The sequence below is a fragment of the Antechinus flavipes genome, chromosome 5 (assembly GCF_016432865.1).
Source record: "Antechinus flavipes isolate AdamAnt ecotype Samford, QLD, Australia chromosome 5, AdamAnt_v2, whole genome shotgun sequence".
NCBI classification, from domain to species: Eukaryota; Metazoa; Chordata; class Mammalia; order Dasyuromorphia; family Dasyuridae; genus Antechinus; species Antechinus flavipes.
In genome coordinates, this window is record NC_067402.1 from 286,168,257 (window position 1) to 286,306,335 (window position 138,079).

The window sequence follows — 138,079 nt, forward strand, 5'->3', positions numbered from 1 at the left end:
TGAGGGACAGTCAGAGAAAAGGCCCTACATTCCTCAAAGGCAGGGACTGCTCTGCTTTTTGCATTGGTGTGCCCATTGCTAATAGGGATTGGCATAAACTAAGTCCTTAATAAATGCTTTTTCCATCCATCTGTTCATTTGTTCGATGCAAATATTGAATTTTCTGTCTGTCCCTGTCAAATTTCGTTTTCTTACGTTTGACCCAGATCTTTCTGGCTCCTGACCATATCTATCATCCACCAGTAGCTTCCCTTCCTAGCTTTGAGCTGTATCCAAATGTGACAAATATAACTTATAGGCCTTCATCTAAATCATTGATTTTCCCAAAAGGTAGGGGTCAAGGCTGGCTCCCCAAAGCCCTCTAAATTGATATTGACCCATTAATGACTGACTATCTTTGGGAGGAGTCACGTATCTAGCTCCATGTTAATTATCTTATCTTCTAACCCATCTGTTCTTCTCAAGTTTAGCACCAGAGATCTCATCACCTCCTCTGCTGAAATCTGGATAAATCACTATGACAGCATGCACTGATCCAGCAGATTTATTCCCCTAGCCAAAAAGGGAAATGAGGTAAGTCTACGGTGACTCACCTTCTTCTAGCCCAAAGGTGGTGATTGATGGGAAAAGGTCAGAAAGGAGACTGGAGTCTGGAGACAGAGTTTAATTTTTGGTAGAAAGAGAAAAGTATGTGTCGGTAGAAGGACATTTTAATTTTATTTTTAAAATTTAATTTCATTTTTTACTTAGTTTTAACACACATTGCTTTATGAATCATCTTGGGAGAGAAAAATCAGAGCAAAAGGGAAAAACCATGGGAGTGATTTAAAAAAACAAACAGAAAAAAGAAGTGAGCATAGTGTGTGTCTGAGCTACATTCAGTCTCCTTAGTTTTTTTTCTGGATGCAGATGGCGTTTTTCATCCAAAGTTTATTGGGATTTCTTTGGATCACTGAACCACAGAGAAGAACCGAGCCTTTCATACTTGATCATCATACAATCTTGCTGTTATTGTGTAAAACGTATTCCTGGTTCTGTTTGTTTCCCTCAATATCAGTTCCTGTAAATCTTTCCAGGCCTTTCTAAAATCAGTTTGCTCATCATTTTTTAATAGAACAGTAATATTCCATTTGCCAGTTGACGGGTAGCTACTTGTTTTCCAATTCTTTGCTACAAAAAGAGCTGCTACAAACATTTTTGCACATGTGAGTCCTTTTCCCTCCTTTATGATTTTCTTGGGATGCAGACCCAGTAATGGTATTGTTGGGTCAAAGGGTATGCAGTTTGATACCGCTTTGGACACAGTTCGAGATTGCTCTCCAGAATGGTTGGAACATTTCACAACTCCACCAACAATGCATTGGTGTGGAAGGATATTTTTAAAGATTATTTCTGATGGGATCACATTTGAAACCTTATAACAACTCCAATCAGAGTGGTATGATAATCCCCATTTTATTATTGATTATCATCTCCATTTTACAGGTGAGGAAACTGAGGCTGTACTCAAGGAGGTGACCTGTCCAAGGTCACACAGTTTGTGTTAGGAATTACATTCAAATCTAGGTCTTCTTGGCTTCATGTGCAATATTCTATCTACTACGCTAGACTGTCACCTCAAAAACAGCTGAGAGATACAATGAGAAGGTGACATGATGCAGTGGAATGTGGATGGTTTTGGAGCCAGAGAACCTGGATTCAAAAATGCTTCTCTTTTATTCTGTCATACTTACTTTCTGGGACTCAGTTTCCCCTAAAGTGACAGAGTTGGATGAGGCGATCTCTGAAGTCCCTTCCAGCTCTGGATGGAGGATCCTAGGAACTTTATTTCCTATAATCCTATGAGGCAGCTAATTTAAGTTCCTTCTCCATTTTCTAAGTTCAAAGATATTTAATGGTGTCTATCAAATGGAGATCTCCTAAACTCTATGTTTTCCAGTGAGGAAGGTGGAAGAGTAAATGAGAGGCAGAGAAAGCCCTGAACCAGGTTCTGGTTTTTATAACATCCTTCGTGGGCTATACAAAATTATAATTTTATAGAACTCAAGCAGTGGAATTCATCATCACCTGTGGTAACCTTAGCAAAGGATATCGAGGGTCTTATATAGCCCGAGAGCTGGCTGTTCCCCACCCTTTCCTTGGATGAATCACTTTTATTCTCTCAAATTATTTCTCTTTATACTTTAAAATTATTTTTCTTTAATTTTTAATTTTGTAGAATCACATTCATAGGGTTGTGAGAATTTTTTTGGGGAGGAGAAATTTAACCATTTTATTAGGAAGGTCAACAAGTATTAAGTGGGTGGTCATTTGGCCCCCTCTTTTAGATCAAAGACAATCGTATATAAATGTCCAGCAAACATTTCATCAAGATTTTCTAACTATGGGACTTATGAGGAGGAACGTGAGAGGGAAAAGGGAAATGTGGATGGCGCTTTGACGAAAATCAAAGGGGGCAATCCCCTTTGATAAAGAGACCTCACAGATAAAAGACAAAATGGGAAAAAAACAAGTAGCTGATTCTCTTCTGCTAGAAATAGTCCGATGGCCTCAATCTCAGCTCTTCTCCAGCTAGAAATTTCCTACAGAATTGGTCTTAACAAATTTAAATTTACTTTGCCAATAACCAGGTAAGGTAACCCATTCACAGTTGATGGAGCGTTAGGATTTTCTTGATTTAGTTTTTCTTCCCCAGTTTTATGAGTTCTCACCATATTTTAAAAAGAAAGGATTAGCATGTAATTCTTGTGTTGACCTTGCAATATAAATTTAAATTAAAGGCCATAATTCAATGAAAAGCTTGAGTTCCATTAAAATGACTTTTTTTTTTTAAGCAAAAGAAGGTTGACTTATGACCTCATATAGATGGTTTTAATGGTGTTTGTGCTCTGGGCTCCAGAGGACCTTACTCTCTCTCATCAGGTATTGACCCTTTCAGAAATCAGTATTCCAAGAGGGTATGTCCCTTTGAACAGCTCTGGGACTCAGTTTCCTCATTTGGGTATAATCATCATGGCTGGACCTATGAGTTTCCTATGAGGGGTTCCCTGGAGACTATAAGGACTAAGAGTTTCTGGGAACTCCTCTGCTATTTGTAATCTTAGAGACGTTCTTGAGGGCTCTGAGAGACATGGCTAGTATATATCAGGACTCAAATGCAGTCGGAAAGACTTGGAAGCCAGCGCTCTATCCAATGGCTTGCAGGGAGTGGCGCTTTGTGCCCAGGATTTAGAGCAAAACCCTGGTCCGTCCCATAGAGCGGTGGCTGGTGCAGAGTGCAAGCTCGTTAATGTTGATGGTGATGATGATGATGGTCACGGGTTCCAGGAGGGTCAGGGAAGGTACGAAATAGCCAGGAAAGTCAGTTCTTGCCAGGCTCAGAAGAGATGACGAACAGAAGAAGCCATCCACCAATGTATGTTATTATTGCTAGTCTTGCTCAGAGGGCCGTCCTTGGGAGGTAGAAGGCTTCCTGCTCTTGGAGGACTGTGGGAGGGAGCCTCGTTCTGTCATCTCACAGGTATCCAAAACTGAGCTAACTGCCTCCAGGAGACCTGAAGTGCTCCATGGGAGACTGAGTTCTCATGTCACTCTGTCCCCCATTTCCCTGTGTGACTGGCAAAGTGATTTCCCTGATAAGGATCTGCTTTACCCGGAGGGCCAGGACAGGGCAAAGTACCAAGTTAATGGGTTGCTTAACAAGTAGGTAAGGAGACCCACCCACCCCTCGTCAGTCTCCTCCTGAGAGAGGCCTTGTAGTCCTGTGAGCACAGCCAGGGTCCCAGGGCAGGTGGGCAGACCTGGTACCTTCTATCCTCCAATTCACTACCATCTCACACCTTCTCTCACTGACAGCAGCTGGAAGTAACTACTTCTTGAATTTAGTTCAATTCAATTGTACGATGCGGGGGAAAAAACAAAAACAAAAACCTACCTCTGGGTCAGGAGATCCGGACTACAATTCGGTTTCTGATGCATGAGAGGTTGGACTGGAGGGGACTCCCTGGGCCCCAGTTTCCCTGTCTGTAAAATGGGAGAGTGCGACTAAGGCACCTTCTGGCCATTATGATCTTATGCCTCCTTGAGCCTCAGTTTCCTATTTGCAAAATGAGAGACTTGGACTAGAGCACTTTTCAGGCTCCTCTGGAATGAATTCCTTCATTCCCTTCCACTTTGATTGGGGGGCACAGTAGATGGGAACCACCCCCACTCCATTTCAGTGGCCCTTTAAACTTTCCAAAGGGCTTTCCTGAAAGCTGGGACTAAGGCTTATTTAGTTTTTGTCTCTAGCACCTGGATTTTGTTTTGTTTTGTTTTTCTCAGGGAGGAATCTCTATTTTCAAACATACCAGCATCTGCTCTCCAACTTATAGAGAGCACACAGTAGGCGCCTACTCAGTGCTGATTGGAATGGATCGGTGTCCATTAGCACTGTTTCAGCCATCCATTTCACAGAAATCGCCCTTCATTGCTTCATCCTGGGGCTGGATCACCTTGCTCAACCTTTTGTTATTTTACAGGTAGAGAAATAGAAGGTCACAGAACCAAGAAGCTGGCCCAAGGCCACACAGCTGGGTCATAAGGGACATAAACAATGTCCCTCAGGCAATGACAGATTCAGACCGGAAGGAGGTAGATGGTTGCCTATTCCTGGAGGGTTATGGAAATGTGAGCCTCTAATCTCATAGGTATCTGAAGGAGGGAAAATAGAATCGGACCTCAGAAAGCTTCTAGTCCAATCCTCTCCTTTTACAGATAGGGAAACTGAGGCACAGAGCTGTGAAGTACCTTACTCAAGATCAAAAAGGAAGATTTCAACCCAGGTCCTCTGCCTTCAAAGAAAGTACTGTTTCCACTGTACCACATCTATGAATCATTTTGTAAAATACACCGGCATTATCTGTGCCAAAGTGGAAAGCTCTCAGGCATCCAGAGGATTTTTGGTAACATGGCAATCCCTTTACTGGGGGGCATTTAGGCTTGACTATAAACTCCCCATTGGGGACAGGTCACTTTCTCCTCTAGCATAGCACTGGGCATAATCCCGAAGTTTAAGTGTTGGTTGAATGGATTGAAGAAATCCTATTGCCCTTTGGGTAGTGACGCCATGTTGGGTTTAAAGACCTCAGAAAGGGGATAATTGCCGGGGGGAAACTTCTCCGGCAAATCCATGTGCAGTGTTCACTTAGCCAGCTTCTCCCTGACTCAGCTACCTGCCCCAAAGAGCAGCCTAACTAGGGGATGGGAGCCCAGCTGTGCAGACCCATCAGAATGACATCACCGGGGTGATAATAATATAATAGTTAGTGTAGTGGAAAGAACACCTCATTTAGGAATCAGAAGGTCTGAGCGCTAATCCCAGGTTGTTGTTTGGTTGTTTTCAATCATGTCTGACTGTCTGTGACCCCATCTGAGGTTTTCTTGGTAAAGACACTGGAGCGGTTTGCCCTTTCCTTCTCCAGTGCTTTCTACAGGTGGGGAAACTGAGGCAAACAAGGTTAAGTGATTATTTCATGACTCCATTTGGGATTTTCTCAGCAGACACTGAGCGGTTTGCCGTTTCCTTCTCCAACACTCTTTACAGATGGGGAAACTGAGGCAAAGATTAAGTGACTTCTTCATGGGCGTTTCTTGACAAAGTCACTGAAGTGGTTTGCCGTTTCCTTCTCCAACACTCTTTACAGATGGGGAAACTGAGACAAAGATTAAGAAACTTCTTCATGGGCCTTTCTTGACAAAGTCACAATGGTTTGCCGTTTCCTTCTCCGTGTTTTTCACAGGTGGGGAAACTGAGGATCACACAGCTCGTTAAGTGTCAGAGGACAAATTTGAACCCACAAATTTGAGTCTTCCTGACTCCAGGCCCTATGCTCCATTTCTTTGGGTAAATCCCTTCGGTTTCCCCTTGTAAACTGAGGGTGTTGGACTCTGATTTCTTATCCTAACATTGGGCTAGTCTCTTCTGCTTGAGCACCATGGAAATGCTATAAATGGTGGTGATATACCCAGGCCATTTCTAGTAGCGGTGGCGTGTTTCAGGGGTCGGGGGCTCCCTATAAACCTGGGGGAGAATGATTCGGTGAAGGACCTCTAGCAGGATTCTGGTGACAGAACGATGACCGCCGTCCGAGGACCAGTCTTGCTAATTGTACAGGGGCCATCTCATGAGTTTATTTTCTAATAGAGGGAGGCCACGGACCAATCAGAGTCAAAGAGGAGAACTCTGGGTCAGAAAATTACAGGGATGGGTTAGTGAAAATACAAAAACCTGAGCCTGATTTCCAAGCCACCTTTCCAGATTTTTTTCAGAATATTCTCTCCTCTGTCTTGCTCGTGCATGCTGGGTTTATCTCTCTCCAGATTGAAAAGTGCTCCACCCTCATCCGGAGGTGACGACTTCTTCCCAAAAAGTCTAGCTTACGGGCCACCTTCTCCAGGAAGCCTTCCTTGGTTGTGAGCACGCTGGGACCAAAGAAGTATTTAGTCTGTATCTTTCCAACATCTTATCTGGGCTATGCCAAAACTCTGAGCGCTGATAAAGGGCTTTTTTTTTTAATTTAATGAGTTGAAATTGCACTAACACTTTAATGAACTTAAAATTGCAATAAGATTTTTAGGACAAGTGTATGTTATTGCTTCCCATAATTAGGCTATAAACTCCCTGAGGACCCAGGCTGTTGCTGGCTTTCCCTTTGGTGGATCCAGGGCTTTGCACTTGATAAAGGTTTAAGTACAAGAGGATTGGGCAGTTATTGGAGGAGCCTAGTTTTTAAAGCTGGGAGGGGTCTTAAGAAGTCAGCTCGGTGGTGCAGTGGATAGAACACCATCCGTGAAGCCAGGAGGACCTGAGTTCAAATCTGGCCTCAGACACTTCCTAGCTGTGTCACCTGGTCTGATCTCCCCATTTTACAAATGGGGAAACTGAGTTTCAGAAGGGGAAAGAGACTTGTTCAGATAACACAGGTAAGGGTTTTAAAACCACAGGTCTAGAGCTGGAGGAGATTTCAGGGCAGATAGGGAAACTGAGGCTTGGAGAGGCTGCCTGTTGTTAACAGTACCGCTGGTCCTCGGCTCTCATTGTACAGAAGCTCCCATTTCCGTGTGGGTTCTAAGCCTCCCACCTGGGGGCCGGTCTCTAGGGTCAGGTATGGGACAGGGCTGAACTGGGGGGAGGGAGTAGGGGGGATGTTCCACGGTTCCTCAGCAGAGGCTGTTCCTGAAGCCAGGGAGACTCTCCGGAGCTGACCTCTGACTCCCGGGTCAAGGGACTGACCGGGGTGGGGGAGCAGGGCAGGACCGATGCATGTGACCGGGTTCTGTGCTTGGCTTGGGCTTACCTCGCAGGGTCTGCTGGGTTTGGGGGGGGGGGGTCACGCGTCCCTCTGGGGGGAGGGCGCTGCTTCTGGTTTATCTGCTCATCTGGGGGAAGGGACTCAGTCCCTTAGACCCGTGTGCTGGGGAGGGACGCTGCGGAGCTCCAGGCTCCGGCGGAGCCCAGGAGATGTCTATCTGCAGTAGCCCCGGGGGAATCCCCTGAGCACGTGCGCCGGGGGCTTCTGGGGGCCGCTCTAGAACGCCGCGGGGGGGGACGCCTGGAGGGGAATCCCTTGGGGAGGACGGGGGTCTGGAGGGTGGGAGGAGGGAGAGCTGGGGGTGGGGGGCCTCCTTCCCCCATGTCCCGGACCGCCCTGCCCCGTATAAGGAGCCGAGCCGGGCAGGGCGGGTGAGTAAGCGCCAGGCGGGCCGGGCCCGGCGGGGCGGGGCGGGGCGGGGCAGGCTGGACAGGTCTGAGCAGGGCCGGGGAGGAGGGGCGGGAGGAGGAGGGAGGGGAGGAGCAGCCCGAGCCCAACCCGCAGCGCAGCCGCCAGAGCCGGGGTCCCGCGGGGCGCAGCCGGAGGACGAGCAGGGGCGGCGGCGGCGGCGGCGGGACCATGGCAGGGCCCCGGGCCGCGCTGCTGGCCTGGTGCCGCAGCCAGTGCCGGGGCTACCCCGGCGTGGAGATCCGGGACCTGAGCGGCTCCTTCCGGGACGGCCTGGCCTTCTGCGCCCTCCTGCACAGCCACCGGCCCGAGCTGCTGTGAGTGCGAGGGGGTGGGGGGAGGGGAGGAGGCACAGGAGGGGAGGGACGGCAGCGGGAGGAGGGGGATCCGGGGTGGGAGCTGGGCGCTGCGGACCTGCGGGCAACGGGAGGGGGGCGGGGGGAGCCGCTGACCCTGAGACCCCGCCAGCCCGAGACAGGAAGTCGGGGGAGCACGGGGCAGAGATCTGTCAGTTTCGCCTCGTCTGGGGCCCGGGGCCCGGGGCGGGGGGCTCAGCCCGGTCCGAGAGCTCACGCCCCGAGGAGGCTCCCCCCCTCCCAGCCTGTGTGATGGCACTGCCCGTGGAGCGGGACAAGGGGCTCTTTCTCCTGCCTCTGGGCTGTGCTAGTGTGGCTGGAGTTGTGTGAGTGCGAGTGTAAGTTTGTGTTGGAGCGCGGGTTTGTGTGTAGTGTGTTAGTGAGTGTGATTGTAGTGTGTGTGTGTGTGTGTATGTGTGTGTGTGTATGTGTGTGTGTGTGTGCGACTGGTGTGTGTGTGTGTGACCGTAGTGTGTGTAGTGTGTTAGTGAGTGTGATTGTAGTGTGTGTGTGTGTGTGTATGTGTGTGTGTGTGTCTGGTGTGAGTGATTGTAGTGTGTGTGGTGAGTGTATCATGTGTGTAGTGGGTCAGTGTGTGTGAGACGTGTGTGTGATTGTTGTGTGTGTGTGTGTGTGTGTGTGTGTGAGACTGGTGTGAGTGTGTAGTGGGTCAGTGTGTGTGTGTGTGTGTGTGTGTGTGTGTGTGTGTGACTAGTGCCAGCGCGCAGTGAGAGCACAGAGTGTAGTGCGCTGTGTGGGAGTGCCGGAGCACCAGCCACCTGAGCCCCCCCCAGCCAGTGTTGCTCACCGCCTCCTGGCAGTTCTCCTCCAGGCCCGGCCCAGAGGTCACTGCTTAGGCTTGCCTCTTGCTCCTGCTGGGTAGCTCCCTGGATGTGTTCCCAGACCTGAGCCATGTTGGGGGGGTGGGAGGAGGGGCTTCAGAGACCTGGTCCACACCCTGTATTTGCAGATGAGAGCCTGGGCCCCAATGGTGGAGGCTGTGGGGGTCCGACTCCATAACAACCTCTTGTGGGTCACAGGCAAATTTCATTGAAAATCTGCCCTTTTCTGCCGTTCTTGCCTTTTATCTTGTTACCTGTTTCCAGTCCGGTTTGGCCCGTTTTGGCCCGCTTTGGCCCATTTTGGCCCGGTTTGGCCCGATTTGGCCCGTTTTGGCCCAGTTTGGCCCGGTTTGGCCTGTTTTGGCCCGGTTTGGTCTGCTTTGGCCCGTTTTGGCCCGCTTTGGCCCGGTTTGGCCCGCTTTGGCCTGTTTTGACCCGGTTTGGCCTGGTTTGGCCCTTTTTGGCTTTCTTTGGCCTGTTTTGGCCCGGTTTGGCCTGGTTTGGCCCGGTTTGGCCCAGTTTGGCCTGGTTTGGCCCAGTTTGGCTCGCTTTGGCCCGCTTTGGCCCGCTTTGGCCCGCTTTGGCCTGCTTTGCCCCGGTTTGGCCATAGGGTGTTTGGCGCTTCAGATGGAGGAGTTTAAGACTTGGGGTTAGTGGCCGGCGGGCCCAGAAGCCCCAGATGTTTCAGAGGAGGAAGCGGAGGCTGATGAGCCAGAGGGGGTCGCGGGGGCCGGGAGCAGCCCTGGGAGCCGGGGCCTCTCTGGGGGAGGCCTGTTACCTGGCGAGGAGCGGGTTTCCACTCCCTGCCTGTGGAAAGGAGGCGTGGGGGAGGCGGCGGGAGGGCCCATCGGTGCCCGCCGTCCCTCGGGCGCAGGGGGAGCAGGGGCGCCCTGGGCCAGGCCGCGGTGCTTCCCCACACTTTGGGGGAAAAGTCCTGGGCGCAGAGATGGGGGGGTCGGGGCCCCGGGCGAGCACCGGCCCGCTGGTTCCCTTGCGCCAGTCAGTTCCCTCCCTGGGGAATAAAATCGCACCATTGTCCTGGCCAGTCCCAGACTCTGAGCTCCTTCCCGGCCCGCCCGGCCTTCGGCCGTGCTCCTTCTCCGGGCGCAGGCAGGGGTCCATGAGGAGAGAGGAGGAAGCCCCGGAGCTCTGGGGGGGCGGGGAAGCCTCTGTTTCTCCGTCTGTACAATGGGAGCCTGGCTCGGGGGCCTTTCCCTCTCAGCTGCTGACGGGAACGCCGGGGCTGGGCCGGCCGAGTCTGACGTCCCAGACGGGGAGCTGAGGGGGCCGGCACCGGAGCCCGGGGGTTAGGGTTCCAGCCAGGGCGAGACCCCAGGAAGCCTCAGAGCCGGGCGTCCCCCGGACGGACACGCCGATGTGGGTGATCTCGGACGTCTTCCAGCCGGCGCGGGGATTCTCGCCTTGTGCGTGTGTTACATCTGCTTAAAGGTGGTCAGCCAGTCTGTGAGGGCAGAGGGCAGAGGGCACAGACAGCCACACTCTTCTCCCTCCCTGCCCATTCTCACCCGCTCAGGAACCAGAGGCTCCTCTCTTCCCGCGGGGGTTGGAAGCTGGGTTACTGGGGCCCCGAGGGAGACTTGGGAGGACGTTGAAGACCCCATTCTGGCCCTGGGAATGAGACCAGTGTTTTTGGAGAAAATAATAGGGTTCAGGGGGTGAGATGCTCTGGAGGGCAGATGAGAGGGAGACAGAGGGACCCCCGTGTCGGGAGCTTGTTCTGGGTCACGGCTGGCGGGGAGAAATCTCTGCAGCCACATCCTGTACGCTGTGCGTGGGGACTGGCCAACCCTCAGGGATGGCCCCGGGGTCTCCTGCGCCCAGACCCCCAGCGCGTTTCCCACTAGCCTTCCTTAGGCACACAGTTTGGGGGTGAGCCCCTTGGCGTCAGAAGTGCTGCCCCGGGGGGGATGAATTAACCTCTCACGGTGTCCTCCGTGAATTTATAGCCTAAGATAATGGGTGTTGTTCAGTCAGTCATGACTTTTTGTGACCCCATTTGGGGTTTTCTTGGCAGAGATACTAGAGGGGCTGGCCATCTCCTTCTTTGATTTTACAAATGGGGAAACTGAGGCAAGAGGATTTTTTTTTTCCCCTCCTTTTGGCAGATACGCTGGAGGAGTTGGCCATTTCCTTCTCTGGCTGATTTTATAGATGAGGAAACTGAGGGAAAAGAGAGTTTTCTTGGCAGATACAATGGAGAGGTTGGCCATTTCCTTCTCTGGCTGATTTTACATGTGAAGAAACTGAAGAAAACAGGGTTTTCTCAGCAGACACAATGCAGGGATTGGCCGTTTCCTTCTCTAGATCATTTTACAGATAAGGAAACTGAGGCACCGCAGTGACCTGCTCAGAATCACACAGCTGCTAAGTATCTGAGGCTGGATTTAAGTTCACAAACAGCCCAGCCCCCTGGGCCTCAGGGAAGGGAGCTCTCGTACTGGGATGAGTTCCCCTATATTGGTGAAGTTACAGGACAAGCCCTTCTCCTCTCAGAAAACAAAGCAAAAAGCCAAGCCCAGATCTCCCCAATTTAGGAAAGGAAGCCGGCCTCCCTGGCCACGGATGGGGCTGCTCTGGGGCTTGGCTCCGTGCCCATCTGTGGGCAGCCTGGTCAACCTCCCAGGCCCCCTTACAAGGGCATTGCCTCCTGGCGGGGGGAAGGGCTGCCCCGGCTGGTTTCAGCCGCCCAGGACCGAGAGAAAGGGGGAAAGGATCCCCTGGTGGGGGAGCTGGGCTGGGGCAGGGAGAGGAACTCTAGGTGAGTGAGGCCCTGGGTCACAGCTGGAAAAACAGGCTCGGAGGAGGTGCAGGCCCCTCCCAGGGCTGGCGGAAGCATTCTCCGAATGCCAGCTCCGTTAACGTGGAAGGGCTCGAGGGTCTCTGAGACGCTCCTGGATGTGTGGGGAAACTGAGACTCACTGAGCAGGACTGAAGGGGCCCAAAGCCACAGGATGTGGCAGGAGCAGGGAGAACGGGCCTGTGGCTGGGACCCTTTGGTGAGGGGTGGCTGAGGAGTGGGAAGCCATATTAGAGCCTCAGTATCTTTAGCTGTAAAATGTCATTGGAAAAGATTGTTTCTAAGCCCCCTCCCAGCCCTGACACCCCCTGTTATAAGCCCCCTCCCAGCTCTGACACCCCCTGTTCTAAGCCCCCTCCCAGCTCTGACACCCCCTGTTCTAAGCCCCCTCCCAGCTCTGACACCCCCTGTTCTAAGCCCCCTCCCAGTTCTGACATCCCCTGTTCTAAGCCCCCTCCTTCCTAGCCCTTGTATAAAATGTTCTAAGCCTGCAGTGAAGTGTATAAGGAAGTAGACTTGGACTTCAGAAGACGGGGTTCTGGTCTCAGCTCAGACACTGTGTGACCTCTGTGGCCCTTAGTTTCCTTCATCTATACTATGAGACTTTAAAGGTCCCCCCCAAATCCGGATCTGAGATCCTAGGTTCTAAGTGGGCCCCTGCAGGGTTCCGGTTCCCGGGCCCTCGAAGGCTGGGCCGGCCTCCGTCTGGGATCTCGGGCCCAGGAGTGTCCTCCTGGAGGCTCGCTCTGGCCCCTTTGCCCACCACGGAGCGGGTGCCAGGAGAGTGCTTCCCCACCCTTTGTGGGCGCTCTCTGTCCTGTTTATGGTTTCGTGGCCAGGAGCCTCAGACTGAGCCGCCGCTCAGCCAGCTGCCCCCCCCCCCTTCCCTCTCCCTGGAAATGCCCCAGGAGCCCTCGGTGCCGATGCAGGCCCCAGCCAGGACCCGAGGGGTTGGGCCCGCCCTTGCCCCCCAACCATGGTCCTGCTCACGGGGGTCTCATCGTGGGGGGACCCAGTGGGGCCCTTGCCCGCAGGCCCGGGTGCCCAGGAGGCGTGTAGCCTGTGCCAGCCAGTCTGGGGAGGCAGGCGGAGACACACAAGTCAGAGAACGCCAGACCGAGGGCCCCGCGTTCAAGGGCAGCCCGCTTTGGGGGGGGGGCTGGCGGCCTGGCTCGGCGGGGGAACCCCCTGAGCCCCACTTCCTTAGAGCATATGATGCTTCCGGCCCCTTCTCCCCCCTACCTGCCCTGCAGAACTGAGCCACGTAACCCGTCTAAGGGCTTTTTTCTTAAGATAGTTTGTTTTAAAAATAGGCGGAAGACCCTGCTTCTTGTGCTTTCCATCTCTGAAGCATTCCAGCCTCGGTTTCTCCCTCTGTAAAAATGGCTCCAAGTCCTACGAGAATCCCTTCTCCAGGGCTTGGCTCAGTCGCCCCTCCTTCCTTGAAGCCTTCCTGGATTACTCCTCCCATCCCCCAGTTAAAAGTTGTCTCCTCCAGACTTCCTAGAAGCCGAGTCCGGGCTCTGGTTTGGACCTAGTGTCAGGCCCTGGCCGGAGCCCTGCCTCCCTCCCCCGCGGCCCCCCGAGCCCCGTCCGTCCCTCACTGTCCTGTCTTTGTCTCTTCCAGAGATTTCGACTCGCTCTCCAAGGACAACGTTTATGAAAATAACCGCCTGGTGAGTCCAGACAGATGGGGCCTAGAACAAAAGCGGGAACAGAAGGCGGGTGCCCGGGGAGGGGCTGGGCTCTGCTAAGCCGGGCCACGTTGCCCGCCCAGCCCGGCTCCGGACGCCAGGGGAGAGCCGCCAGCCGCGGGGCCCCGTGCCCGTCCCGCTTGCCCAGCTTGCCCCCCGCCCCCTGCCTTTCCTTTCTCCCACCGCCCTGTGGCCTGTGCTGCCTGGTCCAGGAAACCAGGCTGTCTGTCCCTCCCAGAAGCCACCGTCCCGTCCTCCCTGAGACCTGGCAGGAATCAGCCCCCGGGGGAGGCTGGTCCCAGGCCCCAGGAGCCTCATGCTGCCTGTCTCTGTGCCCGGGACCCCGTTTCATGCTGCCTCTGTGCCCGGGACCCCGTTTCATGCTGCCTCTGTGCCCGGGACCCCCGTTTCATGCTGTCTCTGTGCCCGGGACCCCCGTTTCATGCTGTCTCTGTGCCCGGGACCCCCGTTTCATGCTGTCTCTGTGCCCGGGACCCCCGTTTCATGCTGTCTCTGTGCCCGGGACCCCCTGTTTGATGCCCCTGTCTCTGTGCCCGGGACCCCTGTTTGATGCCCCTGTCTCTGTGCCCGGGACCCCCGTTTCACGCCGTCTCCCATCCCCCCCCAGGCCTTTGAGGTGGCGGAGCGCGAGCTGGGCATCCCGGCCCTGCTGGACCCCAACGACATGGTCTCCATGAGCGTGCCCGACTGCCTGAGCATCATGACCTATGTGTCCCAGTATTATAACTATTTCACCAACCCCAGCCAAGGTGAGCCCCCCGCCTCCAGACACTTCCAGGACCCTCCCACCCCTCTGGGGGTCCCAGAGGGGAGGTCTGAGGGCCATGTCCTGGCAGAGGAGCTGAACTGGAAGGCGGGGGGGGCTGATCTGTCAGTAGGTACTTAGGGAGCACCTACTATGTGCCCGGCGCTGTGCTGATCACTGGGGGGAGAGGGGAAGAAGGGCACAAAAGGAGCTGAGGCCGTCGGAGGCGCTGATGCTTTGCTGAGTTGGGGGCAGCCTTCAGGGTCATCGGGGGTCATCGTGTCCAGCCCCCTGTCCGAAGCATAAGTCCCCTCCCCCTGCAGACAAATAATCCATCTCTTGAGCCTCTTTGTTCTTGGGGGGCTTTGTCCCCTTTCTCCACTTCTCAAAGTACCACAGAAAGGGAGGGAGGGGTGCGTCCTGACCCCCCAGCTGTGAAGTCTTTGAGAGGAGGGGGCGCATCCTCCCCGCAGCCCTTGGGGCCGGGCCCTGCCATGAGCAGGAGTCCGAGATCTCTGCCAGCTGCCGGAGCCTCTCGCCGTCTCTCCCCAGCCGGCGTCTCTCCACCCAGGAAGTTCCCAGCTGCTCCTTCCTCTTCCTCATCCGGGGCAGCTCCCCACGCTGATGCTGAAGGTGGCGGGATCCAGGTGGGTGCGGGGTGGGGGCCTCTCCCCGGGGCCGGGAGGGAAGGGGCGAGGCTTGCGGGGGCTCCCTGGGGAGGGGGGAGGCCGGGAGGCCCGTGCCCCAGGGGGAAGGCCGGGCCGGGGAGCTCAGGCCGAGCGCAGGGAGCCCTGGGTCAGTGGCGGGCCCTCCCGTGGCCAGGCTTGACCCTCCTCGGCCGTGGTTTCAGAGCCACAGCGCGCAATGCAGCGGATGGGGGAGGCGCCGAGCCCGCTGAGATGCGGTCGGTGAACGGTTCCGGCGGGTTCCAGGTTCAGAGCCCTGGGGGCCCCGGTTTTGCTCTTGTGTCCTTGGGGGGCCCCGAGTCCCATCCAGGAGGGTTGTGGCGGCAGCCCCCCGAGAGCCGGGGCTGGGGCCGCTCTGACCCCGCCCCGGGGCTGGCTCTGCTTCCAGGAGGAGCGGGCGGCGGCCCCCGAAAGCCTGGCGGAGCAGGGCTCCCGCGGCATCCCCAGCAGCACCTGCGCCTCCTGCGGGCAGCACGTCCACCTGGTGCAGCGGTACCTGGTGGAGGGCAAGCTCTACCACCGCCAGTGCTTCAGGTGAGCGCCCTGCCCGGGGCCTGGGGGGGGGGGCGGGGCGGGGGCTCCCAGAGCGGGCAGGGCTGAGCTTGCCCTGAGCCTGCCTCCGTCCTGGCCCCTCCCCCGGGCCTCAGTTTCCCCAGGTGTAAGGTGGAGGGTCAGACCGCCCGCTGGTGATCTCAGCGCTCTGGGTGCAGGCTCTGCTGGGTGAGGGGCTGTCCCCTCCGGCTCTGGCTCGCTGCTCCCCCGCCCCTCGGGACCCCTGCCCCTCGGGACCCCCGCCCCTCGGGACCCCCGCCCCGCTCACGCCGTCTCTCGCCCCCAGGTGTAAGGAGTGCTCCAGCACGCTGCTCCCCGGAGCCTACAAGAACGGGCCGGAGGTGGGCACCTTTGTGTGCACCCAGCACCGGGGCAAGCTGGGCCCCCAGGGGGGCGCCGAGGGCAGGCCCCGAGCGGCCCTGCTACCCCCAGACGCGGCCGGCCCGGCGGAGGACAGCGAGGATGCTGCCGTCTCCAGGAGGCTCCGGGGGGAGCCCCAGCCCGGCTCGGAGCCCCCGCCTCAGACTGTGTGCAAGCCCCCCCTTCCCAGCAAGCCTCAGGAGCTGGGCTCCCCGCCGGCCCCCCGGCCGACCCCCGCGCCCAGGAAGGCCTCGGAGACGTCCGCCAGCCCCCAGCCCGTCCCCCGGCCGCGCTCCAGCGTGCAGGGGGAGAGCCCCGGGGAGCAGGGCGGCTGCCTGGTGAACGGTGAGTGGGGGCCGCGGGGCGCCCAGGGCCTCACAGAGGGGCAGGAGGAGTCCGACTGGGGCCCTGGGCGGGAGTCGCCCACCGCGGGGCCCACAACCAGGCCCACTGAGGGGTCCCCGGGCCCAGAGCAGGAGCTCCCCTCCCCGGTCTCCAGGCTCACCCAGGCCCGGCTGGCCCTGCGCCCCCTGGTGGACTCTCAGCACATGTCTGCTATGGGTGTGTCCTAGGTGGCCCCAGGAGCCTCTGAAGCCTTCCAGCCTCCCCCTCCCCCCCAGGGCCCCGGGAACTCCATGAGTTAGAGAGCTGCAAGGCGTATCGGGCTCAGTAGTCCAATGCCCCCCTTTTGCAGAGGAAGAAACTGAGGCCGACAGGGAGAAGTGACTTGCCCGGGGTCAGCCAGCTAGTAAGGCCCAGATTGGAGCTGCCAGACCCCGGGCCCTGACCCCAGAGCCCCTCCTCCTAAATCCTTCCGTATTTCTTTCTTTGCATGTAGTCCGTATTTACTAACGTGAGCCCTGCTCGTAGAAGGTTTGCTCCTTGAGGGCAGGAACTGCTGGACTCGGCTCCATGTCCCCTGGGGGCCTGGCTTGCTGAGTGAATGCCCAAATCACAGCCCCTGCCCCCAGCTGCACCCCCATTTTACAGATGAGAAAACTGACGGCCAGAGGGCTGTGATTTGCTGAGTTGGTGCTGGGAAGGCAGCCTCCTCTAGCTCCTTCCAGGCCCCTGGGAGCGTGTGGAGCCCTGGTGGCTGGGGGCTCTTCGCCCACCTCCTCAGAGGTCCCCCCAGACCTGGCCCTGCCTGCCCCAGAGGATGGGCCCAGAGCAGTTTTGACATCTGCAGGCCGGGCCAGACCTCTGACTGGAGCCGTCTCCCTGCCGGGAGCTGATAGCGGCTCCTGGGGGGGTGCTTCGAGCCTCACGATGGGGGGAGGTCCCAGCTCCCGGGCACCTGCTGGGCGGCTTTCTGATGGAGGAAGCTGCTGTGTTAGCTGGGCCCCTCCATCAGGGTGGTGAGAGCCAGGACCTGAACCCAGAGCTTCCTGACCCCCCGCTCCGGCTGGTCCTTTGGGTCGCAGCGTGGGTGGATGTCTCCCTCCCCAGGAAGCACAGGCTTCTGGCCACTCAGGCAAAGCTCCCACAGCCACCAACAAGGGCCGTCTCTCTCTTACTCTCCATCTAGGACGGCTGCATGACTCCAGCCCCCCAGTCCCCAAACCACGTGGGCCGCCCAGGGCCTCCGACCGGTACGTTCCCTTTCCCGCAGCCCCGGAGACTGCCCCGAGCCTCCACCCTGGCAGCTGAGTAACCGCGGGCTTGGGACTCAGGAAGCTGAGTCCGTGCGTCTTTAGGGAGCACTTCTTGTGTTCTGGAGAGGAGCTTCTCTGGGAAGCTGTGGAGGGTCTCTGGACCTCCCTGGGTGCCCCTATGGTGACTCTTGGCTGGTGACCTCTGCCCTAGCCTCTGGATAGGGCAACCCCAGGGATCTGGGAGGGGGGGGTTGGGGGGTGGCAGGACTCGGCCCCCAGCACCCCTGGAGACACAGAGGGGTTTCAGCCTGTGTCATCAGGGAGGGGCGGTCCCCACGCTGATGAAACAAGAGGGGGATTGCTGGGAGGCTCAGAGGGAAAGGCTGGCTAATCTCCCTCCTTGGAAGCTTTCCCAGTGGGCAAGGTCCAGCGAAGGCCGGCCTGGGGGGCGGGGCTGGCCACTATGGTCAGAAGGACTGGGGGCCTTCCAGTATGTGAAGGGATGTCCCAAGGCAGCAGCGTCTGTCCATCCTGCTTTGGCCTCGGAGGAGGGAACCAGGGCAATGGGTGGAAGGACAAAGAGATGGGTTTCCGCTGGATGTTAGGAAGAATTAACAGGGAGGAAGTAACTGATAATGAGGAGGCCAGTGAGAGGGCCAGAAGCCCCCAACCGGGTGTGAGGGAGTGGCCCAGGCTGGTCCGACCACCTCGAAGGCCTCCGAGTTTCACTGATTGTGGGGGTCATGAGGATTTCTTATCAGTAAATGTTTGGTTTGGGGGCCTCTTTTATATCTCCGTATTCCCATGGTTGAGTAAAACTTTCTCAGATGAAAAAGGGAAAGTTTTAAGAAGCTATATTTGGGAGGGCAGTGGCCCTCTCTGGCCCCAGTCTCACCTTCTGTCCTTGCCGGACATTAGCCCTCTTGCAGCCAAATGGGCCTCCGCTCTCCCTCACTCCCAGCGTGTGGAGGTGGGAGACACCTCCAAGCCTTTGCCATGTCCAGGCCCCTAAGTCTGGCCCCCAGACCCTCCACTCCCTCAGCTCTCCTGGTTTCCTTCAGGGCGCAGATCTAGGATTTTTCCCATCCCCTCACCCGCGCTCAGGGCACTGAGTAGTGTCCTTGTATCCACGTGGGTCTGTTCTCGATAGAGGGAGGGACTTGGGGTCCCAGGCGAGGTCCGTCATTCCTTCTGGACTAAGTGAAGTGGCCGGCCCAGGGTCACACAGCCGCCGGACTGAGGCCAGTGCCCAGGATCCCTCGGGGGCGTCTCCCAACAGAACATAAGCTCCCGGAGGGAGGGACGACATCTCTCTGGGTCTCTGCGTGCATAATGCCGGGCACACAGGAGGTGTTTAATATGTGCCGTTTGACAGACGGATTGATTTTTGATTCCTCCAGAGCTACAGCCCCCAAGAAGAAGGACCCCCCGTGGATGGCCTTGGTTCAGGCAGAGCCCAAGAAGAAGCCTGCCCCTCCGCCTCCCGGCAGCCGCCCTGAGACTCCCTCGCGGGCCACTGAGGAGGGAGAGAGCCAAGGAGAGAGCGCGGCTCCGGAGCAGGAGAGCCGGCCGGCCGCTCCCGAGCCCAGGCCCTACAACCCCTTTGAGGAAGAGGAAGAAGAAGAAGAAGCAGCCCCGGGCCCCCCGAATCCTGCAGAGCAGGCCCCCAAGACTTTGCACCCCTGGTATGGCATCACCCCCAACAGCAGCCCCCGGACGAAGAAGCGGCCGGCTCCGCGAGCCCCGAGCGCCTCCCCCCTCGGTGAGCCCCTCGCCCGCTCTCCTCCTCTTCCCTTTGGCTGTGACCTTCCAGGCTGGGGCTCCTGAGCCGGATGGCAGCTCGAGCCTCATCTGGGACTGGGCCTGCTAAGCCAGGCCCTGCCCGCTCTCATCGAGCCTCCGTTCCCGTGGCCGCCCGGCTCCAGTCTGGGGCTCCAACCTGTGGCTGCCCAGCATGGCCCGTCTGGGCTCCATCCCCAAGGCCATTGGGTGTGACCAGTCTGGGCTCCACCCCTGGGCCACACCCACTTTGGACCCCGCCCCCACGGCCACATCCAATCTGGGCTCCATCCCCCATGGCCATGGGTATGGCTAGTCTGGGCTCCGCCCCCATGGCCTGGGCTCCATCCCCAAGCCATTGGGTGTGGCTAGTTTGGGCTCCACCCCTTGGTCACACCCACTCTGGGCTCCGCCCCCATGGCCACATCCAATCTGGGCTCTGTCCCCATGGCTATTGGGTGTGGCCAGTCTGGGCTCCACCCCTGGGCCACACCCACTTTGGGCTCCGCCCCCATGGCCACATCCAATCTGGGCTCCATCCTCATGGCTATTGGGTATGGCTAGTTTGGGCTCCGCCCCCACGGCCCCCCCCCCCCCACCATGGGTGATCCCTGGCGCAGTCAGACTGAACACACTGGAGGGGCCGCGGGGGTGGAGCCCAGGCCGGATGGCTTCCGCAGGTTCTGGGCATTGTTCGCCCCCAGACCCCGGACTTGCTGCGCGTTTCATCGCCCTTCTCTTGCCCCCATAGCTCTGCACCCTCCCGGCCCCCCCACACCTCGCCTCTCGCACTCAGAGCCGCCTTCTTCGACCCCGTCTCCGGCCCTCAGCGTGGAGAGCCTCTCGTCGGAGAGCTCCGTCCCAGCCCCTGGGGAGCCGGAGCCCCCCGTGGTGCCCAAGAGCTCCTCTGAGCCCACCGTGCACGCCCCGGGCGCCCCGGCCAGCCTCTCGGCCTCCTCCTCTGAAGAGGTGGCCCCGCCACGCCGGGACCAAGCCTCCCCCAGCCCCTCCCCGAGCCCCTCCGCCAGCCGTGCCAAAGGGCCCCTGAGCCCCCTGCCCGCCAAGCCCTGCGCCGGGGCCACCCCCACCCCGTTCTTGTTGGTGGGAGAAAGCAGCCCTCCGTCCCCTCAGCTGCAGGTGAAGGTGAGTCCGGCCCGGCCTCTTGTCCCCTCTGCCCTCCCCCTCCCCGTGGCTGGGTACCGTCAGAGACGCCCTGAGGGAACCTGAGGGAACACCTGGGGTCGGGCAGCCGGGGAGCGGGCTCAGGCACTGCTGGCACATGCCCCCTGTGCCCCTTTACTGTGGCTTGTTCCCTTGGCAGCCCCTGCCCCAGTGCTGGGTCTGGGTGATGCTGCCCCTCCCCTAGTTGGGGGGGAGAGATCTTTGGGGAGGGAGTGCTCCTTCCCATGGGCCGGACTCGTTGCTCCAGAGGGACTCAGGCCATAAGCCCAACCCCCTCCTCACACAGGAAGAAAGGGCCCATGCAGGGTCCCCCTGGTGGCAGTGAGAGGGCCCCAGGTGGAGAGCCTCCACCTGGATGGGATGTCCCAGCGAGGGGGGGATGGGGGGCAGATGGGGTAAGTGTGGAGGGGGAGGAACATCAGGGGAGAAAGAAGAGACTAATTGCCCCAGAGGTGCTAGGGAGCCACTGCAGCTTATTGAGCCAGGAGTGACCCGATGGACTCTGGAAAACACCCCCAGATCTCTAGAAGGGGGAGTTTGCATCGTTGGGTCAGTGGTCTGCGCCCTCCGCCTCAGGCCGGCTCTTCTCTCCTCTCTGCTTGCTTTCAGTCCTCCTGCAAAGAGAACCCCTTTAATCGGAAGGCATCCCCTATGTCTTCCCCAACGACGAAGAAAACCCAGAGGGGCCCCAAGCCCGCGCGGCCGCCTGCGCCCGGACACGGCTTCCCGCTCATCAAACGGAAGGTACCTTTGGCGTCCCCTGGAGCTCTCCGACCCACCCCCTACCTCCCATTTGGGTCCTCTGTGAGCGTGGGCTGGGACCCCTGAGGGTCTCCGGGCCAGGCTGGGGGTGAAACAAGGACGGATGGATGGGAGCGCGCCTCCTGTGTGCCCGGCACCGTGCTGTGCTTTGTGGATCAGCTTCGGCCCATGGGCACACGGGTCTGTTGTCAGAGCTGGAAGCTGGATTCGAACTGGGGCCGTCCTGACTCAGCTCTCTTCACTGGCCCATGCTGCTTCTTACTCACTCTCCTCTTTCCTCCTTCCCCCTGCTCTCTCTTTGTTCTTCTCTTTTTTCCTCCTCCTCCCTCTCTGTTCCCCCATCCACCCTCTCCTCTCCCCCTCCTCCCTTTCCCTTCCTCTTTTCTTCTTCCTCCTCCTCCACTTTCCTCTCCCCATCCTCCCTCTCCCCTCCCTTTCTTCTCTCTCCTTTCCTTCTCGTCCCTCTACCCTCCCCAAATTTCATCTCCCTTCCTCCTTCCCCCCCCAATGCTCTTCCCTCCCTCTCCTTTTCTCCTCTTCCCTCTCCCTTCCTTCTTCTTCCTTCTCCTTTCTCCCCTCCTCCCTCTCCCTTCCCCTTTTCTTCCTCTTCCTCCTCCCTCTCCCATCCCCCTCCTCCCCCTCCTCTCTCTCCCTCCTCCCTCTCCCTTCATTAAGGATGTTTTCGTTCCAGTGCGGGTCGGCCGTGTCCATGGCCCAGTTTTAGAAGGCTTGCCTGGGCCCGGGGCTGGCCGCCCGCAGCCTCCCCCTGCCTTGCCTTGGTTCTCACCCACATGCTTTTTGGGCAGGTCCAGGCTGACCAGTACGTCCCAGAGGAGGATCTCTATGGAGAGATGGATGTCATCGAGCAGCAGCTGGACCGGCTGGAGCACCGTGGGGTGGCCCTGGAGGAGAAGCTCCGCAGTGGGGAGAATGGTACGTGGGGCGCCCCGGGGGAGGAGCCGGGAGGCGACTGTGGCAGGTTGGCCACGACCCGTTCCTGGGAGCTCCGGGGCCGCTGGGTTCCGGGCATCCTGGTGGGGAGGAGGCTGTGCCCATGGCTGGGATCTGGGAGGGCGGCAGTGTGCCCGCCTCCCCGCTCTGTGCAGTTCCCTTCCAGGGGGAGAGGGCAAGCAGAAACAGCCCAGCTGGCCTGGGGGCTTTCAGGAGGTTCCCCTCCCCCTTCCCGCGGGCCTCGGGGCCAGCCCCCCACTCAGGCTGCGTGCTTCCCCTTGCAGACGGGCGGGAGGATGACCTGCTGGTAGACTGGTTCAAGCTGATTCATGAGAAGCACATGCTGGTCCGGAGGGAGTCGGAGCTCATCTATATGTGAGTGCACAGATGAAGGGGGCATCCCTCCCCTGAGGGATGGAGGAAGGCAGGGAGAAAGACAGAGACAGAGACAGACAGAGACAGACAGAGAGAGACACAGAGACAGAGACAGAGAGAGAGAGACATACACAGAGACAGAGACAGACAGACAGTAAGTGAGCAGCAGAGGGCTGTCTCCATGACTGTCTCTGTCTCTGGATCTCTCTGCCCTAACTCTGCATGTGTAGATCAGCTCTTGGTCCTTTTTGTCTCTCTTTGTGTTCACCTGCTTCCCAGAGAGCTGGGCTCTGTATGGGCCCTGGGCCTGGGCCATTACAGTACAGGGAACTCCCAGGAGGGGGAACTCCCTCCCCTCGACACCCTCCAGCCTTAGAATATGCAGTGTCCTGAGGAGTCAGAGGCAGGCGCCAAGCTCAGGTTTCCTGACTGGTTCCCCTCCTCCCCCCCTTCCCTCACTTCTCTTGCCTTCCTCATCTCCCCTGCCTCCCTCCTCTCTCGTGCCTTATAGCAAAGTAAAAAGGGAGGTGGGGAAAGCCCTTTCCACAGAAGTGGCCAGCACATGGCCCCAGCCTGAGGATGTGTCTGCAGCCTCCTGTACCCGTTGCCCCCCACCCTTGCAGAGGGAAGCCACTGGGGTCTCATCCCTGTTGGCTCCCACTCTCAGGAGCCCTTCCAGCTCTCAGCCTTTTGTCTGTGTCCCCAACAGCTTCAAGCAGCAGAACCTGGAGCAGCGCCAGGCCGATGTGGAATATGAGCTGCGCTGCCTTCTCAACAAGCCAGGTGAGTGTGTCCCCGGGGTTATCGCCCTCTTCACCATCTCCCCTCCTGCTTGGGGCACTCTCCCGTCATCTCTTCCCCCACATCCTTCACCACTCCCAGGTTATCCCCTGGGTCATTCCTCCCACTCCATCCTCCTCCTTCTCCCCCATCATTTCCCAGGCCATCGATGGGCAGGCAGGGGGTGGGCTCGGCGAGGCCGTGTGGGCAGGACAGAATAAGTGGGAAGGCCGGCTGCAGCCTCCTTTTCCAGGGCTTGAGCGGGAAGAGAATGGGCAGAGCTAGGCGTGATATAGCACAGAAAGCACTGGACTCCCAATCTGAAACACTTGGATTCACATTTCTGCCCCAAAGCCTCATTAGTGATGGGACCCTGGCATGTCCCCTGCCCTCTGGGTCTGTTTCCTCACTAATGTTGAATTAGATGCCCTCTAAGAACCCAGGGCCTCTCTTAGGAGATGCAGTTTGTGAGTCAAGACACTTTTGTCCAGTGGTGGCCGGAGCCAGGGCCCAGGGTAGCCTCCTCACTTCCCCCTCGCTCAGTGGTCTTCCCCCTTGGCCACACTGCTCAGTCAGGAAGTGAGCTCTCCATTGACAGAAGTATCCAAGGGCAGGCTCAGAGAGTGCCGGCAGGAGATGTTGCTGGAGGACTCCCCGTGGGTTAGACCAGGGAGTCTGAGAGATGTCTTTTCATGGTCTGAGCTTGTATTATTCTCTCCTCCCTCCATGGGCAGATAAGGACTGGACAGACGAAGACCGGGGAAGGGAGAAGGTGCTGATGCAGGAGCTGGTGACCCTCATCGAGCAGCGCAATGCCATCGTCAACTGCTTGGATGAAGACCGGCAGAGGTGAGTGAGCAAGAGGAGGCTTTGGCTTCTGTTCCCCATGATGGGGGTGGGTTTGCTTAGCCGCTCTCCTCTCTCCCATCCCCCCACTGCCAGGTACTTGCAACTGCAGGTTGGTACCCTGTGGGGATGGCTCCTCCAGGTTCAAGAAATTCTCTCGATCCACAAGGCTAAAACTAGGCTTCTTGAGCCCCCAGCGGCGTGTGCCCCTTGTCTCTGCCAGTCAGAGGTGACAGCAGGCTTAGTGCAAAGGCATTTACTGAAAAGAGCAACAGAACATCTGGTTCCTTTCCTGGTTCCAGGGAATCAGGTGGTTCGAGCCTGAGACCTTTTGTCTATACGTTGTGGCCATGGTTTTTTGAGGAACATAGTCTGTGGTGCAGAGGGAGGGAAAGGAGGGGCTCCTTCCTCTCATTACTTGAAGGGAATAAAGGGTTGAGTGTTGGAGATCAGGAGAGGGCACTGATTCCCAGGAGCCTCCTGGAATTATCTCAGAGGCTCCCAGCTCACCAGCAAGGGCACTTCTGGGTAATCTTGAGACTTCGGGACCGGCCAACACCAGCTTTTCACACTGGTTATTGTTTCTCAGTTTCCTGATCTGTTAGATTGTATGAATGCATAACCTTGAACATTAATGTGGAATTCTAAAATGATTTATAGGTTAAAACTACACTAACACTTTTGGGACATTGTGTATTTGTTGAAAGGCATTTAGATGCTTGAGTGCTGGACCTGGAGTCAATAAAACTCCTCTTCCTGAGGTCAAATCTGGTCTCAGGCACTTCTTAGCTCTATGATTTTGGGCAAGTCATTTTACCTTGTTTGCCTCAGTTTCTTCATCTGTAAAAGGAGCTGGGGAAGGAAATGGCACAATACTCCAGTGTCTGTCGCTAAGAATCCCCACATTCTTAGGGTATTTTTAGGGATCATGAAGAATGGGACATGACTGATGATGAATATTTTTTGGTTGAATGAGTAACCTATGTGTGTTATATATCACCTCAATGGAACTCAGTATCCTTTTCTGTAAAATGAAGGGGTTGGACAAGATCGGGGGTTCTTAGAGTTCTAGACTCCTGGCAAACTTAAATACTCCTCAGAATCAGGTTCTCAGATTTATTCTGTAGGATTATAAGAGAAAAATCTGGATACAGTAATATAAGAAATCTTTAGTTAAATTATGCTAATTAAAGAAAATTATCCTGAAGTGTTGGAGCAAGAGGGAAAAGTAGAAATGGAAAAATCCACTACTCACCACCTGAAGAGACCCCACCTACAGGAACATTATTGCTAAATTTCAAAACCCCATTTTATTTTATTAAATTTTATAAAGCAACAACAACAACAAAATTTTAGATATTATAGAGCACAGTCAGAATCACACAAGACATATCGACGACCACAATAAATGACCACAAAGCTTGGAACGCTGAATATCAGAGATCTTAAAGAACCTGGGTTGTGGCCAAAAATGTTATCTCCAGCAAAATTAAGTATAATGCTGAATAGAAAAAATGGACACTCAGTGGATTGCCAGATTTTTGTGGTAAACAGACCTGAACACAACAGAAAAATGTGACATATGAGAGTCAAATCAAAGACAAATTTCAGGGGACTTATCAAGGACAAATTGATGTTTTATACGTGGAAATGTAAACCATATGTCTAAGACTGTCGTTAGTAACTCGAAAGAAAGATTGGGGCAGAGCTGAGTATGATGTGATTCTATAAAAAGTAAAGACCATTTAGGAAAAGGTAGAAACACTAAATGTTATCCAAGTAAGGTGCCGGAGCAAGAACCGACACAGAGGAATTAGACGGGGGAGGAGGACGGGTAGTTCTGAAATCCTACTTACATTGAGAACAGGTTAAAGAGGAAATAATATGGGGGCAGCTAGGTAGCGCAGTGGATAGAGGACCTGCCCTAAAGTCAGGAGAACCTGAGTTCAAATCTGATCTCAGACATTTAATAATATATCCAGAAGGTATAAAACCTTTTTATTTGTAAATTTTATTTTATAATAATTTTATAATATTTTATTTTATATTTTATAATAAATAGAATTTATAAAGAAATAAGAAGAGGAGGGAATAGGATAAGATGGGGTATAGAAGGGTATGTATTAATGGGAATAGGATAAGTTGTGTAAATATTAATGAGGAAGACATAAAGAAAGAGTGAAAGGGTAGGTAGGGGGAGAGGATAAGGGAAGAATCCTTGGGAAATGGGGTGGTTAAGTAATAGCAAAGGTAAGATGGTGGGTAGAAAAGCAAAGTAGAAGAGGATTATAAAAAAAAAATGATACTGAAAGCCTGTCTGTTTCTATCTTCATCTTTCTATCATTCTGTCTTTTGTCTGCCTGTCTTTCTATCTTCTCTATCTATCCATCCATCCATTCTGTCTGTCTGTCTGTCCATCCATCCATTCATCTATCCATCCATCATTCTCTCTCCCCCATCCATTCATCATTCCCTCTCTGTCTCTGTTTCTGTCTCTGTGTGTGTCTCTCTCCCTTCAGCCATCCATCTATCTTTCTGTCTCTTTCTACCTTTGTACAAGTCCATCTTTCTGGATGTCCTTGAAAACAAAGCCCTGGACCCCAGGTTAAAAGCCCCAGAATTAGATGGTCTGTATGGGCCCTCCCAGCTCCAACATGCTATGATTCTAGCTAGGGCTGATCCTGGGCCTTTGAGCCTCAGTTTCCCTGGCCCTAACCTCTGGGTAGATTCCATGTTTGTCCCCCTCTCACAGGATAGTTGGGTAGGCACTATCGAGACCTTGTTTCTAAAGGCACATGGAGGGCAGCCAGGTGGCGCAGTGGATAGAGCATCAGCCCTGAAGTCAGGAGGACCTGAGTTCAAATCTGGTTGCAGACACTTAACACTTCCTAGTATGACCCTGGGCAAGTTCTCTTAGGAAGAAGCATCAGATGGTTTTATGCCGTTTTCTTTTCTTCCTTGCTGACTTTCTCTCATCCTTCTCATTGATCTCAGGGAAGAAGAGGAAGACAAAATGTTGGAAGCCATGATCAGGAAGAAAGGTGAGTAGATCTTGGGACTGCCATTCTCTGGTCGGGACCCCCAGGATCTTGTTCTCTGTCCTTGTTCCTGGGGAAGCTGGTGCCTGAGGCTGGTGTCTCCATTGGCCCTTGGGTGGTCATGGGTCATGGATGTGGGTGTGGTGGTGGCCTGAAGGGGGGGGGGGTGGTATGTGAATCAGCATCCACACACACACACACACACACACACACACACACACACACACACACACGTATATATGTCTGTTGTGAATGTATGGGGGCAATTGAATAGTACAGTGAAGACCTGAGGGCTTCAGGTAGCTCAGTTTCCTAGCATCTATAAAATGGGCTCATAATGGGTAGGTGCTAGATCAATACTGATTCCCTAACTTTCTCCCCAAATCCAGGCACATAAGTATATAGAGAATTAACACAAATAGAATGACTTAATTATGGGTTGGGGTCTGTGGTACTACGTGTGTCCACTGAGCCAACAGAGGGTAGCCTTCAAGCGAAGGAGTCTCTGTCGGGGCTTATTGGGCTCCGATGCCAGCGGAGGAGCTGTGTGAGTCCACACCACTGATAGCAAACTTGCCCGTCTCTACCCTCCCTCCCACAGAGTTTCACAAGGAGGCGGAACCTGGGATAAAGAAGAAAAGCAAATTTAAAAACATGAAGGTGCTGAAGCTGTTGGGAAACAAGCATGATCCCAAAAGCAAGTCCTCAAAAGACAAGAGCTAAGAGCCTCATGGAGTGTGTGGCCGCCCGTTTCCGTGTGGCCGCCCGTTTCTGCGTGGCTGCCCATTTTTGTGTGGCCGCCCGTTTCTGCGTGGCCGCCTGTTTCTGTGTGGCCGCCCATTTTTGTGTGGCTGCCTGTTTCTGTGTGGCCGCCCATTTTTGTGTGGCCGCCCGTTTCTGCGTGGCCGCCCATTTTTGTGGCCTCCTGTTTCCATGTGGCCACCTGCCTCTTCCCTGCCTGTTGGCTTCCTCCCGTGTTGGGCTGGGCCCATACTTGGTCTCCTCAATGATAATGGAAGCTGTGGCCCCTCTTTTCTCTAGGGAGGGGGGTCCCAACACCAATGAGAGGGCTTCCAGGATGGGGAGGTCCCCTTCTCTGCCTCCTCCAGCTGAGTAGGGCCAGAGAGTTCCTCCCCTTTCCCTGGCTGTGGATGTCAGGAAGCGCGGCAGCAGGAAAGTAGACTATTTATTCAGCGGTGTTTTCACGGTTATTATTATTGACTGAGCAGTAAAGGATCTGGGGGTCGTACCCCTGTCCCCCCTCTTTAGTCTCCTTCCACTTCTAGAAAGCTTCCTGTGATTGAGGTGGCTTCTGTGTCCCAGAGGCAGCAGTCCCTCTCCCCTTCCCCCCCCACATACACCCCCCCCCCCCCCAACAGGAGCTATTTATTAATGATCAGTGGGTTGGAGTTCAGTCCAGACTGGCAGACGGGGCTGCCTCAGTTGGTCTCACAGGGGAAGAATAGAAGGGATTACCGCCAGAAGTGTCCTTCCCACAGCCCTGAAGTGGCTCCTCCCGGGCAGCACCAGGAGACGCCATCCCTCTCCTCTTCTCCCACTAACTTCCCGGCCCAGCGCTCTCCAGCACCTGTCACTTGGCACAGGTAGAGCAGATGGCTCGTTTCCATTTCCACGTGGGGAAGGGAACTTCCGGAATGTAACCCTTGTGGAAGGGGAAGTCCCCTGGACTCCGAGACCTCAGCTCGTCCTGATCAGCTCCTCCAGAGCCAGCGTCTTCACTTCCCACACCTGGGCTGGCCCAGTGACCTCTGGGGCCGGGCTGGCGCGGTCACAGAGCTCAGTGAAAGACCCCACTGTATCATCTTGGGGATGTGCTTTTCCCCCAAATAAATTGAACCCAATTAATTTGCCCCCCAGTTGAATCCCGCTGGTGATTTATCTACCAGGCCTCTGTTGGGCAGCTGTGGTTGAGGAAGCTCAACAGTATCTATCCCCTTCCTCCCCCCATCTCAAGCCGAGATGGCTGTGCTGACTGTGCCAGCCTGAGTCTTGCTGGCAAGCTCCGGTGCCACATCCGTGAAGGGGGCATTCCTGTTGCCTCATTCCCTCACCTGCAGGCCAACCTTTTTTGATCAAAGGTTCAGACCGGCAGGATTGGAAGGAAACATTCACGCTAACTGGGGACCCCGGAGATGCCTAAGCCCAGAATCTTAGGATGTCACAATTGAAAGGGAATTTGGAGACCATCTAATCCTCTCCAAAGCTGATGGAGAACCCCTCCTCTCCAATCTCTGGTGAGGGGAAGCCCACCACCTTCTGGGCCGGTCCTTCTCAGAGGCTCACCTCCAGCCTAAATCCCCTCTGGGACCATCTGGTGTCTGATCCCTTCATATAACAACAGATTTTCCCCCCATCGTCCTTGAAGATGGCATTTACCCCCCACTGCCATACCGCCTCCAGTGCTGATCCTCTAGACTACATTCCTATTTTCTTGAGAAGGGAAACTGAGGCTCGATAGGTAACTTGCTTGAACTTTAGACATTCCCAGGACGTGAACCTGAGCTTGGTCTTTAGATACCATCTCCAGTGCCCGTCCTGCCGGGCCCATCCGGCTGGGATGCCTGCGTCTTCATCCTGATTGGAGATGTGACCGGCAGCCTTTCAGGAGGAAGCCCTTTGGACTTCATGGCTGGGAATCCCAGCTCCTTTGTCCCTGTCCCTAGTACCTGGGAACACCCCTGGTCTCGGGGCATTGCCCAGTGGCACTGCCCAGGTATCCCTTCAGCTAGGAAAAGGGGCTGGCAGCTGCTTCTAGGATCGAAGGAGCTTTGTGGAAAGCACTTGGTACCCCGTAAACTGCTACTAATACTTGAAATTTCACTATTAGAGAGTGGGGGAGAGCATGGTGTGAGGGAACGCTGCCAGAGGCAGGAGGGTGAGGTCAAAGCATGCTGGGCTTCATTTAGAAAGTACTAACGCCACTTGGTTCCTCCCTAGGCTGAGAGGATCCGAATGGGGATCCGCAGCGGTCTGGGCCGTCTGGGGTTTGGAGAAAGCTGGACAGTGAGCTCATCCGTTATGGGGACCATGGGGTGGGAATCGGGGGGTGCAGCTCATGTGGGATCCAGTCATGACAGGCTGGAACATGGGCCCGTTACTAGAGAAAGGCGAGATGAGGCAGAGAAATGTCAAGTCTTACACTTGATGTCAGAAGGACCAGATAAGGGGAAGTTTGTTCAGCAGTGGGGTCCCCGAGTTCTTGGGACTGGAGCGGACAGCAAGCGCCACGAGTCAGCCGTGCGAGGTGACTGCCAAGAGAGCCGGGGCCGTCTCAGGCCGAGGGGCTGCTGGGTCCTGGGCAGACCACCCCAGCCGGAGTATCCAGAGGAGGCAGCATCCATGGGGAAGGGCCTGGAGTCTGGCAGGGGGAGATCCTTTGAGGAAGCCGATTGAGTAAGGGAAGACCACCAGGGCAAGAGCTGCCTTGTGGAGGGAGGATCAGCCCCACTTTGGCCCTAGAAGGCAGAGCCAGGCGGGGAGGGTCTTCAAGCTAAGGCTGGCTGTGTTGGATACTTGGGGAAGGGGGGGACTCCTATCGTGAATGGATTAGGCCAAATGGCTCGGATTCTGCGGGCTTTGGGTAGAGATGATATTGGGCGAACCTTGGAGTGCTGACAGAGGGCAGCTATAGCTCCTGGCTCCCAAGCACTTGGGGCCCTCAGATTCTAGGGCGCTAAATGAGATTTGTCCTTTAGAAACAAAGCTGCTGTTTCCCCAAGAGAGTTTTATTGACCCTCCCCCTCTGGTGGTTAGCGACCCTGGCCCCCGGTTGGGAGATGGCCGGAGGGCCCGGAGACAGTTCCCAAGAGTGTGGAGCTAGTGGAGCGTGAGCTCCCTGCTGCCGCGGTCTCCTCAAGCTTGGAGGCCTCCTGCCCCGTGGGCAGTGGCGGCTTGGGGCTGGGCACTGTCTCTTGGGCTCTGGCCGGCCCTCTGGAAGCGGGGCCTCTCTAAGCAGAGGGGATCTGTTCCCCCACCGGTGACGGGCTTCCAGGAACATGGCGGGCAGGGCTACAAAAGGGCGAGTGGCTGACGCCACCCTCTGGGCTGCTGCCCCTGCCCCCGGGGACGGGTGGGCTCCTTAAGGAGAGGCTTTGGCCAGTGCCTTTTGAAGCTCATCGTTTCTCTTCTGGTCGATGTCTTCCATCTCCCGCAGTTTCTGCAGAAGGCGGGGTAGAAAGGATGGTCAAGGGAGAGAGCCGAAGCGGCCGCCTGTGCCCCCCGAGCCACGGGGTCCGGGGGCGCCCCACCTGTGAGATTTCAGTAAGGATTATTCCTCGGTACTGCTTGCCTTGGCCGAGGGCCTGCATTTCAGCCAAGAACTCTTGCCTTTCTCGGACTTCCTTCACCACTGGAGAGGAGACAAGACTCATTCGTTGGGAAGTGGAGGTGGAGCTCCTCAATCCCAGCCACCTCTCAGGGCCTGCCCTGAACTGTTTGCAGGCAGGGAAGGACCCCCGCTGGGGGGGAAAGGGAGACCCATCACGCCCTGTCCCCCTCCCCTGTGCCGCCCCGGGTTCTGAGCAGGATGGAAGCCCCCGATGGCGGCAGGACCCCCCCTTCCCCCAGAGGCCCGAGCGGGCTCCTAGTGCCTTACATTCTTCAAATCTATCTGGCTCTGGGTCCAAAGGCAGAAGCTTGGCCTGCCGAACAGACTGCTTCTTTTTCCTCTTCTCAATGGCTTCTTTCCCATTAGTAAATATGTCTTGGAGCCGCTCCTTCTCCTTCTCTGTGTCTCCTGCAGGATCCCAACAAGAGCTCAAGTCGGGGGGAGGGGCGGGAGACCCAGGGCCCCGGCATCGCTGGGAGGCAGAGGAGGGAAGGGCTCTGTGCTGGGCACCCACAGGGCAGGGAGCGGGGCCAAAATGGCGACGGACACAGGGAAGAGCCATTTTGTAGGAGCTGAGGTGGGGTAGGAGGCCCCCTCCCAAGATGAAGCTCAGAGAGGAAGGAAGGGGGATGGGAGAGGGCAGAGCTCCCCAATAAATCTCCTTTGGACACCCTGTTTCCTCTTCCTTCGTGCTGCGCTCCTTTTGGGGGTTTGGATGGGAGCCCTTGACGAGCTTTGGGGTTTGTTTTAGGGAGCATCGCCCCGTTCCGGCGTCCATCCTCGGCGCGGGGCCGCGGCACTCACGACAGGGTCTCGGCTTGAACTGGTCTCGGCTGTAGGCCTCGTTAGCCTGGCAGACTTCAGCAGGGCGGAGGTGGGGCCTTGGGCCCAGGATGGGTGGCAGGCAGAAGGTGCTGACTCTCTTGGGCGTTGGCTTCTGGCTGGATGACGGGCTGCACCGAGAGGGTAGGGCATCGCCTCCTGGGGAGAGGGGAGGGGAAAGAAGGCAAAGGCCCACGCCCCTGGAGCCCACTTTTGGCCCCTCTGGGCCTCGGTTTCCCAATGTCTCCAAGAGGGATGACCCTTCCGGGGCTCCAGTGAATAAAGGTGGCACATCCCCACCAGTGTTGGGGACTGTCCGGGGGGCAGAGTGGGGATGGGGCTGGGGAGAGGGGGAAGATGTGAAGGAAGGTCCAGGGTGAAGGAGAAGGATTGAGTCCTCCGAAGGAGGGAGAGCCAGGATTTAGCAAGGGACAACATCCTAATGGGGCGAAATGCCTTTGCTCTATCCCAGAGCCTCCAAGATCTAGATGGCAGCTAAGCAAGATGCGCTCGCCTGGGACTCGCTCCTGCCCGAGGATTGCTCTTCCAAGGAAGTAACCCCCTCCTGCCTCCTAGCTGTCATTAAACTTTGCAATTCCTTAATGGGCTTAAAGTCTAGCCAGGTTAATCGTGGCCCTCTATTAGGGAAGGGCTACTTAGACATCTTTCCGTCCTGCTTCCAGCACTTAGGTCAGGGTGTTCCATCTAACAGGTCCTCAGCAAATGGGTCGCAAGAATGGCTACGTCACTGAGCTCAAGCTAATTCTTATGCATGAGATGAAGGAGGGAAGGAGCAGAGCCACGGATCCCAAAGATGAATATCTCATGAAAAGACCACGAGAGTATCTGTCATATAAGGGAGACCGTCACTGGCTAGTACGAAGGATGCTGGGAAAAGTAGCTAAGGAGATAGCCGAGTGCCCCAGCTCAGATCCTGACTTGGCTTCTAACTGGGAAGGGTCTGAAATGGATGGTTCCAGAGGTTCCAACTCTGCATCTGAAACCCTGAGATTGGCACGGGAGAGGGAGCAAGGCACAGTGGGTACAGCTGGCCTGAGACAGTAACACTCAACATCCTGTCTAGGCAACCCTCTGATTTTAGCAACTCTCCAAGGCTGCAGAGCAGAGAATATCATCGCCTGGACAGTCCATCTATGAAATCACAGGTTCAGTCCCTGTACCTAGCCCTAGGAATGGCCCAAGAATGACCCACCGAGGAGTGGAAGAGAGACTAAGGCTACAACCGACTAAGGCTGGAAATCCTCTGCCAAGAAGGAGGAGTATGAACGGTCTTAAAAGATGGATGAGATTTGGATAAGGGGAGTGGGACAAAGACCCGCCGGAGGTAAAGAAGAATGTCCACAGAGTATAAGGGGAGTTCGTTTGGTCAGGGAGGAGGCTCACTTAGAGGGAGCAATGGGAAAAGGGTGTGGAGAGCCAGGTTCAGGCCAGATTGTAGAACACAACATTTCCCACAGAATTCCAGTTAGACAGCTTTTCGGAGGACTATTCTTTTCAATTCGATCCTTATCCTGCAAGTCACCAGACAACCCATCTCCCACTTTTCTGAAAAAGGCCAGCAGAAGAAAGCTTTCTCAAGATTTCTCTTCCCAGTGCAATTTGGAACTATACCCACAGGGCTATCAAACCGAGCATACCCTTTGACCCAGTAGTGCTGTTACTGGGTCTGTATCCCAAGGAAATGATAAAGGAGGGAACAGGACCCACATATACAAAAATGTCTGTAGCAGCTCTTTCTGTGCTGCCAAAGAATTGGAAAATGAGTAGATGTCCATGCACTGGGGAATGGCCATATAAATCATGGCATACAAAAGTAATGGAATATTGTTGTTCTATGTAAAATGATGAACAAACTGATTTTAAAAAGGCCTGGAAAGATTGACACAAACCGATGCTGAGAGAAACAAGCAGAACCAGGAATACATTGTTCCCAGTAACAGCAAGATTGTGTGACAATCAATTATAATGACTTGGTTCTTCTCAGCAGTTCAGTGATCCAGGACAATCCCAATAAACTCTGGCTGGAAAATGCCATCCACATCCAGAGAGAGAACTATGGAGACTGAATGTAAATCAACACATGCTAGGTTCACTTTTTTCCCCCTTTTTCTTCTATTTTTTTTTCTTGTGGTTTTCCCCTTCTGATTTTTCTTTCCCAACATGATTCATAAGGAAATATGTACAAAAAAAATGTACATGTATAACCAAAAATTTTTTTCTTAAATAAAAAAAACAAGATTTCTCTCCCAAATATCCCAGTGAAACTAAGCAATTGACTTCTGTGAAAGGAAGAGAGTCTCCACCACCCTCCAAAAAAGGCTGTAAAGACTAGATGGGGAAAATGAGACATACACAGATGACACATAGTAATATAATGATGCCAAACCACCCATCCCAAAGGAATCTAGGCAGTAAGGAAGAAGTGTCCAATCAGCTATATACTGCTGTGCCATTAGAATGAAGGGGTGGGGAGGAGGAGGATCAGGGCTTCCAATTACTTTTCACCGAATCCATGAGATGCCGCTGCTGGAAATTGGTAAGTTTGGACTCCTCCATCATCACTGCAAAACAAACAGTTGTGATGAGAGCCAGGGGGCTTCTGGCCACGCCGGGGCTCTTTCCTGATCAGCCCTTCCGTTGGTGCAGTCCTTCCACTGACCTTTCAGCAACTGACAGGTTTCTGGGGTGTAGCCAGATTGGGGTGCTTGCCAAAAGCCAGTACCTTTGGCCACCGCTCCTGATTTCCCCTTTGCTGCCATGGCAAAACCCTAGGGGTGGAAAAGAAAGCTTTTGGCTTCCCAGAAAGTATGGAGCTAGAGAGCTAGAAGGGGGGAAGAGGAAGGGGAAGATGTGCCACTGAGAGTTCTTGGGAGAGGAAATGCTAGCTGTCCTTCGGCATTAGAAAGGTTATTATGTGGATGGATGTCTGCTGCTGCTTGCTGTCAGAGGACAGTCTGACACAACTAGGAGGGATGGATGCCAATTTATGCTTGACCTCAGCAAACACCCCTTGACAGAGCTATTCCAAAATAGAAGAGGGATTCCCTCTAACTACAAATAGGAAGCTGGACGATCACTTATCACTGAATCGGGCTTGAAGGAGATCACAATATCGGATCCGGAAATGGAAACAATCTCTCCAACGTGTGGAAGCAGCAGTCATTCAGACTCTTCTTGAAGACCTCCAGTGAGAGGGAACTCGCTACTTCCCAGGGCACCCCATTCTGCTTTGGGGCAGCTTTCAGGAGTGCAAGATGGAGGGATGGGGGATTCCTAGGGGGGGCGCGGCCTTCTTCTGACCCCTAGCAGTCCGGCTTCAGCCTTTCCCAGGCCAGGCCTGATGGGAAACATCTCGTGCTCTCCAGAGATGCGCGAAGTTGGGGGCACAGGCTGCGCTCGCGATGACGAGGAGAGGCAATCACTACAGCAGGCCCGGTTCCACGCAAAGAACCAAACTTCCCGCTTACGCTGTCAGAACTATCGCGACAGGCTGACCTTGTCGGGGAAGAGCCACGTGAGAAGCCCCCCACGGCCACCCGCCCCTGGGCTTTCCTTCTTCCCCAGGGACGGGCTCCGGACCTCTCCGGTCCTGCAGCTGGATCCATGGGGCTCAGGGCAGCCGGCGCCTCGGGCTACCATGGCAACGGTACGGCAAGGGGAGACCCCGCCTATCCTGTCAAGACAACTGCTCAGGCTCCAAACTCTCCTCCGGAGAGCTAGGCTCCGCCTCCGGTACCATAGCAATGGCCGAGCCCGCCTTTCAGGAACATTCTGGGCCCCGCCTCTGGCACCTCCTCCTCAGCTACACCACCTCCCCTCAATCCCCGCCCCTTTCACCGACGCTTACGTAGCCCACCTCCCGATTCTAGGCCCCGCCTCCAAGTGCCATGGCAACAAACGCTCCTCCCCTCCAGATCCGCTCTTCTAGCTTCCCCTCCCCTTTGTAACTCCCAGCTCTGCCTCCGTTGCAAAGTACGCGCACCGGGCTCTGCCGCTGCACCTGGACAATCTGGGCGCCCTCTCCTCAAGCGCTCTCGGCTCTGCTTCCGGCTCTGCTTCCGTCTCCACCTCCGGCTACCGAGTGAATAGCCGCGCTCCAAGCTCAGAGCTCTCCGGCTCCTCTTTGCCATGACAACGGCAGCCCCACGCCCCCTCCTGGCACCAGGCTCCACCCCTTGGATTTTTACCGCCCTTTCTTGGAGCAGGAGCTCGAGGTTCCGCCCCTACTTTATTCCCGGAAATTGCGTATACATTGTGGTCACTGCGCAAGCGCAGCCGATTCTGGAAGAGCCAACCCGGAAGTGGATGCTAGAAGTCGTGAGGTTGGTGGCGGAGGCGCGAGTCCGAGTAGCGCCTGACACGGTGCCAGGCGGCTGGGACTAGTTGGGTTCTGAGAAGAAAGTGCTGTCTCAAGACAGCTTCTCCTGGCCAAGGCGGCCATTCGGCCCAAGCCCGAGGATCCGCAGGCATGTCTGACAACGAGGACAAGTGAGTGCGGGAAAGTGAGGCTGGGGGAATGAGGTGAAGAGGATGGAGGGGCGGGGAGAGCGGGGAGAGGTAGAGGGGGGATGGAGGGGCGGGACTAGGGTTAGGTAGGGGGGGGATGGAGGGGCGGGGCTAGGGTTAGGTAGAGAAGGAATGAAGGGGGAGAGGGATGGAGGGGAAGGCTAAGGGAGATAGAGATGAGGAAGGAAGAGAGGGGGATGGAAGATCTAAGGGGGATAGAGAAGGGAATTGAAGGAGGAGGAGAAAGGATGGACTGAGGGGGAGGAGGGATGGAGGGAGTAGAGAAGGGGAATGAAGGAAGGGGATATGTAGGGGAGAGGCTAAAGGGATAGGTAGAGAAAGGGAATGAAGGAGGAGGGGGGTGGAGGAGGGAGCTAGGGGGGATGGAGGGTAGGACTACGAGATGGGTAGAGATGAGGATTGAAGGGGGAAGGAAAGGGAAGGACAGGGTTAGGGGTCAAGGAGAAGAGAAGGGGATGGAGGATGATTGAGGCCAGGAGATGGGGGCTCAGTGTTAAAAGGTTAGGTGAAAAGAGATAGGGTCAGAGAGCCATTATGGTCTAAGTTCAATGTCCCTGATCCTGACAACCTAGGTGACCTTGTGTGGGTTTTTGCCTAATTGGCCTTGCTTGCCTCCTCTGTAAATGAGGAGGTTGGATTCAGTGGCTTGTGAAGGCCTTCCCAGCTGTCTGTAGACTTGATTCCTCTGGGAGAGTGACTGCTCCCAGAAGGCAAGGACTTCGGTCTCGTTCTCTATTCCCGGTGCCCTGCATAGCTTTTGGCACGCAGTGGGTGCTCAGTAAATGCTGTGGACTGGGGATGTGGATCTAGCACCTTGGGGATCCTTGGGGACAGAGATACAGAGAAAGATGGGGCCTGGGACTCCTTCCAACTCCCTCTTTTTACAGTGAGGGTTGGAACCCAGTTTCTCCACTTTCTGCCCCATCAACGCCAGGCTAGAAGTGGGGAGATGAGTAAAGGTGTTCAGCTCTCTCTGAGCCCCGGGTCACAGGGTTCTGGTTCTTTCTTCCTCTATAGTTACGATGGAGATGACTTCGATGATGTTGAGGAAGATGAGGGCCTTGATGACCTGGAAAATCCCGAGGAGGTCTGTTCTTCTCTCATGGGCTCTTACTGTCACAGCACAGCACAAGGTGCAGAGCAGGCTGTCATTCTAATTCGTGGCTCTTCTCACCTGGGACCACAGAGAAAGCCACTGGTCATTGAGTGGAACAGCCACCCTATGGAAACCAGCAGCCCCGTTTGCAAACATGCTGACTACAGGCTTTTCGTCCCATCCTTTGACTGTCCTTGGTTTCTGGGGCTGTCGGTCCCTTATCACAAACGAAGCGTTCCAGAAAGGATAGATGTAGGATAGAGTAACTTTGGAAGACAGACACCTTCCCTGGGATCGAGAAGGATGTGGCAGCTCGACAGGGGCTTCCCCACAAGCCTATATTTCCATTTGACTAATAATGTGGACAGTCAACGGAATTTTGGTCTGGCAGGCAAAATCTTTTAAACTTTTATTCCTCCAAACTGACTCTGCCAGATACTTGGAAAATGGGAAATGTGCTTCCAGACCTCTGTTGGGAGGACCCATAGCCTTACTTCCCCATTGTGTCTGGTGGAAGTTACCAGGAGCTTCTAGGTCTGAGCCAAAGGGAAACTTCCCACTCTCCTCTCCCTCTTTTTCTAGGAGGGCCAGGAGAATGTGGAGATCCTCCCCTCTGGGGAACGGCAGCAAGCAAACCAGAAGAGGATCACTACTCCCTACATGACCAAGTATGAGCGAGCTCGGGTCCTGGGCACACGGGCCCTTCAGATTGCGTAAGTGGGAATCCCTCTTCCTGCCCCCACCCCCCAACACTTCCATTGACAACTCATTTCAGCAGACTTTTGTAGGTATTTTCTCTTAAAAGCACTGAGGCATAATAGCTTAAATGATGAGTTTGAGAGCCAGGACAACTTGGGTTCAAGTGCAGCCCTCACAACCTTCATCCAACCCTGTCACTTCTGCATTATTCTCTTGGTGACTGCTGCCTCAGATCTAATCCACTCAGTTCTTAATGGTTTGCAATCTGCATTTGTGATAGGACTTCCTACACCTCGGAAGACTTGGGAAATTGACACAGTTAAAAGTCAAAGGTTTCTCTGTCATTCTTGAGTTATTTTTCAGTCACATCCGACTCTTTACGATTCATTTGGGTGTACTCGGCAGAGGTGCTGGAGTGGTTGGCTCTTTCCTTCTTTGGCTCATACTCTAAAGAACTGAGGCGGACAGGGTGAAGTAACTTGTCCATGGTGCCATAGTTCTAAGTGTCCGAGGCCAAATTTGAACTCAGGTCAGTCTGACTCCAGACTCTATGTTCTATCCACTGCAGTGCCCCCTAGCTGCGTAAGTCACCCAGAAATCCAAGGCCCAGAGCTCAGTTTGACTTCACGAAAGTCATTTTGTTCTGGGCTTCTTCATGAACAAGATGACTTGAAAGGTCCCTCCCCTAAGCTCCGATCGGGAGATCCTTGCCTTCATGTCTCTGGTGCTAAGAGGCAAATGGGATCAAGTGTTAGATTTTTTGAATGGCAAGAGCCTGTCAGAAGTGGAGTGGGTGCACAGAGAACTGGGCTAAGCAATATTAGCGCATTGTAGAAATGCAGCAAAGACCAGGAGCATAAATTCATTGAGGAAGAGATTGCTTTCCCATGAAGGGTTTGATTTGGGATCTCCCAAAGCAGCGGCAAGATGAGAAGGGGGGACAAAGGGAAGTCCAGGTGTGTCAGAACCTAAGTGGTAGGAATGAATGAACGAAGCATTCATTAGGCTCTTTGAACAAATCATTTAGGGCTCATAGAAAAGTCAGCCCTGTCCTGAAGGAGCTCATGCTTGAAGAGAGGAGATGGCACTGAAGGAAGATTTCAGTAGGCCGTCGGGTGGAAGTGACCCAGGGTCCTCGGGGGGCAGGGCAAAACAGATGTTTGACCTCTTCTTTCATGTCATTGCCACTGATAAAGTCACCAGTGATTAATGTTAAATGATTGGGCAGTCCCGAGATTTGGGGGGCAGGAAATTCTGGGTCTAAAAAAGGTAGTGCCTGGCAATCCATTCTTGGCCACGTTCTGCTGGGCCTTTCTGTCACCAGCCGGGATGGAGGTGACACGCTTCTGGGAGGGATGATGTTCCTATGGGTTGTGTCTAACCAGACAAAATGGAAAGAAATGAATGTTTCCCCCAGTGTGTGAGTTCGAACTTGGCGGCTAAACATGAGCTGACCGAGAAGGCCCTGGCTAAGCCACGCCATTAGAACAGATGGGGAGGTAGCAATTTCATTAACGTGCTGATTTCACTGGCATTACCGGTGTGGCGGCAGGGCAGCGGGGGGAACCCAGAGGACTGGAGGCTCAGGAGAGGCACGAGCCGCCAGCCGGGGGAGCAGGTAGTTAGTCCCGGCAGCCTCTGCCCAGGGTCTGCCACGTCTGCAGTCAGTGGCGTTCGGAGGCTACGTTTTAGGAAAAGTTTTGACAAGCAAGTGCTTATTTGGCAAGTGCAGGGTGATCTGTTTGAAGGAAGAGGGCTAAGAAAACTTGCAGTGGTGAGAGGAATGGGATATCTGGAGAACTGACGTGGCAGGAGAGACAGCTGTGCTTTGCTCGGCTCAGAGGGAACGATGAAGAATCAGTGACATAGAGACAGACTTTGGCTCGCTAAAGTGAGGATGGCAGCGTATGGAGCATCAGGGAAGGAAGCAGGCGCTGGGGAGCTCTGATCCCAGCTCCCCGTTGGGTCCAGTGACCTCTGGGGCTCTTTGCACTTCTGTAAAATCAAGGGTTGGACAAAGGTCAGGCTCTGAAGAACCTCAGGGACCAATTGCGCCTCCTTCTTCCCAGCCCAGGGATTGTTGAAATGGATAGTAATTATTGGGCGGGATTCACACCCAAGTCTTCTGACTCATGAGCTCTTAAAATCACGTTTCTGCTTTCCGTAGAGGGAGACTTTTCTCCTAATGGAGTCTCCGTCATTGAGGTTTGTAGGTGGAGGCCAGAGGAGAACCCTGCTCAGGGTGAACTGGAGGACGGGCCTTTCCTTCCAGCAAGAGAGACTGTCGGAAACGTGTGTGAAAGTAGGGCTCTGTGACCTCGAAAGGGCTGGACGGGTTCCCAGGGTGCCTGTTAGTTGAGATCGTTCTTTGCTGAGCGGCTTTTCTCGTAGATTTTTCCAGGCTCCTTGAAGCCAAGGCTTTTGTTTTAAACCTCTTTGTGTCCTTTTAAGGATTCAGCTCAGGGTCTTCCAACCAGGGAGAGTTCTGGGAAGAGACTGACTGAAGGATCCATAAGTTCTCGCTCAGGCCATGAGCAAGCTTAGCTTAAACTGATATTTTGGAATTAAAGTGGAACCGGAACAGTGGGCCTCGGTGTGCTCATGAGCCCTTCTCGAGGTTAACGGCCGCCCCGGGGGGAGGGGGTTTGGGCAGGAAAGTGGCCAGGCTGGCAGGGCTGGTGGTCAAGGACTGCTCCGGCTGTAGCCTGCCACCTGCTGGTCACTGCTGTAGAGGCCATGTGGGCTGTGCCGCGCCACCTGCTGGCCACGTCCCTGTACTGCAGGCTCCTCCTTCTGCGCTCTTGAGGACTTGGAGCTAAAAGAGAGCTCAGAGATTTTTGTCCGCCCGCTTCCAAGTAGAAAATCTCACAGTAGGGGGTAGTTGGACTCTAGTGCCTCTAAAATCCCTGGGATCAAGGCCTTTTAAATACTCTCCCTGTTTGCTAACTAAATCACGTGCGAGAAGCGGCTGGGGCTGAGTTTTAGGAATCGGATGGCTTCCGCTCTAGATCTCAGACCTACAGGATGGAGACAGACATCACTCCTGTAAAAGTATCCTCACAAAGCTCATGCACCTCCCCTCGTGATTAAAGCCCGGAGGGAGGGGGTCGGTATGCATAGACCCCAGATCTTGGGCCGTCCACTCCTCTCAGGAGACCCAAGGCCTGGGGAGGCGTCCCACCTGAGTGGCCGAGGCAGAGCCTTAGAGGACAGGGGGTCAGAGCTCACCCAGGCACGGCCTCGGAGTCCGGCCTAACCATTCACTTCACTGAAAGGGAAACGGGCCTGCAGGCCCCCTTTCAAAGGCCACCAAGTTCATTAGTAATAGTCAGATGGAAGACCAAGTGAGAAAACTTTTTGTAAAGCGCTTCATAGACCATCAGTTACTCGATGAGCCATTATCTTCCTTAGCACGAGCTTCCCTCTCCCAGGCCAGGCGGCTTCAGGGGTTCAGTCTGCTTGGGACAGACAGGGTCTGCCCCTGCCCTGACACAGCTGCTAGAGACAGGGAGCTGGCAGCATCTTTCCCAGGTGACCCTGGACCTGTCATCAGTCTCTCTTGGTGCAGAAAGGCTTCTCCAGGGTTCACTCACCAGTCTGTTCTCCCTCCATCAGCTCTGCTGGGTAATTACATCGTCCGGCAGAGGGAGTCCCTTTCCTCTGCCTCCCTTAGGGTATGAAGGAAGGTGCTTTCTCCAGCCATTAATTATAAGGGCATAGTGCACCCAGAGCCACTCTCCTGAGGCTCTTCTCATGGTCAGTCCTGGATGGAACCATGCAGAGCATTTCGTTCAGTCCCCCCCATTCTCTTCCAGGCCAGGCCCTGGGGCTGACTCAGCTGGGCCACGGGACCTCTTGGCTTTGCTATGGCCTGGGTGGACTGAAGTCTCCTAAGGTTACTTCCAGCTGAGGTTTCCTGTGATCTGGTGGAGGGAGAGCTGAAGTGAGGACGTCCACAAAAGGCCCCTCCCTGTGAGAGAAGGCTCCCTGGAAGTGTCCGGCGGCTTTGACAAGGGTGGATTGTACCGGCCTTTGTGTGGGATCCAAGGGAATCCGAGTCCCCGGTGACCCCGGGCAGGTGACTTCCTCTCTCCACCCCTAGCTTCCCTTCAGTGAAATGAGGAGTCCTGGACTGGATCAATTCCAGGGTCTCCTCTGACACTAATGGTCTCTAGTGCTAATGATGTGAGTTTCCTTTGATCGCCCCTCGAGGGTTTATAAAGTAGGGGCCTCGGCAGCTCAGCAAAGGAGCTGGCCCCAGTGTCGTTCCTCCGTTTTATGGATGAGCAAAGTGAGGCTCGGGCAGGCTTCCTGGGGAGGTCTCTCCTGGCTTTGAGACTAGGACTAATGAGGCCGTGTTGCTTTTGCTTTGCTAATGGTGTGATCTGTAATATTCAGGTCCAATGTCCATTTGGAATTCATTGTGGAATAGGATGTAAAGTGTGAATCTGAGGCTGAAAGGGAGAAAGAGAAGATTGGCTAAGAGGCTTGGAAGCCGGAGGCCCGGCCGGCCCCAGAGATGTGGATGTAGGTGACCCAGAGCTCAGCCATCCTAGGCAAGACCCTTAACCTTCAGAGCTAACTTCCTTATCAGAGTATGAACTTGTTCCTGTTGTCCAAGTCCTGGATTGCCCTTCCCAAGCCCTGCCCGTACCTCAGGGTGCAGTGGAAGGGTCTTTCCTATGATATCTCCCTCATCAACAATTACAGAATGTCAGAGCAGGGCCACAAAAGACCTAGAACGGCCGAGCTGGGAGCGCTTATCCAGAGCCTCCAAGTCTGAATTTAGAGCTGAGAACCAGTTTAGAACATCTGGGCCCAGCTGGGAGAGGCCATGGAGCATTTAAGCGTCCTCATCCGAGGGCCTCAGGGCCTGAGGCCGGGGGAGCCCACTGTTTGCTCCTTACTCCTTGCCAGCTCAGGGATCCAGGCTCTTCGTGTCCAGAGCTGTCTCTGCACGCTGCCTCTTGAAAGCTCTCCTTCCAATTCTTCCCTCCCTCAAAGGGAGTGTGCCCATGTTGTCCCTTTGTCCCTGCAGAATGTGCGCCCCTGTGATGGTGGAGTTGGAAGGGGAGACTGACCCACTGCTCATCGCCATGAAAGAGCTCAAGTGAGTTATCTGAGAGCCCCGCATTCACCACCCTGCCCTGCCCCTCGCCCCCTGTGCCCGGCCTCCTTGGCTGTCTGGCCCTGTGTGGCCAAGCTGCTTCCCAGGAAGGGGCTTTCGAGCCTCCTTTCTGAACTTCCTGGGTTCTCGGCCTCCCCTCTTCACTCTGATAAGCAGACCTTTTCGTTCTGCACCCTTCTGTTCCTGTCTTTGCCCCTGGAGGCGCCCATGGAGCCTTGTGGTCTCTCAAGCCTCTCCTTCTGCCCACAGAGCTCGAAAGATCCCCATCATCATCCGCCGCTACCTGCCCGATGGGAGCTATGAAGACTGGGGTGTGGACGAGCTCATCATCACCGACTGAGCCCCGGCCCCTGCCCCTGCTCCCTGGCAGTTTTTCTGTTCTCTTTGTTTTTGTATATGGATAATAAAGCCTATTCACCCTCTCCTGCTCTCCGTACTCCAGCTGCCTCCCCCTTTGGGTGCCACTGCCCGGCTCCTGGGAGCTGGTGCCAGGCTCTGGCTTGGCCCCCCCAGCAGCTCTCTAAGAACCTCTGCAGCCCCCTGCACGCGCCCCCCCAACCCAGCTCACAAGAGACTGTGGCTGCTGCAGGGAGGGAGACACTTCAGCTGCCTCCCCAGCACACAGACCGGTCTTTGTGCCCAGGGAACTGGTTGCCATGGAAACCTCCAATTTCCTCCGATGGGGACTGACTTCGGGGGCTTCTCAGGAGTATCACAGAGCAGGTCTCATCAAGCCACCCATTGTTTCCTGAGGACCTGCCCCAAGCCCCTTATCACCCATCGGGATCCCCTTTCAGGAGCGTTGTACCAGCAGGAAGCACAGGACTGGAGTCAGCCTTCCCCCTCCTCCCTCAGCCCCACCTGGCCCTGTTGGAGCCCTGGACAAATCAGCTGCCCAGCAGAGAGTCTGACACCCGCTTTCCCCGAGGTACCCCCCTCTCGGGCCCTGGCCACACCCCTCCAGGTCCTCCCCTTTTCCTTTTTACCTTCTCTGGGCCAAGGAGGAGCGGGTAGACCCCAAGTGCCGGCCTCGCTCCTGACTCAGAAGGGGGCCTCAGTATTGTAAGGCAGGCCCTCCCCTTTGCAGCTCCTAGGACCACGTCTATGATCTCCCCCAGAGGTAACCAGGGGTGACTTGAGCCTACTCCCTCCCTGCCTCGGGGAGATCCCTCAGTCCTTTCGGCTGCCCCCTCGCACTTCGTTTCATCCCAGGAGTAGGAAGGACCCCAGCCTGCCTCTACCATTATGGGCAGGGACGGGATGAGCTGTCCCAAGTTATCAGCAGCCCTGGCTGCAAGGGGGACAGCCCATACTGTCCAGGTGGGAGAGGGTTAATCTGTGGAGCTAAGCTGTGGCCTTTCTGGCCCTTCCCCCCCATCACCCACCCTCCACCCCCGCCCCAAGCTCATGGAATCCTTTAATCACATCGGGCGCTGAAATTTCAGTCCTGAAATGCCGCCTTTGTGCAGGCATCCCGGGCCGCCGCCCCGGAGTGCGGGGGTCATTTTCTCTGCCCCATTTCTTTAAATGGCTTCTTTGTTCCCTGCTGGGCTGCTCAGTATCAGATGTGATTAAAGGGAGGTGGGGTTGGGGTGGCAGGGGGGTGGGATGGTTGGAGGAGATGGGGGGGAGGTTAACCCTCAGGGGGCCAGTAAAGTCGGACTGCTGCCCTCCCTCCACCTTGTTTCTGTGGTGGCCTGAGCATCTCCTGACCCCGCCACTGTCGGCACTCCTCTGGGGTCTGGCCCACCGTCCCTTCACCCTCTCACTTGAGACTCGCTCAGCTCTTCTCTCCTGTGAAACTCACTGGAGCCCCTTCTCCACCCCCACCCCCTCATCCCTAGGGACAGGTCTTTCCTTTTTCTTTGCCTCATTCTCGTCCCCCTCCTTCGCCCCGTGTCCTCAGCCACCTCCAGTCTCTCCCAGGCCAGCAAACTGAGGCATCGTTCTTGGACTTCTGGCTTCCTCATCCTACCCTCATTTCAACGGGGGAGAAACACATTTAATTTAGATGGGATCCAAAAGCTTTGTCCATTTTTCTTTCTAATAAATTTAAACAAAACATTTAAATTGCTACAGTTTTTTCTTACACGGTGGAACACTTCCAACACCCAAATCCCTTTATTAAATCCTTGTTTACTTGTTGACTTTGAAAGTGCTCTGCCTGAAAAGTGGAGCAGGATAGCATAATTACCATGTTCAAGATTGAAAATATGATTGTCAGTAATTAAATCATGGAGCCCAAGAGAGATGTTAAAGCATTCGGGGTGGAGTAATGGTCTGATTTTTTAAGAAGATGGGAAATAAAAGTGGATTTCAGAAAATACAGACCCACAAGTTTAATACTAATCACTCGGCTAGATTCTAGTCGACATTCATGAACTGATGGTGCAAGAAAGCAGTGGTCATTGGGAGCCAGCATGGATTCATTATGAACATATACTTAGTGGAGTTGCCCTATAATGTTCTGTTGGGCTGTTAGATGAGCAAAATGCTGAAGATGTGGCCTATCTTAGGTTTGTTCCAGTGTCCATATGGATAAATGTGGGTCAGGTGATAGTATGTTTCGGTAGTGCCCCAGTCCAGCCCAGTCCATTGGGAGATTTTAAGAATCCACCGAAGAATCAAAAATCAGTAATTAGTAACTTTCGTGGGACACAGTTTAATTCACTCAGAGAAGCTAGTGCCTGCAATTCATGAATCCCATGGAAGCAAGTGAAGTTCAAGCCAGAGGGACATCTGGTCTCGGGTTGCCAGAAGGGGAGGGAGCCTGCATCACGATGGTCCTCACACCACAGCAGGAAGAAGGGGATGGATCTAGGGAGAGGCTGCTCATGGCATGGTGGGCCCAGTTTCTGCCATGTTTTTAACATGTGGATCACCTGAGTCCTTTATCTCTTTACCAGGGCAGCTTGTTCTGATGCTGAAGGCCATCGGCTTTATTTTTGTGTTTGGTTTATTGACTCTTTTTCCCCAGTTACAATTAAAATTTTTAAAAATTTGTTTTTAAAATTTTAGTTATAGCTTCTATCCTTTATCCCCACCCATAATTAAGAGACCACATGTGAAGTTATGCAAAACATTTCCATAAAAGTCATGTTGTGAAAAGAAACATGGATCTCCTACTCTAAGGAAAATAAAAACCCTCAGGAAAAATAAAGAAAAAGAGAGAATGCTTCAATCTGTATTCAGACACATTCAGTTCTTTCTCTGAGTACGGGCAGGATTTTTCATCCTGAGTCCTTCAGAATAGTCATGGATGATTGTACTGTTGGGAATAGCAAAGTCATTTACAGCTGGTCATCCCAAAACATTGCTCTTTGTATACAGTACATTTCATTTTGCCTGAGTTCATGTAGGCCTTTCCAGGTTTGTTTGTTTTTTTCTGAGCGCATCCTGCTCATCATTTCCCATAGAACAATAATCCGTCACAAATACGGACTACATTTTATTGAGCCATTCTTCAATTTATAGGCATCCCCTCAATTTCCAATTTTTTTTTTCCTAAGAAGAGAGCTGCTGTGAATATTTTTTGTACATATAGATCGATTTCCTTTTTTCTTTTTTAATTTCTTTTATTCGTGCCTAATAGTATTGTTAGGTCAAAGGGAACGCATGAAGTTACAACCTTTTGGGCACAGAGCATATCTTTTGATCATTTTATCAAGTGAGGCATGGCTCTTAGTTCCTTAATAAGAGCCTTAGTTGTTTTGCATATGTTTCTCTATTTATGAATTATTTCCCTCGGTTGATTGTAAACTCCCTGAAGGTAAGAACTGTTTAATTTTTATCCTTCTATCTCTGATTTCTAGTACTGTACCTGGCATATAATAGGTGCTTAATAAATGCTTATTCATTGTTTGATTTCTTCATCTTCATCTACCAGCAATTTAAAGCAGAGTGGTTTAGCCAGATTCTTTCCAGTTTTAAATATTTATGGATCAATGCTAACCTGGAAAGAGCTCTCTGGTAGGGAGGAAGAAAGCAAACATTTATTAAATGCCTATCATATGCTAAGAACTGTACAAATATCTCATTTGATCTTCCCAACAACCTTCCTGAGAGGTAGGTGCTATTCTTATCCCCGTTTTATGATGGGGAAACTGAGGCAGCTTGAAGTAAAGTGATTTGCCCAGGATCCCACAGCTACTGTCTGAGGTTGGATTTGAGTTCAGTTCTTCCTGGCTCCAGATCCTTGTGTCAGAACTGGCTTAAACCCAGAGCAGAGGGATGAGGATGTGAGACCGAGGGTTGAAAATTTCACCCTAGGATGCAGGGGAGGAGGAACATGTTGGACCTCGTTTAGAGTCTCAGTTGAACAAACAGGTTAACTTCAAGCCTCAGTTTCCTTTCCTGTAATTAGGAGATAGCATTATTTGGAGTACTTTTTCGTGGGGTTTCCTAAAACTATAGTGTTAATGTAGTTAAGTTGCTATTGCTACAAGAAATTGGGATAGTTTATCCCCAAGATGGGGAGTGAATGAGGTGGGATCTCTATCTTCCCATCTTTGAAGGGCTCTTCTGGGGAAGAAAGAGCTGACTTACTGTTTTTTATCCTGACTCAGGTGGGTAATTAACCAATGCAAATGAAAGACCTGCTTATCAAATGGGTGTTTTCTTCGTTTTGATGCAACAGACACTTCCTAATCTATACCCAAACCAATTTATTTGCAAGATAAATTACAGGAGAAAGTTTTATGAACTGTCAAAAGGCAGAGGAAGGAGAGGCAGCTAATGGCACAGTGGTTAGGGAGGCCTCCGGCCTTGGAGACGGGAGACCTGAATACTAAACTGTCCCTTTCACTAGCTGTGTGACTTTGGGCAGATCATTTAACTCCATTGCCTCCAAAAAGAAGGAAGGAAGGAAGAAAAAGAAAGAATGGAAGGAAAGAAGAAAGAAAGAAAGAAATCAAAATCAAAGGAAGATGTGTTCTGTATTTTAGAGTTCAGAACAAACATTGACTACTGAATTCAGAATTTTCTTGTCTTTCAATGTTGGTTTTGTAAAATGGGTCAGAAACTGACATGATTTTTATTCTTGAAAGAAGAGCCCGGACCGTTTGTTTTGCCACTACCCCCCAAGGACCATGAGATGTGTTGGTCAGACTTGCCAGCTGAAACCTTCCTTCAGTGTGCTTTCCCCTATTAGAATATAAGCTTCTCTAGAGCAGGGACTGACTTTTTAATTTATGCATAGTGCTTTGCACCCAGTAGATGCTTATTAAATGTTTTATTTATTCATTCGTTTCTATCCTTATGTAAGCTGTTTTTATAAAAATTTCCCATCCTCCCTTTGCATCAGTTTATTCGTGTCTTCCAGCCTTGTCCAGGGTCCCGTAGCTACCACGTGTCTGAGATCGGAATGGCAAACTAATATTCTATTACATTCGGAAGCTGTTATCCCGTTCCCTGATCTTGCGATGCATCTTATTTTTGTTATCACCAATAATGCTGCTATGAACATTTTTATCCCCGTGGGTCTTAACTTGCAGTCAACAATCTCCTGGCATATTGTCCCAGTAGCGGGGTGGAATGGCATGACTAATTTAGTCACGGGTTGTACATAATTCCAAATTGTTTTGCATCAAATTCCCACATGCTTACTGAATACCCTGATGACCCTAGACTGGAGGGGTAGGGAAGGAGCGGGGCTAGCCGATAGATTAAGTTACAGGATCCCACAACGCTTTGACTGGCATTTAATAAATGCCCATCAACTTGACTCGGGAAAATCTGTTGCCCACCGACAATTTGACGGGAATAAATGTCAAGTTTTACAGTTGGTTCAAAGAGTCGGCAGGATGAGTAGAAGATAAAGTCATATGGTCTACATGTGTGAAAAATGAGACTTGGTTTTAGTTGACAGTGGGTTTGATCATGATAATAATAGCATTAGTTCCCCTTTGTCTATTTATGTTTTCCCTTGTGTCCACCCTCTGGCAACCCTGTGGGGTGGGTAGTATGGACAATTATTACCCTCAATTTTATATATACCATTTTATAGGTCAGGAAAATAAACTCTAGAGAAGTGACTTGAGGGTCATTCTTCTCCCCTTCCATTTTCTAGAGCCTCCAGATCATCTCTTATTAGTAGATATTTGTTTTTGCTTTCATGTTCCCCCAGTAGAATACAAACGTGTTGCGGGTGGGGACTTTTATGTTGGTCACATGACTACCAAGTAGCATGGCTGGGATTTGAGCTCATGTCTCCCGGAGCCAAAATCCATTATTTGTCCACCACATCGAACCGTCATTGGTTCATGGGCTTTGTACTCCTCTTACCTCTGCCCAGACTGGCCGGTCCTTGCCAGTCCAGATCACAAACTCTTCCTTTTGTGGCCTTTTTGTGCTTTTCCACAAATTCACCATCCACTGTTCCAACGAGCCGGGGGCCTTCCTCTGGGTCTTTCCTCGTCTTGTGTACACCAGTCTCCCGTTCACTGCAACATGAGTTTAACGTGGAGCAGAGGAGAATTTGGGGGCCATGACCAATTGCCTTCAAGTGTTTGAAGGAATATCTTGTGAAAGCAGAGTCGGATTCACCGACTTGACTCTGCTTGACCCCAAAGAGCAGGACTAGAAGCTTGGTATGAAGAACTTCCAGCAATTAGATCTCCCCAGCTATGGGGCAGGCCGCCTTTGAGGTAGTGAGCTCCTCATCAGGGGAGGGATCTGGGGGAGATAAGTCTGCCTTTTAGTTAAAGGAATTCCTGCCCTGATGGGAGGTTGGCCCAAATGATTCTCACCGGCATTTCTGTGCCATCTACTACGTTCCAGGGGTTGCGCAGGTGAAACGTCAGAGTCCACCCCAAACCAGTTATCCAGAGGCAGTGTGTCTCAGTCCCATTTTCCTCACCTGGGAGGCGGAGGTGGATTCAGTGACTCTGAGGGTCTCTTGGAGCTCTTAGACTCTTCCCAGGATTCTGGGAGTCACTTTGTGAATTGGGACATTTGTCCTCCAATCTTGGGTTTCCCATTCCCCGTTAACAGCACTAACAATGGCTGGTAATCACATCTTCCGTTTCCTCCGTGACCCGGGGATGTCATTCGTCCGGGCCAGGTGGTTTGCAGTCATGGCCGCTAGGTTTCGGAGGGCCCAGTCGGATGAACTCTACCCCAGATCTCTGTGAATAGATTCGGAGATTTCCGGACCTTTTGAATCTCCAGCCCCCTCGCCTCCCACATACCTCTGGTCCTGGTGGGCCCTCCTCCCTCAGGCCATCTCCCCCAGGGTGTGAGAGTGGGAACAGGGTCCTCCTGACTCTGGGATGGCGTAAAGGGCGGGTGGGTGGAGTGGAAACAGTGGAACATCTCCTCTCCCACGGCGGGAGCCAGGAGTACATGTGTGTGGGAGTGTGTGGGTCATGTGAACATCATGTGTGGGTAAAGTGTACACATATGTAAGTGTGTGGGAGTGTACGTGTGCACCCGCCCCATCAGGAAAAGGGGCTCCGCTTTGGTCCCCAAGCCCCTCCCTCTGAGCTCCCTTCCTAGCCGCCATTCGGAGGGCCGCCCTATCCCACCCTCTTCCCGACAGACAGACTAAGGCCAGGCCCAGGAGGCCAGTAACTGAAACCTTTAATTTTATTATTCTGGATTGCTTAATGCAGAGTTAATAGGGAGTCTGGGCAAGGGGCTACTGAGATAAATAGGGGGAAAGGGCAATAATGCGTTATATGTGGACTGTGGGGCTGGGAAACGGGGGCAGACGCAGCTACATGTTTTATTTAAACACCAGGGGTTGGGGTGGGGGCTGGGGGCTGGGTGGATAGGGCCAATGACCCAGGGAAGGACAATGTACATAGTGATATTTTGGTGTCTTAGGGAGGCCCTTGCTCCCAGACAATAGGGTCTTTGCCTCCCCCTGGGACCGGGAGCCCAAACTCTGGGGGCAGATGGACCTCTCTAGCCTTGGAGTCCAGGGGCCTGGGACACGGTCAGGGAAGTGGGAACTATTGTGGGGAAAAGGGGGGATGTGGGACATAGCAACACCTCCCCCCATTAGCTGTTTCTAACTCCTCACTCTACCTCCCTTCCCCATCACTGCCGGGGGTGAAGCCCCCAGTTCATTTAGCAAAGAAAACAGGTGGGAGGAGAATGGGAGTCTCTGGTCTTTGCCGAGCGGGCCGCGAGGGCGTCAGTACCGAGTCTGTCCCCGGAGGGCTCTCTCCACTGCCTCCTCTGTGGATCCTCAACTTGGTGGGGGGGGGGAAGCCCCACGAACCTTCCCTTCTTTCCCTTGCACACACGGTTGCCCCGCATGGTCCTCAGAGGGTCTCTGCCTCCCCCACTGCCATGCCAGTCAGGGGGTCCATTCTCGGGGCTTTGGCCAGCCCTGAGGACTGGGCTGGCACCCCAGGGCTGCGCAGGATCCAGGACAGGTGTCCTCCCTCTCTGACGGAGATAAGCAAAGTCTGTAGGGAGGCCCACAGGAAGGGCTGCCTTCAAGGGAGTCATAACAGAGCGGGAGAAGAGCCCCCACTGAGGTCCTGAGTGGACAAGGCCTCCTCTAGCCCAGGGGAGGCGAGTGGGGGTGGAGGGCTGGGGAGAGCCTCCCGTAGAAGGAAGGAGACTTGGCAGTCCTTGGCCTCCACAGCCCCCACCAGCCCTGTGGCAGAGAGGGGAGAGGGCTGAGGGGGGGGCCGCGGCCTCCGGAAGGGCCCCCTTCTAGGGTCTGGAGAGCGTCGTGTACACAGGCTGCTCCCAGTGTGTGGGGCTGTGGGACTGCGGCCCCGAGGGGCTGGGGTCGGAGATGGCCGTGTAGAGGGGCCGCTGAGAGGGCCCCATGTAGGAGAAGGCCGAGTAGAGGCCGGAGGCCTGGCCCGAGTGGCCGTAGTAGGGTCCCGAGGGCTGGTGGTCGGAGTAGTCGAACTGCGGGCGAGAGATGGATGGGAAAGCGGAGCCATAGTGGGGCAGGCTGAGGGAGGTATAAGCGATCTGGGAGGTGGACGGCTGGTCGGCATAGTGGGGGGGCCCGGGAGGGCCCGAGGCCTCCGTTTTCACCTGGGCCTTGGCATCCACGCCGGGCGGCGAGGCAGCCGGCAGGGCCACGCCGGGCGGCTTGGAGATCCAGGCCGAGTGTCCGCTGGCCACGGCCAGGGCGCTGCCCAGCCCGTAACCGGCCGCGGCGTAGCCCCCCACGTGGCCGGGGTGGCCGGCGTGTCCGTTGGGGGGCAGGTACTGGTCAAACTCGGCCACGTCGAAGGTCTCCATGTTGGACATCACCTCGTGGCTGATCTCACCAATGTCCATGGTTCCGAAGTCGATGTGGGGCTTCCCGCTCTCCCCCAGCGAGCGCCCGTCCCGCTTTGACTCTGCCTTGCTTGATTGCAGCTCTGTCTTTGGGGTGGTGGGAGGGGTGGGGGGGCCATGGCTCTGGCCTAGGGATGGGCAGAAGGAGAGAGAAACAGGGACACTGAGTCACGGCGTTAGGGGGTGACCCCGGGCAGACTCTCAAGAGCAGTAACTGGCCCCCAGCTGTGCTCTTCACAGCACGTCCTTCCCTCCGTGCACACGCCCTGTGGGCCAGCAAACCTGCCTTCTTCCTGTTCTCCATCTACCCCCTCCACGTCTTTGCCCTCGCTCCTCAGCTTGACCCCAGGGAAGCAGCTCTTCCCCCCCAGCCTTGCCGGATCCTCCGCCTAAAGTCACCTTGTATTTATCTGGCCTCTGTTTTGTGTGGGATGATGCACGCCATCTTCCTTGGCTAGCAATAAGGGGGCAGGGATGCCTTTTTGCGGTCTTAGTCTCTATGGTACCAATGCCTATCACAGTAGGTGATTCATAAATGCTCGCTGATGGACAAGCTGATGGACTGGCATCAGAGAGCATTTTCTGTGAGCCTCAGTTTCCTCATCAGTCAAATGGCAACAGTAATCCTTGACAGGATGGTCACTGTGTCCTCTCTTAATGGGAGAAGACAGTGGGCTCTTCCCCACACTTCCCCTCCGTCCCTCTACACTAAAAGGTCAGATCCTTGAACGCAGGAATTTTTGTCTTTGTAATACAGTAGGTGTTTAATAAATGCTTGTTGACTAATTAACTCAAGGAGCCACTCAGGGCTCTGTTTCTATTATTATAAACTCTTTCTGCTGAACTATGGAAGCTTCCATTTGTACTAAGACTTCTGAGACATCAGGACAAGGACTATGTGATCTGTCTTCATGTCCTGGTGCTTGTAACTCTGCCTAGTAAACAGTTGGTGTTTAATAAAAGCTTGTTTCACTCCACTGAATTAGTTGAATCGAATTTAAATCTGATGGTTTATTTTCTTGGTAGGAAAAAGGACACTGAAATGAATGTCAGGCACTTCTGATCACTATAGCAACTGGAGGGACCTCAGAGGCCCTCTGGTCTGGCCCCTCTCAATTTACAGATGGGGAAACTGAGACTTAGTGACTTGCCTCTAGTTGGTAACAGGCAGAGTCATGATTTGTTCACTTCCGGTAGAGTACACTGTGCCGGAAATTCTATTTGCTTATCCTGCTTACTACCTGCCTGGACTGTTTATATCGCCTCTGGGCCTCAGTTTCCACACTTGAACTCTAAGCAGTGATTCCTTGGATTCAAGGACCGTTCTTATCTAAGTTTTGTTTGCTTTGAGAGTCCCGCACACAGTGCAGGTGCTCAATAAATGCTTATTGATTATTCCGGAACTTTCCTTATCTAAGTTTTATTTCCCTGCGCACAGTGGGGTGCTTAAAAAATGTTTATTGATTGGCCAGTAAAATAAGGAAGTTGAACTAAATAGCCTCTATGGTCACTAGTGACTCATGACCAGGATTGTGCGGGGAGTCGGTTTAAACTTCATGCTGATTGTTAAATTTTTCAGAGGGAGCATTTCTATCGGAAATCCACAAACACTACAGATTAGGGCTCAATGTATTGCTCTGTGGATTGTCTAGACTTAAGAAAATGATGGAGAAAATGTTAATTTTGAAGATTAAACTTAAATGTATGCCCCGGGAGTGGATTTGCCCCGGAAGAGAGCTGACTTGCTTGCCTCACTGTAACTTCCTTGTCCAGAGAGTTCGGTGTCTTTCTTTCCATTTTTCTAGAGCATTTTGTCCGGATCTTTCTTTTACATTTATCGCACCCTACCTCAAATTAGATAAATTAGAGATCTACTTAGTAAATCAAGTAGATTGAAAACTTCCTGAGGCCAGCACCCTATTTATTTTGAAACCAGCTGTTTTATGGGCTTGAAGGCTGGAAGCCAGCTGCTTCTGCCCTTTCTGTCTCCTCTCTCTATCTCTGTCTTATCTCTGTGTGTGTCTCTGTCTCTCCTCTCTCAGTCTTTCTTGCTCTGTGTCTCTCCTTCATTCCCTCTTCCTCTCCTTTTTTCCTTCTCCTTCTCCCTCTTCCTCTACTTCTGTTTTTTTCTCATTTCCTCTCTTCTCTCTCTCTTTCCTCTCTTTGTCTCTGTTTCTTTCTCTCTCTGTCTCTGTTTCTCTCTGTCTCTGTCTGTCTCTCTCTTTCCTCTCTTTGTCTCTATTTCTTTCTCTCTCTGTCTCTGTCTGTCTCTCTCTTTCCTCTCTTTGTCTCTCTCTGTTTCTTTCTCTGTCTCTGTTTCTGTCTGTCTCTCTCTTTCCTCTCTTTGTCTCTGTTTCTGTCTGTCTCTGTCTGTCTCTCTCTTTCCTCTCTTTGTCTCTCTCTGTTTCTTTCTCTCTCTGTCTCTCTCTCTCTCTTCTCTCTCTGTCTCTCTCTTTCCTCTCTTTGTCTCTGTCTGTTTCTGTCTGTCTCTGTCTCTCTCTCTTTCCTCTCTTTGTCTCTCTCTTTTCTGTCTGTCTCTGTCTGTCTCTCTCTTCCTCTCTTTGTCTCTCTCTGTTTCTTTCTCTCTCTGTCTCTGTTTTTGTCTGTCTCTCTCTTTCCTCTCTTTGTCTCTGTCTGTTTCTGTCTGTCTCTTCTCTCTCTTTCCTCTCTTTGTCTCTCTCTATCTGTTTCTGTCTGTCTCTGTCTCTCTCTTTCCTCTCTTTGTCTCTCTGTTTCTTCCTCTCTCTGTCTCTGTTTCTGTCTGTCTCTCTCTTTCCTCTCTTTGTCTCTGTTTCTGTCTGTCTCTGTCTCTCTCTTTCCTCTCTTTGTCTCTCTCTGTTTCTTTCTCTCTCTGTCTCTGTTTCTGTCTGTCTCTGTCTGTCTCTCTCTTTCCTCTCTTTGTCTCTCTCTGTTTCTTTCTTTCTCTGTCTCTGTTTCTGTCTGTCTCTCTTCCCTCTCTTTGTCTCTATCTTTCTGTCTGTCTCACTGTCTGTCTCTGTCTTTCTCTCCAACACAAACTGGGAATGAAGAACACTGGCTAAACAAATTTACTGCTGTGTTTTTCCTCCTTGAACCCAGGTCTACCTTTTGTCAGCACAACCTTTTTTACACTGTGCCCACCTCTCCTAATAGTGGTTAGGGATATTCCCAAACCAGCTTCAGAGAGGATGGTGGAGCCCTTTTAAGGAAGAATGCCCCTTACCCTTGTCTGACCTTGAGTACATTGTTAACCATCTTTGGGAATCAGTTTTCTCATCTGTAAAATGGGTTAGAATTAGGTGATTCCCAGAGCAAAGAACCTAGCTCTCAATTGCGGACAGACAGGGGCGCGGATGAATCCCAAGTGGCTCTTTAAAGCCGGTATCTTTATTGGGACGGGTTCTCCCCCGAGGCAGCAAGCCTCTGCCGGCTGCCGGGAACCCCCCGCGGGCTCCCTCAGTGCCACGATGGCCGCCCTCTGGAATAGGCCCGCAGGGCTCCCTTGTCGCGGGTCCCGTTAGAACCTCTCGCCCCGGAGGAGGCCCGGCACGCAGATGACTCCCTACGGGTTGTCACAGACAGTGTGCCCGGGCGGGCAGCCCCTTCCTCCCTGGGCCTGAGCCGAGGGGCGGGGACTCCCCAGGGGGCAAGTTCCCCCTCAGATCTGGGGTTCCTCGGGCTCAGAGACGACGGCCTCCCGCCAGAGGGACTGTCCCAGCCTCGGGCCCCGCCCTGGCCTTCACCCGAGCCCCCAAGACGTCCCCTCGTCCCCAGAAGACGAGGGCGCCGCCGAGCTCCGCAAAGGGAAGCCGGACTCTAGTTCCTCCCCCCTCTCCCACCCCCAGGCAGGGCCAATCAGGGCGCGAGCTTCGGGCTCCTGGGCCGCGCCCCGCTCACACCCCGCCGTGCACTCCCTCCCGCCCCCCCTCCCGTCCCCCGGCCCTGTTCTCACCTGAGGAGTGCTCCGGGTTCCCGTCGGACATGGGGGAGCCCTCGCCCGGGTGCCTGTGGTCCAGGTGGGAGTTCTTGTAGTGCGCCTGGATGGCGGCCGCCCCTCCGGGCTCGCCCTCGCCGGGAGCCTCCCCCTCCCCCGAGGCCGCCTTCCCGTTCTTCCTGCGCCGGGGCTGGTATTTGTAGTCGGGGTGGTCCTTCTTGTGCTGCATCCGCAGGCGCTCGGCCTCCTCGATGAAGGGCCTCTTGTCGCTCTCGTTCAGCAGCCTGGGGGCCCCGAGGAAGAGGAGGGAGGGGGCAGGAGGAAGGAGAGGGGAGGGTGGGATGGGGGCAGGAGGAAGAGGGGAGGGGGATGGAAGAATCATGTAAATGTCGCATCTTGGAGACCCGGCCTCAAAGCGCTGCGGCGTGCATCGGCAGTAATGCTTTGGGCGCGCTACAGCGGCGGGAGCGTGGATAACCTCTGAGAGATCCTGCCTAGTCACCTGCGAACTGCGGGGTCTCGGGCAAGGCTCCCAGCCGCCTTCCCTCAGTTTCCCCGTTGAACCAGATGGTTCCCATGTCAAGGGCTTCGCAAGCTGCGGCTCCGCGGAGATGCCCGTTCGTACCCGTATTTATTCTCATTTCTCTCGCTGCCGCCTCGGAGGGCCCGCCCCGGTTCTGCGCTTTGGAACCTGGGGGGTCAAGCTCCCTGAAGTCATTGAGGCCGCCCCCCACCCCCAGCCACGAAGGAAGCGCCCCCAGAATGCCCCAGCGCGCATCCGAGTGTCCAGGGACGGGGAGCTCACCACCGGCCTCCCCTTCGGTTTCGCTGTTAGGAGACCCGTCTTTCTGCTCTTTCCCCCTCCACGGCGAATCCAGCAGATCAAGGGTAACCCCCTTCCCAGCCAGGGCCTCCATCCAGAATTCATCCGTTATGGCCCCCAGAGCTTTCCTTCTTCTTTCTCCCCCACCCCCACCCCCACCTGGAGCTGGGACGTTGGGAGGATGGGAACAGAGAGGATGGTGGGAAGCAGCGGCTCCGAACCCTCAGCCCCTGGGAGGACCTGACCTTGGGGTGGAGAGGGGAGCACTAGTTTGGGTCGGGACAGAACACGTCCCTCTCCCAGCTTCCAGAACCTGGGCTCAGTGGGCTCTGAGGAAGCCATCCTGCCTTGGCGGACAGAAGGGCATGACCCCGGGGACCAGGGCAGGGATTCTCGGGGTCCCTGTCGCTCTCAATGACCCCCCTTCTCCCAGCCGTTCTCAAACCCGGGTTCTTCTCCCCACCAACTCCCCTCTTGGTCTCAGGAGCTGAAGGAAGTTCTTGACCCCAGAGTTTGGGCAGGCCCCCATCCCCCATCTTTCCCTGAGGGCAGGTCTGAGGTTCCCAGAACTCCCCCCACCTCCAGAGACCCCCAAGATCATTTAGCTCATCTCTCAGCTGCCAGGAAACGAGTGCATGAGGCGGCCCGAGATTTTGCTTGCTGAGGCCCGTGGGCTCCATCCCAGTGAGACCCTGTCAGAGCCGTTGGGTGTGTATGTTTGCCTCCTTGCCGGAGGCCAGTGTTTGCTTGTGCTGGGGACTCCCCCTGGATTGGGAGCCAAAAGACCTGGGTTCAAGGAGCCTGACTGTGCTATTTGATTAGCCCGGCTCCCTCATTTCCTGCCTCAGTTTTCTCATCTGTGAAACAAGGACTTGACTAGTTGACGTCCCAGAGTTCTCTAGCTCTAGCAAGGAGGGGAGGGGGGAGACAGACTAGGGAGAGAAACTTGTTGTTTGGGAGGGGACTGGGTGCAGAGCAGTTGAAAATCGGGTTTTCCCCGACCACCCAGGGGAATAAGGAACAGTGCCCTGGCGCTCCAACCACTGTCCTACCCTGCCTCCTAACCACTGTCCTACTCCGCCTCCTCCATGACTGGGGGACAGACTCACTAGAGGGGGACAGGGAGGGTCTTTATGTGGAAGTGACCCAGTTCTAATTCTGGGGGCAGAGACGAGGGGCTGGGGGCACCCTAAGTAGCGAGGATACAAGGCAGCAGAGAAAATGCCACACATGTTCATTTATGTGCCAGTCTCTCCGGGAAGGGAGCCACTGGATGGCTGTCCCCCCCCCCCAGCTTTATGCCTCCCCCTCCCCTACCAGCTTTGGGCTCCCCTTTGTGCCTCTCCCCTCCCCCTGCCCCAGCCCGGGTGTGAGGGCGTGGCCATGCCGGGCGTCCCTGCCTGCCCAGCATTCCTAGGGCCAGCATTCCTGGGAGACTTTCATTCCTGAGCCTTAAACCTCTGAACTGCCAGGCGCTGGCCCTGGCCCGCACACCAGCTGCTCCTCCCCGCCGCCAGCTTCCTCAGCCCTGCCCTCCGGCCAGCGGCTCCAGGCCCCGGGTTCGAATCCCCTCGTGCCATTTGCTACCCTTGTGAGCCAGGATAAACCACTTATCTCCAGGCCTCGGATACCCCCCCTCCATCCTCCCACCCCCCTATCCCTGGTATGTGCCACCCATCAGAGCCGGGGACTTTGCCACTCTCTTCTGGGCCCAGAGCAAGATGCTTATGGGCACACGCTGCCCATAAGGGAGACAGGGTTTTAATCCTGCCTCAGATCCTCTAGCTGCGTGATCCTGGTCAAGTCACTTCATTTTTTGAGCCTCAGTTTCCCCATTTGTAAAATGGGAGTGACTGAATTGTCAAGAGGAGACACGAGATTGTGTGTGTAAAGTGCTTTGCAAATGCTTGAAATGTTCTGGAAAGTGAGAGATCCTTATTTTTACCCAAGGGTCTGTAACCTCCAGTCACGTTGCGACCCTGTACCATTACAGGGGAACATAACACAAGAACAACAGCAGCAACGATAATAATGAGGCTGACAGAGCATTTATATGACTCTGAAGTTTACACGTTAGCTCATTTGATCCTCACAACAACCCTGGGAAGTAGGGGCTGTTTTTATCCATATTTTATAGATGGGGAAACTGAGGCAGACAGGAATTAAGGGACTTGGTCAGAGTCACACAGCTAGTCAGTGTCTAAGGCAGAATTTGAACTCAGATCTCCAGCATCCCTACTCCCCCACCCTATCTCTGCCCCCGACTAGCCTTAAACACAACCCGAGCCTCAGCTTCAGCCCGAGTCAGGGTCTGCCTGGGGATTCCAGCCCCTTGACCCCAGGCTGACATCCTTCTAGTGGCACAAGGGACTTGCCGGCACATTAGTCTGACTGTCCTCCCCTTGAGGGAGGTCACTGGGACCTCTGGGCAGTGACTTGCCCAAGCTGGCACAGTAGCCAGCACCAGGGCTGGGTTTGCATTTGGGACCAGGCTCCTGAGGACTGACCCACTCTGCCCTGGGGGGGGGGAGCAGTAGAGGAAAGGGTTTGACTCTGTGCCCCGTCCCTGAGTAGCTCACCGGAGGGAAGTGGGCTATGGTTCTCCCCGGCTCTGGTTCCCCGGTTCCCTGGCCTGGGCTGCCGGCCTTGGCTTCTGAGCAGCTGGGATCTCAGGGAATTTCAGGTTAAGAGGCAGAACTACATTTGAGATGCCTCGGTGGGACCTGGACACTCCCCCAGCCCCCAACGGTGGGCCCCCAGAGCTCTCACCCGCTCCCGATGTACCCGTCTCGCCCTTCGGAACAAGGACAGGAAGTGTCCTAGAGGGGTTCGGGGGCCATCGGGGAGCTCGGGGACTCTCTGTTCTCCCACCCAACCCCCACTTCTGGAAAGCTCCAGGAAGGAAGTCTGGGTGGGGAAGTAGAGGCTGCTTCTTTCCCTCCTGGGCACCTTCCGCCAGACTGAAGCTGCTCGCCCTTTCTGGGCATCTTCCTGGAAGGCCGCCTGCTCAGTGGTGGGAAAGGGGAGGTGTTCCTGGGGTCTTAGCCCTGTCCCCCGGGGGTCCTGAGCTGGCAAGTCCCTCGGAAGCCTCTGGGGAGCAGCCAGCTTGGCTTTCCAACCACCCCCAAGCCCTGGACGCGCCGAGCTTTGGGGGGCCTCTGGCTCCCGGCCTGCTAACCTCAGGCACTGAATGTGTTTGCCAACCCGGCCTGCCTGGCAGCAGCCCCCCACCCCCCGGCCCTGCCGCCGGCACGCAGTCACACCTAGCACTCTCCTTCCTCATTCCCGTCCTCCATTACCCGGCCCAGGCAGGAGCACACCTTGTGACCAGACTGGGCCTAGGACTTGCCCGTCGCCAGGTCCTGGGTGGGAGAATCTAGGCAGGGAATGGTGGGGAGGGTCGAGACCTGGACGTTGGGATTGAGGGGGCCAATCCTCGGCCTGGAAGGCCCTGGGAGCTCCCGTGATCCCTTGTCTGCCAGGGCTGTTTCCCCTCCACCCCCAGCATCTGCTATTTAGAGTCTTTCCCAGTTATACCGTCAGCTTTTCCAGGGACAGGGACTAGTATGTCTGCCTTTGTAACCAAGCTTGGCACACAGAAGGCACTCAATAAATGTTTGCTGATTTTGTTAATTGTATCCTCAGTGTCTAGCATACGGTAGGCGCTTAATAAATATTTGCTGTTGTACCTGCAAGGCCTGGAACACAGTAGGTGTTTGATAAATATTTGTTAATTGTATCCTCAGTGTCTCACATACAGTAGGTGCTTAATAAATGTTTGCTGTTGTGTCTGTAGTGCCTGGTACCTAGTAGGTATTTGATAAACATTTGTCCATTGTATCCTCAGTGTCTAGCATACAGTAAGTGCTCAATAAATTTTTGTTGATTGATTATCTGCAGTGCCTGGTGTAGAGTAAGTACTTAATAAACACTTGGTGTCTGGCATACACTAGGTGCTTAATAGATGTTTGTTGATTGATAGAGTAAGCTACAGGTCCCAGTGGTTTAGAAAGCATTTTCCTTCCAACCATTGGTGCAAGCCCGGTCATTGGATCGTTGGCAGGGAGCTACTGGGACTTTCAAGGCCGCCCCAAGGAGGAACTAAACGACCTGCCCAAAGTCACACAGAGAGCAAGAGGCTGAGGCAGGATTTGAATCCAAGCCCCGACCCTAGCGCTGGCACTCGGTGCCTCACTGCCTCGCTAAGGTGTTTTCCCAAAGGGCTTGAGGTGGCGGTTACTTGTGACTTGCTTAGGGCTCCTTCCCAGCTCCCCCCCACTCGCCAGCCCCAAGGAACCTTCCCCTCCTTCCTCCCCCTCCCCCCCGTGGGTCAGAATCTGTCCCAGGAGGGGGGCCGAGGGCCCGTCTCCCCAGGCAGGCTTTGCTGCTCATCCCCCGGTGGTCCCAAGGGGCCAGCGGCTCTGCAGGGGGCTCTGGGTACCCCTCTTGCCTATCCCCCGAGCCTTGGGACTGGCTACCGTGGCTACCCTGGCGGCAAAGGGGAGATGGGGCCAGGGAGGTGGTTAGTTTGGGCCCCATTAGGAGATCTAGAACCCGGATGATCACAGCCTTAGAACACAGGACGCCAGAGCCCGCAAAGAGCCTGGAATGTGGACTGTGAGCGGGAGGAACCTTGGGACAGAGAAAGTCGGAACCGGGTCGGGCACTCTGGCCGCTGGGAAGGCCTTGGGTCCCGGAGCAGCTCCCTCCTCGCCTGGGGGCTTGGGGATGAGGACCCCGAGCTTCAGCTCGCCTCCTTGCTCCCTAACATGGCCGGGAGGCCCAGGAGCGCGGTTTCAGGCTGGAACGGAGGGAGCAGAGGTGGGGAATTGTGGGGCAGGGCAGGGTGCCAGCAGGGACCCGCCCAGGTCCCCTGGTCTGAAGACCTGCCCTTTTCCAGAGAGAGGCTGGGGGAGGGAGCCCCACCTCGGTGGGTGAGGAGGTCGGCTGTCCCAGCCCAGCCTTGGGGGAGCAGGAGCCGCCAGGGAGAGAGAGGGGGCACTGGCAGGGTCCCGAGAGGAAAGATGGCGCCGGGGAGGATGGGCCCGCGGGTCCCAGCAGGAGGGCCGCGGGCGGGGGAGAGAGAACTCAGCCTGGTCAGGAGACAGTCCCTGACTGGGGGTCTGCAGCCAGCTCTTCCTTCTTAAAGGAAGAAAAGGAAACCTGGGAGTGGCACATGACGGGGGGTCGGGGAGACGGGCCGGGGAGCCTGTGCCAACTGGTGCCACGGAGGACTTGGGGCTGGCGGCCATGGCCGGGGGCAGCGCCCGCGGGGACTGCTGCTTCTCACCCATCTCTCTCTTTCACTCCCCGGCCCGCGGGATTGTCTCTGGCCCAGGACTAAGTTGGGAGGAAAGTTCGTGCCCTTCCTTCCCCTTATCCACTGTCCCCCACACAGAGTCCCCTACCCTTAGTCAGCCGTCAATCACAGTCCCCCAGAACCGGGGAGGGGGCAGGCTAAAACTGCCCCCCACAGGAGGGGGTGAGGGCCAGCTCCTTGCCCAGCGTCACCCGGGGGGAAATGGCGGAGCTGAGCCTCAGCCCGGAGCTTCCGCCCAATAATCAGGCTTCTTGTCCCCCCCAGCCCTGTTCTGCTCTCAGGCTTGGGAAGTGGGGGGGCTCTGCCGTCGGAGAAGGCTGCCCGGGACGGGGACGGAGAGGACTCGGTCTCTCACGTGTAAGATGGGATGGTGGGACTAAGGGGTTGCTTCCCAAGGTCTCTTGGGGGCTTGGGGACCCCGCTGTCCTGCCAAGCCACCGGGCGTCCCCAACCCAACCCATACTCTCGTCCCCTCCCTCCCGCCCCAACAGAATACCAGCCACCAGAGGGCACTGGGGGGACCCTGGCCTTGGGGAGAGGCTCCCGGAGGTCGGGGACTGGGGGACAGGCGGACTTGTGGGGTACGCGAGAACGAGGCAGAGAAGGCCCGGGCAAGAGCCAGCCTTGGGTTAGTCAGGGCCCCGGGCTCAGCTTTGGGCTCTGCCCTCTTGGTGCCCTGCCGACCTCAGACGGCCGCCCTCCCGCGCTCAGTTTCCCACTTTTGCCAGTCCCCCCCACCCCCACCCCCCCGGGGGTCCGAGCCCCGCGCCGCAGCCACTCACCTCCACAGCTTCCCCAGGGTCTTGCTGAGCTCGGCGTTGTGCAGGTGCGGGTACTGGTCGGCCAGCTTGCGGCGGGCGGCCTGCGCCCACACCATGAAGGCGTTCATGGGCCGCTTCACGTGGGGCTTGCTCTTGCTGCTGCCGTTGACCCGCACGGGCATGGGCACCAGGGTCCAGTCGTAGCCGCTGAGCACCTGGCTGACGGCCTCGCGGATGCACACGGGGAACTTGTCGTCGTCCACCTCGGGGTCCTGCTGCTCCTTCTTCACCTTGCCCAGCTCCCCGGGCGCGGGGCTGGCGTGCAGGGCCGCGCCGTCCGGCCCCAGGGGGGGCCCCCCGGGGGACAGGCAGCGGGGGTCCTCGGAGCCCACCGGGCTCAGCTCCACCTCGGACAGGTCCTGCTCCTCGCTCATGGCGCCGCCTCTGCCGGGAGCCCTCTCGCCTCTGCGCTGGGGGAAGGCGAGAGAGAGATGGAGCGAGAGCCTCCCGCCCCGGGGAGCACCCACAGGCCCTCCCTCCCCGTCTGGCTCCGGCCCAGCGGGGTGGCGGAGGGAGACGGCCCCAGCTCCCACCTCGGCAGGCTGAGCCCCGGCCCCGGCCCAGGGGATCGGCCGCAAGTCCCTCCCAGACGGCAGAGACCTCCCCCCCTCGCCCGTCCCAGCCGCTCCTCGCTCTGGGTGGATGTGAGGAGGCTTTTTGTTTGTTTCTGCTTTCAGGTGGCGCTTTGTGGGGAGAAAGGGGGAACAGCGGGCTCCCCCCGAGGCTCCCCCGGGGAAATCCCCGCTCCCCCTCCCTGCCTCTCAGCGCTGCCCGTCGGGCCGGGCTGAGCCTCCTTTAGCCGCCCTGTCCCCCACCAGAGGCAGGTGGGCCAGAGAGGGCGAGGGCTGGGCAGCCCCCGTGCGCTCCCTCCGACCCCACCGCCCCACGGGCTCCTCTTGCCGTCTGCCCGCGGCAGAAGGGGGAGCGGGCACAGGGGCGTCCAGAGAGCCCCGGGCCGGGGAGGGAGCTCACCTCGGTCGGCCTCCAGGCCGGTCTGGAGCAGCGGGTCCCGAGGGGGGCTCCCCGGGCCGGGGGTCCGGCTCCGGGCTGGGGTCTTTGGGCGGGCGGGGAGGGGGCCGAGGGGCCCAGAGGGCCTCAGGCTGCTGCCATGCCGCAGAGCAGCCAGCTCGCAGTGCTCACCACCTCTCCGGCTGGACGCCACTGACTGACTGTGCGGCTGCTGAGGGCTGGGGAGGAGGGAGGGGGAGGGAGGGAAGGAAGGGCAGAAGGTGGAGTCAGGCTCCTTTGCTGTCCCCGACCCGTGGGGTTCCTCCAATCCCCCCAGGCGCCCCACTCCCTCCTCCGCCCTTCCTCCCGTCCTTCCCACTCTGGGGACACGGGGCGCCAGGGCTGCAGGGAGGCCGGGGCCTGCGGACTGAAGCCCCTCCGTCGGGAAGCGGGGCCCTGGGCTCAGGGGGTGTCCAGGGCCTTCCTGGGGTCCGCTACCCCTCCCGCCTTCCCAGCCACTCCTTCAAGTGCAGGCCCCTCGGGTGTGGGGGCCTGGGGAGAGAAGCAGGGAGGGAGGGGGCCGAGCTCTTCCCCGGTTCAGACCCGTGGCCCAAGGGATCACCCACCTAGGGGGGCTGGAGCTAGAGAGGACGCGGGGTGTTCGGGGGCAGTGTCAGTGCTAGGAGAGCCCCACGACATGGCCTGTCAGGGCCGGGAGAGGCCTCAGAGCAGGGGTGTGAGGGCTGGAGGGGGTTCAGAACAGGGGTGTCAGGGCCGGGAGGGGGCATGGAGATAGGCCATCCCACCCAAGTCCCTCATTTAACAGAAAAGGAAACTGAGGCCCCCAGATGACAATCTTGGACTCTTGCTTTGCATGCGGATGTTGGGCCTGTTTTAGGGATCAGGGCAGTTGAAGTTAAAAGCAGGGTGCGACTGACCACCTTCCCTCTAGGTGAGACTACAACTTCCAGCATGCCCTGAGGGAGGGGGTGAAGGCTGCAGGAGTCCCTTCATTTGTGGGGGTGTCTAGTGGTGCCCCAAGGAGGAGGAACCCATGAAAAAAGAGGCTGGGGAGGAAGGAGAAAAAGAAGGGAAAGACCACTGGGGTACAATGTAGTGTAATGAGCAGTTCTGGGTCAGAGGTTAGAGGACCTGGGCTCATCTTGGACAGTTGCTGCAAATCTTCGTCTCAAGCTCTAATGTTCTTTGTTCTAAGGGTCTTCTCAGCTTTTTGTTGACGCAAGGTCCATGTTCTAAAGTTCCAACAAGTTCTGAGCTTTCTCTGATACCCTTCAGCCCTGACACCCCCTGTTCTAAACTCCCTCCCAGCCCTGACACCCCCTGTTCTAAGCTCCCTCCCAGCCCTGACACCCCCTGTTCTAAGCTCCCTCCCAGCCCTGACATCCCCTGTTCTGAGCCCCCTCCCAGCCCTGACAGTCCAAGGGTCTGTGTCTCCCCCTGTGCTCCTGCCTGGGGCCGGAGGCGTGGAGGTGATCTGGGACGGGGAGCTGTTTCCCAGCCCTTGGGGAGGTGGTCCCCGCTGGAACACTGGGCTGATTGTCTCTTCTCCTTTCCTCTCTGTCCCCTCCCTCCGGTTCACCAGCAGAGCTAACCTGGGGGCAGGGGGAAGGGATGAGCAGGATAAGGTTGGGGAGAGGGTGTGGCCAGCGTGTCACCATCACGTGCCTCCTCCCTGGTCCAGCTAGGGAATTAAGATGGGGGGAGGGAGGGTTGCTTATGGGAGAGAATTGGGGGGAGGGGAGCAGGATTTTCTCCCTCCGAAGTCAGGGGGTTCCCCTCCCCACCCCCAACAGAACTTCCCGTGAACCTTGGAGAAAAGGCAGGCTCTGGGGAGGGGGGAGCAGCCCCCACCCCCAATCCCTGCTTCTAACACCTTCGGCCCTGGCTCCCCGCAGGGGCCAGTGACTGGGAGAGGGATTATGGGTGCGAGCTGAAGGAGACTTAGATAACTTAGTGACCCTCAAGTCCACTAGAATTTCCCCTTGGTGCCTCATGGGACATTGTGGACAGCTCCTGTCAGCCCTGTGTGACCTTGGATGTTTGGAATCCATTTGATGGGGCTGGGAAGGTTAGGGTCCCCCCAGCCCCCAGTGGCTCCGCCCCTGCCATCCCCCCTGCCGGCTCTTTCTTGCCCCTAGAGTCTTTTTCTGTTTCCATTTTCCCAGGCCCATCCACCATCCTCACCTCTCTTTGTGATGTCTCCGTTTGCCCTTCCTCATTATGTCCCCCCGCACCCCAATCAGGACACTAGCAACCCGGAAGGAATCATTTAGTCCAAAGTCAGTTGAGAAACTGAGCCCCAGAGAGTCTGGGCTGCTTAGGGTCACCCGGCCAGTGTCAGAGAAGGATTTGAATCCAGGTCCTGGACCCCCCCTCCAATTGCCCACCCTCTCTTCTCCTCTTGTCCATAGGGTCTCTTCTGGGTTTCTGAGGCTGGCTTTGGGACCTTACCCTGGAGCTGGTCTCCTGGCCCAGTGCTGAAAGGCCTTCCCAGCGGACCCCAGGCTTGGGGGGAAGGAGCGGTGGGGAGACCCCTTGAAGCTGGAGTCCCGGACACCTGAGAGCCCCAGCAGCACTGGGTGAGCCCGGATGGCTGGCTCTGCGGCCGGGGGTCCCATGGGGGGCGAGGGCCATGGTGGCCCATGGCCGGGGAAGGCCAGATTCAGGGGGGCCTGATCACAGTGAAAGAGTCACACACAGCGCAGGCTGGGGGGTGTGCAGGGGGTGGACACTGTAAAACCCCCCATACACACACACACACACACACACAACACACACACACACACACACAAACCCCGGACAATCGGGCCAGTGTGTCGGGACTCGGGAGCCCGATGAATTAGGAGTTTGATAAGGGTTTTCTCTTTCTCTCCCTCGCCGGACTCTGACAATCCCCCCCCAGTTTTCCCGACGCCACCCCCAGTGTGGCCAGCCCCCACCCCTCTACCCGCCCTTCTTCCCTGTGCCCGGCCTCGGGTTTGGGGCCTTGAAACAGTGAGCCGTCTTTGTTCGGAGTACAGGTGAACGGCAATCATGTGATGTGCACCACACACACTCACACACACACTCCCTCACATAAAAAGCTTTTTGAGAGCAGCCGGCGGGCCAGCCTCAGAACCGATGGGACGGGCGCCCCAGCCGGAGGCAGCCTCCTGGCCCGGCCTCCCGGCCTCCCTCCCTCCGTCCCTCTGCGGTGGACGGCCTCCGGCCCCGGCTCCTTGCTCCCGGTGGGTCCCCCTTTTCCATTTCTTTTTCCCCTTAGCTCCCGGGCCCTCAGTCCCAGGGCCTCGGGGGCAGGGCAGGAGTAGAGAGATCCCTGTTTTGGGGGAGGCTGAGGAGGGAGGGTGCATCCGACCTCTCCCTCTCGGGGGCACCCCTCCCTCTAGAGCGGGAGGGGGGAAGGGGGATATTTTGGCTTAGGAGGGTCCAGAGCTGGGGCAGCCACCAGAAGGAAGCCATGGACCGCCAAAGTCGGGCTTTCTGTTCCCCAAAGAATTGTTGGTGGATGTGGTGGGGGTGGGGGATAAAGAATAGGGAGAAATCTCACTAGAATGACCCGAGGTGGAGACGGAGGCTTCCTAACCCGCCCCCAGCCCCCCATTCCCAGGCTGCTTTCTCTGACTCCACATATTTTGTCTCTGGAGTTAGAAGACCGGGGTTCACATTTTATCCCTAGGTATGATTGTAACTTTCCTGGTCTCAGTTTCCCTATCTGTAAAATGAGGGAATTGAATGAGATGGCCTCAGAGGTTTCTTCTAAGATTCTATGATCCTGAAGTTGTCTGTAGCCCCTCCCTTCCCTCCACCCCCCAAATACCAAGGGCCAATCTGTCTTTTGGGGGGAGGAAAAAAGGATGGAAACTCATTTATTTTAGAGGGCTGTGTTTAAGGATTGGCCCTGTTGGGGGGGAGGGGAGGGTCAAATCATGCATCTGTCCCTATAGAGATTTGGGGTATAGAGGGAAGTGTAAACCCCCAAAATCTATCCAGCGATGATTGAAAACAAATCATAACCTCCCCCCATTCCTAGGTCCCCGGACCCCCCTTTTCTGTCAGTCCCCAAGAAGCGCGTGCTCCCAGGAGAATGTCTGACACACTCCTCAGTGGTCGAGGAGAGCCTAAGGCTCACTTCCCCACCATCTTGCATTTTAACAGAGCACAGAATCGGAGAGCAAAGGGATCCGGCTTTAAGGATGGGCTTTCAGTCATCAGGAGGTGATGAGATATCCCCCATCATCCCATGGGGCAGCTCTAGGGGATGGAGATGAAAAGACCCTTGAAGAAGGCCTCGCACCCCGGCTGGCCATTGATTCCTTCCAGAGGATGGCATTCCTGCTTTCTGAACCGGTAAACTGAGACTAGCTGACTTTTACTGTCCCTTGATCCAACAGTTACTGTTCTATGGTACTTCCAGGCTCTGACACCTGTGTCCTAAGTTTCTTCCTAACTCTGTTCTAAGTTCTCTTCTAGCTCTGCTATTCCTTGTTCTAAGCTCCCCACCAGCTCTGCCATTCCAAGTTCTAAAGTCCTTCCCAGTTTTGACATTCCATGTTCTAAACTTCCTCCTAGCCCTGCTATTCCCTGTTCTAAAGCCCTTCCCAGTTTTTATATTTCCATGTTCTAAGCTCCCTTCCAGCTCTGACATCCCCTGTTCTAAGTTCCCTCCCAGCCCTTACAACCCCTGCTCTAAAGCCCTTCCCAGTTTTTATATTTCTATGTTCTAAGCTCCCCACCAACTCTGCCATCCCCTGGTCTGTGTTTTTGGTCTGTTTCTGTGATTCTTCTCCATTTACTAACAAGGCTGGCCCTAGAAGCCCACACTGGCAGATTACACCCTTGGGAGACTGAAGGTAAATCAGAGTCCCCAAATTGCTTCTCACTCTCCTCTGGACGACATGGCCAATCCCAGGCTGCTTTTTGTGCTCATTCCTTCAGGGTCCTCGACTCTTAACCCTTTCGTTCCTATCCTTTTCCTCCTCCTCCCCTCCCCCCCCCTTTTCCTCCTTCGTCTTCCCTTCCCCTCCCCTCCGTCTTTCCTGGTCTGTGAAGGAGCCTTTTGTAAATGGAGGATTAGCAAGCAGGCGCTCCCCTTCCCTCTAATTTGTTTCTGCTGGGCTTGGCTAGTTTAAAGGGAACCCCACCCTGATCCCCACGGGCTCCCGAGGGTGTGCCCAGAGGCCGTGAATGGCCACCCCTCCCATCTCCCACCCCCCAGAGGATGAGCCCCCTCCACCTGGCCCAACTAGGGCTGTTTCAGGGTAGAGACAGAATCAGAATGGACTCCCTGGGGGACCAAGTCAGAGAATGGGAGATTTTCCCAGAAGTTAGAGGGAAAGAGTCTTCTGGGGATTAGGGGTGTTACGTGGGGGTAAATCCTGCCAGTTTGGACCTCGGTGGGCTTAATGACCTCAGAGGTATTGAATTTGGCAATCTCAGGAAGTGGGGGGGCCAGTGCTGTATGTTGTTAACCCAAGGGATGTCCAGAAGAGAAGTGTATCGTGGGTTCTGTTGGCAAGTCCTGGGGGCTCGTCCCGAGACAACCAGGTGACAGGAGGAATGGCTTCTTGGGGTGAGAAAGGCCTCGGAGCCAAAAAGGCACATCCTGCCTTAGGCACCAGCTTTGTGACTCTGGACAAGTCCGGGAAACTCTCTCAGCCTCGGTTTCCTCATTTGTAAAATGGGGATAATAATAGCATCTATTGTAAGCATCAAATGAGATGGCAAGCTGTAGAGCTCCATAAATGCTAACTGTTATTGTTGTTGTTACCTGTTGGTTTGAGTCGGGGTTTGTGAGGAGCATTAGAGGCTTGGGGACTTTAGTCCTGGATTCCCCTCCACCCCAATCCCGTGCACATGGGATTTCTGCCAAGGTGATGGCAGAAACAAGAAGAGCCTTGAATGACACATTTTTTTTTAAAGGAGGAAGTTGCAATGAGATGTACCTCCCATTGTATCTGAGCACCCCCTTTTACAGAGGGGTCACACCACTAATCAGTAGCTGAACTGTGGTCTCTAAGTCCAGTTTACCAGGGAGACTCAGAGGGACCACAGGGTTTTAGATTTAGAGCTAGAAGGGACCTGAAGCTTTGCTGAGACTTTACAGAGAAGGCCGATGAGAGGCAGGTGACTCGCTCAGGGTCACTCAGCTAGGAAGTGCCCGAGGCAGGATTCACACTGCCAAGTCTAGCTTGGGTTCCTTTTGGGAATAAGGGTGAACAACAAATCTGTGGTTCTCTCCACAAAGATCAACCAAGGGAGGCTTCCTGGAGGAAGGTCCTCTGTATGGAAGAAGAGGCTGTCGTCCCTCTCTCCCTAGCCCTCTGCCCTACCAGTCAAACCCCCTGTGGGTCTGCACCGCTGTACCCCAACTCTGCTCGGGATCCCCCAGAGCCAGAGAAGGCCGGGGCCTCTGGGTGTCCCAGGACCGGGCCGACCGGCATTCACGCCTCCCGGCTGGGCAGTGGGAGGAAGGGGGAGGAGGCCTGACGTCCCCTGGCTTCCCAGAAATCTGAGAACACGTTGCCACCTTCCTGGATCACACAGCCCTCTCTGTCTCACCTTCCTGTTGTCCCAGCCCGATCCCCTTCACGATGAAGCTGGGCTGTCTCTCGTGTGCTCGGGTGCTTTCTTGAGGATGGGGGAAGGGATGGAAAACTGATTCCTTCTATTGCTTGTAACTAGACTCGGAAGGAGAAAGCCCCGATACCACTCTCAGGCCTGCACTTAGCCAGGTGCTCGTGGACCAGTCGTTCTTTCTCTGAGCTTCCGTCCCTCCTTCTGAACTTTACTGCCATCAGTCAGCTCACAAACATTCATTAAGGGCCTATCGGGTGACAGACCCAGTGCTGAATGATAGGGAGATACATTTTAAATTCAATTATCTAACTTTTTCCCCCCTCCCTCTTACCCCATCACTTCTAAACTGGGATTAAAAAACACAACTTTTTGAACAAACACAGTCAAGGAACACAAACTCCCACACTGGTCACCTCCCAAAATGTGTGTCTCATTCTGTATCTTCGTCCAGCTCTTCTCTGTCAGGAGGTGATTTCCCGTTCACTTAGGATTGACCAGAGCTCATAATTCTTTCAAAGTTGTTTGTCTTTCTCATTTTTTTTGTTTGTTTTTATTTTTATTTTTTGCTTTTTGTATAAAGTGTTTTCCTGGTTCTTCTCACTTCACTTTTTTTTCCGTTGATACAAGTCTTCTCAGGATTCTCTGCAAGTTTCTTCATTTCCTATAGCCCAGAAGCATTTTACTCCATGTCCCTCATAGATGGGCACCCCTTTAATTTCCAATCCTTGATCATCACAAAAAAAGCTGCTATATGTTCTATTGGTATCACTATAGAAAGCCATACATAGAGCTATAAGCTGCTATATGTTCTATAGTATCTTCATCTTTGATCTTTTGGCACAGTGCCTGACACAGTGTACCAATTAATTTTTATTGAACTGAATTAAGTTGGGGTATAGTTCTGTTAATGATATTGCTGGGAAAATAAGGATACGAATGAAAGGAAAAAACCACACAAGCTAGTCTCTGCCTGCTTTATGTGTGAACAACATGAGATCATAGATCTAGATATCATCTTGTCTGGAGGCTCCTCACCTTTTTCTGTGACCCGGATCCTTTTGTCAGTCAATCCGGCAAAGCTAATGGACCTCTTCTCAAAATCATTTTCTTTTCTTTTTCCTTTTTTCTTTTTTTAGCTTTTTATTTTCAAAATCCATGCATAGATAGTTTTCACCATTTACCCCTGTGAGATCTTGTGATCCAAATTTTTTTTCTCCCTCCCTTCTCCCTACCCCCTTTCTTAGACAACAAGTAATCCCATATATGTTTAAAGCGTGTGTAATTCTTCTATACATATTTCCACAGTTATCACACTGCACAAGAAAAATCAGATCAAAAAGGGGGGAAAATGAGAGAAAACAAAAAGCAAACAATAAAAACGTGAAAATGCTATGTTGTGATCCACACGCAGTTCCCACAGTCCTCTCTGGATGTAGATGGCTCTCTCTATCATAAGATCATTGGAACTGGCCTGAATCCTCTCGTTGTTGAAAAGAGCCACGTCCATCAGAAATGATCATTGTATAGTCTTCTTGTTGCCATGTGTAATGATTTCCCAGTTCTGCTCACTTTACTCAGCATCAGTTCCTGTAAGTCTCTTCAGACCTTTCCGAAATCATCCTGCTGGTCATTTCTTATAGAACAATAGTATTCCATAACATTCATATACCATAACTTATTCAGCCGTTCTCCAGCTGATGGGCATCCACTCAGTTCTAAATCATTTAAATGCATAAAATAAAATGTATAGGATTACAAAGGATACCACTTATATTAAAATTATAACATATAATTATGTGTAAACATATATAAAATTATAATATATATCATATATAATAAAATTAAATTAAAATATAGCAATCAAAATATTTTTGAAAATAAGGTCACAGTCACTATATTGAGCCCCGATTTAGTCCAACCCCTTTATTTTACAGATAAGGTAACAGGTCCAGAGAGTGATTTGTTCAGAATCATAGAGGTTATAAGTGGTCGAGCCGAGATTTGAATCCAGGCCCAGTGATGTCTTCCTCTTTCCACTGCGTTACACTGCCTCTCCATGTACACACTTATGCAAAATATATGCAAGGTAAGTATAAAGTTGTTTTTTTTTAAGGGAAGACACAGACAGATAGGAGGGATGGATCAGGAAAGGTCTCATATAGAAGATGGCACTGGAGCTGAGCTTTGAGGGGAAAGTAGGGCATGTAAGCTATGGAAATGAGGAGGAATGGCATTCCAGGCCCGGAGGATTGCCAGTGCAAAGGCAGGGAGGCAGGAGATGGAATGTTACTTCGAAGAATGACAGATTACTCAGTTTAGTTGCGGAGAAGACGGAAGAATAAGGCTGGAAAGAAGTGGTAAAGAAGCAGACTTTGTATTTGCTCCTACATTCAAGGTTTCTGGAGCAGGGGAGTGATGTGCTTTGTGAATCTCCCTTTTTAGGACTTCCAAGATTGCTGATTTCCTTCCCATCCAGAACCCAACGGTCTCCCTACTTCGGTGGATGGTCTGCCTGAGCCGCCATGTTTAACCCAACGCAGAGCTCAGTGGCCAAGTTTGTGGTAGTGAGTCTCTCCAACTGGGCCAGGCTGGGCTTGTCTTAGGCTCCCAGAGTGGGACCTGTCAGCCTGAAGAACTGCCAGCTTGGGCAGGAGTGACCACCCTTTGTGCTCCCTTGGCCTTTGAGAGCCTCCGTGCCCTGGAGACGGCCTTGGGTGGAGATTCTCATCAGTCAGTGAGGTCGGTGTGTGGCTCACAATTTTTCTCTCCTCTCCAACTTCTGCCCTTATTCTAGGGAATATCAATATACACATTGTTTCTCCCACACCTTGACTGTTCATTCCCTCAACTTACTCACTTCCCCTGAGCTACTACTCATCCACTCCCCCTCAATGCACACAAAATTGGCCAAACCCTTTATCTTGCAAATATACCATGTCTATGTTGAAGGATTCAGAAATTCCTTCAATCTTTTGGTTTTTCACCTCTTCCTCTGTTTTCCTTTCTGTAACCCTCTCGACATCTCATTTCTCCGTTGTCTCCCCCGCACTAACCACTCTCTCTTCATTTTCCCATCATGACTCCTTGGTGAACCAATTCAACTTCGCTCTTCAATCCCTCACCTTATTTTAGTTATCAACCCTGAATCACTTATGCTGTTGGTCCCCTTTCCCTCAATCTGTATCCTACTGAATGAAGATGAAGAAATACAACTGTTCTGGTTGGGTCCATTACCGACTTGGGTACACAACTCAACAGGATCCTCTCTGGTCTTCAGCAATCCTACTTTACCTCTTTTAACAGCTCCACTAGCCCACTCTCTTGCTTGGCTCTTCCAAACATTTTCATCCTTTTTTGAACTTTCCTCAGTTAAAATCCTTCTCTTATTTTACAGAAAAAATGGCGGCCATTCAACATGAGCTTTCTCTTCTCTCCTCTTCCTCCTCTATCACTCAGGTGCTCTTTATCACTCTCTTCATCCCTGTCTCTCATGATGAGGTGGTCTTATGCCTTACTAATATGAAACGGTCCATCCCATTCCATCCATCTCTTCCCATAGATCTCCATAGATTAATCAATCTCATATACAAAAAAGACTTTTTTTTCCAGTGCAAGAGCACTTCATTCTCATTTATTTTTATTTAAATTTTTATAATTGATCATGCACTTAGCTCTAAATAACAAGAACAAGAAGAACAAAACAATTAGCATCCATTTTCAAGTATTTACATTTTAAAATAAATTTCTTCGTGAGATGTCCCTAACAGCTTTTCAGTAACTGTCTCTGAGTCTTATCAGCTCTCAAAGTCCCCACTGATCTCTCTATTTTTGTTCACATTTTCCCTTTCATATAATCCTGGTCAGTGTAGTGTTTTTATTCTTCTAACTCTTTTTTCTTTTTATATAAAAATACTTTTATTTTTTTTCCTTTTCTTTCTTTCTTTCTTTCCATCTATCCATCTTTCTTTCTTTCTTTCTTTCTTTCTTTCTTTCTTTCTTTCTTTCTTCCTTCTTTTCTTTCTTTCCTTCCTTCCTTCCTCCCTCCCTCCCTCCCTTCTTAGTTTCTTTCTTTCTTTCTTTCTTTCTTTCTTTCTTTCTTTCTTTCTTTCTTTCTTTCTTTCTTTCTTTCTTTCTTTCTTTCTTTCTTTCTTTCTTTCTTTCTTTCTTTCTTTCTTTCTTTCTTTCTTTCCTTCTTTCTGCTGAGGCAATTGGAGTTAAGTGACAGGTAAGATGTATTGAGTGTCTGAGACCAAATTTGAACTCAGGTCCTCCTGACTTCAGGGCTGATGCTCTATCTACCCTATCTCTGTAATAAAGACTTTTTAAAAAATAAAAGAAAAAAATACAAAACTGATCAGCATATTGAAAAAAAAAAAACTAACATTATATATAGTGTCCTCTACCCGTAGATCCCCACTTCTGTAAAGGAGCTGGGAAAGGTCTAATTTCCCCTTCTTTTCTTTGGAATTTTTCTAGTATAGTCATTATTAAGAGAGACGAATTGTATGTACCAGGGAACATGGTTCTGGCTTCAGTGGTGTTCATGCTGGAGAGAGCCCCGAGCAGAGAGACCCAGAATCCGGACCCCAGTCCCAACTCTGCCATTCGCCGTGAGATCCTGGGCAAGTCATTTCCCCTTTAGCTTTTTCCTAAGTGAAATGAGCTCTCAATGATCCCAAAGGTTCTTTCCAGCCCACCTCCTGTATGATTATATGAATCCTCACTGTCTGTATTTCTAACTGTTAATGTTAACATCAGGTTAATGTCTGTCTTTAGCCAAGGGGGTTGGCCACCATTCAAGAGTCAATGTAAATGCAAATGGAAGAAGAGCTTTCCCCTTTCAAGTGTGAGAAGTTAAATGCAAAGACTCAAAAATGTAAACACAAACTTGGAACGGGGCTCAGGGCTCCTTGGAAGCATTCCCCTTTTTGTGTCCCCGACACCTCCACAGTCAGGCTGGTGAACTGAGTCCTTCCCAGAATCCTGTTTTTAGAAGCAAAAACCGAGATGAACCATTACAAAGAAAACCAATTCTATTGAAAACATGTGGGGGAGGGGAAAGAAAAGGAAAAAATGTGTCATTATTTGCTCATGCACACTCATGACTCCCCTCGTTCAGTGGCTCCCGGGTATTATTCTGATTTATTTTCCAACTCTTTTTTTTTTTTTGTTTTTTTGAGGCAATTGGGGTTAAATGACTTGCCCAAGATCCCATAGCTAGTAAGTGTTTGACACTAGTTTTGAAGTCAGGCTCTCTTAATGAGAGGGCTAGTAGTGTTCCCTGATCTATCTATCTATCTATTTATCTATCCATCCATCTATCCATCTCTCTATCTATCTTCCCATCCATCCATCCATTTATCCATTCATCCATCTATCTTTCTATCTATCCATCCATCCATCTGTCCATTCATCTATCTATCCATCTATCTGTCTGTCTGTCTATGTATCCATCCATCCATCCATCTATCTATCATCTATCTATCTATCTGTCTGTCTATCCATCCATCCATCCATCCATCTATCATCTGTCTGTGTGTCTGTCTATCCATCCATCCATTTTTCCATCTATCTATCTATCGATCATCTATCTATCTATCTGTCTATCTGTCTATCCATCCATCCATCTATCCATTCATGCATCTATCCATCTATCTATCTGTCTGTCTGTCTATGTATCCATTCATCCATCCATCTATCTATCATCTACCTGTCTGTCTATCCATCCACCCATCCATCCATCTATCTATCATCTGTCTGTGTGTCTGTCTATCCATCCATCCATTCTTCCATCTATCTATCTATCTATCGATCATCTATCTATCTATCTGTCTGTCTGTCTATCCATCTATCTATCCATTCATGCATCTATCCATCTATCTATCTGTCTGTCTGTCTATGTATCCATTCATCCATCCATCTATCTATCATCTACCTGTCTGTCTATCCATCCACCCATCCATCCATCTATCTATCATCTGTCTGTGTGTCTGTCTATCCATCCATCCATTCTTCCATCTATCTATCTATCTATTTTTTGCTGAGATAGTCAGGGTTAAGTGACTTGCTCAGTCACACAGTCAAGAAGTGTTAAGTGTCTGAGACCAGATTTGAACTCAGGTCCTCCTAATTTCAGGTATTCTATCCACTGAGCCACCTAGCTTCCTCTCCCCCCCCCCCCCCCCCCGATTTATTTTCAATAGAGTTTGTGGGCAATGCTTAATAATCCGGATTTTCCCTGCAGTCACCTGAAATTCATGCTTGACAGATGTTCACCTTCATTGTTAAATGATGCAGAAGTGGGTTAGAAGACAGTTTGGGACTGAGAATCAGGAGAGCTGGTTTGGCTCCTGGTTTGGCTCCCGGCTTCGCTACTAATTTGCTCTGATCCCAGGCAAGCCCCGTTCCCTCTGTGTGTGTGCCTCAGTTTCTCATCTTGAAGATAAGAGTGGGGATTGGATGATCTCCGCCATTCTCAGTGGAGACAGAGCGCTGGGGCCTGGCTCACTGATTGCTTCCAGGGGCCCGAGAGTATATACCTGCTATAAACATGATGCTTTACAGGGGCTGAGCCTGGCAGGGACATGGGAGAAAACCCACTGGAAAAGGGAGATCTGGGACTGGAAACAGGAACAGGGAGAACTGAACAGCCAGGAAGAGGGGAAGCAGAGGCAAGGTGCAGAAGGGTCCGGAGTTAGACTCAGGAACCCTCAGGGTGTGGGAGCCAAGTTCTCTCTGCCTGAATCTGGGGAGCCTCCTCCTAGCACATGGAGTCAATGGAGTATTAGGGCCTCGAGCACTCAGGGGATGTCAGAACTAGGAAGGAGTTTAGAATAGGCAGTGTCCATCTGGGAGGGAGCTTAGAACAGGGGATATTGGAGCTGGGAGGGAGCTTAGAACAGGCGATGGCCAGCTGGGAAGGAGCTTAGAACAGGGGAGGTCAGAGCTGGAGGGAGCTTAGAACAGAGGATGGCCAGCTGGGAAGGAGCTTAGAACAGAGAGTGTTCATATAGGAAGGACTTTAGAACAGGGAATGTCCCTCTAGGAAGGAGCTTAGAACAGGGGATATTGGAGCTGGGAGGGAGCTTAGAACAGGGAATGGCCAGCTGGGAAGGAGCTTAGAACAGGGGATATTGGAGCTGGGAGGGTGCTTAGAATAGGGAATGGCCAGCTGGGAAGGAGCTTAGAACAGGGGATATTGGAGCTGGGAGGGAGCTTAGAACAGGCGATGGCCAGCTGGGAAGGAGCTTAGAACAGGGGAGGTCAGAGCTGGGAGGGAGCTTAGAACAGGGGATGGCCAGCTGGGAAGGAGCTTAGAACAGAGAGTGTTCATATAGGAAGGACTTTAGAACAGGGAATGTCCCTCTAGGAAGGAGCTTAGAACAGGGGATATTGGAGCTGGGAGGGTGCTTAGAATAGGGAATGGCCAGCTGGGAAGGAGCTTAGAACAGGGAATGGCCAGCTGGGAAGGAGCTTAGAACAGGGGATATTGGAGCTGGGAGGGAGCTTAGAACAGGCGATGGCCAGCTGGGAAGGAGCTTAGAACAGGGGAGGTCAGAGCTGGGAGGGAGCTTAGAACAGGGGATGGCCAGCTGGGAAGAAGCTTAGAACAGAGAGTGTTCATATAGGAAGGACTTTAGAACAGGGAATGTCCCTCTAGGAAGGAGCTTAGAACAGGGGATATTGGAGCTGGGAGGGAGCTTAGAACAGGGAATGGCCAGCTGGGAAGGAGCTTAGAACAGGGGATATTGGAGCTGGGAGGGTGCTTAGAACAGGGAATGGCCAGCTGGGAAGGAGCTTAGAACAGGGGATGTTGGAGCTGGGAGGGAGCTTAGAACAGGGAATGGCCAGCTGGGAAGGAGCTTAGAACAGGGGATATTGGAGCTGGGAGGGTGCTTAGAATAGGGAATGGCCAGCTGGGAAGGAGCTTAGAATAGAGAATGTCCTGCTGGGAAAGACTTTAGAACAGGGAATGTCCGGCTGGAAGGGGTGCAGAACAGGATGTGTCCAGCTGAGAGAGGCTGTAGAACGAGGAACGTCGGAGCTGGGAGGGGGCTTAGAATAGGGAATGTTGGAGCTGGAACAGTAGAAGAGAAGGTTACAGCTCCTGATGGATTTAGAGAAGAGCTAGTCTGGCTTTTTATTTTACACGGGAGAGAACAGGGCTCTGTTCCTGCGGAGCTGGAGCTCAGTTCCCCTGTGTGTGTGGGGAGGGGGACGGGGACCGAGCCCCAGGACTGTAGGAGGCAAACGTTAGAGCCGCCCCAAGGAGTGACGGGGCGGTGTCCACGGCTTGTCCCGGCCCAGACTCCCCCACCTGGAGCGGACGGATGGTTCTGCTTCAGACACTAGAGCCCAGGGGCCCGGCCTGAGCACCCAGTGGGCCCCGGCAGACAGGAAGCAGCCACCCCTCCCCCTCCCCGCTGCCCCGCCCTCCACCCCCACCTCTGGCTCCCAACGTGAAGCCCTGGGGCCTTGGCTCAGGCCTCTCCCCATCAGCCGGAAGGTTAAAGGAGGAACATGGGGTGGGGGAGTGGGGGGAAGGGCAGGAGACAGAAATCGCGCCCCTGGGGCCTGATCTGCGCTGGGGCTCATCTGGGCATCAAGCCCCACTGTTGCTACCACTCAAGCAGCCCCTGGAACTTGGGGGCACCCGGTTCAAGGGCCCCCTAATCAAAAGGTCTAGATCAGGTGAGCTGAACTCCAGTGTCATGGCATTGTCAGAGTGAAGTCCGCCAGAAGCCTTGGTGAAGGGGGGCTCTTCAGGACCTGCTCCCGGGCCCCCATTACAGCTTTAGAACCGAAAGGGGTCTCAGGCACCACCCATTCCTCATTTAACAGATGGGGAAACTGAGGCACAGAGAGGCGTGACTTACCCAAAGTCACCCAGGAAGGATCTGAGTTAGAATTTGTCCTTTCCCTGCACAGCCATCCAGCATTTCCTCCAAAGCACCATCTTTTTTTCTTTCTTCACCACAGTTTCATACAATATTTATCAGAGATGAGTGTTGAGAAAATTATCTCCCCCTACGTACAAAAATACAAATTTTGCCACTAGGAAATGAACAAGACAAGGACCACGAAAACGTGTGAAATTCAGCATCTTGCTATAGCCAAAGGAAGAGCTAAAATGTGAGTGGGGGGAGACCATATTCTTTTTTTCAAATGGGGGGCAATTGGGGTTAAGTGACTCACCCAGGGTCACACAGCTAGGAGACCATATTCTTTAAAAAAAAAAAAACTTTTAAAATAATTTTTTAAATTTTTAAACAAGATTTTGAATACATGTAAAGATAGTTTTCAACATTCAATTTTGTAAGACTTTGTGTTGCAAAATTTTTTTCCCTCCCTCCCTTTCCTCAAGACACCTGATTTAGTTTAAATATGTCCTGTATCATCTTCTTTACCTGTTATTCTCTCCATTTTTCAGTCTCTCTATCAGCCTGTCTCTCCTTAAATTAAATGAGATAATCTTTGTAAAGCGCTTTGCCGCCTGGACCCTTTAGATATTGAAAGAGCATTTACTGAATGAAGTGAAAGGGGCTGCAATCATATTACAAATCCCCAGCATCCTCCAGGCTAGCACACTGTGCCATTTTCTCTATAGGTTGGACTACGGCTACTCAGACTGGCCTGGAGTGGGGAGGGCTGCCTGGGGTCTGGGTTCAACCAAGGGAACGTGTCAAAGGGCAAATGAGAGGCTTGGAGAGGGTCGGGAGGAGCACCTCCTCATTCTCCCACTACGGCTGGACATTCGGCTCCCAGGAGCCCTTGCGCTGTTCCATGAGACAGAAGGACTTCTGGCTCCTCAATGGAGAAGAGATCCGGGGACCTTCCTGGCAATGGGGATCTCAAGGATTAACTTCAACCACATTTTCTTTGATAAGTCAATGAAGAAGTTTTCTTTAGAGCTCACTGTCTGCAGAGTGCTGGGTCACACAGAAAAAGTGAAAGCGGTTCCTGCCCTCTGAAGAGGATCCTTAGAATAGGGGATGTCAGAGCTGGGAGGGAGCTTAGAATAAGGGATGTCAGAGCTGGGAGGGAGCTTAGAACAGGGGATGTCAGAGCTGGGAGGGAGCTTAGAACTGGGATGTCAGAGCTGGGAGGGACCTTAGAACTGGGATGTCAGAGCTGGGAGGGACCTTAGAACAGGGGATGTCAGAGCTGGGAGGGACCTTAGAACAGGGGATGTCAGAGCTGGGAGGGAGCTTAGAACAAGGGATGTCAGAGCTGGGAGGGAGCTTAGAGCAAGGGATGTCAGAGCTGGGAGGGAGCCTAGAACAGGGGATGTCAGAGCTGGGAGGGAGCCTAGAACAGGGCTGACTGAGCTGGAAGGGAGATTAGAACAGGGGATGTCAGGGCCCGGAGGGGTCACAGTGAACATCTAGTCTCCCCATCCGGTAACGGAAAAAGCTGAATGTTAAAGATTGAATAAGCAGCCCAAGGTTTCTGAAGTGACTCTCATAAGGAAACGTCAGCACCCAGTTCTCCCCTGCTCCTAGCCCAGACTTATTAGGCCACGGGACAGCGCTGCCCAACGGAGCCCAAGTGCCCACGGGACTGAGCCAGGCTAAGACGGAAGTGGGCAGGGCAGGGGCCGTTCCCCTGAGCCAGGTCCAGGTCCAGTCACGTGGCTTGGCCGCGGTCCCCATGGCTGTCCCCCAGGTCTCTGGGAGGTGGTGCAAGGTCAGGGGTAAGGAGGGCAGAGTCCATCCTGGGCAGACCCCTGTCCTCTCCGGTGAGCCTGTGGAGGGTCCCAGGCTGCCTGCTTCAAGGACAGAAGAAGTCAAAGTTGGATAGATCACCTGGAGAGCCAGGACTGGGCCTGGCTGGGCTCTGGGTGGGGATGGGGGTGGGGGGAAAGGCTTCCCTTATAAGGGAGCTAATACAAGTCTTAGGAAAAAACCAAGACCGCCTGGTGAGCCAAGTAGCTCTGAGTCCAGTACCGGGCGATCTCGGGAAAGTCATTTCTCTTCCGCTGGGTCTCAGTTGCCACATCTGTGAAACGGGTGGGCTCCCACTGCCCCTGGCCCTCTGTCCTGCAGCCCTCCCCGTCTGGCTGTGTAGCTGCGCGGTCCCTCTGGGGAAGGCAGACTGAGGAGGTGGCGGGGTGGGGCGGTTCGCAGAATTGAAAAGAAGGGGACTTTTTTTCCTAAATTGAGCAAGTTCTCCCGTGTTGTTGGGGGCCTCGGAGGATCCAGGGCGCCTCTCCTCAGCTACCTGCCCTGGCAGGCGGTGTCCTGCCTGCGAGCTTTTAACCCCCTCCGGTGGGAGCGCGGGAAGGGAGGGCTGAGCCAGGGGACACCGGCGCCCCACCCCCACCCTCTCACCCGGGGGACACGCAATGGCCGGAGAGACGCGGAGGGGCGGGGGCGGGGGCGCTAGGTGCTACTCCGGGGCCCTGACTCCCGACAGACCACGGGGGCCTCCAGGCCCCCCTCAGCGCGCTGCCCCTGCTCCTTTTCTCCGGGGGGCGGGGCACGTCATCCCAGTCTCTAACGAGCTCCCCTCTCCCCCGGGCTCCTCCTGGCCTCGCCGGGAGAAGGGTTAACTCTCGGCTCGGCGCTGGCCATTCTTCCCCGAGTGGAGGAACCGGAGAACAAGGGACCCATTCTGTCTGTGGGAATTCATAGCGAAGACTCATCTGGGGTGTCATTCAAGCCCCGAGCAGCTCCCGGAGGAATGTGAGGGAGGGAGTGGGAGACAGACCGGGGGGGGCAAGAAAGAGGGGGGGCAGAGGCCGGCCCGTAACCGGAGCCTCCGCGGCCGACGGGCCACAAGGGCTCGAGCCAGTCCGGCTTTCTCAGGCCACGCGGGGCCCTGCCCCCACTCCATCCCCTCCCCCTTCCCCCCACCGGAGCCTCATCTCCCCCCTCCCCCCTCCTCCTCACCGGAGCCTCATCTCTCCCACTGTACCGGGTCTCGCCTCCGGGCCCCAACTCTGTGTCTCTCGGTCTGCCCATTCCCCTTCCATCAATGATGAATCAGCAATTATTAAGCACCTTCTCTCCCCCACTGAGCCTTCGAGTACCTGTTAATTATCCCCAGAGGGTTCCTGCCAACTGGCTGATTCCCTTCTCAATCCACATTTATTAAGCACCTGTTGTATGCAGAGCACGCTAACCTTGTACTCTCCCTTTCTGCTCCTATTTCCCTCCGAGCCGGCCTTGTGGGTCCGTCTTTTGCTCCGGCAATTAATCAGTATTTACCAAACATCTGTGCTAGCTACAATGGGCGTCCTATCTGCTCATTCTCCCCTCGGTAGATATCTCCCTTCCCTTCCCTCCTTCCCCCCTACACACACTCCCTGGGGCTCGGACTTCTGTCCCTGTCAGGAACTGGTGGGAAAACTTAGATCTGGCTCGCTTGGGCTCTGAGGGAGCTGGGCTGCTATCCGCTCACCTTCTGAGACCCTTCCAGGTAGGTAGAAGGTTAACATCTCTCCTGCGCCCCTAGCACGGAAAACTGGGGGTCCGAGGAGAAATTATTATTGTTCTTATTAAAGCTTTTTATTTGTCAAAACACACGCGTGGACATTTCTTCGACATTAGCCCTGGCAAGACCTTGTGTTCCAGTTCTCGTCCCCTTCCCCCACCCCCTCCTCTAGATGGCAAGTAGTTCGATATATATTAAACATGGTAGAAATATACGTTAAATCCAATATATGTATACATATTTATACAATTATCCTGTCGCCAAGAAAAATCCAATCAAATCAGTTAAAAAAAAAAAAAAGAGAGAGAAGCAAAATAAAATGCAAGCGAACAACGACATAAAGAGTGAGAATCCTATGTTGTGAACTACACTCAGTTCTCACAGTCCAGAGGAGAACTCATTTGCCCAAGATCAGCTAATAAACCAGCTAATCTGAACCAACGTGGGAGATGTCAGGGAAAAGAAACACAACTAGTGTTAGGGTTTTTAATATCTAAATTATGTATTTGTGTAATTTTGTTTTATTTTATTTAGTTGTAAATAAAATATTTATTTTAGTAATGACTCCCGTTCTGGTTGGATAATTTCTGGTGGACTATTATTATTTTAGGGTTTGTTAAGAAAGGTTTTTAACATAAAGCTTTGAGATTTATGTAATTTTATTTTATTTATAAATAAAATATTTAATTTAAGTAACGACTCCTGTTCTGGTTGGATGACTTCTGGTGCACTACTGTTACTTTAGGGTTTGTTAAGAAAGGGTTTTAACATGTAAAACTTCGGGATTTATGTAATTTCATTTTATTTCATTTATTTATTTATATATTTATTTTAGTAGGGACTCCTTCTGTTCTGGTTGGATGTCTTCTGGTGGACTGCATTCATCTCCAGCCAGCTCTTTTTAGGAAGGATATCACCAAACTGGGCTGTGGCTAGCGACCAGGACAGTGAGAGAATGGGCTGAAAGGAATTAAGGATTTCAGGCTATAGAAGAGAAAGCTGGGGGGTGTGGGGGGGAGGTACAATACCTGCCCCAAAATTGAAAGGGCTGGCTGTCCTATGGAATAGAATTCAATTCAATAAATATTACTGATAATCAAATAGGATAAAAAAGGGGGGGAATAAATCAAATCTGGACTTTTGATTTGATTTGAACTTGGCTTCAGACAGATCTTGGACAAGTCACTTAACCCTGTTTGCCTCAGTTTCCTCATCTGCAAAATGAGTTGGAAAGGAAATAGCAAGGAGGAGCCTTTCTGACTCCAGATCCAGAGGTACTTTATCCGCTGTGCTGAACCCCAAAGGGGAAAAAGATGGGGACAAACAGTTTATTCGGCCAAATTAACCAGCACATCACCCAAATTTGAGAAAATAAGCAAGATTCTATGCCCATCATCCTTCATGCCCAGGAAGAACAAAGGGTGTGCACTGTATTCTCAGCTCTATTCTGGGGTTCCTTGTGAATCCCTCTCACTTCAGATGAAAATTTACTCCTTTCTGTCTTCCCTTGGCAACAGGGGCTATTCCTTTCTCCTCTCCTGTCCTTTTCCTCAATCCCCCTTTACCCCCGGGGTGAAAGGTCATTACCCAAGGCTTCTCCAGGGAGATGACATACTCCTTGGATATCTCTGAGAACAGTATCGATCCCTTTTAGTTTGGAAAAACTTAGCCTGGCAATTCTCAAGTCTAGTTCAGGGTCACCCCCGGGGTTAGGGGAAGGGGGAGGGGGAGATCCTCATAAAATTCTCAAAGGGAAAATAATATTCAATGCATTTCCTTTGAAAACAGACAAAGGGCAGACAGTACTTTTAGGTAGCGGGGGGGTGAGTGAGGCTGGGAATTGAGGCTTGAAAGGAGGTTCGCCTGAAGGCAGAGCAAGGGGATGGAGGCCAGATCTACTCTGAGTTCAGGAGCGACTCCGAACTGAACCGAAGGGCGAGGGAAAAATAGGAGAGCAAGAGAGATGGAGAGAGATGGAGAACAGGTATATCGATGAGCAAATACGTAGCAGAGGGTCGATATAGCCCAGAATAATCAAGGGGAGTGGGGGCAGCTAGATGGCTTCATAGATGCTTAGTGCTGGCCCTGAAGTCAGGAGGACCTGAGTTCAAATCCAACCTCAGACATAATACTTCCTAGCTGTGTGACCCTGGGCAAGTCATTTAACCCCAATTATCTCGGCAAAATAATAATGATAATAATAAAGGTGGGTGATTCCGAGTTGGATGATGAAGTCAAGCTGTGGGCTGTGATTCTCTTTTCGGAAGCCAGGTTTAGCTGAGTTGGGAGAGGAAGGATGTGGAAGGTGGGGTAGGGAGAAATGGCCATATTCTTGAAAACCATCTAAGTTGGTTGGGGTGACTCGCTACAACAGCCAAATGACAGAGCCTTGAAATATTAAAGGAGAAAGAGACAGATACATAGAGACAGAGATTGAGAGACAGGAAGAGAAGAAAAGAAGAAAGGAAGAGAGATCAAAGGGAGAAGAGAGGGAGAGGAAGAGACCAAAGTAAAAAGGAGACAGATAGATGAAGAGAGATAGAGACAGAGATAGAGATAGGAACAGAAAGAGACAGAGACAGAGAGACACGGGAAGCAGCAGAAGCAGCAGGAGAAAAAGGAAGAGGAAGAAGAGGAGGGAAAGGAAGAACAAGAAGAGGAAGAGAGGGAGGAGAAAGTTGTGGGCAAGGGAAGGGGAAGGGAAAGGGGAGGAAGAAGAAAAAGGAGAAGAAAGAGGAGGAGGAAGAAAAGGGGAAGGAAAAATAGAGGGTAAGGAAAAGGAGAGGGGGAAAGGGAAGAAGAGGAAAAGAAGGTGGAGGAGGAAGAAGAAAAAGGAGAAGAAAGAGGAGGAGGAAAAGAAAGGGGGAAGGAAAAATATTGGGTAAGGGAGGGAAGGGGAAGAGGAGGAAGATGAGGAAGAGATGGAAGAGAAAGAAGAAGAATAGAAGGAAGGAGAGAAGGAGGAAGAAGAAAAGGGAAGAAAAAGAGGAAGGGGAAGAAGAAAAGGGGGAGAAAGTATTGTGGGTAAGGGAGGGGGAGAGAGAGGGAGAGGAAAAGGAGAACAGAGATGCAGAGGACTAGAGAGACAGAACAAGTCCCAGAGAGAAAGAATAATGATACACTTGCCTTTCTCTAGTGCTTTTAGGTGTCAAAGTACTTTGTCTACATTGTCTTGTTTGAAGCTCACTTCCTTAGTTTTGTTTATGCAAAATCTTTTTAATTTAATGGAATTGAAATTATCCATTTTGCTTTTCATATGTTCTCTATCTCTGGTTTAGTCATAAATTCCTCCATCCTCAAAAGACATGACAGGTAAACGATCCCTTGCTTTCCTAATTTGGTTAGAATATCACTCCGTGTCTAAATCATGAACCTATTTTGATCTTATCTAAGTATAGGGTGAGATGTTGATCGATGCTTAGTTTCTGTTATACCATTTTCCAGTTTTCCCAATAATTTTTGTGAAATAGTGAGGTCCTTGTCTCAGAACCTGGCGTCTATAGGTTTATTAAACACCAAATTACCACAGTCGTTGACTATTGTGTCATGTATACCTAAACTATTTCACTGATCCACCACTCTATTTCTTAGCCAATACCAAATGGTTTTGATGACTGCTGTTTTACAATATAGTTTTAAGTCTGGTATAGCTAGGCCACCTTTGTTTGCATTCGTTTTCATTAGTTCCCTTGATATTCTTGACCTTTTGTTCCAGAAGCCCCCTCTAACAATACAGATGGGCACCTTTTCTGCAATACAGTCTTAGACTTATAGCGTTGTTAGGGGTGAGGGAACTGTGGGATTGGGGTGGAGGGGCAGTACTGAGAGCTCGAACCATCACTTGCCCGTAGTTACACAGACAGGTTGTGTCATACGCAGGATTTGAAGCTGGGTCTCCCTAAGACTATCCTTTTGGATAGTGCCTGGCACACAGTAGGTGCTTAATAAGTACTTATTGCTCTAAATGTTCTGCTTTTCTGATTCACAGTGAGGGGACTTTTTTCTGACTGGTGACTTTTTTCTAGTGACCTCTCAGCTTCCTTAACTGAGGCTCAGATTGGCTAAATGACTTGACTTTGATCACACAATGAGTAAGGGTGAGAGGCAGAATTCAAACTCAGAACTCTTTTATTTATTTTGGGATTTTTTTTCCCCAATAGTATTCCCCCTCCCCCCCAATACATGCAAAGATAGTTTTCAACATTCACTTTTGCAAAACTTTTTGTTCCAAATTTTTCTCCCTCCCTTTCCCTTTCCCCCGCCCCAAAATAGCAAACAATCCGATATAAGTTAAACACATGCAATTCTTCTAAACATATTTCCATATTCGTCATGCTGTGCAAGAAAAATCAGCTCAAAAGGGAAAAAACCATAAGAAAAAAACAAGCAAACAAACAACAACAACAACCAATGATCACATTCAGTCTCCATAGTTCTCTCTCTGAATGCGGATGGCATTTTCCATCCCAAGTCTATTGGAATTGTGGGTCTTTCTTGCTTCCATGTTCAGTCTTTTTTTTGGCTACCCTCTGCTCACACATACAAGATATGGCCCCCCCGCCCTCAGGGGGCTTACTAGTAGGGGACTAGGGACAAGGACTCCAAGGATTGCTTGGGCAGTCTATGAAAAGGCCAGAGGATTGGAAAGGACTTTAAAAGCTCCAGGAATTCAGAGAAGGAAAAGTCTCTGAAGCCTGAGTGGTTGAAGAGAAAATGGATGGGGACTTGAGTTGAGCCTTGAAGATGTAGCAGGAAATAGAGCATTCTGGGAAGGGACGCATCATGAGCCTTGTGTGGACAGTCCAAGATGTCTATTGCATAAAATACATAAAGGAACAGGAGTGAGATGTTGGGAGCATTTCATGAAAGGCCCTGACTATTAGCCTGAAGAACTGGGATGTTATAGACACAATAGGGAGCTAATGGAGATAACCGAACCGGGAAATACATTTTTATTGATGTCTTCTGTTTCTTAACATTATCATAGTTATCCTTAGCCATCCTTCCCCCTCTCTATCCCAGAGAGCCATTCATATAACAAATGGTATCTTCAAGAGGGAAAAAAAATCAATTTAACTATTCAATTCAATGAAAAAATTTGAAAACACGTACAATGTATAATATCTGTGGATCTCTTATCTCTATGAAAGGGCAGATTGGGGAGTATCTCTTCATTTGAGTCATGCTTGAGCTTTATCATTTTGTTATATTCACTTCTGATTTTTTAAAAATTTCTTTTCATTCACATTTAGTGGGAAGATCTGTATGGTTGGGTGTGTAGATTGGATGAGAAGAGAGAAGTGGAAGCAGAGAAACTGGTAAGAGTTACTGGGTGGATGAATGAATGAATTTGCTCGTTCCTTGATGGAGGCCGGGATCCAACCCAAGACCATCCCATTCCATAAGAACCTAACCACTGGCTTTCTTTCCCTATCAGCCCAATTAGGGATGGCTGCTGTGAGGACCTAAGGTAGAGCTACTCTTGGAACCTGTTTGATTTATAAGTTGAGTCTGGTTTCCTGGCTATCAGATGTGCTGATTCAGTCTGCCGTCATCTTACCTTCCCAGCCTTGTATCATATTAGGGAGAAAGATGGTGGGGATAGGCGTAAGAGACATCGTAAAAGAAAAATAAAACAGCAAGACTTGGCAACTGAGTGAAGAGGTGAGGAAAGAGCTTGGGAGTCAGAGGATCTGGATTCAGAACTCTCTTCCAAAACTCACTACGTATTTGATCTTGGACGAGTCCCTTCCCATTCCTGGGCCTCAGTTTTCTTACCTGTAAAATAAGGGGATAGGACTAGATGATCCCTGAGACTCTTGTCAACTCCAGTTCCAAAATTCTAAACGGAAAAGGAAGATGATTCAGACTTTGAGCCTGGGTGCCGGGAAAGATGGGGATGCTTCCCAAGAAGAAGCTATTTCAAATGGTGGGAAGCGATTAGCCAAGCTCTAGACACAGTCAGAGCTGTGAGTGTCCGGATGACTTTTGGTAGAGCTAAAAAGGGCAGATTCTTGGAATAGCAGTGGCTTGAGGTCACCTTCTCCATCAGCTCTTCCGAGGTGACCGGAGTGGTCAAGTCTCAACTTGGAAGAAAGAGCCTCTCTATTCTTTGTATTTTTTTCAATTCAGCCAAAGGAGTCATCGGACATCAAAAACTCAGATTTGAAATAGACCTTGTGACTGACTTAGTTCGACCCACACAGATACCTCTGCAGGATTTCTGATACACAGTCCTCTAGTTTTTTTGCTTTTTGCTTTTGTTCCAGTGATGGGGAACTCATTATCTATTGAGCCCCCCCCACCCCCCCCACCCCCGCCCCATTCCAACTTATGGAAAATTCTGTTAGTAAGAAAAAAAAGTAAGGAGAGATTGAGGGAGGGAGAAAGAAAGGAAAAGAGGGAAGGAAGGAGGATGGAAGAAAAGGAAGGAAAGGAAGGAAGGAAGGAGGGGAAGAAAAGGAAGGAAGGAAGAGAAGAAAATGAAGGAAGGAAGAAGGGTACAAAAAAGGAAAGGAAGGAAGACAAGAAAGGAAGGTGAGAGGGAGGAAGAAAAAGGAAAGAAAAAGAAAGAAAAAAGTTTCCCTATCTTAAATTTAAGAACAAACCTTCCAGTAATAATCCTTCAGAGACAAGTCACATATAATCCCAAATCTTCCTTTTTCCAGGCTGAAAATCTCCTGTTCTTTCCACTCACTGATCCTTACCTTGATCATAGGACTTAAAATTAGAAGGAACTTCAGGGATCATCTGGTCCCCAATCCCTTCGGCATTCTACTTGCCTTTCTCCTGTTTGTGCCAGACCTGAACACAATCCTCCAAGTGGGACCTAACCCAGGGGAGTTAGACTTTTTGTGGATCCTGCTTGTTTTAATGAAATGAGACTATTCTGTTATATTATTTATTCATGTTAAACTTGTAGTCCACTAAGCCCCTCAGATCTTTTAACATGCGTTATTGTTCAGCCATATCTCTACCAGCATCCTTCTTTGCTTATGTAATTGATTTTTTGAACTCCTACACTTGACATTTATTCATCTAAAATCTTCTCTTCTTAGATTGGGCCTCTTATTTCTACCCACCAGGCTCCTTTGGGATCCCAGTTTTCTTGTCGATTCAATCAAAGGAAGGAACAAATACAGACTTTCTGGACAGAGGGAGAGAACAGATCTTTCTTCCCATATAGTCCCAGTCGTTCTATCTTTGGCTCAAGGGCTGCTAGCAAGACTAAACCACATTGAGTGGGAGGGAAGTAGGGACCTAGAGTAGAGAAGGGGATGGAGAAAAAGAGGAGAGGAAAACAAAGAGAAGACAAGAGAAGAGAGAGAATGGAAGAAATAAAGAAGAACAAGAGGAAGAGAGTCAGTAAGAATATATTGGGGCCACACATATATTGGGGATCTAAGAAGTCATCTACTCCAGTCCCCCTCATTTTACAGAGGAGTAAACTGAGGCACAGAGAAGGGTGATTTTTCTAAGATCACAAGATAATTAGTGACAGAGGCTAGATTTGACCTTTGCCTCCAAAACTTTTTCTCTCTTTCCATTGCACCATTATAGCCTCCCTTGATTCTGTCTCTCTCTCTCTCTCTTTTTTTTTTTTGATTCTGTCTCTTACTAGAATGTGGAGCCTCAGTTTCCTCATCTGTCAAAAGAAAGGATTGGACTAAATAATCTCTGTAGTTCTAATCCCTGTGATCCGTATTAGACTATAAGCTCTCTGAGGGCAGAAATCTTGTCTTATTACTCTTATCTCCTTCAGCCCTGCACATGTCAGTAACAAGTGGCGGAGGAATAAATTAATTTGCCCACGAATCCCCTGGAGCCAGACTCCAGCCCGTGTCTCCCCCCCCACCCCCCTCTGCCATCCTCTGCAAACCAACCGCTGGCTTTCTGTGTCACCCTTAGCATAAGTGATCAGATAGTGGGCTGCTGTGAAGACCTAGAGCAGGGCAACTTGGGGAACCTTTTGGTTCCAATTTCTCGGAGAACAAAACATCTGATTTAATTAATTCTGCTCTAACTTTCCAGCTTTATTTTGTCTCATACGGTTTATGGTTTAGCCAAACTGGATGACTCTGTCCACAAATGCTTGTTTTCTCCAGCTCCCATGCTTTACTTATGGTGTACCCTATACCTTTCCCTTCTTTCCCTGCTGAATCCCTACTGTTACTTCGAAGCCCAACTCTGATGCTATTTCTTTCAGGAAGTCTTCCCTGATTTCTTCAGTCAGTAGTCAATCTTCTTGGACCGCACACAGAACCCCGTAGCTTTCTACTGTCCTTATTACGTGATCTTACTGTCGCAAACATTTCTGTGCGTGTCTTTTCTCCCTATCAGATGGATAGCTCCATGAGAGTCGGAATTATATTTTCTTCACATTTTTTATCTCTCTCAGAACTCAGCGATGCCCAAAATACATTAGATTCTTAATAAATCATCAATAAGCATTTAGTAATATAATAAATGTTTAAAAACATTGGACAGTATTGATTAAGCTCCTACTATGTGCAAGACACTAGAACTGGGGATGTAAAGACAACAGGAACAGCCATTAATCCAACCTGGAAGGCCCTTCTCTCCCCTTCCCTGAATATGGTCACCATATTTAGGTGCAGAGCAAGTCCCTGTCTTCTCAATTTGATGACTGTTTCCCCAACTGTTTCCCCAACTTCACCAACCCCTTTTCTGAACACCTGCTGTACCAGGCCCATAAAATGGGCCTTTATCTTCCCATGTCTGGCCTTGTCTGTGATAGAACAGAAGCTTCTCAAGGGCAGAGAGGGCTTTGTGCCTTTGTATTCCTGGCCTAGCACAGTGTCTGGCACACTGGGGCTGCTTAATCAGTGCTTCCAGAGTGCATCTCCTCAGGAGATCTCTGCATGACCAGGAAGCCAAGGAAGGGATAACCTGTCTAGGATGGGACGGTAGATTAATGTCTCAAATTTTAGAATATCTTATCCTGAGAGAGAGAGAGAGAGAAGAGAGAGAGAGAGAGAGACAGAGACACAGAGAGACAGAGACAGAGACAGAGAGAGAAGGAGAGGAGGATGGGAGAGAAACAGAAACAGAGACAGAGAAAGACAGAGAGAAGAGACAGAAAGATAGAGACAAGAGAGACGGAGAGAGAGAGAGACAGAGAGAGAGAGACAGAGAGAGAGACAGAGAGAAGAGACAGAAAGATAGAGACAAGAAAGACGGAGAGACAGAGAGAGAGACAGAGAGTCAGAGAGAAGAGACAGAAAGATAGAGACAAGAGAGATGGAGAGACAGAGACAGAAAGAGACAAGAGAGACAAAAGAGAGAGAGAGAGAGAGACAGAGAGACAGAGACAGAGAGAGAAGGAGAGGAGGATGGGAGGGAAACAGAAACAGAGACAAAGAAAGACAGAGAGAGAGAAGAGACAGAAAGATAGAGACAAGAGAGACGGAGAGACAGAGACAGAGAGAGAGAGACAGAGAGAGAGAAGAGATAGAAAGATAGAGACAAGAAAGACAGAGAGACAGAGAGAGAGAGACAGAGAGAAGAGACAGAAAGATAGAGACAAGAGAGATGGAGAGACAAGAAAGAGAGAGACAAGAAAGACAAAAGAGAGAGAGAGAGACAGAGACAGAGAGAAATAGAAACAGAGAGAGAGAGAGAGAGAGAGAGAGAGAGAGAGAGAGGAGAAGAAGACGAGAAAGGGAGGGAAGGAAGAGGGGGAGAGAGAGAGACAATCATATCAACCAGTGTGATGGTGTGTGCAGTGTTTGGGACCCACGATCCCCCACTTCAACAAGGAAGGGGAGGCTGTGAGTGCTTTGTTCTGTTTGTTCTATAGGCCCAGGTCTCTGATAATTGCAGAGCACTCCACAGGGACTTTATGGACATGTCTTTCTGTTTCTGTTCTTGACTCTGGGGTTTTTCTGGCTCTTCTTCGCATCTTCACTTCCCATCATGCAAGTCTTCCAACCCCCTCTTCATTCACCACATTCTTTTTTCAGCACCGCAATATTCCATTCCATTATCTGCATGTTTCATAACTTGTTTAACAACAATAATAAAAACAGCTAATATTTACATTGCACTTATTGTGTGCCAGGAATTGTGCTAAGCACTTTCCAACTATGACCTCATTTGATCTTTACAAGCACCCTGGGAGGTGGGTGTTATAATTACCCCCATTTTACAGACGAGGAAACTGAGGCAGCCAAGTACTTGCCCAGGGTCACATAATCAGCCAGTATTAGAGGCTGGATTTGAAGGCCGGTCTTTCTGGCTTTGGGTTTGGTGCTCTAAGGACCCCGATGATAATGGATCTAGGAATCTAATCTGTCTATCACCCCGATGGGCAGCAGCTCTGCAATTGGTCTTAAAATTTTGTGCAGAGCTCTGCCAAGTCCGGTGATTTGACCAGAGTTCTGTGGCTAGTGCACGTTAGAACAGTGCCCCTCGACACTAGTGGAGTACGATATAACGTGGTGTAATAGGTAACTACATTTTACTATTATAATAAAAAATGGAAATATATATAATAGATAATATAAGATGCTATGCTGTACTATAACATATATATATATATACATATGTAACATGACAAAATACAATATTATATCAAACATATGCTACAATTGCTTTAGGATGATATTATTTAACATAGTTATGATACAGCGTGATATACTCAATATGACATAACAGATAATTATATTAAACTATTATAATACAATATAGCCATATAGAATACAAGATGCTATGCTGTGCTATATAACGCATAAATAACATAACATAATAGAATACAACATTATAGCGAACATATGCTACAATTGCTTTAGGATGATATTATTTAACATAGTTATGATACAGCGTGATATACTCAATATGACATAACAGATAATTATATTAAACTATTATAATACAATATAGCCATATAGAATACAAGAGACTATGCTGTGCTATAACACATTATATATATATAAAACATGACAGAATATAATATTATATCAACATATGCTACAATTGCTTTGGGATGATATTATTTAACACAGTTATAATACAGTGTTATATACCCAATATGACATAATGTGACATGATATATCGATGATAGCATTGCTATTTAATATACTATATAAGATAACATAAAATATAATATACAATGTAATAGCATAATCTGTGTCTTAACAATATCAAATGCTGTTTAAATATCTGGCACATAGATTGCTGTAAGTTTGGCGAGGCATCTTACACAGGCAATTTCACTCGAACCTCACAATAGCCCTTTGGGGTTAGTGCTTGGAGGAGAGCCTGATCCCATTTTGCAGAGGAAGAAACTGAGTTGGAGAGATTTGTTCTGGGGTGACACAGTCAGAAATCTGAGGAAAGATTCGAATTGAGTCCACACCTGAATTCCCAGGCTAACTTGACATTTACTGCATTGACCTTTCTCAGCCTCAGTTTTCACATCTGCAAAATGGAGATAATGTACCTCATCTATTATCACCACGCTCTACTCAGGATGTGAGAAAATTCATCTATGTGAAGTGCTTTGCAAACCTTAAATGCCTATTTAAATATTAGATATGATTTGTCTTTTTTTTTAACTTTTCCCTCTGCCTACATGGCACCACTTCAGGATCCAGCACGATACTGGGCACATGCGGGGTGAAAAGAAGTGCTTTGGAGGCATCTAGATGGCAACTAGATAGAACACCAGTCCTGGAGTATTGGGGGGGGGGCTGAGTTCAAATGCAACCTCAGACACTTAACACATCCTAACCGTGTGATCCTGGGCAAGTCACTTAACCCCAATTGCCTCAGCAAAAAAAAAAAAGCAAAACAATAAAAAAATAAAGAAGAAAAAATGCTCTTGCTTTACCCATCAGTGGGAATTATACCCATATATGCCATTCATTCTTTACGGGTCACAAATTTCAGTAAAATGAGTGCTCCTTACAGACAGGAACTTGTTGCTTTTGTTTCTGTGCTTCTCTTTGGATATGTGATGCTGGGAAAAGGAAGGCAAGGGAGGTTAAGGGAAGGGAATTATATTTTCTTTATCACTAGCATGTAGCACAGTGGCTGGTACACAGTAGGCGCTTAATAAATGCTTATTACCTGGCTAGCGATCCGGTGTGTTAGAAGGAATGCTTGTGCTTTTTGAGGCTATGGGAAGGTTGGGAGGAGGCGGCTACGCAGGATAAACCTGGTCATCAGTGATCAAGGCTGATCCCCACAAGTGATCATGTGGGAAATACAATAAAGTGTTTCCTGATTGGGTGAGAGTGAGCACAGGGCAGTGTTTGATCCGGGATGTCCTGGATGTCCGGGATGATCTGGAGATCAGGATACTTGAAACACACCCAGGGGAGCCGGGTTCAAATCCACTCTGCTCTTTACTACATGTGGTCTCCAGCTCTCCCTCCTTGACCTGAACCAGATTAAAATGTCGCTCCTCTCTGATTATAATGTGTTGATGTTTAAATAAAAAAAAAAAGAAATACATAAACATGTGTGGTTTGCTAAGTCAATACGTGTCCCATGGGGATCCTTGTATGTCTTAGTGGCTCCCGTTTCTATTTAAATTTGATACCATTGGTCTAAAGCCTCATGGTTTGACATTCAAAGCCTTTTAGGACCTGGTCTCAATTTACCTCTCCAGCTTTATTAAATATTACCCAAACCGTCCCTTCACATGCTTTATAATCCAGCCCAACTAGTCTCCTTTACTCACTCTGCACGTCAGAGGCCTGGAATGGGTTCTCTCTGCTCCCTTAAGCCCTTCAAAGATCGGCGCAAATGCTATCTCCTACATGAAGCCTTCCTTGATTTCCCCAAGGGTCACTCCCTTCCCCCTCTCCCATTGCCTAATGCTCATTTTATACATACTTAGGTGTTGATTCCCTGTTAGAACGTTGACTCCTTATGAACTGATCCAATGATTATGGCGAGCAACCTGGAACTCCGCCCAAAGGGCTAGAAAACCGTACATGCCCTTTGACCCAGGAATGCCGTTACTGAGTCTGTATCCCAAGGAAATCATAAAAGAGGGAAAAGGACCCATACGTGCAAAAGCGTTTGTAGCCGCTTTTTTTTTTTCTTTTTTTTTGTGGTGGCAAAGAATTGGAAAGGGAATGGATGCCCATCAGTGGGTGGGGGGGAGGGGAAGATGGCTGAACAAGCTGTGGTACATGAAGGCGATGGAATACTATTGTTCTATAAAAATGATAAACAAGCTGATTTTAGAAAGGCCTGGAAAGATTTATAGGAACCGATGTTGAGTGAAATGAACAGAACCTAGAATACTAGAACAGTTAGTGTGATGATCCACTATGAAAGACTTGGTTCTTCTCAGCGGTTCAGTGATCCAAAGCAATCCCAGTAGACTTTGGGCAGAAAACACCAGCTGCATTCAGAAAAAGAACTAAGGAGACATGTTATGGTCACTTCTTTTTTCTGTGTTTTTTTTTCTCTCCCATGGTTTTTCCCTTTTGCTCTGATTTTTCTCTAACAACATAATTCACAAAACAATGTGTATTAAAAATAACTAAACTCAAATCTGACCTCAGACACTTAACACTTCCTATTGTGTGACCCTGGACAAGTCACTTAACCCCAATTGTCTTAGGAAAAAAAAACCTAAACTAAAACAAAAAGAATATAAACTCCTTAAGGGCAAGAATTGCATTTTCACCCTCTTTTTGATCTATAGAGTTGAGCATAGTGCCTGGTATACAGTAGGTCCTTAATTAATGCTTATTAATCAATAAAATTAATTAATCAATAATCAATAGATTGCTTGCTTGTACCAGCAGCCTTTCACTATATTTACTGAGCAGCACAGTAGATAGAGGCCCAGCTTTGGAGTCAGAAGATCTGAGTGCAAGTTTTGTCCGACGCATCCCGGCTGTGTGACATCACCTGGGGAGCTCTCTGAGGCTACAGGTTGAAGACGAGGCGCTCCCTGCTCTGACCGAGGACCTTTCCCCATCTGAACTGTCGGGGTAGTCACATTGAAGGTGGGGGCCAGGAATGGGGGAGCAGGAAGGTGGTTAAATTCCTCTTCGGCTAAACACCCACATGCCTCAGTCGTTGTTAGAACAAGTTTCTAAAAACCAAAACAAACCACATGATCATTCCTGATGTTTTCTGGGGTGAGAGGCTGAATCGGGATGGTCTAAGTTGGGCCCTGGAACTGCTAAAAAAAAACCCAACCTAACAATTTAGAATGCCTCAGCCTAGGCCTTCACACGGTACCACAGAAGGTTTCCTTAGAAATCATAGAACCTGGATTCAAATCCTGGAGGAGTTGAGGCCTCAGTTTTTCCATCTGTGAAGGGGGTGGATTGGACTGCCTGGCCTCTGAGGCCCCTTTCAATTCTAGCCTTCTGACTTAATTTCTCTGTGTGTCAGTTTTCTCCTCAGTAAAATGAAGAGAACCCTCTGAGGTTCCTCCAGCTCTAGAACTGTGATTCTAGAGTCCTATCTGTCATGCTTCCCTTCCCTGTGCCTCAGTTTCTCCATCTCTAAAATGAGGGGATTGGATTCAGATGGCCTCTGGGATCCCTTCCTGGGCTGGTTTCCTTTGCTCTGCTCTCTGAGTGACTTCATCCAGTGGGCTCTTTCTGGATTTCTATATCCTTTCCCCTGTAAATATTTCAGAGCTCTGTGCTTTCCCCAGGGATTGTGTCCATGGATACAGGAGCCAGCCCATCCATCCCCCCCCTTTTTTTTAATTAAAGCTTTTTATTTTCAAAATACATGCATGGAAAATTTTCAACATTCACCCTTGCAATTTTTTCCCCTCTCTTCCCCCACCTCTTCCCCTAGACAGTAAGTAATCCAATATACGTCAAACATGTGCAGTTCTATATATGTTTCCACGATTATCATGCTGAACAAGAAAAATCAGATCAAAAAGGAAAAAAAAAGGAGAACGAAAATGAAATGCAAGCAAACAACAAGCAAACAAAAGAGGTAAAAATGCTGCGTTGTGATCTACACTCAGTCCCCCCAGTCTGTCTGGATATAAAAGGCTCTCTCCGTCACCAGTCCTTTGGAACTCATTGTTGAAAAGAGCCACGTCTATCAGAACCGGTCACCGTATAATCTTACTGTTGCCGTGTACGACGATCTCCTGGTCCTGCTCATTTCACTCAGCGTCAGTTCCTGTAAGTCTCTGCAGGCCTTTCTGAAATCAGCCTGTTGGTCGTTTCTTACAGAACAATAATATTCCATAATGTTCATAGACCATTCTCCAGTTGATGAGCATCCGCTCAGTTTCCAGTTTCTTGTCCCTACCAAAAGGGCTGCCACGAACATTTTGCGCATATTTCCCTCCTTCATGATCCCTTTGGGGTACAGTCCCAGTGGAGACACTGCTGGAACAAAGGATACGCAGTTTCCATCCACCTTTAGGGAGGTCCCACGAGTTGCTGTGTCCCCAACATTGGTCCCCTGCTGGCAGGCCCTCGGGAGCCCGACCTCTCAGAAGTCAGCCAGGCTGGCTCTCAGGCGGGCAGAGGCCTGGATTTGTCAGACCGTGGGAGGTGGAAGCTTTTCCAGCTGCTTGGGATCAACTGGAGCTCATGTCTCCTGGGCTTGGTCTTTAGGAGCTCAGTACAAAGATGCATGGAGGAAGAAACTTTAGAAGCCAGGTAAAGCAACTTTTTTTTTTACAGCTGGGGAAACTGAGGCCCAGGGGAGTGAGTGACTTGACCAAAGCCACACAAGTCATGTCAGAATTAGGATTCCAAAGACCTAGCACTAGAAAGGACCTCTTGGGCATCTAGTCTGCCCCACTTGTGTGATCCAGAGTGTGGGGGGATAAGAGAAAAGGAGGAGCAGATACTGGAACTGGGTCCAATGAGACGGAGGCAGTGGAAAGGGAAGAGGGAAGATGATCAGGGTCCAAAATGGCAGATCTGTGAATCCTGGGAGCCAAGGGGGGCTCCAAGCAAGCTTGGGGAGATCACAACCATGAAAGAAAGTAAGGAAAATGGCAAAATGACACGAAGCAGCATTTATATGGCACTTTAAGTGCTTTACAAATACTATCTAATTCTATTCTGACACTACCCTGGGAGATGGGTACTGTTATTCTCCCCATTTTTCAGATGAGAAAACTGAGATTGTGACTGGCTCAGGACCACACTGCTAGTAAATAGCTGGATTTGAACTCAGTGCTTTTCCAAGTACAAAATGTGCTCACTGTCTCAAGGACAAAGGTACCCTTGGTTACTTCGGTCCAATCCAACCCGCATTTGCATGTCAGGTGCCAACCAACCAATCAGGTTGGTTGATTGAAGAGTTACACAACACCACAATCTATATCTATTGCCGTGTAGAAGTCGTGCACTTGACTAGTTTTTCTTTTGTTTTTGTATCAACTATGCCTTGTACACAGTTAGTGCTCAATAAATACTCATTGAGATGATTGAGGTCAGTTTCAATGATCTTATGATGAAGAGAGCCATTTACACCCAGAGAGAGGATTGTGGGAACTGAGTGTGGATCACAACATGGCATTTTCACTCTTTTTGTTGTTGTTCTTTTGCATTTTATTTTCTTTCTCATTTTTTCCTTTTTGATTTGGTTTTTCTCATGCAGCACGGTAATTGTATAAATATATATACATATATTGGATTTAACATATTTTTGCCATGTTTAAAATATATTGGATTACTTACTATCTAAGGGAGGGGGAGAGAACAAGGGGACGGAAATTGGAACACAAGGTTTTTCAATTTTGTTGAAAAATTATCCATGTATATCTTTTGAATAATAAAAATAATTTTTTTTTGGAAAAAAATGCTCATTGATTTGCATAGACAGCTAGATAATACAGAGAAGGAGGAGTTGCACTTGGAGTAGAGGAGACTCGAGTTTGAATCCAGCTTCAGACATTAACTAGCTGCATAACCCTAATCAAGTCAATTATTCCCTCTTGGCCCCTATTTCTTCATCTGTAAAATGGGGATTATAGTACTGGCACATGCCTTTCAAGATCATGATAAGAAACTAATGAGATAAACTAAAAAAAAAAAAAAAAAGCAAAAATATAAAGATAAAATAAAGATAAAAATATAAAGATAAAGAAAAAAAAATAGTTGACACTTGGCTGGATGAAGCTCGTTATGAGAGATTTGAACTGGATTTACAGATCTGAGAGCCATTTACATAAAGATGATCATTAAAGCCATGGACACTGATGAGATCACGGAGCATACACAGAAAAGAGAACGTCCTGTCCAAATCCTTGCTCCCCGCCCAATGATTAGGGACTGTGATCTGGCTGATGATTTAGCAAAGGAGTGTAACAGGAGGGAGCAGAAGGGAGTCTGCAAGAAGACCAAAATGGGGAAAGAGTATCCAGAAGGAGATGGCTCTCAGGGGTCTCTAGGGCTGCATAGAAGTCAAGAAAGATGAGGAGTGAGAAAAAGCTGCTGGATTTGACAACTAAGGGGTCACCGGTAATTTGGAGAGAACAGTTCTGGTCATGAAATGAGAAGCAAGATTACAAAGGGTTGAGAAGTGAGTGGGAGCAGAAGTGGAGACCATGGCATTAGACAGCTCTTTCTTGGAGTTTGTTGGAAGAATGGAGGAGAGATATAGAATATAACTTGAGGAGACGGGAGATCTAATAAAGGGTTTTTTTTTTTTTAAGAGTGATTTTTAGGCCTGTCGCCATATTGTCTCTCTGACCTGATGGCAATGGACATGGCCTCCTTTTCTGAAATCACCTCTTTCAATGGAAGTTAAATTTTCTAGTCCTTGGTTGCCGTTCTCACCATTGGGGGATTCTGCCCAAATACCAGTTGATGTTGTTATCAGATTCACTGCTCTAGACCAAAGTTTCCTAAAATGTGGGTTTTACCCCTTGTCGGGTAAATGGTCTTGTCCGGACTCCATCTCCATCCCAGGATGCCTTGCACCCACTCCCAGTGGTCACCACCACCAATGGCCACGTCCGGACCCTCTGTGACACCATCAGCACAGCCATCCCTGGCTAACCCGTAATCCCGTGAATGCAGACATCATCGTCTCTGGGGTTTCCTAGACCGCCGCCCCTCGGGGTTGGCCACGCTCAGGGGGAGCTCCCTCGGTTCTGGGAGAAGAAGGGACCGGCCCCGGGATGGCTCCTCTCCCACCTCCGTGGCGATCCCCGAGGCCAGATCCTCCCTTTGGGCTTGGAGTCCCTGCCTCCACGCTATGCACCAGTGAGTCCCGTGATCCTCCAGGAAACACTATTCATGTCACCCCTACCTCTTTCCCCATCCCAAAGAAGGAGGCCATTGTCCCAGAAGGGTTAATAAGCAAGGCAAGGAAGGGGCCCCTTAAAATGGGATGCACTCTGACCTTTCGTAAATCACAGTGGCAGGGGTGGAAGCTGGGGGGTTAGAGAGGAGGAGGAGAGATGGGGGAGCCTTTGGGGGGGGCGGTTGGCCCGAAGCAGCTGGGCCGACATTGACATTGTTTCCACCATCTATATGGCCAACAAATCCCTCTATTGTGTTCCCGGTTTATCTGGTTCCTCTTGTTTATTAGCTGAGGTTGTTTGGCAGAGATTTCAGCCCTGGGCGGGTGGAAAAAATTCTGGCACGCACCGTGGGGGGGGAGGAGGCAGCCGGGGGGGGGGCTCCCCCTCGTCAATGCCTGTATTGTCCCATCCCTTTCTGTTTCTACTGTAATGATATGCTCCAGGGAAAAAAAGAGGGGGGTGGAATCAAAAGAAAAAGAATGGCGGAGGGGACTCGGTGGGGATTGTTGTCTGGGCCCCGAGCGGATGTGTCCGCAGCTGGGGAAGGACGGGCCTGAACGGAGCTGGGCCAGGGTGCCCCGAGGGACGGGGCAGAGGGAAGCCAGCTCCTTTCCCAGCCTCACCTCCCGATGCCTGGCACCAGGTCCCCCCACCATCCTCCCACTGGGCCCGGGGACATCCACAAAAGCCCCGTCCCTTCCTCCTCTCCTCATTCAGGCCGGTCCTAAATAAGGGTACTGCCGAATATAACCGTGGTTCGTTAAGGGTGAATTACGAAGCCCTTTTGTCACAAAACATCTGACGGGGAAGAGAGAGAACTTAGGGTTTCGAATGCCCCTTTTTGCAGATGGGGAAACTGAGGCAGGAAATGAGGCGGGGGGTGGCCAGCACAAAGTCATAGGTAAAGGGCTAAATTTTGGACCCAGGTCCCCAGACTGCCCTCGAGATCCCAGGGGTCTTCAGCAGACTTCAGTTCTCGCTTCTCCGCAAGCTGACGATTTGTTATAATGGAGAACTCTCCGGGAAGAAGAGGATTCTACCTTTGGAAATGATAGCGATATTAGCATAAAAGATCTCAATGAGGACTGTTTATGGAATTAGACCGAATAAAAGAATGGTCTGTGGCCAGCTTTTAGTCAAAATCAGGCATTTAGAATCATTCTTTTCAGTCAAATCTCAATCATGATCCAACTCTTAGTGACCCCATTGAGGGTTTCTTGGCAAAGATACTGGAGTGGTTTGCCATTTCCTTCTCTGGGTCATTTTACAGATGGGGAAACTGAGGCAAACCAAGCCCAAGGGACTGACCTAGAGTTACATATTTAATAAGTATGGCTGGGTTTGAACTCAGATCTTCCCGGATCTGAGCCTGATCCTCTACCCACCGAATCAGGGATCACAGGGCCGAAACCTCTACAGTGGGAAGGAACCTTAGAGGCCACCTGATCTAAACTCCTCATTTTAGAGATGGGGAAACTGAGGCCGATAAAGGTTGAGTGACTGTCTCTGGTCTATGGCCCAGTCTGGGGGTTTGGGGAAGGGGATGAGTCTGTGCTGGGGGTTGGAAACGAGTCTGTGCTCAGCCTGTTTTAGGGATCTGAGTCAGTCCATAGCCAAGGTCAGATCTCAGTTTGTGGCCCTCCTTAGGAGAGCCATTTGTGAGAGAGAGCCAGAGCTGACTCATTAGGAAGGAGTGACCCCTGAACTCTAACCACTGAACTCACAGAACGAGGATCATGGGTGGGTGTCCGGAGAGTCCCATCCCACGGTACTGCTTGAAACTCAAGTGGGCAGAGGAAGCTTCCTCCTGGTGGGAGTGTTGTCTACATAGCAGGGAAAGAGAAAGAGGCTCGGAGCTCGGGCATGAAGGACGCTGGGAAATTTAGGGTGGAAAGCTATGTTTGCTGTCTGCTGGAAGGTTTGGGTGGGGGATTTCCAAAGTGAAATCTTGCCCCTGTTGAAAGTCGGGGGAGGAAGGTTTTGGGGATTAGGGATCCTAATTATCGGAGGGGATTGAAGGCCTTTATAGTGGTGGAGAGGAGAAAAGGAGAGAAGAAGAGAGAAGAAAAAAGAGAGGGAGGGGAAGGAAGAGGTTTTAGAGCAAGGGATGTCAGAGATGGGAAGGAGCTTAGAACAAGGGTTATTAGAAACTTAGAACAGGGGATGTCAGAGCTGAGAAGGAGCTTAGAATTGGGGATGTCAGGGCTGGGAGAGAGCTTAGAACAGGGGATGTCAGAGCGGGGAGGGAGTTTAGAACAGGGGAAGTCAGAGTTGGGAGGGAGTTTAGAATGTAGAACGTCAGGGCTCTCAAACCATCACTTTTCCCACGTCACCACTGTTAACTTCTCTGAGTCTCAGTCTCTTCCATTTTCCTATAAAATGGGATAATAACACCTACCGTTAGTCAGGGTTGTAACAATCACCTTGGATCCTGACTGTAAAGGGCTCTACCTGCTTTAAAACCCCAAAGAGATGGACACCTCTAGTTCAGGGCAAAGCCTGCTCTGGAGCCTGAGGAAGGAGGCCTTTATTGGCCAAGAGGATCAGAAAAGGGAGCTCCAAAAATGTCTGACTCTGAAAACGGAGGGTGAGCACCCTCAGGTTCCCCGGTCCCGCCAATCTGGGCTCCCGAGCCGCCATCATCACCTGTGTGGCTGGGTGCCCAGGGCGTGGGTGTGAGGGGGCGTGGTCTCCTGCCCCCTTCGTGCCAGCTGCTGGGGGGGGAGGGCCGCTCTAATATTCATTTCCTGTGGCTTTGATTAATTTTGGGTTGATTTCAGTTGTTGGGCAATATTAGCAGTCCCGGCGTTAACAGGAAACCCCCCCGAGAACAGACATCATTGTGTACACGTCGCCTGAGTGGTTCCCTCCGCTGGGCCAGTGGCTGGGAAACTGGCAGGTTCTCCGGGGCAGGACCTGTCAGCAGTGCCAGGCACACAGAGGTGCCTAATAAATGCTTATTGACCAACCCTCAGGGTCATTCTTTTGTTTTCCTGAATGACCAACCCCCCTTTCAGCTCCATTGGTAGAGCAGTCTGTATTTGCTTGGGAGGGCAAGAAGGAACTAGCCCAGAGATTCTTAACCTGGGGTCTGTCAGTTATGATCTTCCCTCTTCTAAGTCTCCTCTCAGCTCTGACATTTCATGTTCTATAGTCCCTTCTGCTCTTACCATTCCCTGTTATATACTTTTTTTTTTTTTTTTTTGCTGAGGCAATTAGAGTTAAGTGACTTACCCAAGGTCACCCAGTCAGGAAGTGTCTGAGGCCAGATTTGAACTCAGGTCCTCCTGACTTCAGGGCTACTGCCCCCCTGTTCTATACTTTTAAATAGGAGCGTAGGCCATTGGGTATTGATGTGGGTATGTGTTGGGCAAGGGGTATTTGTTGGGCCTGAATGGAGCGTGTGCACAGGTACATTTGTACGTGTGACTAGGTCCATGCCCATGTGGAAGGGGGAGTAGATAGGTACATATGTCCGTGTGGAAGGCCGACTCGATTTCTTGGTGTGTGTTTGTGTTAAGTTTGTATTAAGACTCCAAATCAACTCCTATGTCCATGAATTCTCAACGGCTCTAAGACCCTTTATATCCAACCCCCCGAAACTGGGTAAAGGGGGTTATAGCCAGGGACCTCCCCCGGCTCCGATGCTCTGGGGACCTGGCCTCTCACATGGCTCAGACCTGGTGCCAGATGGAGTCTGACCTCCGGGGGATGCTTCGTCAGCTGAGAGCCCGTGACCCGCTCCTGCTCGGAGCTGGACGGTATCCAAGAGTCCCCTGGGGAGAAATCACACGCTCTCCCTCCTCGGCTGTCGAGAGAGGGCTGGGGAGGGGAAAGGGGACCTCAGGATTTGTCACCAAAGCCACCCACCGAGCCTCCAAGACTCAGAGTATCAGGACTGGGAGGGACTTTAGGCTATGGAGTGTCAGAGCTGAGAAGGAAAGGAGAGACCAGTAAGGGCAGTTTCCTCATTTTACAGATAGAGAAACTGAGGTCAGCAAAGGGGACGAGGCGAGTTTAGGTCACCGACTTACCAGTCCGGGGCTCGTTCCACCGTAGACTCTCCTGCTTGGGAAAGACCAATCTCTTCCAATCTTTTTTTTTTTTTTTTTTAATTTATTTTATTTTATTTTATTTTTTATTTTTTTTCAATCTCTTCCAATCTAACTCAACTCCAGTGCTGACTCTCCAGATGGAAAGAGAACAGTCCAACAGGAGTGACTATCACACTTGGGGAAAGGTAGAGACAGGTGGTGAAACCTTCCCAGGAAAGGTGATTAAAGAGTCTTGGATGGAGGTCAAAGATGGCGCCCATTTCAAGATGAACGGCCAACTAGCCAGTCCCCATGGCTGGGTCTTTTTGGGGGCAGTTTTTAGTTGACCCTCCAGAAGAGTATCCTAGATGAATGACGAAGTATTTATTAAGTGCTTTCTGTATGCCGTTTTAAGGCACTGTTTTAAGTGACTTAGATGGAAAACTGAAGCTGACATTCTAACTAGGGGACATATAAGAGAGTGCAGACGCGGGGCTGACGGAAAGGGCCACAATTCCCATTAAGCAGCGCAGTGGATGGCAAGGCCCATGAGTCCTTAGAATGGGTTTTCTTAACCCAAATTTAACAAGATAATAACGTAAAAGTGGCCGTTTGGTGCTTAGACAGTCAGTAAGCATTTATTAAATATGCTAAGTACTGGAGATACAAAAAGATCAATAAGACAATTTTTGCCCTCAAGAAGCTTACAATCTGATAGAGTTAGTGGTGGGGGGAGGAAAAGACCAAAAAACATGTATCGATGAACATTTACTAACCTGTTAGAAGGCAAGTGCTGTGCTAAGGATGGAGATACAAAAAGAGACAAAAGGTAGCCCCTGTACACACACACACACACACACACACACACACACACACACACACACACGCCAAACTATACATACAGGATAAATAACAAATATTTAACAAAGGGAAGGCCCTAGAATTGAGGGTTGGGAAAGTGTTTCCTCTAGAAAATGAGGTTTTAGTTGAGACTTAAAGGAAGCGAGGGAGATCAGTAGTTGGCGCAGGGGAGGGAGAATGTTCGAGGCGGGGGGAGAGCCGTAGAGAACACCCAGAGCCAGGAAACGGACGGCCTTGTTTGTAGACTAGCCAGGGGGCCGATGTCACTAGACAAAGGATGTGTTTTGGGGAGTGATTGTAAGAAGCAGGAAGGGGGTTAGGCTAGAAAAGGTTCTGAACGTCAAACAGAGCATTTTGTATTTGCTTTTGGAGGCAATGGGGAACCACTTGAGGTAACTGAATAGAGGTGACATGATTAAACCTGTTTCTTTTTTTTATTGTGAAAGTCTTTTTTTTCCCCTCATTGTTGAAAAGAGCCACGGCCGTCAGGACTGATCATTGTATAATCTTGTTGTTGCGTCTTCAACTGCCTTTCGGACATCTCAGACTAGATGTCAAGGATCGTGAACCCCGAGCAGGATGGCAATGGGGAGCCACCGGAGTTATATCGGGTAGATGGTTATGGACGTGGTCAGCCCTTGACTTCTGGGAAAAAATATCTTATCGAGTAGGGGACTGTGGATTTCAGAGAAAGGACATGAGAGAAATTTCAGGGCATTTTCAGCTTCATAGAGGAGGTAGCTCCCGGGTGGGGTCTTGAAAAAAGAGAAGGATTTTAGCCAACGGAGAGGAGAAAGGGAGGGTGCTTCAGGTAGAAGGGGCTGTGTGGGTCACTGCTTGGAGTCTGGATTCAGATTTCCAGTTGGGAGCACAGCCAATAGGTGAAATTTGTCTAGAACACAGAGTGACGGTACTGAGAAATATCTGCAAAGGGGATGTTGGGAGCCAGATTGAAGAGGACCTTAAATGTCAAGGGATAAATTTATATTTTATCTCCAAACCATCAAAAAAGTCTTTGAAGGAAGTAGCTATCTAGTCGGCCCTTTTTTAGAATCCCAACTCTTACCCTTTCAGTGTGGCCCCCCAGCCATGGGATCCGAACAGCAGAACAGCAGAGCTGGGAGGGACCTGTGGGGTCCTCTGGTCCAGGGGCTCCCAAGATTCCCTCAGAGGTCCACGAATTGATTTGAAGGAACCATGAATATGGATGTAAAAAAATTGGATTCTGAATCTTCCTTCACTTTAGGCTTCCTTTGCAACCCTACATATGTTATTCATCTCTCCTGCAGAGAGCCGAGCACACAGTAGGTCCTCAGTTAGACTCCCGTGATTTTATCTGATGCATTTCAAGCCATGATACTGAGAGGGCTTCACCAGTCTGGCTGCCAGCCTTGGTCCAGTCCAGTCTTTTAATTTTATTTTACAGAGGGAGAAACCGAGGCCCAGAGAGGGCCCACAAGGGCAATAAATCAAGGAGGCAAGCCGAGAGGTCGTAATGCCTTATCTGTGTCCCGGAGATGACCTTGGCGTCTGATGGCCCCGGGGAGGTTTTCAATGTGGCCCCGAAAAGGGACTGGAGCCTTTGTGGGGAGGGCCCCTGGCCCTTCAGCTGGGCCATCAGGGGCTGCCTCAATATGGCATTGACTAAGGCGTGATATGCATCAGAGGGCTACAGTACAATATTGGGGCTGGGACCCAGGCCCTCTGACTGGCACACATCCCGCAGCCTCCACACTGCTTTGGACCCCTCGGGGGGGGCAGCTTTAGGGCAGGGAGATGGCCAGAGAGCCAGATGCTCAGAGCTTAGAACGGGGGGTGTCAGAGCTGGGAGGGAGCTTAGAACAGGGGGTGTCAGGGCGGGAAGGGAGCTTAGAACAGGGGGTGTCAGAGCTGGTGGAGAGCTTAGACCAGGGGATGTCAGAGCTGGGAGGGAGCTTAGAACAGGGGATGTCAGGGCTGGGAGGGAGCTTAGAACAGGGGGTGTCAGGGAGGGAAGGGAGCTTAGGACAGGGGATGTCAGGGCTGGGAAGGGGCTTAGAACAGGGGATGTCAGGGCGGGAAGGGAGCTTAGGACAGGGGATGTCAGGGCTGGGAAGGGGCTTAGAACAGGGAATGTCAGGGTTAGAGCTGAAATCATAGAAAGTTGAAACTGGAAGGAAGCTTGGAACAGAATGCTTGAACTAGATGGAACCTTAGAACAGAACATCAGACTTTGGGCGGGACCTCATTCCGTCAGTCTCTGTGCTGGGTTGGCCCTTTGGGGGTCCTTGAGCCCTTTCCCTCCTAATTAGGATGTCTCCAAGAGCAGCTCAGAGTGGGGGCCCCAGGGATGCCATGAAGGGGTGTGTTTGACCCTAGGTAAGTCCCTTCCCCAGGCCCGGCCTCCCTGCCCCCTCTGTAAAGGGAGGGGGTTGGACCGGGGGCCTCTGAGTCGCTTCCAGCTCCTCAATTCCAGAATTGTCTGCCTCCCTGAAGGGAGGTGGGAAGATGAAATGGCCCCATTTCCAGCCCCCAGCCCCAGATCACCCCAAAGCCACCCCCTCCCCTCATCTCCCTGGAACTTCCCTGCAGCTGCAGGCTGCTGAGACAATTGGGTGTTTTAGAGAAATCCATTTGGGGGCTAATTTGCCATGCATAAGTGTTTCTCTTACCCTTTAAAGCTGAGGAACAAAGAGGGCATTCTCCAGCAGGGCGGCCCACTGGGGAGCAGGCCTGCAGCTGTACAGCACCAGGGCCGCCCGGCCCCTACCCTCCCTGGATCCCTCCATGCTGGCTGGGGGCAGAGATTTTCCCAGCCCCCGCTCCCTACCCCCACTCTCCCTGATGTCCCCTCTCCTCTTCTCTGTCCCTCCGTCCCCTGGCCCCCCGCCACCCCCGCTCCAAGTCAGTGTCGGCGAGGGCAGGTGAGAGGGAGGCCTAGGTCAGTTGGGACAGGTCATGTGCCCAGTCAGGGCCGTCATCGGCCTTCATATGGGTCATATGAGAAGTGTGTGAACGGAGCGGGCCACAAGAACCGCCAATCAGTCTTTCATGGGAGCACATAGCCGGGGGCTCGAGCCAGAGCGGTCATGAGACTACACAGCGCGCGCCGGGAGGACCCCCTGCCATCGGCCCGTTCAAGCCCCCTCCCCACTTCATTTTACAGAAAACGAAGATTAGACTCGGAGGAAGATGTCTTGCCCAAAAACATCTACTTAGTGGATAGAGCGCCGGACCCGAACTCAGAAAATCCCAAGTTCAAATGCAGCCTCAGCACTTCCTTCCTGTGAGACCCTGGGTGAGCCCCTTGCCCCTGGTCTGTCTCAGTTCTTCATCTTTAAAAAAGGGGTAGTAATAGCACGTTCCCCCCAAAGGGAGGATCAAAGAGATAAGTTGTCTCCGGCTAATTACGGAACTCTTTCTGGACAATCCCAAGGTTTTTATAAGGGTTTGCAAAACGGATTTTGCTGCACAAAAGTTTTATTTTAGGTTGTGGGGATGAAATATCCATCTCATTTTGGTTCTGTTAGCCCTGCAAAGATTGGAAATAATAAGAAATAAAGGTGATGGAGAAGGGGAAACATGGGGTTCTGTTAGCCCTGCAAAGATTGGAAATAATAAGAAATCAAGGCGATGGAGAAGGGGAAACATGGGGTTCTGTTAGCCCTGCAAAGATTGGAAATAATAAGAAATAAAGGTGATGGAGAAGGGGAAACATGTGATTCTGTTAGCCCTGCAAAGATTGGAAATAATAAGAAATAAAGGCGATGGAGAAGGGGAAACATGGGGTTCTGTTAGCCCTGCAAAGACTGGAAATAATAAGAAATAAAGGTGATGGAGAAGGGGAAACATGGGGTTCTGTTAGCTCTGCAAAGATTGGCAATAATATGAAATAAAGATGGAGATTTGGTGCTTTTGTGAAAGGTAAAAGCGGCATGGCGGCCTCTGAGTGATTGCAGAACTGGCTCTGAGTGGGATGGGGAGAAAGAAGGAGAAAGGGAGGAGGGAAGGAGGGAAAGAGAGGAAGAGACGGGGAAGGGGATTTGGAGAGGGGGTGCCAGTTACCATCCCCATAACATCACTTTTCATCCTAATCCTCCATCCTAATCCTCTGCGTGGGCCGGGGAGAAGCCAGCCACAATCTCCTCCCCTATCCACACCGGCACAGACAGCCCTCTTGTGGGTGAGGCCATTCCAGGGATAAGGAGGGGATACGGCGGTTTGGCCCTGGGGGTGCTGGGGGAGCAGGGGTGGAGGAAGGATGACTGGTGAAAAGGAGCATCCTTTGTTAAGCACAAAGCAGGGACCAAGGGGTGGGTAGGACACTTCCCAGAAAATCAGAGGGACCCCCAGCCTCTCTCCGATGTGTCTTCCCTGTGCCCGAGGAGGGGAAATCCAGCAGGAGGGAAAGTCCTGCCCTTGACCTCAAGTCACTTATGATCCTGGTCAGGGGAAGGGAAGAAGGGATGAAGAAACAGATGAAAAGCAGAAAGAGGGTGGTAGGGACTCAATGAGTGGCGGGACTCAGTAACTAGATTAAGCTGAGCCGGACTGGGGGTGCAGGAGAAAGATGGCATAGGGACAGTGAGGGGCTTTGGGCTGGGTTTTTGTTAGAACACTGAGTGAGGAGAATGGAGAGGATTCAGGGTGGAAAGAGTGATGGGGGTTAGGGACCACACCTAGAAGCCCAGAATAAATAGAATGTTGGGACCCTCCTACAGCTGAGAACCTATGACTCTACTCCCTTGGCCCATTTGGGGCAAATCTGACCCTAGAATTTCCTCCACTTGCCCTTATAATGGAAGCTCTCAGTGGGCAGGCAGGGCACTTTTGACTGGTGACCCAGTAAAAGCCTGATCTTTCTTCTATGTGGCAACTCTTCCCCCCCATACTAATGCCCTCTGAAACATCCCTTCTTAGCCCTTCCCTAAATGGACTCTCAGATTCCCACTCTGTTCATCATCCTGGTCACTCTCCGCCAAATGGGGTCCAGTTTGTGAAGGCCGTTCCTCAAACCACACTCAGAACTTGAGTACAGGACTCCAGCTGTGGTCAGATCAGGGCAGCAAGAATTGTGATTCTGTCCCGGGTGGCTATCACCCTCACTCCAGACCCATCGAGGGCATTTGGTGCCTTTGTGATTTGGGGGTCAAATAGCAGGGACTGCAAAGAGAGGGGGACAAAGAAAGGAAGTGTGGGGTTACTGCTAAGGGGTAAGAAGGGTTCAAGTGGAGAATAAAATTGGGGGAGCTGGATTGTGTGTGTGTGTGTGTGTGTGTGTGTGTGTGTGTGTGGACTGATAGAATGGCAGAAGGCCCCCAAGGAGAACTCTGGTATCACCGAGGGCCACTGGAGAGATCTTACCTGGATGTCCAACTTCACCTGTGTCAAAAGCAGTGACCCGATTTGGGATTCTAGTCCCAGCTGTGCCTCTGATGGGCGGTGATCATTGCGTTCCAGGCTGAGGTTTGGTAGGGAGGGTATAGAGTCATAGGAACATCAGATCTGGAGCTCGAAAGGACCTTGGATGCCAACTAGTCCATTTCCCCCTCCTCCCATTTTACACAGATAAGGAAAATGAGACTTAGCACAGTATCTGGCACATGCTTAATGAACTTTTGGTGCTTAATAAATGTTTATTGATTGAGGTTTAAAGAATTTAGATGACAAGGTCACAGAGAGTTGAGATTTTGAACCCAGATCCTCTGAGTCCACCAGAACAAGTGTTTCCTTCTGATCACTAAGATTCCTGCCAGCTGTAAGATTCTGGGACTCCATGTACAGAACCAAAAAAAGCCTCAAGTAGCTCCTCCTCTCAGTCTTCCTGTTCCCATCAATGGTACCACTGTTCTCCGGTCACCCAGACCCAAACCTTGGAGTCATCTTTGACTCATCCCAATCCTTCATCTCCCGTAACCAGGCGGTCACCAAGTCGCATCCACTTTTCCTACAAAAGAACCCTCTCCTTCTCCATTCCGGTGCCTGACGTCACCATGATCGCCCAAGCCATCGGCCCCCGCTCAGTCTTTTGTTGGGCCAGCATGTGAGAGCTGCTGTGAGTTCCCATGCATCTATTTCTGTGTCTGCGATGTCCACCATTAGTCTCTGCTCTGGGTTAAGGGACTGAAGGTTCCTGTTTAATAATGTGCTAAAGTGATCCCCTGGGGGAAGTATGTTAAATCCATTAACACCCACTAAACTCATTAGTAGGATTAAAACTAGCTCAGTCAAGAGAGAGGAGAGCCTAGAAGTTTTAGGACAGATGATCAAGGCAGATGCCTGTTGTGAAAACAGTCTGGATTTGACACTAGAGAGCCTGGATTTGAAAGCTGATCACCTTACCCATGTGACCCTTGGCCAGTCATTTTACCTAAAGAGATTTACCTAAAGACATTTAACTATGTGGTCTGAGCTGTACTTAGGATCAGGAAGACCAGGATTCAAATATAGTCTAAGACATTTGCTACCACGCTGGATGAGCTTGAGCAAGTCAAGTAAAATCCACAAGCATTTATTAAGCTCCTATGTGCCAAGGACTGTGCTAAGCACTGGGAACGTAATAAAAGGACAAAAAAAGTTCCTCAACAGATACAGCCAAGATGGTAGAGACAGCAACCCAACTGTATATTCCCAAAATTCTTCCAAACAACTTTAAAATAATTCCTCAAATCAAATTTGGGAGTGTTGGAAGATAGACCGAGGAGAGATAATTTAAGAATTATTGAACTACCCGAAAGCCATAATAAAAAAGAATCCAGATGTCATATTTCAAGAAATTATAAAGGAAAACTGCCCTGATACCTTAGATTCAGAGAGTAAAATAGAAATGGAAAGAATTCTCAATTATCTCCTGAAAGAGATCCCCAAATGAAAACTCTGAGGAATATTGTAACCAAATTCTACGGCTCCCAGGGCAAGAAAAAAATATTGCAAGCAGCCAGAAAGAAGCAATTCAAATATCATGGAGCCTCAGAAAGATCACACATTTAGGAGCATCCACATTACAAGAATGGTGGGCTTGGAGTATGATATTCTAGAGGGCAAAGGAGCTAGGATTACAATCAAGAATAATCTACATCTTTTCAAAAAAGAATAACTTACCCAGCAAAGCTGAGTATAATCGTTAAAGGGAAAAATAATTTAATGAAATAAAGTCCTTCCAAGCATTCCTGATGAAAGGACCAGAACTGAAGAGAAAATTTGATAAACATAAGATTTGAGAGATATTTGAAGGAATAATCATAAGACTCAATAAAGTTAAATTATTTATATTCCCATTGAGAAGATGATGCATGTATCTCCTAAGAACTTTGTCCTTATGAGCTAAGTTAGGAGAGCATGGATGTGAGTTGATTATATTGGTTTGATCTCCAAAAAAATTGAAGTAGTGAGAAAGAGGGATGCACTGAGAGGAGATGGAAGAGAGGGGTACACTGGGGGAATTTTTCTCACACTAAAGCAGTTGACAAAGTTTTTACAGTGGAGGAGAAAATAGAGGGGTGGAGGGCAATACTTGAACCGGACTCTCATTGGAATTGGTTCAAAGAGGGAAGAATACACACACACACACACACACACACACACACACACACACTCTCTCTCTCTCTCTCTCTCACTCTCTCTCTCTCTCTCTCAATTGGGGATAGGGAAATAGTGGGGGAAGGGGATAAGAGATATGGGAGAGAGAATGATAAAAGGAAGGATGAATTAAGGGAGGCAGAGGTTAGAAACAAAACAGACTTTTGAGGAGGGACAGGATAAAACAAAAGAGAGAAGGGTCAACAGAAGAAAATAGGATGAAAGGAAAGCACAGTTAGTAATCATAACTGTGAATGGGAATGGGATAAGCTCATCCATAAAACAGAAGCAGCTAGCAGAATGGATTAGAAACCAGAATGCAACAATATATTGTTTACAAGAGACACAATTGAAACAAAAAGACACAAGTAGAGTTAAAATAAAGGGTAGGAGCAGAATCTATTATGCTTTAGTTGAAGTAAAAAAGGCAGGGATAAGCGAAAAAAGAGATAATTAAAAGAGATAATCAGGGAAACTACCAGAGACAATGAAGCAATATAAAAAAATTTTTTTTGCAGCTAGTTTCTCTGATAAAGGTTTTATTTCTCAAACATATAGGGAACTGAGTAAAAGTTATAAAAATAAGAGCCATTCCCAATTGTTAAATGGTCAATGATTAAATATTAAGTGGTTAAATCAATAGATGTTTTTCAAAAGAAAAAATCAAACATATCTATAATCATGCTTCAGAAATGTTCTAAATCACTATCCATTAGAAAAATGCAAATTGAAACAACTCTGAGGTTTCACTTCACACCTGTCAGAAAGGACAAATGATGAAGGGAATACATGAATATAGACGCATTAATGAATTAATGGAGCAGTGAACTCATCTAACCATTCTGGAGAACAATTTAGAACTATGGCCAAAGAGATATAAAGTATATCCTTTTTTTGTTTATTTATAGCTTTTTATTTACAAGATATATGCATGGGTAATTTTTCAGCATCGATCAGTTGCAAATCCTTTTGTTCCAATAAAGTATATCCTTTGACTCAGCGATACTGCTCCTAGGACTGTACTCCAAAGAAATCAGAAAAAAAAAAGGAAGAGGACCTATATGGACAAATATATTTATAGCAGCTCTTTTTGTAGTGGCAAAGAATTGGAAATTGAGAGGATCCTCATCCGTTGGGGAATGGCTGAGTGGCAAGTGATTATGATGGAATACTGTTGGGCTGTAAGACATGATGAGGGGGGTGATTTCAGAAAAGTATGGTAAGAATTATATGAACTGATGCAAAGTAAAGTGAGAAGAAACAGGAACAGTAATAATGCTATGGTTCCAATTGTCAAAGACTTGGCTACTCTGATAAATATCTTGATCCAGACATTTCCAAAGGACTCATGATGCAAAATGCTGTCCACCTCTAGAGAAAGAACTAACACCCTCTGAGCGTAAATAAAAATCTAATTTTGTCACTTTATTTTTGTTTTGTTGACAATATAGGTAATATGGAAATAAACTGTTCTACGTGATTTCGCATGTATAATTGATATCAATTGTTTTCCTTTTCAGAAGACAGAATTTGGAAGTCAATTTAAAAAAAGAAATAATGAATTTTTAAAAAATTGCTCTCAAAAAAGCAAGTCCTTTCCTCTCTGCACTTTAGTTTCCTCCTCTGGAAAATGAAAAAGTTGGGCTCAATAGTCTGCCAAGTTCCTTTCCAGTTCTAAACCTATGGTTTTATGAGCTCTTAGAACCTCAGTTTTCCCATCTATAAAGTGGAGCTAATGATATTTTATGGTATTCACTTAGTATGTTATCCTCATCCACAGAGGTCAAGAGGTGCTTGACCTCTGGTCCCCCTGGCTCTTCCATCTCCTGTTCTGAAGACCCTTCTGCTTCTGAAAGTTCCACTTCCAGAGCCTCCATCGATGACTCTGCAACCTCACCCTACTCCTCCAGCAAGGAACAGCCAAAGAAAATGCCTGGGTGTGGATTTGGACTCTGCCTTTTCAAACTTTCTTCTGGTCTCGGCCTGGGACAAAAATGCCGGACATTCAGGCCGACGGTGGAGTAGTCAGTGAAACCCGGAGTCTGAGAACACGGGTTTGAATCCCAGCTTCGTCACTGAGAACTTTGTGATGCTGAGACATGCACCCTCCACGCCACCTCCTTCTGCCTTCTCTAGAATGAGGAAGCTAGATCACGGTCCCCTCTAGCTTTAGAACTAGGATCTTGTGGGCCTGAACCACCTTGCACCTCAGTTTCCCCATCTGTAAATCAGGGGACCAGATGACCTTTTGGGTCACAGATAGCAAAGGGCAGGGGGTTCTCAGGGGTGGGGGCATCCTGGGCATGAGGCTACGGCTGTGAGAGAATTGTGGCAATGATAGTAGTAATGTTGTGTTTCCTCCTCACATCGGCCCTGGGAGATGGATGCTATTATTATCCCCATTTTACAGATAAGGAAACTGAGGCAAACAGGGTTACGTGATTGCCCGGGGTCATACAGCAGGAAGGACTCCTAGTTTAGCTTTCTAAAGTTCCCTATGCCATCTTGCAGGATGGGGGCAGGGGTGGCCGGTATGGAGATTTCTTCAAGGCTCTCCAGTGTGCCCAGCTTGGGGGGTGGGGACAGACTGAGAAGAGCTTAGAACTGGGGGTGGGGGATTGTCTAGGGGGCTTCGGGAGGGAGTTTAGGTTACCCTTGGGAGCCTAAGCTGAGAGCCACCCCCACTCCCCACTCCAGCTCTGGAGGACCTCTTGGCACGGGGCTGGTTCTTCTGGATCCTGTCCTGGGGTAGCGGGCTAGCCGCCAGCCCCACATAGCCCGAGTGGCCCAGGTGAAGTCCGGTGCCAGCGGGCCCTCGCCAAGCCAAACAGCCCGGAGCTGGGGGCTGGGCCGAGAGGCTGCGGAACACCACTGGGGTGTTTGCGGTTACGCTCCCCCCCCAGGTACCCAACTGGGGGCAGCGGGGAACAAGCTAGGAAAGCCCCAGGGAAGGGGAGAGGGGCCGGCGGATTTGTGTTTCCACATGATTTCCTCTCTTGTTTTTGAAGAACTGATGAAGGAAAAACCGAGGGATGGGGGGCAGGGGTGGAGCAGGAGGCACCACTCCCAGCCCATGTGACTTCCCACTTGGCTGCCCTGGCCCTGGCATGGCTGGGGCACCGGCGGATGCCAAGAGAAGCAAGACGCCGTCCCCTGGCCCTCCCAGCAGCCTGGGCCTCCATTTTCTCACCTGCAAAATGGGCGGTGGGATTGGAGATTTAGAGGTGGAAATAAGGGAGAGAGAGAACATCTGGTCCAACTTTATCCGACAGACCGAGGAGGGACAGAGAGCCTTGACCAAAGTCATACTGTGAAAGAACATCAGCCAGGACTGGAACACAGACCCATCGGCCCAGTTTCTCTAATTCCACACCTTGTCTGGAGCCAGCCGACACCCCAGGGGGCTGCTGGGAGTAGAGGGGCCGCTGCTTCTCTGTATTATAGGAACCAAAAAGCTCATCCCCCCAAACCCTCTGGGAACAAGCCTCACTGCATGATCCAGGCTGGTGGGAGATGACAGTCATGGGCTCCGTAGCCTAACTGTCCTTAAAACCTGCCTCCTTCTCTCCTCTCCTTCCTTCCTTCCTTCCTTCCTTCCTTCCTTCCTTCCTTCCTTCCTTCCTTCCTTCCTTCCTTCCTTCCTTCCTTCCTTCCCTCCCTTTCTCTTTCCTTCCCTCCCTCCCCCTCCCTTCTTCCATCCCTTCCTCCCTCGCTCCCTCCTTCCTTCCTTCCTTCCTTCTTCCTTCCTTCCTTCCTTCCTTCCTTCCTTCCTTCCTTCCTTCCCTCCCTTTCTCTTTCCCTCCCTCCCTCCCCATCTCTTTCCCTTCCCTCCCTTGCTCCTTCCTTCCTTCCTTCCTTCCTTCCTTCCTTCCTTCCTTCCTTCCTTCCTTCCTTCCTTCCTTCCCTTTCTCTTTCCCTTCCCTCCCCCCTTCTTCCATCCCTTCCTCCCTCACTCCCTCCTTCCTTCCTGATGCCGCCGCCCTCCCTACCCTTACAATCCAAATTCAAAGTACATCTGTCCAAACTAAATAAGACAAACCCCCCACCTTTTGCTAGTTATCATGATTCCCAAGCACCGGTTAAACATAACTAGACAGGCAAGAGGCTTGGGAAGCAGATGAGGCTCTGATGGACTTGCAGGCAGAAGCCTGGTTTTGCCGCTTACACCCTGTGTCACTGCGATTTCTTCTCTTCATTTTTAAAATAAGAATGGATGAGAGATGTCCCTTGTCATCCGGGGATCTCCTGCTGATCCAGCTCCAAAGCTATATGCCCTGGAAGGAGAGGACCTTTAACTTGTCTCAGCCTCAGTTTCCTTCTTTGTAAAATATGTTTGGACTAGCTAGCTTCTGAGCCCCCTCCCAGCTAGAGCTATTATCCTTTGATTTAATTATTCAGCCAATACAGTTGTTTTCGATTCTCCGTGACCCTATTTGGGGCTCTCTTGGCAAGGAAATGGTTTGCCATTTTCTCCTCTAGTCCACTTCATAGTTGAGGAAACTGAGGCAAGCAGGGCTACATGACCTGCTCAGGGTAACACAGCTAGGAGTATCTGAGAGCAGAGGGCCTGATTCCACCACTGAGCCATGGTGTTTGGGAAACTTTAAGGAGGTGAACCTTCTCGTCTCCAGAGCCTCACTGTCTGTACATTAGTAGACAGTTGTTAAGAGTGGTGGCGTGGGCCTAGCTTAGTATCGAGCCCCTGTCTGACCTTGGGCAGCCTCTGACCCTAGCTACCTGGTCCTTGGAGGACAGACTCACAGCCTACTCCTTTCCATCTTGGGACAGATTTCCTGAGCTTGCATTCCCCTGGTAGGACCTTCTCTACTCCAGTGTCACTTCCAGACCGTGGTGAAGTGCTAGAGGAGGACGTGGTGAGAAGGATGTGGTTGTGTGTGATATGAAGGGGAAATTGTAGAGTGGGATGGTAGAAAGTGGCCAAATAAGGTTGTAAATGTGAGTCAGGGTGGGTCCGGGAATAGCTGGAAGGGCAACTCTGGTTTCCTAACCCATGACCTGCCCGGCCCTACAGAGCCTTCTTGAAAGAAGATGAATCTCCCCTGGTAGGGAAAAGGACCTTACCCTAGCTCAGGCCCAGAACCATCCCACCATCTCTATCAATCAGCCTATGCCACACACCCTTCTCTCTGCAGATCCATTTCCAGCCCTTTTTGCCTGTGCCCATGAGGTTAAATCATCCAATTTCTCTTCTTCCTCCTCTTTCTTTACTTTTCTCTCTCTCTCTCTCTCTTTCTCTTTCCTTCCTTCCTTCCTTTCTGCCTTCCTTCCTTCCTTCCTTCTTCTGTTCTCTCTCTTTCTTTCTCTCTTTTCCTTTCCTCTCCTCCCTCTCTCTCTTTCCCTCTTTCTCTCTCCTCTTCTCCTTTCTTTTCTTTCTTTTTTCCTTCATTCTCTCTTTCTTTCTTTCCTTCCTCTTCTCTCTCTTTCCTTCTTTCCTTCTTTCCTCCCTCTTTCTTTCTTTTTTCTTTTCTTCTTCTTTCCTTTTCTCCCTCTATCTTTTCTCTCTCCTCCTTCTCTCTCTTCTTTTTCTCTTCCTCTCCTCTCTCCTCTTCTCTCTTCTTTCTTTCTTTCCCTCCTTTTCTCTTCTCTCTGTCATTTTTCTCTTTCTCTCTCTCTTCTTCTCTCCCTTCTCTCTTTGTCTCTCTTCTATATCATCTTTTCTCTTTTCCTTTCCTTTCTGTCTCTTCTCTCTCTCTCTCTCTCTCTCTCTCTTTCTCTCTCACTTGTTGTTTTCTAAGCAATGAGAGAGAATAGTTCTCTTGTTACAAATATGGCTTCTGGGCATTTGGTAATGCTCTCCCTTTTCTCCCTCTCCCCTCCATCCTACAAAGGAACCTTTTGTTTCATTCCCTGCCTTTCTCTGTCTCTGCACTTCCCCCCCACCCCAGCCCCCACCAGCCTCAACTCCCTCCTTCTGGCTACCCCCACGCCCCTTAACTGCCAAACGACTGATGAGGGGCAAGAAATGACCATGGTTCCCTCTCTCTCCTGAGCTGGCCTGGTAGAGCTGTCCGCCATTTTGAATCACTCTCTTTCCCCATCACTTGGGTTCCATTCTGTATCTCTGTCACACACACACACACACACACACACACACACACACACACACACAGAGGAATGGGGAGGGCTGGCGAGGCAGCGGTGTCTCGGCGTCAGCACAGGCCCAGAAGGAATGTTGATGATGTCGGAAATTCCGAACTGTGTGTTTTTCCTTCTTCCATTACTGAGCGGCTCTGGGATTGTTTGACTATATGTATGTGGATGCGTACGTGCTTGTGGGGAGGGAAGACCCAAAGTCTCAGGTGCTTTGAGAAAAGGTTAAAAACAGACCAAGGGCTCCCTCTCTCTCTAGTCCAGAGTGAGACTTTGTCTCCACTCGGAGCTGGCCCAGTCCTGCAGCCTCCGCACTTCCCCCGTACAGCTCCGGCTGCTGTCTACTGACATATCACCTGGGTACGTCCTCGAGAGAGGGGCGGGCTGCTCTGTGAACGGCCCAGGAATCCTCTTTTTTGTTCTCAACTGGAAATATTTATACTGATGCCATGTCTACACACCAATGAGTTTTGCAACCCCTGTCCCCAGGGTGTCTTCGGTGATCTCAGGGGGTGTTGAGAAATGTCTGGAAACGAGATTATCCTTAGTTACGTGATTTTTTTTTTTTTTTAATGAACATTGTGGAGCGTGTCCGGGAGAAAGGAGGAAGGGTGACTGTCACGTCCCCACTGCAGAAAGACTGGAAAGCAGATGTCTCTGTGCAGTTATCCAGACTCTAAACCTTCCTTAGTCACTTCTGCCTGAAATATCCCATTAACTGAAGCCAACTGGGTTTTTTCCTCAAACTGTCTAGAGAACACTTTGTTTTTCTATTTCAGTCAGTCCGGAGACATGCTCTACTACACAAAGTGTTTCCTGCACAGCTCATCTTGACTAAAAGAGATGGGGGACTATGGGTTTGGAACACTAAACACATCATCTAGTCAACGTGCATTTATTTAGCACCAATAGTATACCAGGTACTAGAAATTTTAAAATAATCAAACAAACCAGAAACAAACCATCCTTGTACCGAGGGGAGTTTGTGCTCTATCCAGGCAATGTTTTAGCCAAGGCAGTCAAGGCCCAGGTAGTGGATTGGTTACTTTGGCTGTATTTCTCTTTCTCTCTCTCTTGCTCTCACTCTCACTCTGTCTGTTTTTCCCTTTTTCTTCCCTTTGTCTTTCTCCCTCTCTCTGTCTCTGTCTCTATCTCTTCCTTTCATTTTCTCTTTATCTTTTTTCTCTCTTTCCTTTCCCTCTGCCCTCTCTGTGTCTCTTCTCTCTTTCTTTATCTCCTCTCATTCTTTCTCCTCTCCCCTATCTCTTCTTTATCTTACTGTCTTTTCCTCCAATTTTCTTCCTCTTTTTATCTGTCTCTCTCTTCTTTCTCTGTCATTTTCTTCTTCTTTCTCCCTCTCTTTTTCTCTATCTCTAATTTTGTCTCTTTCTTTTCTCTCTCTCTCTCTTTTTTGCTCTCTAATTCTGTCTCTTTTCTGTCTCGCTTTGTCTTTTTCTTCCTCTTTATGCCTCTCTCTTTTTTTTTTCTAATTTTGTCTTTTCCTTCCCTTTTTCTCTACTTTCTCTCCATTTTTTCTCTCTCTTTTTCCTTTCTTTCCATTTCTTTTCCTTTTCCCTCTTCTTTTGTCTCTCTTTTTCTTTCCCCTTTCTCTCTCTTCTCTTTTTCTTTTTCTTCCTCTTCCCTTTTTCTCTCTCCCTCCCTCTGATATATTATAAAGGATCAAAGGATGGCTCTTGAAAGGCAGATGAGAGGAAAATATTTGGAAATTAAGGGTTTTCCAAGCTTGTCCTGGGTACTGGTATATATATATTCACAATCCATCCTGTGCTTTTTAAATGTTAAAGCCATAGGATGACTACATTGTTGCAACCCTAAACCTGGGAAGGCCTTTAAAGGTCCCCAATTCAATTCCCTAATATTACAGAGGATGTAATGGAAGCCCAGGGAGATCATATGATTTGATTGACGTCACATGGTTATTGACAGAGGCCAAAGTTGAACCTAAGTCTTTTTTGATTTACTTTAAAATGTTTATTTCTTGATTTTTAAAAAGACATTTTTAATTTATCTCTTTCATCTTTGTCTTCCCTTTCCCTACTCTAATTTTCTCTGCTTCCTTCTTGGGGTTGGGTACCTCCAGACCATCTTATCCTTGTTGGATAGAGCAAGTACTGTGCATGGTTGGGTGTGGCCTCTAGCTCACAGCCAGAACTCCTTCTTTGTTTGTCCTTGCTCCTTGAAGAGGACCATGACATCCCATGCAAGAGAGTTGGATTTGAGGGAGGGAGGACTGTGCAAGGTCACCAGCCTCACTTTCTCCTCTAGAGTCATATAGGTCCAATGGCAAGATACAAATCAGGATGATTGGAGATAGTGCTGGATGCAGTGGGACCTTGGCCTTTTAAAGCAAAGTTCTTTCCCAGGTCTCAGTTTGACTGAGTGATTAAAGCTAGGTAGGAAACGAGGCAGAAAAGTCCCCTTTTACCTGGTGGAAAAACAAAACCAAAATGAATCTGGAAGGGGAAGACCCTCAGAGTTTCGGGCCAAAACAGAAACAAATTGCTATTTACACTCATTCTAAGCCAACAGAGCCCCCCAGATGACCAAGCGAGGTTTGGGCTGGGCCCTATTGCTGGCCAATCTACGAGAGCCAGAGGGATCTGGGTTTAACGCATGATCCTTAGGAAAGAACTCTAGTCCTCATACCCCAAGACATCCTGTTAGATCTCAGCGATCAGAATTTATATTGCTTTGGGCAGATACTCACAGGTAAGGGGAAAAAAAGATAACCTTCCTCTTTGTCCGTATCTTATATCTCCCTGGTTTTTACACGTTGTCTCCTTATAAAAGCTCTTTGGGGTACAGAGAATTTTTGCCCTTCTCTTATGTGGAGAGAAGAAGGGAAGGAAGGAAGGAAAGAGGGAAGGGGGAAGGAAAGAGGGAAGAAAGGCAGGCACGAAGGAGTTGTGGTTCCCAATTGGAACCGGCCATTTGGGTTCCTATAGGGCAGCTATCACTACTCACAGGTTGTTTAGAAATCCTACCACGACCATCCTCCTTCTCCACCTCCTCAGTGGAGAGACAACAGCCAGGATCTCTTTCTGTGAGCCATGGTAGGCTACCTGGAGGTCATTCTCAGATTGGGAGGGGAGGAACGGACTCTTGCTCAAAATCCCTCTTGAGTTCCTTTTCCTTCCCCTACGAATGGCTCTTTTTGAGCCCAAGGTCCCTCTATCATCCCCCAAGACTCCCTAGGCTGCTAAGGTGGAAAGCTATCTCCATGGCCTTGCCATGAGTGGAGAATGAGCTTGGAGAAGTGGTGGGAGCTGGTGACTCATTGAAGAGGCAGCCCTTGTCTTCCCCCCTCCTTGTGTCATGTCCCCCAAAGTTCTCCCACGATTCTGCAGACCAGAATCGACATTCCTTTGCTTTCCCATAGCACAGACCATCAACAAGCGTTCACTGAGGGTCATCTCGCTTCTGGCCTTTCTCTCTGGATGGGGTGGGGCGATGGGCAGCGACAACCGGAGCACTATGGGCATGCGTTGGGTCGGATCCTTCCCCCGCCCCTCCCCTTTGCATTCTCACTTTTGCTGAGTGGTGAAGAGTTGACAACCGGGGGCAGAGGGGGAGTCGAGGGGGGTTGGATTGGGGGGAGGAGACCTGGAAAGCAGCTAAATAAAGTCCTTGGGATCACATGTCCCGTCTCTCTCCTTTGCTCTTCTCATTCCCTTTTCTGGACAACAAGGCATCCATTGATGGAATGGGGAGGAGGCAGGAACGGTGGTGATGGGCTGGGGAGGAGGGGCTCTCGTGGTTGGTGGGATCCCCCCTCCCCACTTCTTCATGCTCCTTAACATGGTGTTCTCACTAACGGAGGGGCAGGCAAAGTCACCCCTCCTAATACCCAGTGATCTAATGAGATGCCCGCCGACTCATGCCAGTAAAACAAGGGAGGGAAGAGTAGAGTTTGGGGCAGTGGGAGAAGGTGGCGCAGAGGGTAGTGAGGCTCCAGGTATGGGGTGCCAGTGGAAGAAGCAGCCATGGCAAGGGGCAAGCAGAGTGTGGGGCTCCTCCCCAAGGATCATGGATTCCCAAGCCTCCTTGCCCCTCCCTTCCCTTCTCCAAGGTCCTTTTGCCAGCCTCTTTGTTTTTTCTGTTTCCATCTTCACCCTCTGCCTTTCCTCTCAAGCCTCCAGACATGGCCACTTCCTTCCTTTGCCTCTCCCTTCCCCACCTTTCTTCTCATTTCTTTCCCAGAATCCCTTTCTTTGGGTCCTACCCTCCTTTACTGTTCCATTGAATTCTCTGTCTTCCAAGCTCACATCTTGGCCACCCCTCCCCTTTGTCCTTCCTCTGGCTTTTGTTCCCCCTGTTTCACTCACAAGGATTATTCTTGATCAGGGATAGTTCCATTGTCCCCTTTGGGTGCCTCTTTCCCCATTTGCTTTCCCTCCCTGGTCCCTTGGCTCTCCAGATACCCACTCACCCTGGAATTTGGCCCAGACTCCAGGGCAGGGTCATTGGACCTTGGAAGGCTCTGCCCACTTCCACTCTGGCTAGAGAACAAGGAAGAACTGATTCCTTCTGAATCTTCCTACCCTGATACCCCAATCCCTTAACCTTCCCATCATTGAGAGAGAGAAGCACAGGGACAGATAGACAGACAGAGATAGAGACAGAAGGAAGAGAAAAGGAGAAGGAGGAGGGGAGACAAGCAACAGATGGATAGACCCTCAGAGAAGGGGAGAGAAAGAAAGAGAAAGAGAGAGAGAGAGAGAGAGAGAGAAAGAGAGAGAGAGAGAAGAAGAAGAAGAAGAAGAAGAAGAAGAAGAAGAAGAAGGAGGAGGAGGAGGAGGAGGAGGAGGAGGAGGAGGAGGAGGAGGAGGAGGAGGAGGAGGAGGAGGAGGAGGAGGAGGAGGAGGAGGAGGAGGAGAAAAGAACAAGAATAAGAACAAGAACAAGAAGAAAGATGGAGGGAAGGAGGGAGGGAAGGAGAGAGAGAGAGAGAGATTGAACTATTCCTCAGGTCCCAGAATGCCAAAATGTAGCCCAAAGCCTATCTTGAACCATGTCAAAGATGGCACCTTCCCCTTCCTCTTTGTCCGTAACTTATATCTCCCTGGTTTTTATATGTTGTCTCCTTGTAAAAGCCCCTTGCGGTAGAGACTGCTTTTGTCCATCTCTTGTATCCCCTGTGCTTAGTGATGAGATCCTGAGTAATTAGATGGGGTTGGCAGAGAGAACTAAAGTCCTGATAAGATAAAAGCTAGGGACCACATTGGCGATTTTACTGGGATAGGGACTTCCTGGAGGAGGAAACTTGACCAATGTGAGTCAGGACCTTCTCCCAAACTTCAGCATTTCAGAGAACTTTCTAGATCACTGAGAAGGCAGATGACTAGCTCAGGGTCTTGTGACGAGTATGTCAGAGGTGAGACTGATGCCAGGTTTTCCTGGCTTTAGGGTCAGTTCTGCCTTTCATGTCATTTTTCTTACTGAGTCATTTCAGTCACGCCCAACTCTTTGTGACTTCATTGGGGTTTTCTTGGCAAAGATACTGAGTGTTTTGTCATTTCCTTCTCTGGATCATTTTATACATAAGGAAACTGAGGCAAACAGGGCAAAGGGAGTTTCCCAGGGTTACCCCAGTAAGTGTCTGAAGCCAGATGTGAACTCAGGGCTTTCTGATTCCAGGCTGGGTGCTCTCTCCACTGTGCCACCCAGCAGTTCCCCCTCCCACCACATTAAGCACTTAATAAATGCTTGTCAACTGACCGGTAAATAGACAGGGAGAGAAGTAGGGGACAGCAGGCAAAGGTAGGAGGGAAGGATGGCAAGATTATGGATGCGGCAACCTTGAAATGATGGCTCACAAGAGCCGTGGTCCTTCATTCTCGAAGACGACCCTGACGAAAATGGGGAGGGGACAGAGGGAGATTCCCCAGGTGGAGGACGATGGAGGAAATGGGTTCAGAGGCATCTCGTCACCCAGAATTCTTTATACCTGAGTTATACCTAACTGTGCCTGGGACATGTGGCAGAAAATGAACTCTCTGTTTAAGGTCACAACAGCCGAGGTGATGGCCCATGGCTGGGAGACAGAGGACTCATATAGGCACACCTATTTGAAATGGCCACGGGAGACAGGGCAGGGGAGAAGAAGGGGCTCACTCCTGTTCTGGTCGTGTCCCATTTTAAAACTCAGGATTCTCATTAACTAGGTGCTGAGCTCTGTTGTTTCTATACTCGTTTCTGTACTAGGTGCTAAGCTCTGTTGTTTCTGTACTCGTTTCTGTACTAGGTGCTAAGCTCTGTTGTTTCTATACTCGTTTCTGTACTAGGTGCTAAGCTCTGTTGTTTCTATACTCGTTTCTGTACTAGGTGCTAAGCTCTGTTGTTTCTGTACTAGGTGCTAAGCTCTGTTGTTTCTGTACTCGTTTCTGTACTAGGTGCTAAGCTCTGTTGTTTCTGTACTTTTTCTGTACTAGGTGCTAAGCTCTGTTGTTTCTATACCCAAAGTTCAGCACCCTGGGACAGATCCCGGATTGCCCAACCTTAGTTATGGCTCTGACAGGGGAGAAGTGCTCAGGAGGTAGAGGAAGAACAGCAAGTGAAGGAAACAAGTTCAATAAATGTTGCTGCATTGGATTAATTGGATGAAAGTTTTCCATATGTGAACGTGTCTTTCTGCTCTGTCTTTTTTTGACTTTCTCTGTGATCAGAATCTGTCTCTATCTTTATCATTGTCTCTGACACTGTCTCCATCTGTCTGTCTGTCTCTGATTCTGTCTCTCACTGTCTCCATTTCTGTCTCTGATTGTCTCTCTGCCTTTGTTTCTCTGTCTGTCTTCATCTCTCTCTGTCTCTGATGCTGTGTGTTTGTCTCTGTGTGATTCTGTCTCTCTGACTCTGTCTCTGTGTCTCTGTCTCTGTAATTCTCTCTCTCTCCGTCTCTCTCTGTCTCTGTGATTCTGTTTCTGTCTCTGATTTCTCTTATTTGATATTTCAATGGACTTGACAGCAAAATGTTTTAGCAACTTTGTCTCTGTCTCTGTGATTCTCTCTGTCTCTCCATCTCTCTCTGTCTCTGACATTCTGTTTCTGTCTCTGACTTCTCTTATTTGATATTTCAATGGCCTTGACAGCAAATTGTTTTAGTAGCAATCTGTTAGAAGCAGTAGCACTTCTGTAATCCCACCTGTTCTCTCTACCCTCCCTCTGCCCCTCTATAGGTGGCACTGAGCCCAGGTTCTGACTTCCAGAAGAGGATGCCCCAGAGACTCATTCCATTCAAGGACATTAATTAGGCACTTGATGTATGCAAAGTGCTGTGCTCCTCAGCTAGTCATACAAAATTGAAACAGAATTTGCCTTCAAGGAGTTTACATTCCCCTGGGAGACTTAGCATGTTCACAAGATAAGAGGCAGTGGGGGAAAGAGGAATAATTGTTACTGTTTGTTGGAGGCTGCTGGGGGGCACTATAGTGCTTCCAGTGATGGGTTTGGCTTCTAAAAGACCTGAATTCAAATTCAACTTGAAACACTTCCTAGCTGGGTGACCCTTCAAAAATCAATTCACTTCTTCCTGTCCCAATTTTCTCATCTGTAAAATGGGGATAATAATGATATCTACCACTCCGAATTAGTGTAAGGATTGGATGAGAGATACTTGTAAATCTTGTTTTTGTAGCACAGTTCCTGGTATACAGTAGGCACTATATACATGCTTATTTTCCCTTTTCTATGGTGCTTTAAAGTATAATATTTAAATTTTTGGTTGATTTTTTTTCTTATCACTTACCTTCCCTCTCCCCTAACTAGGGATCTATCCCTTGCACAAAGTATGAAAAAAGACAGTGGGGAAAAAAGTCAATATATCAGACTAGACACAGCGTTTCAGCCTCATGGCCTTCCAACTTTACAAAGAAAAAGGTGCACTTGCTCATTTCTTCCTCGAGGTCAAGTTTGGTCACTTTGAATGTTAAGGTGTATGGGGTCCTTTAGCTCACAACGACTCTTTCAGGGAACACAAGCATGATGGTTCCCATTTTACAGATGAGGAAACTAAGGGTCAAAGAGGCTAAGTGAAATATTCTAAAGTGAAAAGAGCCCTAGATGTAGCGTCAGAAGACTTTTGATTCCCTGCTTCACTGTTGCCTCCTAGAGTGACCTGGAGCAAATCTCTCTATAAACCTCAGTTTCCTCATCTGTAAAAATGAAGAACCTGGCTCCAATGACCTCTCCAAGGTCCCTCAACATGACAGGGATCAGAAGCTGCCTCTCTAGTCCTCCTCAGCAGCCAGAAAGACCCAAGGACCTGCTTCTGCTCCCTCACAAATGGCCTTTGTCACCGTCCCCGTCGAGCCTGGAGTGGACCTCTCACAGTGTATCAAAGGCGCCTTTAGCCACTCCCCCAAAGGCAAAGGGGATTCCTAGTGCTCCTGACCCTCTTTGGGGGGCCTGATAATAGCTCCCCCAGTGACAGCCTCTGTCCATCCATCAGCTCGGGCCTCAGTGGGCTCATTAACCCCTGACCCTGCCTTCTTTTCATCCGCTTCCTTCACTCTGGGCTGGGGCTGGGGGTAAAGGGAGGAGGGAGATGGAAGCTGTGGAACGGCCTTTCTGAAATAAAGACAGGATAAAGGGCAGGAAGTGGGGAGGCTGTAAGGGAAGGATGTGACTGAGATGTGGGATAATCCATGCCCGTGACAGCCAGCCCCACGGACTGTGCCGGCCCCCTCCAGGCTGGGGCATGGAAACTCCCAGACTGCAGAGGGTTGGATCTTCCTATCTATGGAACCTGAGAAGGAAGGCTCTCCTAGCAGGACTGTGGAGAACATATCCTCGGATTTGGGGTTAATAGGCTGGGCTTGACACCTCAGTTCTGTTCCTTACTAGCTGCGGGATCACGTAACCTTATCAGCCTCAGTTTCCTTATCTGTCAAATGAGGGCATTGAGCTTTTCTCTCTCCCTCAGACTGAAATCCAGTGATGTATTCTCTGCGCTCTGCGGAGCCTGAGCTGGGGAAGGGGTGGGGGCGCGGCTGAGAGAAGACTGGGACCCTGAACAATGGGGTACTGTCCCCTTAGCAAATTTCCCCTGGGGACAGAGCTCAAATACCACACTCCCCCGTCCAAGCTCCCATCCCTTGCTGGGAGGCTTCCATCCGCTTTCATCACTGACCTTCAGGGCAGAGGGTTGGGAGGAGGGAGGGGTCAAGGGGTCAAGCCTGTGGCTTGCCAAGCTCTGCCAGAAATAGAGAGGGGGAAAAGGGGTAGCACGGGAGAGAAGGCACCGGGCTCACGGACTCCCTGTCTTAGACTCCGAAAAACGCCCCGGCCTTACGAGGGAAGGACCGGTCGAGCAAGGGGCCGATCCGGCTGGAGGTCATCTGGAGACGGCAAATTCCCACGACTAGTGTCCGGCCCGGGGCTTTACATACAGTAGGGACAGAATCGATGTCCATCGGGTGAATGGCTGACCACTGGACTACCCGAAGGCCCAGATCTTTATTAAATGCCCACCATGTTCAGCCATGACAGGAGCTGACACTCAAATATCCTCCTCAAGTTCCAGCACCTGATGGGATAAGGATATAACATGAAGGCAAATAATTCTAATGGAATCTGGCTCTAGATTCAGGTCTGGAAGGAACCTTGGAGGCCACCATAGCCTGTATTTTACAGATAAAGAAACTGAGTCCCAGAGAATTCAAGTGGTTCCCACATAAACCCTAAATTGAGGCCCAAGTGAAGTGTTCTGAGGTTTTGGAGGCCCATTTTCACTTGGGGGAATCACGGAAGGCTGCAGAGAGGAGGTGCCTGGGAGCTGGGCCAAGGTACCCAGGGAGCCTAGTCCAGGAATGGAGGGTTTCACTTCATTTCCCAGCAGGCTGTTCTCCTCTGACTCCTCCATTATGTCTAATTATTCGGATTCTCAGGTTTGACCCTGGAACTCACACCTCAGAAGTACCCACTATGGGAGACAGCTAGGTGGCGCTACAGTGGATAGAGCACCAGCCTTGGAGTCAGGAGGATCTGAGGGGAAATGTATCCTCAGATACTTGATAGTTTCCTACCTCTGCGATTTGGGGCAAGTCACTTAACCCAATTGCCTCCCCACCAAAAGAATACCCATACCCTCTGATCAGAGGCTAGTGGTCTCCAAGACCTCTGTTTAAATGGAGTACCCCGAGGGTAACTAGATGGCTCAGTGGATAGAGAACTAGCCCTAAAGTCAGGAGGATCTGAATTCAAATGTGACCTCAGACACTTAACACTTCCTAGCTGTGTGACCCTGGGCAAGTCACTTAACCCAATTGCCTCAGCTATATATAGTTCTTAAGCTTCAAGTAATAAGCACTTGATGTTTTTTGACCAGCTAGTGTTGTGACCAGGGAGAAGCCAGAAAGACTAATTCAAAGCTGGATGGGGCCAAAGTTTCCAGGGGCCGAGACCCACTGTGTCACCCACCAATGCCATTAAGCCCAACCTACACTGTTTTCTCCCTGTCCATGGTTCTGAGGCTACAGACCTGAATATTCTTGGTGGGAACAGCTTAGGGATTATAATTATAATAATACAGTTTTGTTTGGCCCTCTGCACTTAATACCCTCTGTCTTAAATCTATGACTATATCTTACCCGTCCCATTAAGGACCATCTTTTATCTACATTTTCCATTTCCCCCAGTATCTGAAACAAGAGCCTTCCCAGGTGATTACTCAATAAATAAACTGAATTGATTATAAGGGGCTGTGAGTTTAGAGAAACATCTCAATGTACAATTTGTTTTTTACTTTTTTTTTTTTTTTTTTGGCATAGAGAAATTCTCATGCTAATTAGTGTTTTTCCCCCTGAGGCAACTGGAGTTAAGTGACTTGCCCAGGGTCACACAGCTAGGAAGTGTCCACTGCACCACCTAGCTGCCCCTTAATTAGTGTTTGTAAAGTGTGGAGTAACAAAAAATAAAATCATTAAAAAATAAAATAAAGGAGTTGGACTTAAAAAAGAGAGAGAGACTTCAATTAAGGATGTGAATGCAAGGGATTTGATCAGTTTCTGATTTTTCTGAGGTTTTGTGGTGGGGGAGACCAGAAGATTGCAAGAAGGGTCCTCAGAGGCCATGATTTTACAAAAAAGGAAACTGAGGTCTAGGGAGGGAAGTGACTTGCCATGGTCACAGGAGGAGAGAGCATCAGCGCGAACTAGAACCCGGGCCTCAGATGCCCGAACTAAAGCTCTTCCCACAGGCCACCCAGATGCTGTACTCTTTCACATTTTGCCCTTTTGGAGACTGTCCTTGCTGTCTGAGAAGTGGCTCTCTCTCTCCCTACCCAGCCCCTTTGGGCCCTCCCAGCTGTGAAGTTTCCCTCGGCGGCCACAAGGTGACAGCATTTCCCCAGGAATCAAGGGTGCTTCTTTGCTTATAGTCCTGAGCAGAGCCCTGACAATTCCATCTCATAATTTAATCAGATTGGCAAATTAAACAGGAGGAGCGGCCCAGTGGTTAGAGAGGGAGCCTCTGAGTTGGGGAGACCTGTGCTTAAATACTGACCCACACCAGCCATGTGACCTGGGGCCTAGGAAGTGCTCCAAGATAAGTTGTAGAGCAGGTGCGTTACCTGCATCCATGGAGGGAGCTTCCTCATACCTGTGATAAGGAAAGAAATAAATCCACATCTCTTGAATACTCACTAAACAGTATACCAGGAAGCATGGTATAAAGTAGTTGCAGCTAGGTGGCACCATAGTGGACCCAGCCTGGGCTTGAAATTCAAATTTGATTTCCTACACATCCCAGCTAATGTGACCCTGGACAAGTCACTTAACTCAGTTTGCCTCAGTTTTCTCATCTGTAAAATGAGTGGCAAACGAGTCTGGTATTTTTGCTAAGAAAACTACCAGATGGGGTCATGACTGGTACAATGTAGTTCAGCTGAAACAGGGAGGGATGGACGGGCCATTGTGGCTTCCTCCGTTTTTCTCCGACAGGCTCCCCACCTCCAGCTTCTGTGACTCCAGCTGTTACTCACGCCTGAAATGCCATTCTGAATGGGCAGATGCTTAAAGGCAACTCAAGAGCTTGTGTTTACTTGGTGACTTGATATTATGTAAAAATGAAAAGGAGAAAAAAAAAAAAGAAGAGAGAAGGAACTGACTGGAAGACGAAACCCAGAGTTCCAGGGGTCATTGTTCAGAGAGAAGGGAAAATGGACACCTCCATTATTTAGACTTCATTCTATGAACCGATCATCAGACAGATTTGCAGAAAGATCATCTTTGATAGGAAAACATAAACAGGTGGACCTTGAAGAATAACATTAATTTGAGGCAGGAGTGTCTTTATAAATGATTAACAACCAAGGCTCCCCAAAAATTGTAGGGAGGACGCACTTTTACATTTAAACTGCATTAACACTTTTTCCACTTTAATATTTAGACAGCTAATAAAACAATAAATAAAACTTTGATTGGTAGTGCTTGCTGATTTCTGAGGTATAAATGCTCACAATGAAAATTAAATAATCAGTTCTGGGAGCTGTGGACCCCTGAATAGATCATCCAGGATTTCTACAAGGTAGATTTTTAGGGGGGGGAAAGGAGACCTACTTTCAGAGCAATGTTGGATAACTTTTTATTACATAAAAAGTTTGAAACTGTCTTTTCCTTCAATTTTTCAGGCTCTTATAGAGCTCCAGCCCTGAAGTCAGGAGGACCTGAATTCAAATCTGGCCGCAGACACTTAACACTTTCTAGCTGTGTGACCCTGGGCAAGTCACTTAACTCCAATTGCCTCAGCAAAAAAAAAAAAAAAAAAAAAAATTCAGGCTCTTATACTACTTGGGAAGCAGGGCAAATGTTCATTTCCTCTCTCTCCCCTTTCCCCCCCACCAATGAAGGATTCAAGGAAGTATGCATTCATTTAATATACTAAATCTAAAGAATTCAATAATTAATATATCAAATATCTTATATTAAGTATGACACTTTTTTGTCACAGATTATAACATTTTATTAATGCCTCAATTCTATTAATTTTCTTTTTTTTAAATCTCCATTTACAGTAAAGACTATGTTTAACTAAGACTAGATTGATCAGATAGGCAGGTAGGTGGCGCAGTGGAGAGAAAACTGGATTTAGAGTTTAAGATCTGAGGTCAAATTTGACCTGACATTACTAGCTATGTGACTTTGGACAAGTCCCTCAGCCTGTTTCCTTAGCTATAAAACATGACCTTGTGAAGATCAAATAAAATAATGTATGCAGAGTGCCTTGGCTATAAAAACATGAGTTATTTTTTTTTCTTATTAAAGATTTTTATTTTTAAAACATAGGTACAGATCATTTTTCAACACTGACCCTTGCAAAACCTTGTGTTCCAAATTTTCCCCTCCTTCCCCCACCCCTCCCCTAGATGGCAAATAATCCAATAAATGTTAAACAAAACATGAGTTATTTCTTAGAATGTCCAGCCCCAAAGGGTCCGTAGGGATAATCTAGGCTGTGTTATTAAAAACATGGTTAATAACATTTCGAAACGGAAGGAGCAATTCCCAAGAGCCATTGGCTTCACCAATGGATCATGGCAACCTAATCTCATTTCTTCTTTTGACAGGGATATTAGACTTCTGAAGATGGGAGTAGGTAGTTTTCTACTAAGTTTAGGGAAAACACATCTTAAGTCTCCCGTGTTATTCTTCTGGCCAAATTGGCCAGACACAGTGCTATCATTTTGGTTCAGTGTCACTGTTTGGACACGTCCTACCGTTTACTTCTTAATAACTCGGACAAGCAGATGGCCTGCTTATCCAATTTGCCGATTACACAAAACTAAAATAATTAACAGATTAGATCACAATCAGGCTCGAAAGGACTTTGACCAGATAGAAAAGAAGGCCAAATCCAATGCAATAAAAATGAACAAGAGTAAAGAGAAAGGCTTCCCTGGGTAAATATAAATAAAAATGAGCTTCTTTTAGTATACCGTGATCAGGAAGTGTGGCTGTAGAGCAGTTCATTTGAAGACATGGAGGTTTTAGTGGACATGTTTGATATGGCACAGGAAGCCAGAAAGCTAAGGCGATCGTAGGCTTTAGTGAGGTAGTGTCCAGAATAAGAGAGGTGGCAGTACTGCTATATTTGAACATCCAGAGGAGGGTGACCAGAAGATGGGACCAAGAGTTCATGCTATTTGGATGAAGTGAAGGAACTGGAGAAGTTTACATGATGAGACAATCTAAAGTACAAGAGAATTTTAATTTTTTTTTTCTGCTTGGCTCCAGATGCGTTCTATAGAGCAACCAAACCTTAGAATTCCCAATATCCTTCAAATTGCAGTTCAAAGGCTTATGGATTCCCCCATGGATTGGTGCCTTTCTCTGCAAAAAAAAAAAAAAAAAAAAAAAAAAAATTACCTAGTATATGGAAATGGCAGATGGAGACTTCAACTTAAAAGAGCTGGATTTAAGTCTCCCTTCTGATACAAACTGGTTGCCTAACTCTTGAGTAATTCATTGAACTTCTCAAGGCTCTATGACCCCGTTTCAGAGAAGGTGCCATTTGAATCCTACAGGTCGTTTCCTCATCTGGGAGTTCCCCATAGCAGGGTTGCCAATGAAACTTCCGCATTAAAATTGGGATGACTCTTTCCTACAATGAGATGATTGAGGCCAGTTCCAATGATCTTATGATGAAGAGAGCCATCTACCCCCAGAGAGAGGTCTGTGGGAACTGAGTGTGGATCACAACATAACATTCTCACTCTTTTTGTTTGCTTTTGTTTTCTTATTCATTTCCCTTTTTAATCTGATTTTTCTTGGGCAGCATGATAATTGTATGCTTACATGTGTTGGATTTAACATATTTTGACATGTATGACAAATATTGGATTGCTTGCCATCTAGGGGAGGGAGTGGGGGGGGAAGGAGGGAAAATTTGGAACACAAGGCTATGCAAGGGTCAATGATGAAAAATTATCTGTGCATGTTTTTTTTTAAAATAACTTTTTGACAGAACCCATGCCTGAGTAATTTTTTACATTATCCCTTACACTCACGTCTGTTCTGATTTTTCCCCTCCCTCCCTCCACCCCCTTCCCTAGATGGCAAGCAGTCCTTTACATGTTAAATAGGTTACAGTATATCCTAGATACAATCTATGTGTGCAGAACCGAAGTTCTCTTGTTGCACAGGGAGAATTGGATTCAGAAGGTAGAAAAAACCCAGGAAGAAAAACAAAAATGCAAGCAGTTTATATTCATCTCCCAGTGTTCTTTCTTTGGGTGTAGCTGCTTCTGTCCATCTTTGATCAATTAAAGCTCTCTTTATCAAAGAGATCCACTTCCATCAGAATACATCCTCAAACAGTATCGTTGTTGAGGTATATAATGATCTCCTGGTTCTGCTCATTTCACTCAGCATCAGTTCATGTAAGTCCCTCCAGTCCTCTCTGTATTCATCCTGCTGGTCGTTTCTTACAGAACAATAATGTTCCATAACGTTCACATACCACAATTTACTCAGCCATTCTCCAATGGATGGGCATCCATTCATTTTGCAGCTTCTGGCCACTACAAACAGGGCTGCCACAAACATTTTGGCACATACGGGTCCCTTTCCCTTCTTTATTTTCTCTTTGGGGTATAAGCCCAGTAGAAACACTTGTGCATGTTTTGAAAATAAAAAGTTCTAATTTTAAAAAAGAGAGATAACTATGGTTTTGATACCTAAACTCAGGAGAGACAAAGGATATAAATTATAAAGCAATATAACTAGTGAATATTTTAAAAACGTATTTATATTATTTATGACAAAAATGTAATTGGGAAATGTTTAATAAAATGTGTTAAGGTTTTCTAAATCAATATGTGGCTATACCAATTGCTATGTGTCTGACAGTAATGAAATCACCAGTCCAGTCCCTATTTTTAAATACTGCTAAGATCACATGCTGTGCCCCCCAAGAGAACTTAAGCTCTTGCAGAGCAGAGACTTTGCTCGGGCTTTGCACCCCAGCTCACTGCCCAGGGGCTTCAGAGCTGTGCAACGTTGGCGGGAGTTCCAGAGAAGTAGCTTTGGGCTTTAGTGCAGAGAACGCTCCTAATGATCACAACTAGCCCGAGATGGAAAGGGGACGCTTTGGAAGGTAGGGAGATCCCCCTGGGGAGGTCTTTGGCAGAAGGCAGCGGGAAGGTTCAAATTCCCTCAGGTGTGTGTTAGCCCAGGCCCTCCCTTCCCAGAACATTCTTTTGGACTGAAGAGAGTCGAGTTCAAAGATCCATTTCAGAGATGAAGAAACTGAGGCTCAGAGATGAAAAATGGCTGGTCCTAAGTAAATACCTGCTTATACAAGGGGGTCCCCACCACGCCAGGCACCTCAAGACCTGGAGCTTTTCCTATTTGGAGCCAAGCCTCTCTGGCTCCTTGAGTCCCCCTCCTCACCTCGGGCAGGGGTTCTCCCTGCCCCTTTGGCCTCCCATCTCGAGGGAGTCTCTTCCTGCACCTCTCCTCCACACCCCGGAGCTGGGGGTCTCTCCTTGTGCTCTCCCCTCCCATCTCGGGCGGGTGTCTCTCTCTATATCCCCTCCCCTCTCGGGCCTCTGCCTGTACTTCCCCTCACCTCAGGCCGGGTCTCTCTCTGTGCCCCGCTTCCCGCACCTGTGGCCTTCCTTCCATCTCGGGCCCGGCCTCTGCCTGTACTTCCCCTCACCTCGGGCCCGGGTCTCTCTCTGTGCCTCCCTTCCCGCACCTGTGGCCTTTCTTCCATCTCGGGCGGGTGTCTCTATATTCCCTCCCCTCTCATCTCGGGCCTCTGCCTGTACTTTCTCTCACCTCGGGCCCGGGTCTCTCTCTGTGCCCCGCTTCCCGCACCTGTGGCCTTCCTTCCATCTCAGGAGGGGCCTCTCCCTGTACTTTCCCTCACCTCGGCCCGGGTCTCTCTCTGTGCCCCGCTTCCCGCACCTGTGGCCTTCCTTCCATCTCAGGAGGGGCCTCTTCCTGCACCTCTCCTCACCTCGGGCCCGGGTCTCTCTCTGTGCCCCGCTTCCCGCACCTGTGGCCTTCCTTCCATCTCGGGCGGGGCTTCTGCCTGTACTTTCTCTCATCTCGGGCCGGGTCTCTCTCTGTGCCTCCCTTCCCGCACCTGTGGCCTTTCTTCCATCTCGGGCGGGTGTCTCTATATCCCCTCCCCTCTCGGGCCTCTGCCTGTACTTTCTCTCACCTCGGGCCCGGGTCTCTCTCTGTGCCCCGCTTCCCGCACCTGTGGCCTTCCTTCCATCTCGGGAGGGGCCTCTCCCTGTACTTTCCTCACCTCGGGCCCGGGTCTCTCTCTGTGCCCCGCTTCCCGCACCTGTGGCCTTCCTTCCATCTCGGGAGGGGCCTCTCCCTGTACTTCTCCTCACCTCGGGCCCGGGTCTCTCTCTGTGCCC

The 138,079-nt window shown here is 50.8% G+C and overlaps 4 protein-coding genes and 3 long non-coding RNA genes across 23 annotated transcripts in view; 4 read left to right on the forward strand and 3 right to left on the reverse strand.

The window, feature by feature from the left end:
• Window positions 1-7,903: 7,903 nt before the first annotated feature.
• Window positions 7,904-29,019, forward strand: MICALL1 (MICAL like 1). Its single transcript, XM_051961930.1, has 16 exons — window positions 7,904-8,077; window positions 13,404-13,452; window positions 14,099-14,240; window positions 14,789-14,883; window positions 15,311-15,456; window positions 15,761-16,179; window positions 17,363-17,426; window positions 18,830-19,191; window positions 19,960-20,351; window positions 21,000-21,134; window positions 21,959-22,085; window positions 22,388-22,478; window positions 23,188-23,261; window positions 23,993-24,107; window positions 27,099-27,145; window positions 27,744-29,019. Exons 1-16 carry the CDS (start codon window positions 7,932-7,934, stop codon window positions 27,863-27,865), a joined length of 2,526 nt encoding a protein of 841 aa, XP_051817890.1. The 5' UTR covers window positions 7,904-7,931; the 3' UTR covers window positions 27,866-29,019.
• Window positions 29,020-30,867: 1,848 nt separating this feature from the next.
• C5H22orf23 (chromosome 5 C22orf23 homolog) lies at window positions 30,868-36,574 on the reverse strand. 7 transcript variants are annotated; one of them, XM_051961958.1, is made up of 7 exons: window positions 35,634-36,137; window positions 34,993-35,101; window positions 34,832-34,894; window positions 32,295-32,471; window positions 31,758-31,898; window positions 31,411-31,511; window positions 30,868-31,319 (listed from the first exon to the last, which is right to left on the reverse strand). In XM_051961958.1, exons 1-7 carry the CDS (start codon window positions 35,682-35,684, stop codon window positions 31,242-31,244), a joined length of 720 nt encoding a protein of 239 aa, XP_051817918.1. In that variant the 5' UTR covers window positions 35,685-36,137; the 3' UTR covers window positions 30,868-31,241. The 7 variants fall into 7 exon arrangements, with proteins under 7 accessions (XP_051817918.1, XP_051817917.1, XP_051817913.1 ...); XM_051961957.1 differs by having other exon boundaries at window positions 30,868-31,511; window positions 35,634-36,257; XM_051961953.1 differs by having other exon boundaries at window positions 31,411-31,898; window positions 35,634-36,129.
• A 59-nt stretch (window positions 36,575-36,633) lies between these two features.
• Window positions 36,634-44,205, forward strand: POLR2F (RNA polymerase II, I and III subunit F). The gene is made up of 5 exons (XM_051961961.1): window positions 36,634-36,821; window positions 37,878-37,947; window positions 38,539-38,669; window positions 43,694-43,765; window positions 44,033-44,205. Exons 1-5 carry the CDS (start codon window positions 36,802-36,804, stop codon window positions 44,121-44,123), a joined length of 384 nt encoding a protein of 127 aa, XP_051817921.1. The 5' UTR covers window positions 36,634-36,801; the 3' UTR covers window positions 44,124-44,205.
• Window positions 44,206-51,349: 7,144 nt separating this feature from the next.
• SOX10 (SRY-box transcription factor 10) lies at window positions 51,350-65,089 on the reverse strand. Its single transcript, XM_051961941.1, has 4 exons — window positions 64,885-65,089; window positions 63,874-64,317; window positions 56,967-57,232; window positions 51,350-53,163 (listed from the first exon to the last, which is right to left on the reverse strand). Exons 2-4 carry the CDS (start codon window positions 64,284-64,286, stop codon window positions 52,451-52,453), a joined length of 1,392 nt encoding a protein of 463 aa, XP_051817901.1. The 5' UTR covers window positions 64,287-64,317; window positions 64,885-65,089; the 3' UTR covers window positions 51,350-52,450.
• LOC127538271 (uncharacterized) lies at window positions 56,954-75,223 on the forward strand. Of its 2 annotated transcripts, XR_007947709.1 has the most exons (5): window positions 56,954-57,030; window positions 67,293-67,460; window positions 69,037-69,228; window positions 73,392-73,543; window positions 73,900-75,223. It is a non-coding gene; the product is annotated as an uncharacterized LOC127538271 (long non-coding RNA). The 2 variants fall into 2 exon arrangements; XR_007947710.1 differs by lacking the exons at window positions 56,954-57,030; window positions 67,293-67,460 and adding an exon at window positions 67,992-68,108.
• A 35,032-nt stretch (window positions 75,224-110,255) lies between these two features.
• On the forward strand, window positions 110,256-110,921 carry LOC127538272 (uncharacterized). Its single transcript, XR_007947711.1, has 3 exons — window positions 110,256-110,561; window positions 110,629-110,695; window positions 110,763-110,921. It is a non-coding gene; the product is annotated as an uncharacterized LOC127538272 (long non-coding RNA).
• Window positions 110,922-137,203: 26,282 nt separating this feature from the next.
• LOC127538270 (uncharacterized) overlaps window positions 137,204-138,079 on the reverse strand; it is a 1,843-nt gene continuing 967 nt past the window's right edge. For 5 of the 10 annotated variants that reach the window (XR_007947707.1, XR_007947700.1, XR_007947708.1 and 2 more), the window contains exons 4-6: window positions 137,962-138,079; window positions 137,484-137,574; window positions 137,204-137,361 (exon numbers count right to left, since the gene is read on the reverse strand). The exon at window positions 137,962-138,079 is cut by the window's right edge and continues 12 nt beyond it. This is a non-coding gene — a long non-coding RNA (uncharacterized LOC127538270). The remainder of the gene's footprint in view (window positions 137,362-137,483; window positions 137,575-137,961) is intronic. The other 5 variants (XR_007947703.1, XR_007947706.1, XR_007947702.1 and 2 more) reach the window with 5 other exon arrangements.

What these genes read in the sequence shown, in the direction of transcription:
- MICALL1 (XM_051961930.1), top strand. Translation starts at nt 7,932, where the DNA reads ATGGCAGGGCCCCGGGCCGCGCTGCTGGCCTGGTGCCGCAGCCAGTGC. An exon ending in GGGCGGCTGCCTGGTGAACG is followed by an intron (nt 16,180 to 17,362) that starts GTGAGTGGGGGC and finishes CTCTCCATCTAG; the next exon opens with GACGGCTGCATGACTCCAGC. An exon ending in AGCCATGATCAGGAAGAAAG is followed by an intron (nt 27,146 to 27,743) that starts GTGAGTAGATCT and finishes TCCCTCCCACAG; the next exon opens with AGTTTCACAAGGAGGCGGAA.
- C5H22orf23 (XM_051961952.1), bottom strand. Translation starts at nt 35,684, where the DNA reads ATGTTTCCCATCAGGCCTGGCCTGGGAAAGGCTGAAGCCGGACTGCTA. An exon ending in TCTCATGGATTCGGTGAAAA is followed by an intron (nt 32,472 to 34,831) that starts GTAATTGGAAGC and finishes CCCTCTCCCCAG; the next exon opens with GAGGCGATGCCCTACCCTCT. An exon ending in GTTCAAGCCGAGACCCTGTC is followed by an intron (nt 31,899 to 32,294) that starts GTGAGTGCCGCG and finishes GGGATCCTGCAG; the next exon opens with GAGACACAGAGAAGGAGAAG.
- POLR2F (XM_051961961.1), top strand. Translation starts at nt 36,802, where the DNA reads ATGTCTGACAACGAGGACAA. An exon ending in ACACGGGCCCTTCAGATTGC is followed by an intron (nt 38,670 to 43,693) that starts GTAAGTGGGAAT and finishes TTGTCCCTGCAG; the next exon opens with AATGTGCGCCCCTGTGATGG. An exon ending in ATCGCCATGAAAGAGCTCAA is followed by an intron (nt 43,766 to 44,032) that starts GTGAGTTATCTG and finishes TTCTGCCCACAG; the next exon opens with AGCTCGAAAGATCCCCATCA.
- SOX10 (XM_051961941.1), bottom strand. Translation starts at nt 64,286, where the DNA reads ATGAGCGAGGAGCAGGACCTGTCCGAGGTGGAGCTGAGCCCGGTGGGC. An exon ending in ACCCTGGGGAAGCTGTGGAG is followed by an intron (nt 57,233 to 63,873) that starts GTGAGTGGCTGC and finishes CGGGGCCCCCAG; the next exon opens with GCTGCTGAACGAGAGCGACA. An exon ending in GAACCCGGAGCACTCCTCAG is followed by an intron (nt 53,164 to 56,966) that starts GTGAGAACAGGG and finishes GCCCATCCCTAG; the next exon opens with GCCAGAGCCATGGCCCCCCC.